The 135,974-nt window shown below is 42.8% G+C and overlaps 1 protein-coding gene and 1 long non-coding RNA gene across 5 annotated transcripts; one reads left to right on the forward strand and one right to left on the reverse strand.

Annotated features, from left to right (window-relative positions):
* Positions 1-5,192: 5,192 nt before the first annotated feature.
* Positions 5,193-12,771, reverse strand: LOC133628613 (uncharacterized). Its single transcript, XR_009820764.1, has 3 exons — positions 12,335-12,771; positions 9,167-9,359; positions 5,193-5,921 (listed from the first exon to the last, which is right to left on the reverse strand). It is a non-coding gene; the product is annotated as an uncharacterized LOC133628613 (long non-coding RNA).
* Positions 12,050-71,516, forward strand: LOC104562056 (zinc finger protein 532). Of its 4 annotated transcripts, none has more exons than XM_062017001.1 (10): positions 12,050-12,289; positions 14,766-14,875; positions 30,495-32,272; positions 38,944-39,125; positions 41,178-41,354; positions 52,991-53,153; positions 56,768-57,046; positions 67,409-67,521; positions 69,131-69,278; positions 70,870-71,516. In XM_062017001.1, the coding sequence occupies exons 3-10, from the start codon at positions 30,515-30,517 to the stop codon at positions 71,362-71,364; spliced, it is 3,315 nt and encodes a 1,104-aa protein (XP_061872985.1). In that variant the 5' UTR covers positions 12,050-12,289; positions 14,766-14,875; positions 30,495-30,514; the 3' UTR covers positions 71,365-71,516. The 4 variants fall into 4 exon arrangements, with proteins under 4 accessions (XP_061872985.1, XP_061872983.1, XP_061872984.1 ...); XM_062017000.1 differs by lacking the exon at positions 12,050-12,289 and adding an exon at positions 13,044-13,164; XM_062016999.1 differs by lacking the exon at positions 14,766-14,875.
* Positions 71,517-135,974: the final 64,458 nt, after the last annotated feature.

Genomic DNA, 135,974 nt, shown 5'->3' on the forward strand with positions numbered 1-135,974 from the left:
TACCCTTATTTGCTTACCAGTAACAACAGTTTATTTGCAATGGTTATTGCAAAAATCGGATGCTTTGGGGACAGCTTTAGTCAACTATGCAGGTCAACTTACCTCGCATCCACCTTCTCATAAACTGTTACACGCTGATTTTCACCTATTGCCGATGCCAAAAAGAAGTGATCAGCCTCTACAGGCCTTTACTGTTTTTACAGATGGATCGGGAAAAACCCACAAGTCTGTCATTCTTTGGTGGGATGATAAGTCTGGACGTTGGGACTCTGATGTAGAAACTGTACAGGGTTCTCCTCAAATAACAGAATTGTCGGCTGTGGTTCGTGCCTTTCGGAAATGGTCTATTCCTCTCAATGTAATTACTGACTCTGCTTATGTTGCAGGAATTGTTCAACGAGCAGAGGCCTCGGTACTCCGTGATGTCTCTCATGTCGCCTTATTCACTCTGTTACAAGAACTTATCTTTCTTTTAAACTCTCGCCGTCATCCCTATTTTATTATGCATGTTAGGTCCCATACCTCCTTACCTGGGTTTATTGCAGAAGGAAACCGACAGGCTGATGTGCTTACGTTACCCGTACAGGTGTTACCTGACCGTTTAGCACAAGCTCGACTTAGCCATTCTTTTTTTCACCAAAATGCCGGAGGCCTAAAACGACAGTTTAACCTTACGCCTCAGCAGGCTAATAGTATTATTGCCACTTGTCCCGACTGTCAAAGACATTCTTTTCCTTCTATAGCAGGAGGGGTTAATCCCAGGGGTTTGCAAAGCCTTCAATTATGGCAAACAGATGTTACCCATTTTGCCGAATTTGGGCGTTTGAAGTATATTCACTGTTCTATTGATACATTTTCTGGAATGCTGTTTGCTTCTTGCCATGCCGGAGAAAAGGCACGAGATGTTCGCAAACATCTAATGTGTGCTTTTGCCACCCTGGGAGTGCCCTCCCAGATAAAAACAGACAATGGCCCTGCATATATCTCTAAATCTTTAACTGATTTCTTTGTATCCTGGGGAGTTTCGTATACCACTGGCATTCCTCACTCCCCCACGGGTCAAGCTCTGATAGAGCGTTCTCATCAAACCCTCAAGCGGCTATTACAAAAACAAAAAGAGGGAGTAGGAACTGACACACCAGGAGAGAGATTACAGAAAGCCTTGTATGTTTTTAATTTTTTGAATTGTTCTTTGTTAGATAACAATCCCCCGGTAGTTCGACATTTTAGCACAAACGATCTCTTTGAGCCCAGGGTGAAACCGCCAGTTTTGGTTCGAGATCCAGAATCAGGTAAGATAATGGGACCCTATCCCCTTATTATGTGGGGTAGAGGTTATGCTTGTGTCTCCACAGAAAGAGGTCCTCGCTGGATTCCAGCAAAGAGTGTGAGACCCTTTAGAGAGACATTGCAGCAGCTGTCAGCTGACGACACCTTGGAATTGGTGAACGAAGATGAGAATACTGCTCCTGAATGACATCAATCCCAGAAACCAATAAGCGGGAACTCTAGTGTCCCCATTGTGGATTGTGTAACTTTTGGATTTTTAGCTGTAGACATGGATGCCAGGAATTTGAAGGAATGTGTTGTATGAATCTGTCTGATCATTCTGTGAGTATTCATAAGCAAATTGCAGAATTGCGAGACAGAATTCACAATGTACAAGAGGGAATGGATGGATTTGATGGATGGTTAGCTTTCTGGGGAATTACGGGTTGGCTGAAAGACTTACTTAAGTAAGGAGTTTTGATCTTTTTAGTAGTTTGTGTATTATTAGTGATTGTTCCATGTATTTTGCAGTGCTTGCAAAAATCTATATCAGCTTCTATTAATAAGATTCTTGTTGTGCAACAATCGGACCTGTTGAAAAATTCCCAGTACTGAAGAGCTAGTGAAGCGAGACGTTCTCGAGTTAGTTGGACGCAAACCGTGGAAAGCATAAAAACAAAAAGGGGGAAATGTGGTCCATGTAGAAATATGATTTAGCTAAGACTATAGAATATTAGTTAGCTTTGATCTTTAGGCCTTGTTGTGCTAGCATGGAAAAATGCTGAGGGCAGTGAAAAGCACAGTATGTAGAAGTACGTGCAAAAGAACAGGAATTTGGCGGAAAGACAGAAAACTTGTGGTTAGAGATAGGGACATGGTGCTTAGTAACAGACTGCTATGAGACTGCTAAGTAAACCTTGAAACTTATCTAATCTTGTGAAACAATAGCCCTTTGGAAGAATCGTGTGCCTTTTTGTCAGCCTATTAGGAGCTTAGCTTTTGCAATATGTATGAGCTAATTAAGTGAATGGTTCAATCAGCATGTAACGCGTTGACTTTAAGAAGATATAAAAATGTTGCTTGTATTCAATAAAGCGGACACTTTGCTTGCATCAAGTTGCGTCTCCGTCTCTCAATCGCGGCAAGCCTCCACCCTCTATCAGATTTTTTCACAGGCCATATGGGACTATTAAATGGGGAATGAGTTTTGCTAATTACTCCTTGAGCCTCCAGTTGATGAATCAACTCACGGATGGGTGCCAGGGAGTCTCGGTTCGTGAAATATTGCCTCCTGTGCACCGTCCTGATAGCAATTGGTACCTATTGCTCTTGAACTTGCAGCAATCCCACAAAAAAAGGGTATTCTGAGAGGCCAGGTAAACTGGAGAGTTGTTTGATTTTCTCTGTATCTACAGTGGCTATACCAAAAGCCCATCGATATCCCTTGGGGTCTTTGAAGTACCCTCTCCTGAGGTAATCTATGCCAAGAATACAAGGGGCCTCTGGACCAGTCACAGTGGGGTGTTTTTCCCATTTGTCCCCTGTTAAGCTGTAGTGGGTCTGGGATGGTAGTGATTTTCCACAGCAGCTCCTGCAGCGCTGTGCTTATTGTTGATATCAATATTATGACTACTGCTCACACAGCATCAGGGCTGTCCCTCCAGCATTCCTTCCCCCACCTTTACCAATAGCTGTGGGTGGGCATGATCTTGGGAGGGACTATGGCCAGGACAGCTGACCCAGGCTGACCAAGGAGATATTCCATACCATATGACGTCAGCTCAGTAATATAAACTGGGGAAGAGGAGCAGGAAGGAGAGGCGAGATTCATTTCTGGCCTTCCAAAAGCAACCGCTACGCGTACTGAAGCACTGCTTCTCGGGAGGTGGCCAGACATCGCTGCTGATGGGAAGTAGAGAGTAACAGCTTTATCTGCTTTTGCTTTGCTTCCCGTGTGCGCGGCTTTGCAGTTTCTTTATTAAATTGCTTTTATCTCAACCCACGAGACTCCCATCTTATTTTCTCCCCTTCCCTGGCTTGCTGAGGAGGTGGGGGATAAAGCGGTGTGGTGGGCACCTGGCATCCAGCCAGTCTCAAACTACCACAGCCCTTTTGGCGCCCAACGTGGGGTGAGATAATAACAGTTTTACATTAACTGCATTGCAATTACAGTAAGCCAATGAGTGCACAGTTCCTGTGCTGGTCACGGAGCCTTGCTGTTATGTAGCTTATCTTACACTTTCTAATGTTTGGGAACACGATGCTACTAACATTAACTCTGTGCTGTGCTGGAAATGAGTGATGCCCCTAAACATTTACAGTACATTGATGACATATTTATATGGGGCAACAAGGCAGAAGAAGTGTTTGAGAAAGGGAAAAGAATAATACAGATTCTCCTAAAAGCTGGTTTTGCTGTAAAAAGAAACAAAGTAAAGGGACCTGCACAAGAGATACAGTTTTTGGGCATAAAATGGCAAGATGGGCGTCAGCATGTGCCTATGGATGTTGTGAACAAAATAGCGACTATGTCTCAACCAACTAATAAGAAAGAAACACAAGCTTTCCTGGGCCTCGTGGGATTCTGGAGGATGCATATCCCAGGTTATAGTCAGCTTGTGAGCCCTCTTTTTAGAGTAACCAGAAAGAAGAACTGTTTTGAGTGGGGCCTTGAGAAACAACAAGCTTTTCAACAAATTAAACAGGAAATAGCTCGTGCAGTCGCCCTTGGGCCCATCCGTACAGGACCAGATGTGCAAAATATCCTCTACACTGCCGCTGGAGAGCATGGTCTCACCTGGAGCCTCTGGCAGAAAACATGTGGAGAAGCCCGAGGTCGACCATTAGGGTTATGGAGCCGAGGATATCGAGGATCGGAAGCCCACTACACCCCAACTGAAAAAGAAATACTAGCAGCATATGAGGGACTTCGAGCTGCTTCAGAAGTAATTGGCACAGAAGCTTACCTCCTCTTGGCACCACGTCTGCCTGTGTTACACTGGATATTCAAAGGGAAATCTAATTGCCCAGGAATCCTGGAAGAAATCATGGACTGGCCAGAAGGCAGAGATTTTGGAGCATTGCCTGAGGAAGTAGCTCGTGCCCAAGAGGCACCACCATGTAATGAACTATCAGAAGATGAGAGGCATTATGCTTTGTTTACTGATGGATCCTGCTGTGTGGTAGGAAATCATCGTAAGTGGAAAGCTGCTGTGTGGAGTCCCACACGTTGAGTTGTTGAGGCCACTGAAGGAGAAGGTGAGTCAAGTCAGTTTGCTGAAGTGAAAGCCATCCAACTAGCTCTAAAGGTTGTAGAACATGAGAAGTAGCCAGAATTCTAACTTTACACTGACTCCTGGATGGTGGCTAATGTCCTATGGGGATGGCTACAGCAATGGAAGAAGACCAACTGGCAGCGCAAGGGTAAACCCATCTGGGCTGCTGCATTATGGCAAGACATTGCTGCTCAGGTGGAAAACATGACTCTGAAAGTACGTCATGTATATGCTCACGTGTTCAAAAGCCGTGCCACTGAAGAACAATGGAAAAAACAATAGGTAGATAAAGCTGTCAAAATTGAAGTAGCTCAGGTAGACCTAGACTGGGAGCCTAAAGGTGAGTTATTTATAGATTGATGGGCCCATGAAACATCAGGACATCTGGGAAGAGATGCATCATATAGATGGGCTCGTGATCGAGGGGTGGACTTGACCATGGAAGCCATTACACAGGTCACCCACGAATGTGAAACGTGTGCTGCAATCAAGTGAGCCACACGAATCAAGTCTCCCTGGAACAGAGGCAGATGGCTGGGTTTTCAATATGGTGAGGCCTGGCAAATTGACTATGTTGGACCGCTACCACGAACACATCAAGGCAAGCGTTATATACTCACCATGGTGGAAGCAACTACCGGTTGGTTGGAAACATACCCTGTAAACCATGCCACTGCTCGAAATTCTGTCTTGGGCTTTGAAAGGCAAGTTTTATGGCAAAACGGTAGTCCAGAAAGAATTGAATCAGATAATGGAACTAATTTTCAAAATAATCTCATAAACTCCTGGGCAAAGAAACATGGCATTGAGTGGATATACCACATCACCTATCACCCACAAGCCTCTGGAAAGATTGAAAGATATAACGGATTACTAAAGACCATGTTGAGAGCAATGGGGCACGGAAGCAGTGGGATAAAAATTTAGCAGAAGCCACTTGGCTGGTTAACAGCAGAGGTTCAACTAACCATCCTGGTCCTGCCCAAACAAAACCCCTACATACTGTGGGACGAGATAAGGTCCCTGTAGTGCATCCAGGGAAATGGCTGGGGAAGGCAGTATGGGTTGCACCTCCCATGGGAAAGGGCAAACTCATTTGTGGGATTGTCTTTGCTCAAGGGCCTGGATATACTTGGTGGGTGATGAGAAAGGATGGGGAAACTCGATGTGTACCTCCAGGAGACTTAACTTTGGGGGGAAAATAACCTGTTATGTGAGTTGCCTGTTGTAGGCGATGAGGTATGAACTTCGCAAGAAACCGGACAAGTGGACAAACCAAGTCGGTGCTGGTGTCCAACACTGAACACACTGTTTCCCCTGGCCTGGATATCCATCTTGATGGATGAGGCATAAGTTATGTCCTGCTCCAGCGAACATCTGCAGAGGATGAAAGATATAAGAATGTTGTTTGTTTGTTCGATGCAAGAGGGAATACAAGAATGGTGTTTGTCTGTTGAAGAGTGGGGATACTTGTTAATGAGAGTGTATAAGAATGTATATGGGTTGTTAAGATGGTTTGTCTGAGCATGACATAAATAGTATGGAATAAGGGGTGGAGACTGTAGTGGGTCTGGGATGGTAGTGATTTTCCACAGCAGTTCTTGCAGTGCTGTGCTTACTGTTGGTATCAATATTATGACTACTGCTCACACAGCATCAGGGCTGTCCCTCCAGCATTCCTTCCCCCACCTTCACCAATAGCTGTGGGTGAGCACAATCTTGGGAGGGACCACGGCCAGAACGGCTGACCAAGGAGATATTCCATACCATATGATGTCAGCTCAGTAATATAAACTGGGGGAGAGGAGCAGGAAGGGGAGGCGAGATTCATTTCTGGCCTTCCCAAAGCAACCGCTATGTGTACTGAAGCCCTCCTCGGTAGGTGGCCAGACATTGCTGCTGATGGGAAGTAGAGATTAACGACTTTATCTGCTTTTGCTTCGCTTCCCACATACGCAGCTTTGCTGTTTCTTTATTAAACTGTTTTTATCTCAACCCACGAGACTCCCATCTTATTTTCTCCCCTCCCCTGGCTTGCTGAGGAGGTGGGGGATAGAATGGTGTGGTAGGCACCTGGCATCCAGCCAGGGTCAAACTTCTACACCACCTCTCTGGAAATGCTGCAGTAACCTCAAACCACCTGTTGCCTCCCCAACAGAAAACTGAAACGGGTTTACCTGCATTCACAACACTCTTGATATGACTAAATCTCAGATCTAAGATGCCAGCATGCTAAAAATACCTACCAAAGTCTTACAAAGCAGGAGTGACACCATAGGGACACTTGTATCATAATTGCTTATTTGAACTAAAAAGCCATAGCGGAAGAGCTAGCTGCCTGGCACCACTTGTAAATGACACTTAAAATTCTCTTCATTTTTTGAGAGTCACATAATTATCTGACAGACTTTTTCTGCTATGGAGATGCCAAGGACACCTGTCTGGAATGCAAGCAAGTAAATCTGTCTGAAAGGCAGCATGCACAAGGACTTTTATGCCATATATAAACTGTGAAATCAATTAACATTTCAGATATTAATACAAAAGTAGTAGCAGCAGCTGACATCTTCTTTATATTGCTATGCAAGCTGACTACAGAAATCCAATGTAAGAAAACAGACTGTAGTTTTCACTTTTTTATCAAGTCAGCTTACTAGTTAATTGGAAAAAAATGGGGTATTATAAATATATGTAATATATAAACTATATATATTTATATATAATATATAATTCTACAAGTCACTTGCAGGATGAGCCCTAGGCTTGTGCAAGCTGAATTTCATGGCGGTTAACACTACCAAACACAAGTCCATTTATTTTTTATATAAATCATAAAAATAATTTATTAAAATTCTATAAACTTGTCAGACTCATGAATTGCCACAGTTGGCAATGGAGCAGCTTGCTGTTGTTTCAGTTAACTGGAACAAGTTAGAATTTGTCCCTTGTGACATCCTGTGTGCTGGGGTGCGAGCAGCAAGGGTATGAGCTTGCCTGGTCAGTGCTTGTGGCCACAGCTTATGGTGGGGCAACCTCCCTTAAGGAATGGTTGTCCAACCAGCCAGCCTTTGTGATTTTGCTGCCTTACCAACAGGTTTGAAAGAGGTGTTAATAAAACATTATTATTTCAACCAGAACATGCAGTTATTGTCTATGTAGTCTATAAAAAATCAAGCTTAAAGCATAAACTTGAGATGGGTGGTATATATCTAAAGCCATTAATATGATAAAGTGATTCATGAGCGAAACTTTAAATTCTAGAAATCATGCTGCACTTGTAAAACTGTCCTATGGCAGAAAGGAGGTTCCATATTTAAATTTATAACAATGGCATTAATGCCAGGTAACTTCACAGCAAGCAAAAGCCTATCACCAAATGCACCTTGTCACAAGAGGTGAGAGCTAAAAAAATCAAACCATCTCCAGGAAGGACCTAATAATTCATGTTAGACTTTTTTTGGTGAGGTATGATATCATGATAATATGAGGCTGATTGCTAAGCCCCTCTCCATCCTTTTTGAACAATCATGGAGGATAGGTGAAGTGCCTGAGGTCTGGAGAAAGGTCAATGTCACTCCAGTCTTCAAAAAGGGCAGGAAGGATGACCCAGGAAACTACAGGCCAGTCAGCCTCACCTCCATCCCTGGAAAGGTGATGGAACAACTCATCCTGAATGTTGTCACTAAACATATGAAGAAAAGATGGGTTATCAGGGAGAGTCAACATGGATTCACCAAGGGGAAATCCCGTGTCACCAACCTGATAGCCTTCTATGAGTGCATAACCGGCTGGCTAGATGAGGGGAGAGCAATGGATGTCATCCACCTTGACTTCAGCAAGGCTTTTGACACTGTCTCCCATAACATCCTCATCAGAAAGCTCAAGCAGTGTGGCTTGGATGAGTGGATGGTGAGGTGGATCGAGAGCTGGCTGAATGACAGAGCCCAGAGGGTAGTGATCAATGGCACAGAATTGAGTTGAAGGCCTGTGGCCAGTGGAGTTCCACAGGGATCGGTTCTGGGGCCAGTCTTGTTCAACATCTTCATCAACGACCAGGATTAGAGGACAGAGTGTACCCTCAGCAAGTTCCCTGATGACACCAAACTGGAGTACTGTGTCCAGTTCTGGGCTCCCTCAGCTCAAGAGGGACAGAGAACTTCTTGAGAGAGTCCAGCGCAGGGCCACCAAGATGATCAGGGGAATGGGACATCTTTCATATGAGGAAATGCTGCGGAAACTGGGGCTGTTTAGAGAAGAGTAGATTGAGGGGTGATCTTATTCACATTTACAAATATCTAAAGGGTGGGTGTCAGGAGGTTGGGACATCCCTTTTTTCTATTGTATCTAGCAACAGGACAAGGGGTAATGGGATGAAGCTGGAACACAAAAAGTTCCATTTAAATATAAGAAAAAACTATTTCACTGTGAGGGTGACGGAGCAGTGGAACAGGCTGCCCAGAGGGGTTATGGAGTCTCCTTCCTTGAAGGTCTTCAAGACCCACCTGGACATGTTCCTATGCGACCTGATCTAGGTTGACCTGCTTCTGCAAGGGGGTTGAACTAGATGATCTCTAAAGGTCCCTTCCAACCCTACCATTCTATGATTCTATGAAACCACTCACCTGGTGGCTGTAATCTATCTGCATATCTCGAAGTTCTGATGAGGTCAGCAACCTAGTAGTTTCCATTTACTTTTCAATTTCTCTCATTCCTTCTTCCGACTTCGTTACTGAAGGACCAGCTGCTTCTTCTAACCTTTCATCTTCCTTCTCTTCTTCCCTTACTAATCGATGGACCTGTTGACCTCCTTATTCACTGTTTCAAACAGAAAATATAAAATAGCAGAAAAGAATAATTTGTCTCATTTATTGAATGCAAAGGAAATTCTGATAAGTAGGGCACAACCTTGAAGGTCAGTTTGTCATGCCTCCATTAATTATGAGAAAAATATTATAAATAAAACATCAGGGATGCCGTTAGACTGTAGAACCCCTTGTGACATTTCTGAAAAGACACATAGTATCAGTAAAAATGTTAAAAATAACTAAATCAGTTACTGCTAAGTATAAAATATGTTTGAAGAACAATTCAGTTGTGTAAAAAACCCCAAAAAGTTCAAATAGGTAAACTAAGTACTGGAATAGAACCTGGTAAATATTGTCAAATTAATTTTACAGAACTACATAGATGTGGAAAATATTGATACATTCTGGTAGGGGTTGATACCTTTATCAGATGGCCAGAAGCCTTTTCCTGTCACACCAATCAAGCTAAAGAAACAGTTAAGTGACTGTTAGAAGAAATAATTCTGACATTCAGAGTGCTCCTCACAATATCATCAGATAGAGGCCCATATTTTATAGCAGCTGTGGTACAGGACACGAGCAAAGCCCTAGGAATAACCTGGGATTCATATGCCTCTTGGAGGCCACAGTCCAGCAAGAAAGTAGAAAAAATGAATCAAACTTTGAAACAGCAAATAAGTAAGATTTCTCAGGAAGACAATTTGAAGTGGCCTCGGGCACTCCCACTGGCATTACTGTGTGTTAGAGTACAGCCAAGAAGCAGAATGTTAGTTAGTCCATATGAATTAATGTATGGGAAAACATACAAATCACCATAACCCAATCCAAACATGCACGTAACAGGAAAACAAGACGTGTATAACTATTTGCTTTTTCTCAGAAAACATGAGCCAAACTCTGGAATGTAGTGATGTGAAACCGACCTCTGACCTTGGAAAATCCCATGCATAACTTCCAATGTGAAAATTACATCTATGTAAAGATGTGGACAACAGAGCCCTTACAAGAAAAGTGGAAGAGACCTTATCAAGTGTTAATGACCACATTCACTGCAATCAAGATCGCTGAATCAGATACCTAGATCTACTACACCAGAGTGAAGAAAGCACCATCCCCAAGCTGAAAAGCAGAGGGAAACCCCAAAACTTTAAAATTTATTCTGAAACATGATTAACTGTCTGTATTTTGTTTTTCTGATATTTTTACAGTCTGTGATGGTGGAGACATAGATAAAGGCCTAGTGTGGGTAACTAATGATACTCAAATTCAAACCCATGATCCAAATGGTTGGTGAGTAAATGCAACATTAATTGAAACATTGCTTATTTTGGTATAGGTATTTCTAATAATTGGCTTGGCTTACGCCTGTCTAAAATGGCAATTAACCCACAGAACAAAATTTAATCAAATGATTAATCAAGCAGTAATGAGAAATCAAAATAAACTGAGAATCCACCATCACATGACAATTCAGAATATAATGATGTTCCACTGTAAATAGGTAAAAGTACTGAGTAATGATTATCAATACTTTCAAAGGGAGGAAATGTTATAAAAGGTAAAAAAAATCAAGTGATTCAAGTTATTTTTAAGTGAAATTCATAAGTAAGTTAGTATAACTAAGCAAAATTAGGCCTCCTTGGTGAAGCCACTCCCAAAGAGAAGAATATGCATGAGAAATCGGGCACAATGAAAATAAGAGTAATAACGAGGGGGATTGTTTAAATTCATGCACCTGCAAGCCATAAGACATCTAAGAACAATGTTGGAAGTGATTGCTTCAGAGGAAGAAAAGAGTTTGTTATATTAACCATTTGGTTCACTGTCCTGAACTCCCATAACGTTCTGGTCCAGAGCACCAGATAATTAGTACCATTCTGGTTCAGAACACCAAATAATCAATAGCTGAAATCAGCTAGTTGGCCAAGTAATTTTGAAATATATATGAATATGTAGAACTTGTGTAGTAAGGGACCAACCAATAAGAGCAATGTAACGTGTAAAAGTAACAAATAACCAATCAAGGTAAAGGGTAAATTTAATGAACAATTCTAAGCGGGCATAGTGGGTAAATTTAATGAACAATTCTAAGCGGGTATAGTGGGTAAATTTAATGAACAATTCTAAGCGGGCATAGTAAAAAAGAACAAAAGAATATGGGGTATAAGTATCTGTTAATGTTAATGCTTTGTTGGACCTTCTTCGGGAATGATCCCTTGTCCCCGGTGCATCATTAAATAAAGGATGTCTCTGCTTATCTAACTTTGTGTAGATAAGTTTTTCTTCCCCGGGAGATTTGCAATAGCCCCGCTGTGGCCTAGGCCACAAAGACTGGCCTTGTTCCTCTATAACACTACACAGTCCCACCTGCACCAGCGGCATGCGCAGCGTCCTGACCCTACAACTTCCAGAGGAAGTCTCCCCCAGGCCGGGGATGGCATCGTAGCAGGCCTGCCTCGTCCCTACTGGCGGGGCGACGGTGAAGACCCGGAGGAGGGATCAGGCCCGGCTCGCTGGAGCGGCCCTGTCCGAGCGCCCGACAGTACCGCCCGTTGTCCTTCGGGGCGGGATTCCCTGGCCGCCTGGGCTCGGCGGGCGCCGGAGGCAGAGCGGGGAACGCCATATGCCCCGGGCTGTAGGAAGCCGCAACATGCCCGGCCCCTGCCCCAGTGGCTGCCCGCGCAACGTTTGGAGGCAGAGGCAGCCCTCCCCACCCCCAACACACTCCAGGGAGTCGTTTTAAACGGAATGACACGGGATCGTCTCCCTCATCTGTGCAAGCCGAGGCACCCCCACTTTCTCCTCAGCCTCCAAGCCATTATGTTCAACCATCTCTTAGCCAGGCCGCTCAGCGGGCGGCCGAGGCAGCGCGGACCCTAGCCATACCCGCCTGAGGCCGCCGGCCGGAGCAGCCGCGGCCGGCTCGTGGGGTCGCAGCAGGTGTGTTTGCATGGGGGTGCGGAGTTTGCATGCGGTGGGGCTCACCTTTCTCCTGGCCCGGCTCCCGCCTCATCTGCGCGCAGGCCCTGCTGCGCCGTGGGCAGGCTGCGGCGGAGGGACCTGCCGGGCCTGCTTGGCGCGGTGCGGGCCGCTTCGGAGCTGGGCGCTGCGAGGCAGGCGGCTGCTGGAACCTCGCGGCCACCCGAGCACCGGGACTGCCAGGACCGGCGGCTTCGGGCCAGCTCGGCGGGGAGGGACAACCGCTCGGAGATTGCTGTTCCTCCGCCTCCCCCCTTCCTACTCGACCGCGGCCTCCCCTCCCCAGGCGTCCCCCGCGCGTAGTGGAGACCCGGGGCTCGGCGCCGGGCCGGGCTCGGTAGAGCCCATTCGGGTAGGGCGGAACCCGGGCCGGAGAGCAAGTGGGCCCGGCGAAGGGGCGCGGGCGCCGCGCTGAGGGGAGGGGTCCGCGATCTGTTCAGCGAGGTGCCCGGGGCCAGGCCCGCAGAGGCGGGAGCAGCCCACTAGGCTGAGGGAGGGACGGCTAGCTGTCTGTGCCGGGAAGACAGGGGTGAGGCAGCGGAAGAACATGATTGTTTTCCCCACAATGGGGTAGGGATGAGGGATGTGGTGAAAGTGCTAAATCTTAGCTCTCTCTGCAGAGGAAGGGGGGAGGAAGGTGGTGGTGAAGGGTTGTGCCCAAGACCTCTGCTAACAGTTACAGGTGCAGCCCGGAGAGCAGAGGGGCTGGTGGTGTAGTCTAGTATGGTAGCTGGCTTGGAGGAAAGCCTTGCTGAAGAGCCATCTCACGGCAGATCCCGGAGAGGATGAGGCTTGGCACATAGACGGAGGTAGTTACTGGTTTTATCAGTGCAAGGGTAAGTAGTCAAAACAAGACTATGGTGAATAATGTCTTGATTTGGGGTGACTGTCAGGCAGGCAGGAGGAAGGCCCTGGATGGCAGAGAAAAATAGGGGAGTTATGAGAAAAGCTGCCATGAGTGAAAGTGGGTGCAGAGCTCTCCTCAGACACCACAGGGAATTGTGACCTTGATTAGGAATCGTCCTGGAGAGAGATGTGGGACCAAACAAATGCTGCTATCAGCAGCCATCTTTGCAGGGTAGGAGCTAAGCAGGCTGTGCAGAGCTGTGTCTTGGCCTTCCTCACAGCTGTGGGTGGGGGAAGGGGGAGTGCTGATCTGTCGTGGTTCTGTAGCTTCTTTTTAGTGCCTCAAGGATAGTTGAATAGATCAGCTCAGAGCCAACTTGGTGCTGTGAGGAGAGGGCAAAGGAATTCGCTGGTGCAGAAATGGATTTCTTGAGGGGAGGGAGGCACATGTGTGGGTAATATTTGTAGCAATGCTGTGCAGAGAACAATGCCATTCGAGAAGCCCCAGATGCAGCGAGGAGTGGGGAGAGTGGACAGGAGAAGACCTTGCTGAGCTGCCCCACAGTTGTGGGCATGAGGGGGCTGATGTGACATTGATCAGCAGCCACCCCTTGTGCTGTGGGTAGTAGAGAGGGGGGAGCAGCCCTTGGTTAGTAGTCTATCTCCCAGTGCTATGGCTGAGCCTGCTTGGTGCTGCAAGAGAGATCCTATGAGGATTTTTATTGCGGTTTCTTTGTTAGCTACAGACAGGCATACACACACTCACAGCTTTCAGCCAGGTTGTGGGAGGTAAGTGGGGGAGGAGAGGAAGGGAGCATGTGGGGCGGCACTGAAGAGCAAGGGAGCTGTATGGGCAGGGCATGAGGGGAGCAGGGGGACAGGGCTGCAGCTATCCCCACCACCACAGGAAAAAGAGCCCCTGCAGTTTTCAGGGACTTATTGGCAACTCAGCAAGGGTTGCCATAGCTTTTTATGTAGGGTGACCAGAACTGGCTGGAACTGGTTTGAGGCAGATCAGCTCCTGAACACAATGCAGTCCCTGAGCTACTACAGTGGAATAGCTTCCTCCCTTCATGGCAAACAAAAGCAGAGGAGCTTGCAGAAAGATACCATCCCAAAACTGTATGTGAATGCACAATTTAGACACACAGCACTGGTATGTGGCTAATATAGTCATAAAGAATTATATATATAAATGTACATATTTGCAGCAACTGAGATTACTTTGGCTTTTTGTGCCTTTTTATACTTAAGGAATGGGCAAGAGCTGAGATTTATGACCCTTATTAAAATATTTTTGCTTTGCAAGGGTGGGACACTGGTTATGCAGTCTATTTTAAAACTAAACTGAATAAAATTGATGGAATGATTTGTAATTGTAGTTATGCTTGTGACTGAAGAATGCTGCTTTGCATGCTGTTTTATTTACAGGGTGTTGTCTTGTAGTTTTCTTCTTTATGAGATGTTGGGGGGGGGGTGCCATGCCTTTCTGTAAGGCCAAGAGGAAACAATATTGCTGTGGAATTGTGCATAAAAGTGTTGAAAAGATGCTGTAAGGCATACTTGGTTTCTTTTTATTTTTTCCTTATAGGCCTATTGATTGTGGCTGCCTTTAATCCTTTCATATTTGCAGAGGTAACACATCTGTAGCAGTACCTGAGTATTGGCTAAAATAATCTTTCAAAGGTCAAGGTTCACAAGGTGAGATGGTGGTGTTTTGGGTATGAATATAACAATAGTATGAAGATACATGTCTGTGAAAAGTGAATCTGGCTTCTGTTTGTACACTTGGCACATTAGTAAGGAAAAAATTCTTTAAGTATTACTAAAGAAATGCTGTTAACACCCTCCAGTTTTAATAGGATTAAAGCTATTATTTATAAAGGTTTACTGATACTTTGGGTAAATATAGTATTTTCATTGAAATATCTTATATCCAGTTATTTCCATTTTTTCACAATATAGTGAATCAGAACAGGCCTCAGAGTGACAATCATAAATTGTGGACCACATGGCAGTGCACTGTTCTGTGTTGTATTACAGCATTGCACATTCAGAATTTGCTTTCTAATTATTTAAAGGTCACTTGTTTGGCTATATATCTGAGGAACCCAATACTTATTTCTGAATTAAGGTCTTCAGTGTTAAACATGTACTTGACATAGCCTACATAGAAAAAAACATATAAAATAAACAGTATGCATTGTGTTTCTCAAACTGTTGTAACCCAGAGAGGATTTTGCAGCAGCCAGGTAGAAAGATATATTTCAGAAATTTGATGGAGTTCCAGTGGATTATTAGTGGCATGAATTAGAATATTGTGCAGTAATGAAATAAGAATAGGCAACTAGATGGGCAGTGCATCAGCTTCTGAAGAATGACTACTTTTAGCTCAAAGCAATGGATAATGGATAGGATTTTTTTTTCTCTCATCTTAAAAAATGGCATTTGTATCTTACAGTGAAAGCTGAAGGACTCAGAGAGAGGGAGATGGGGAGAGAGGAGTAATATAGCAAAAGGAAGAACAAAGGCTGTTAGAGCTTACACATTGGAACACATTGGAATCTTAACCAGTATGATTTTTTTTTAAAAAAAACCTGACCAGTCCTGGCTGTGTTAGCTGATTTAGTAGTCTACAATCAAGATAAATATGGAGGCAAAGCATTGAAAATGTTCTGTTCTAGTGTGAAATGAGGATTTTTTCCTATGCTTAGCAGAATAAAGTAGATGGTTTTAAAAGCCTTGAGAGGTTGTGGATATTAGGTAAGTTGTACAGTGGTTGATAACAGGCAGGGTGTCTGCGTGAGTGACAATACAAGGGAACCTTCTCGTTTCTGACTGCAATAGATTACGTAAGGTATTTAGATATTAATTGTAGACAAGTGAAAATAGTATGCTAATATTTAGCATGAAATTACAGTTTTGTGAGCTTTAATGCAGTTACAGTGTGTTGTTTCTCAGATTTGACAGGACAGTAAAATAGCTTGTGTGGTGGAGCAAAATGCCTAACAGATCACTGTGCTGATTTCTGTTTATATTTTTCATATTTTGGCTGCAGAGGTTCTATATTTGACTATAGACATCTGTAGCAAAATTATGCTTGCAAACACAAATTCTTGTTGCATGATAGGAATAGTATCTGTTGCTGCTGCTGCATGTTCTTTTCCAAGTGTCAACTAAAATTCATATGTTATGTGAGAGCACCTTTTAGATTATTTTTTCTTTCTACCAGAATAGTAAGCAGCTTAAAAATAGTAAGTTCTTGAATTTTCACAAAATTCAATGTATCTATTTTATTTGAATTTTTGAACACGATCTGTACTATGAATTTTTATTTTTAGAAAAACAAGTTTTGAGTTTGCAGGGATTTTTGTAGACTATGAGAAACCTGGATAGATGGTGGAGTCCGTGCTGTTCTTGGTGAGGTTTTTTTTTTTTTTTTTAGTCTAATCATATTTGTAAATGCTCTTAACCAGGAGATTTTGATTTTGCATGTAGGCCAGCTTTCCATCAGAAAATGCTGCTTAATGCTGGAGGGTTGGTCCTCTGTGTCAGCAATCATGATCTCATTTTGCACTGAGGCTTGTCTCAGGTATTCAATCTTGAGAATAAGGGTAATGTTTTAACAAATTCCAAGCCTCTTTTGAATGAATTTACTATCTTGTGTTTTCTTAGAAGTATGAATGTGTGTGAAAATATAAATATGCATACAGATTGCTGAGGATGTATGTTTAAAACAGAACAAAACTTGTTGCTAGTGTTGCACAGGCAGGCCCTGCCTGACTTGGATTGCTCTCACAGAGATTGCCCTCAGCTGCTTCACACTGGTTTTGAGCAGGAATTGCCATCCACTTAAAAGAAAGTATATTGAAGGAAATACACAGAAAGCAAGTGCCATTTAGAATGTAATTAAAATTTGCATTAAATTAGGAATCTCATTATTCATTATTGTTGTACATCTGAATTATTTATGTGCTACTGTCCCATACAGTACATACAGAAGTACAAAATTAAGCTATTTTTATAATTCATTTTTAAGTAGAGTACAAAAAGAATGGTATGGGGATTTACCAGCTTTTCATGAGTTCATATCCATTTTAGGAGAAATTCAGGAAGTTGTAGGCCCCAAATCTTAACTGCATCTCCAGGGCTCATCTTTTAACAGGTCAGATAAGAAAGATCCATAATCAGATGCAGGATATATTAGAAAAGAGGATAACTATCCACTCTTTTTTAATCAGTTAAAGGGATAGTTTTGTGGTTTGGCCCAGCTAGCACAGAAGCACCATGCCAGTCTCTCACTCAGTGCCCACCCTTCACCCCCACCCCCCTTTCTTCCCGGGCCCGACTCACTGTTTCTGGTATCTCTACCTCCTCCTCCCTCAATGGCTCTGGGGGGGGGGGGGGGGGGGGGGGCAGGGAATGGGGGATGTGGTCAGTCTCTCACAGATGGTCTCTTCCACTTCTCTCTTCTCAGAGGAGGATGACTCCTCGCATTATTCCCCTGCTCCAATACGGGATCCCTCCCACGGGACACAGTCCTTAAGAACTTCTCTGTTATGGGTTCTTCCCAGCAGCTGTGGCTTCTGCCAATACAGGGTCCCTCACACAGGACGCAGTTCTTAATGAATATCTCCACGGTTGCAGCTTCTGCACGTACAGAGTCCCTCCCTTGGGACATGGCCTCTTCTGGGCATAATTTTAATGAGCTTCTTTGGCATGGATTCCTCCCCACAGTTACAGCTTCTGTGAATATTGGGTCACTCCCACAGGACACGGCCTCTTCCGGCCATAGTTTCTGCCCCTGGCATGGGGTTTTTAATGAAGAGAATCACTGCCCCTGGCTTGGGGTCTATAACAAAGTGATTGGATCTCTCCCACTGGACATGGCCTCCTCCAGCCATAGTCACTGCCTCTGGCACGGGGTCTGCTTTAGGAAAATGAGTCTCTGCCCTTGATGTGGGGTCTTTAACAATCTCACGAGTTCACAAATCATGAGCAAACAAATCTCAGCTTCACCAGTCCTCTCCATAGAATGCAGGGGAGTCTCTGCTCTAGCACACCTCCTCCTCTCTTTCATCACTGACCTTGGAGTCCGCATGGTTGTTTCTCTCTTCCCACTCCTTGCACTACCACCAGCTGGAAAAGAAGAAGGGGCAGAAGAAAGAAGAAACAGGAAGAGCTCTCCTCTTCTGGCTTCTTCTTAAAAAGTGATTGTGGAGGCGTCTAATTGGCTCAGCCCCAGAAGTGGGTCTGACTCAGAGCTGGGGAGAGTTTCGAGCAACTTCTTACAGGAGCCATCTTTACAGCCCCTTCCCCCTTACCAGAAAAGGCTGTCATGTCAAACCATGACAGATGGTTATGTTTTGAAAATAGGGGTAACATGCTTACAGTTGTAAAATAACTCAGACTCCTTTTGACGTTATCTTACTTGTTGACATGGCTTGGTAATCCATACTTGTATGCAAAAGTCATCTAAGCAATAAGCACGAATAGCACTTTAGCCATACCTCACATGAAAGGCTGACTAAAAGATTCCTCTGCAGAAGTCTTGTATTCCTAAGGCTCTAAACCTGAATACATGGGCAAACTGATTGGAAAGGGTTTTGCCTACATGAACTAACAGAAAGCGAGGCAACATAAATTATCAAGCTTTAGTCTGTCTGCAACTGCATCTGCATTCTGTGTGTGGAGATGGGAATCATACTCCCAAATTATTTTATTTATGAGGAAATGTCAGCGTACATACATGTGCGCTGTGGATTTGTCTCTATGCCAGGTTATAGCAATACACCATGAACGTCATGTATATGCCATTCACTATCTTTGTGATTTTTCTCCATGACTTCAGTCTTCTAAAATCCCAAATGTAATTTGCTGCCATTGCTTTCATTGCTGATGTATGTGATGTTGAACTTGAAAATTTGTATGACAGACACTACTGAATTGAAAAGTTAAAAATACTATAAACAAAAACAATCAAACTGCACTTTTGTTCAAATCAACAGAATACACTTGGTAATGCATTGATTGTGGTGAGTTTATTGCTTGTTTTCAACATTTGCTAGTTTAAAACAACTCACGTAGCCAGTGTGAGGATTAACAGGCTTCTGTTCTATCCTAGAACTAGATGAATAAAAGTAGAATGAGTGGAGGAATGGGTTTGTTATATAATTTATTTTATCATTTTGTAAGTATTTTAGCAGTTATTCTAAAATAATGCCACCTCTTTTGTATAATACTGAAAATATTTTGGATTAATAGTTGAGGAAGTTTGACATTCACATTTTTTTTCTCCTTAGGGCATCCACATTTATTTATAGCTTATTAACTGTACAGCTTGCATCAAAGTAGATCAAAGTCAAATGTGACCTGGTACCATCTACTGTAGAAACAGGCCACAGAGGCAACCTTACACATCACAACCACTAGCTGAGCTTTGTGTAGCTTCTCACCCTGTCCCAGTTACAAAGTGTTCATCCTGATCATGGCACGAGCTGAGGTCATGCTCTGGATCAGCAGCCAATGCATGGGCAGTCATTTGACAATCTTCCACAGATTGTTTCTGTTGGATGGTGCACTCTAAAAATGCATTTAGATATTGCCATAAGTGAGTGGTAAGGCAAGTGACTGTGAGTAGGTCTGAATCATCATAGAATCATAGAATGGTAGGAGTTGGAAGGGACTTTTAGAGATCATCTAGTCCAAACCCCCTGCAGAAGCAGGTTCACCTAGATCAGGTCACATAGGAACATGGTTTAAATCTTTTTTACTGTGAGGGAGGTGAAATGCTGGAACCTGTTGCCTTGAGAGATTTTGGAGTCTCTTTGGAAATACTCAAAACCTGACCGGACAATGTGCTTAGGGTCCCTCTATAGCTGCCCCTGCTTTGAGCTGAGAAGTTGGAGTTCAATCTCATCTGTTCTGAGATTCTGTGAAATGCCTGTTGGAATATTTTTGTGGCTAGTAAAGAACAAATCTTGAAATTCTTCTGAAATTTTCAACAGCAAGATTACTGTGTTGAGTAAAAAAAAAAAAAAAAAAAAAAAAAGCCCTAAAAGTTTTAATACTTGAAATATTGGGCTAACACTTACTCCCAAAAACCTTTTTGAGAGAGAGGAGGGAGGAAGGAAATTGGTAAAATCATAGAATGGTAGGGATTGGAAGGGACCTCTAGAGATCATCCAGGCCACCCCCCTGCTTAAGCAGGTCCACCTAGATCAGGTTGCACAGGAATGTGTCCAGGTAGGTTTTGAAAACCTCCAGAGAAGGAGATTCCACAACCTCCCTGGGCAGCCTGTGTCAGGACTCCCCCACCCTCACTGGAAAGAAGTTTTAGCTTGTATTTAAGCAGAAGTTTTTGTGTTCCAGCTTTTGTCCATTGTCCCTAGTCCTGTTGTTGGACACTACAGAACAACTTGTTGCCCCATCCTCCTGTCATCTACCCTTTAGGTACTTATAAGTGATAATGAGATCCCTCCTCTTCCTTCTCTAGACTAAACAGCCCTAGTTCCCTCAGCCTTTCTTTATAAGAAAGATGCTTCGGTTCCCTGTTCATCTTGGTGGCCCTGCACTACACTCTCTCCAGAAGTTCTCTGTCCCTCTTGAGCTGGGGAGCCCAGAACTGGACACAGTACTCCAGTTTGGCCTCACCAGGGCAGAGTAGAGGGGGAGAAGAACCTCCCTTGACCTGCTGGCCACACTCTTCTTGATGCATCCCAGGATGCCATTGGCCTTCTTGAACAAGAGGGCACATTGCTGACTCATGTTTAGTTTGCTGTCCACCAGAAGTCCCAGGTCTCTCTCTGCAGAGCTGCTCTTCAGCACGTCAGTCCCCAGCCTGTATTGGTGCATGGAGTTGTTTCTCCCCAGTTGCAGTACTCTGCACTTGTTGAACCTCATGAGATTCCTCTCTGCCCAACTCTCAAGGTGGTCAAGATCCCGCTGAATGGCAGTATAGCCTTCTGGTGAATCAGCCAGTACTCTCAGTTTGGTGTCATCAGCGAACTTGCTGAGGGTACACTCGAAGAGAATATTGTCTTAGAAAGCCAGAAGTGGAAATTCAAATTTCTTTTACTCATTCAGGCTCAAGCGTGGGGATTTTTGCCTTTTTTTTTTTTTTAAGGCAGATAGATACAGTGTATATTGTTGAAATGACAGATTTCTTGGTATAAATTTTAACTGTGGAACACCCCATACTTCACAAAGATGTTTACATTAAGGCTGGCATGACCATACTATGGATGGTAAATGATTAATTTCTTTATCTGAAAAAATCAAAATGCTGCCTGTTACGGCCATTATAGTTCTGGAAGTAGGAATCTGTTCAGGTTTTGCAACAATAACAAGTCATGGGACCTTTGATAAACAAAAAGGAACCTGTATTTTATGTGGCTATGATAGACATTGTTAATTGTGGTTAAAGTGGCCTTTTGCATATCCTACTTGCCTCAGTGTTTTAAACCACACCAAGTTCTCATTTGTGATGTGATTCTCATTTCCTGAAGAAGGTTTGGTGGTTGAATTAGCATGTTACTTTTATCTTTCAGATACTTAGTTTTCAAAGTAAATAATCAGTAGCTAGTCAGTTATAATTACTATTACATGTTGAATAACTAATGGAATAACAATACAGAAACTGAAAAAAAAAGGCTTTTATGCTAGTTAGGCTGGTTTTATTCCCTGTGTAGGCTTTTTTTTTTTTCCAGAATGAGCATGATGTTATTTAGGCATCATTGTTCATGTTTGGAAGTGGAGTAAATATACCAGATTATCAGAATTTTATTCTGGAATAGTGTGTATAACTGGGAATTTATACCAGTCTAACTATAATAGAATAATTGTTATATATGGTTGTACCAAAAGTATTCTTCCAGAATCAAGGCATTACCATGTACTTGACACTGAAAAGTGGTATCTCAGTGCTCTTGTTTTCACAGTACTGAAAAGAATGCTGATTTTATTTTAAGAACATACAAAAGAAAAGGTCTCTGCCCTAAAGAGTGCTCATAGTAGAAATGGAAGTAAAAACTATAAGAAGAGTTTAGGGAAGTGACAGGAATGTAGTCCCAAGAACGTGAATTCCATAGGTATATAGGAAATTATAATTATAAAGAACGTGAATTCCATAGGTATTCCATAGGAAAATTGTTTTCCTATTTCCTTAAATAATAGACATGCTGAGAGAAGCTTGAGTTGAATGGTTGTTTGAGCAAAAGCATGGAATTGCATATTTGGGATTTGAAGGCAAAGGATAGGATTTTAAATTTAATACAATAGAAAGGATGGGGCTAGTACAGACAGTTAAAGCAATTCATAGAGTCACTAGACTTGTGGTTGAGCAATGAAGTCACTTGGATGAGCAGGAGTAAAAGTTGGTCAGTTCTTTAAAAGCTAATGATGAAATAAAAGAATAAAAATTGAGCATATAGGACTTTGAGCCTGTGATCCAGAAATAGTTAAAAGCCTTCATGCATAGAGAATATTAACTGGAAAAGTATTGGAAAGGGAGAAGGATTATTTGTCATTGCTAGTCCTGGAAGGCTTGAAGTTGTTCTCATACCTGATATTCAAAGCTCTGACTTTTTTCTGGTTTGGAGATAATACCTGTCTGGGAGCTGCCAGATGATTCTGTTTTCATATCTTCATTAGGCTATTGAACTTCCCTAAAATGAGTCTACTTTCAGTGTTTACAATTGCTTAGCTTTACACCAAAAAGTTCCTTTTAATGTTATAGTTTATAATTTTATAAGCAGCTTGGTCTTTTTTTTTTTGGAGGATACTGTGCCCCATCTGCAGCTGTCTTAAAGCTCAAGTTACAAAATACATCTTACTTAGAAAGTGAGAAAGTGTGTTTTCTTCTGTGTGTTTCTCTGCTCCCTCCCTACCTTGGCAGATTGGTAGGTTTGTTTGATTTTCCACATATGGCTAGAGTCCCTTCACTTGGAACAGGTATAGGTACAGGACTTAAGGAGGAGTAACAAAAATTCCATGTAGTAAAACAAAACTGCCATTATTAATCATTCAGAAGCAGCTATTTACTTCTAAGCCCTGATATGTCTTTGATGATATTTATGTCTTTTCTTATTTGAGCCTTCCTCACATCTACACAAATAGTTGCTGTATGAAAGCTACATTTTAAAATGCTCTCTGGAATCCCTGATAACAGGTCAGAAGACCCCAGATGCACTACATCTTACAGGTGTTTTCAGCTTTTTCTGGAGATTGGCCTTTTACAACCTTTGAATACATCCTTAGGCTTTCCATCTTAACAGCCAGGATGTGAAGGACCCCATAGGATTTCCCTTGGGTGTAGCATAAAATTTTTTGTCCTGCTTGCTTCTTCTGCTGTCAGAGTTCTCACAGACTGGTTCTTGTTTTGATGTAATTACCCAGGTGAGCACTTAACTGGAATGTGTTGACAGGTGAACTAGAGTAAAAAAGCTAACTGGAAAAATTAAGACAGTGGAACTGGCTGAATGACAGAGACCAGAGGGTGGTGATCAGTGGCATGGAGTGAAGTTGGAGGCCTGTGGCCAGTGGGGTTCCGCAGGGGTCAGTTCAGGGGCCAGTCTTATTCAACATCTTCATCAACAACCTGAATTGAGATCGTCCTCAGGAGCCCCAGACTCCAGGGGAAGTCAGATTAAGGGAGGATTTTTGTTTACTTGATGAGGACTGGGTTAAGGATCAGTTGAGCAATCTGGATGTACATAAATCCACGGGCCCTGATGGGATGCACCCACGGGTGCTGAGGGAGCTGGTGGAAGTCATTGCTAGACCACTCTCCATCATCTTTAGTAAGTTGTGGAGTACAGGAGAGGTGCCTGAGGACTGGAGAAAAGCAAATGTTATTCCAGTCTTCAAAAAGGGCAAGAAGGAGGAGCTGGGTGGTCAACCTCACCTCCATCCCTGGAAAGGTGATGGAACAACTTATCCTGGGTGCCGTCTCCAGGCATTTAAAGGACAAGAGAGTCATTAGGAGCAGTCAACATGGTTTTACTAAAGGGAAGTAAAGTTTGACCAACCTGATCGCCTTTTATGAAGATGTAACCAGGTGGATAGATGGTGGTAGTTTATCTCGATTTCAATAAAGCATTTGACACTGTCTCCCACAGCATCCTCATGGCAAAACTGAGAAGATGTGGGCTGGATGATCAGGTAGTGAGGTGGATTGTTAACTGGTTGAAGGGAAGAAGACAGAGAGTTGTGATCGATGGGACAGGGTCTAGTTGGAGGCCTCTATCTAGTAGAGTCCCTCAGGGATCGGTGCTGGGACTGGTACTGTTCAATATATTCATTAATGATCTTGATGAGGAACAGAGGGCATTGTCAGCAAGTTTGCAGACGATTCTAAACTGGGAGGAGTGACTGACACACCAGAAGGCTGTGTTGCCATTCAACAAGACCTGGACAGACTGGAGAGTTGTGCAGGGAAAAATCTAATGAAATTCAACAAGGGCAAGTGTAGAGTCTTGCATCTGGGAAAGAAGAACTCCATGTACCAGTACAGGTTGGGGAATGAACTGTCTTAATGTTGTGGTTTTTCCCGCCCAGCAACGAAGCACCATGACAGTCTCTTGCTCACTACCCCTCATCCCACCCCACCCTCCTTGGGATGGAGGAGACCCCAGCAAGATGGGAGGAAAAAGATAACCAAAGATGTTGTGGATCGAGACAAGGTCAGGGAGGACTCACTGCCAATTACGGTTCTGGGCAAAACAGATTCCAGTACTAGACTTAGAGAGGAAAGTAAGGAAAGTTTATTCTACCTACAAGAAACAGAGTAGAACAAAAAGCAAAACCAGGGCAGAATGATGAGAAAAATAAAACTAGCACTTTAAGATCTCCCTCCCTCATCTCTCCTTTCTCTCCGGGCTCAGTTCACTGCTCCTGATATCTCTACCTCCTCCTCCCTCAATGGCGCAGGGGAGTAGAGAATGGGGGATATGATCAGTCTCTCACAGATGAACTCTGCCACTTTTCTCAGAGGAGGACAACTCCTCGCATTATTTTCCTGCTCCGATACGGGGACCCTCCCACAGGACACAGTCCTTAATGAACTTCCCATGGGACACAGCCTACTCTGAGCATAGTCCCTATCCCTGGCACAGGGTCTTTTACGAAGTGCAAACAAATCTCTGCTTCATCACTCTTCTCCACAGGATACAGGGGAGTCTTGGGATCCGCATGGTCACTTCTCTGTGTTTTCCAAATCCTTGCACCACAACCAGCTGGAAAAGTTAGAAGAACAGCAAGAAGAACAGAAAGAACCCTCCTCTGATGGCTGCTTCTTCTTAAAAAGTGTATGTGGATGCATCTAATTGGCTTAGCCCTCAGAAGTAGGTCTGACTCAGAGCTGGGGAGAGTTTCGAGCAACTTCTTATAGGAGCCATCTTTACAGCCCCTTCCCCATTACCAGAAATGGCTCCACACAAAACGATGACAAACTGTTAGAGACTAGAATAGGGGAAAGGGATTTGGGGGTCCCGGTGGACAGCAGGATGATCATGACCCAGCAGTGCTCCCTCGTGGCCATGAAGGCCAATGACATCCTGGAGTGTATTAGAAGGGGTGTGGTTAGTAGGTCCAGAGAGGTTCTCCTTCCCCTCTACTCTGCCCTCTGAGACTGCATCTGGAATATTGTGTCGAGTTCTAGGCCCCTCAGTTCAAGAAGGACAGGGAGCTGCTGGAAAGAGTTCAGTGCAGGGCCACAAAGATGATTAAGGGAGTGAAGCATCTCCCTTATGATGAAAGGCTGAGGAAGCTAGGTCTATTTAGCTTGGAGAAGAGGAGACTGAGGGGTGACCTCATTAATGTTTACAAGTATATAAAGGACAGATGTCAGGAGGATGGAGCCAGGCTCTTCTCAATGATGTCCAATGATAGGACAAGGGGCAGTGGGTACAAGCTGGAACATGAGAGTTTCTTTAAGTATTTATAAGTGTTGATAAGATACCCTCTCAGTCTTCTCCAGGCTAAACAGCCCCAGATCTCTCAGCCTTTCCTCATAAGAAAGATGTTCTGGTCCTTTGATCATCTCAGTAGCCCTCTGCTGGTCTCCCTCTAGAAGTTCTCTATCACTCTTGAGCTGGGGAGCCCAGAACTGGACACAGTACTTCAGATGTGGCCTTACTAGAGCAGAGTAGAGGGGAGGATGTAACTAGTCTGTTGTCTGTAGTGTCCAGTGACAGGACAAGGAGTAATGGGCACAAAGTGGAACACAGGAAATTCCACTTTAACAGGAGGAAGAACTTATTTCCTGTGAGGGAGCCCTGGCACAGGCTGCCCAGGGAGGTTGTGGAGTCTCATTCTCTGGAGGTTTCTAAACCTGCCTGGTCGCGTTCTGTGTGACTTGATCTAGGTGGACCTGCTTTAGCAGGGCATTGGACTGGATGACCTTTAGATCCCTTCCAACCCTCACCATTCTGGGATTCTGTGAACAATCAAGGGGTACCTTTACAGGTGTCATATTATCCCAGAGAAGGAATAGATTAGATATTAGTTGATTTTGATCTTGGATAGAAGGTGGAATTTTATTCTTAAGGATTTTCAAAGGGGGAAAAAAAAAGGAGGAATGTGGCTTCAGAGTCTTGGTGGTTGTGGTAGAAACAGTTTATATACTGAATCTTAAAATAGTGCACTAGAATAGTAAGGAAGAGATTAATAAAATGTCCAGGTTACAACTTTGCTTACTTGTTCATCAAGACTGGCTGTGTCTTTTGTCCCCTTTTGTTTAACTTAGATTACTCTAGGAGCTTGAAGAATATGGGAGATTCTTCGTAAGGGCAGCAGTAATTCTGAGTCCCCCATGTAGAAGAAACCATTCCACTCTCATGCTCTGGTAGGCCATGGGAGTTGTTCCTTCTGCATGCACTTGAAAGATAGTTTTAACTTTATGTAGTGTACTCTTTATGGAGAAATTTATTATCTTAGCTCTGCACACTGCTGAATTCTTTTGAGAGATTTTCCTGTTTTGGATGTAGCCTGAGATTTTCAGTAAAGAACAAGTGTATCTCCTCTGCTACATAGTTTTGCTCTTAAACAGACTTGGATGAAATGCAGTGTAATTGGGCCTTTACCTAGTTCATTGCTATTGCTAAATGTTAATTAAACTCCAGTATATGTAATTAGAGGAAGCTTTAGTCTAGGAAGACTTTCTGTTTAAGTGTATGTAACTGTAAAAAGACACCTATGGACACATGTGCAATCAGAGTGCAAATAATTAGTATCTCGAATCATGAAAAACTGTCAGTTAAGGCTTTGTGTAGTTTTGCATGGATTTGATATGCTCGGGAATATTTTCCATTCATTTCTTATAATAACTTTCTTTGTAATTTTGATATTATGTATATTTTATATTATTTTCGTATTTATTAGATAACCGCCTTTGTAGTTGTGACCCTTTCACAGGAACTTGAAATCCTTCAGGCAGAGGGTAGACTAAAGTCCAGGTCTGCAGCACTATGCATAAGTGTAATATTTATCTTGCTTTGGTATAGGAAGGTGTCTATTGCCATGTATGCTGAACATAAGTTAGCTTCTGATTATACTGCAAGAGAGTTGAGTGTACTGGTTACTTGTCTACTCTCTTAAATCTTAATGTTCATTTTGTCCCAATTACTAGTTTTAGATGCAGGAGGACCAGAAACTTGCTTTTGAATAAATGAATTTTAAATTTTTATAATTAAACAAATACACAAAAAATTCAGAATTATCAACATTATGAAACAATCTTACATCTAATATGATACTTATGATAGTGTTATCCGAAAAAGCGGATTTGTGCCCAGTGTGCAATAAACCCATCTACACACAGAATCGAGATAATACTTTATTTCATATCTGTGCAGAGATGGGTGCTGGGGGATAGTTCCACAAAGCCAGCACATCCAACAGTGCATCCTGCACTGTATTTATACAAAATTTTGTATATAACACATATTGTCATTCTATTGGGTGAGTCCTCCACCTGATATGGATATTGCATCAGTCCTCTGGCCCCTGACGAGGCAGGGGGTTCCATCCTTATCAGTCTCTGATCCTTCTTCAAGAATACAGTCATTAACAAACCTTACATGTAAAGTAACCAGGCCCACCCCATCAAAGTGTTGATAATGATCTCTACCCCTCAGATAGAGAAACCTATTATTATGACATGACATCCTTTAAGAGAATGGCATGTCTGTCCTGAGTCCATGTTTATTTCCATCAATACCATTTTAATATTAGTTCTAACTACAAAGTACCTATGCTTAGTATATACTATTTTAATCTATCTCTGATGATCTTTTCATCTGGTTAAAATAGGCTACTATATACTGTCTGTTAAGTAAAGAAATTGTGTGTTAATTAAGAGAGTAAATTCATCAGTTGCATCTTTCTGAGGAACAGTTACGGTGCTGCCTGTGTTGATAGTGATATGCATAAAAATATCTATTTAAACATATATGCATTTTGATTAGTTTTTCTTAACATTGTTACATCTCAATTCAACATTCAGAAAGTAGTTACACTCCAGAGCTCAAGATAATGAGCTAAGAGGAGGAATTGAGCTACTGAAGTTCTAGGGCACATCTCCATTGGCAAGTGGCTTCCAACAGATCTTCTGCTGTGGGGAATGTAGCTTCTTGATTACCTGAGCTTGGGGAGCACTCTTGCAGTTAGGCACCTTGTAGTTCCCTGATGGCTGATGTCAATTGATACTGGAGACAGAGCACTGAGAGATATAAGAAATTTTCCAGTCCTTTAGTGCAGATAAAAAGGCAGGAAGACAGGCAGGGTGCTTCCAAAATGGGCACTTTCTAACAATGACATTTATTTGGTTAAGTATCTTTTCACATTGAATGCTAACTTTGGCCTGTGTCCTGGTTTAGGTCCATCCAGGAACAAAGGACCAAGATCAGCCATAAGTACCAAGGGCCACATGATTTTCTCCATCTTGTACCACTCCTCCACCTCCCCTTCCAGCTGCAGATTTCCCAGATTGACTTGACTGGGCTAGAGGTGGGTCCACCTCAGAGCCAGGGGATATTTTGACCACTGCTTACTGGGACAGCACTGCAGCTCCCTACTCCTGTTACCAAGCAAAAGCAGCTCCACACAAACCCATGATAGCCTGATAATTACTGAACAATGAAAGTACCTTAAAAACAACTCTGTCATGGCAATACAAATCATACCTGTGCATGGTTATGAAAGTGAAAAAATGTCTGTCTGTTTTTTGTAACTGATTTTTGTAGACCTCTACAAGTGATCCCCCTGCATATCTCTGCACATTGTTGAAACATCTGTGGAAAAAGGCAAATGTCATAGTGGGATGTAAATCTAAACGTATACTCCAAGTTAGGGGTTTTTTTTACACAGCATTTGTAAAGTTTCAGTTTTGAGTTACTTATCTGGTTTGGGAATTGGAAGAAAAAAAACAATATCAGAGGTAAGTGGTGAAGATAAACAGAATCAGGAAAATGTTATTGTGAGGGGAAAGAAATCTGTAAAGAACTGGTCTTAGTTAAAAAGGGGAAGTTTGAAGGGAGATAATGATCTTGGAGTAAAGTGAAGTTGCAAAGAAGATAGGTGAATAGAACTACATATAGTTCATTTGGATTGCATCAAGAAAGATTCAGATTATGCAGTAGGAAACATAATGGTGAAAACTGTCAATGGCTGGAATAAATGATATTGGAAATTGTAGAATCTGTTATGTGAGGTCTTTAAAGTAGGTGAGACACCTATCAGGATTAACATAGATACAGCAGATCCTTCATTAAAGTTGCTAAAAAAAGCCATTATGAACACTGGGATGCACTTATTCCATAATTCTTTTAATGCAATTTAATTTATAGAAAACAATGCAACAGTCTTAAACTGTTAGTAGAAACACATTTGTTACTATCTTAAAGAAGACTCATCAGATTGATAATGAAAATATCAAGGAAAATCTAGACTTGGGAGGAATTGCAAATACCTCATTTTTATGAAAGTCTAGATATCTTGGTGTAATCATAGTGTATGTGACAGAGGGTAGAAGAGAGTGTAGGAGAGTAGACAGGAAGAAAGTCACTAAAGAGAAATTTGTGCCTAGAATTACATGACTAGGTTACAGTCTGTGAAGTTGATGGATTACTGTAATTCTTGGTGTAATAATGTGACTGTACACTTGCACTGGAACACTGTTCTGTAATGTATAATTTTTGAAAGTGTTACTTCAGAAGTGAAATAACACCTTTTTGCATGGCATATGTGAACATACACTTATTTTGTGTAAGACTGCTATTAGAGCTAAAAATACTGAGATGATGACTTTCTGCTTATTCTACAGATTTGCTTACAATCAAATACATGACCATGGGGGATATGAAGACCCCAGATTTTGATGACCTTCTTGCAGCCTTTGACATACCAGACATGGTTGATCCAAAAGCAGCTATTGAATCTGGACATGATGACCATGAAAGCCACATAAAACAAAATGTTCACACAGATGAAGATTCTCATGTGCCATCATCATCTGATGTTGGTGTGAGTGTTATTGTGAAAAATGTGCGTACTATCGATTCTTCTGAAGGAGTGGACAAGGATGGCCACCATTCCACAGGCAATGGCTTGCATAATGGCTTTCTAACATCATCAGCTCTTGATAGTTACAGTAAAGATGAAGGCAAGTCACTTAAAGATGATGGATCAGCTTCTGAGACTACATTGAAGGATTCAGCTTTCAACCAGTTTAGCCCAATATCAAGTGCGGAAGAATTTGATGATGACGAAAAAATTGAGGTGGATGACCTCCCGGATAAAGAGGCGATGTGTGCAGATTTCAGAGCAAATGTCTTGGCAGGATCTGTATCTCAGCAGGAATACAACAAACTAAAGGCACTCGGAGGGGAGAACTTGATTAAATCTGGAATCTCAGTTTCAAGTAGTATAGATAAAAATAAAGTTGCTAAAAGAGAGACAGAGACAAATACCATTAATTTAAGTGTCTATGAGCCTTTTAAAGCTCAAAAAACAGAGGACAAATTGCTTAAAGAGAATTCTGAGAAGCTTCTTGAAAACAGGATACTTCATGGAAAACTGAGTACTGAAAAAAGTGAAACAAATCTTGTCAGCATTTCACAGTCCAAAGCAAAGTCATCAGCCAAGCTTTCCTCATGCATTGCTGCAATTGCAGCACTGAGTGCTAAAAAGGCAACTACAGATACCAGTAAAGATTTACAGTCTAATTCAGGAGAATCTTCTCTGTTACCAAAAGACACGAGTGAAAGTCCCCAGGCTATTGAAAAATCACCTGAACCTCAGAGTCTCATTGATGGTGCTAAAAAGCCATCTGTCAAACCACCTGATAGTCCCAGAAGTGTATCAAGTGAAAACAGTAGCAAAGGGTCTCCATCTTCTCCTGCAGGATCAACACCAGCAATTCCTAAAGTTCGTATAAAAACCATCAAGACTTCTTCTGGGGAGATCAAGAGAACTGTTACAAGAGTGTTGCCAGAAGTTGATGTGGACTACAGTAAAAAGCTGGAGCAGACTGCTTCTATAGTAACTTCCATGACATCTCTTCTGACCTCACCAACTTCTGCTGCTGTTCTTTCCTCTCCTCCTAGAGCTCCTCTCCAGTCCACAGTTGCCACCAATGCAGTTGCATCTGCAGAACTTGCACCAAAACAGGTCACTATCAAACCTGTGGCTACTGCATTTCTCCCTGTTTCAGCAGTTAAAACAGCAGGTTCACAAGTTATTAATTTGAAGCTTGCAAACAATACTACAGTGAAAGCCACTGTAATATCTGCTGCTTCAGTGCAGAGTGCCAGTAGTGCCATTATAAAAGCTGCCAATGCTATACAGCAGCAAACTGTTGTGGTGCCAGCATCAAGCCTTGCCAGTGCTAAACTTGTGCCAAAAACAGTCCATCTTGCCAACCTTAATCTTTTGCCTCAAGGTGCTCAAACCACCTCTGAACTCCGCCAAGTGCTAACAAAACCTCAACAACAAATAAAGCAGGCAATAATCTCTGCAGCAGCCTCACAGCCTTCTAAAAAAGTGTCTCGAGTCCAGGTGGTGTCATCTCTTCAAAGTTCTGTGGTGGAAGCATTCAATAAGGTGCTGAGTAGTGTCAATCCTGTACCAGTTTACATCCCAAACCTTAGCCCCCCTGCCAATGCTGGAATAATGTTACCAACACGAGGTTACAAGTGTTTGGAGTGTGGTGACTCCTTTGCTCTTGAGAAGAGCCTGACCCAGCATTATGACAGGAGGAGTGTGCGAATTGAAGTGACATGTAATCATTGTACTAAGAATTTAATTTTCTACAATAAATGCAGCCTTCTTTCCCATGCTCGTGGACACAAGGAGAAAGGAGTTGTAATGCAGTGTTCACACTTGATTTTAAAACCAGTCCCAGCAGATCAAATGATAGCATCTCCTTCAAGCAATACCACTACATCTACGCTTCAAAGTCCTGTGGGAGTTGGCACACACACCGTAACAAAGATACAGTCTGGCATAACTGGGATAGTAATATCAGCCCCAGCAAGTACACCTGTCCTTCCAGCTATGCCACTAGATGAAGATCTGTCGAAACTCTGTAGACATAGTCTAAGGTGTTTGGAGTGTAATGAAGTTTTCCAAGATGAGGCATCTCTTGCAACTCATTTCCAACAGGCTGCAGACACAAGTGGACAAGTAGAGTATCATATGTTTACATTCCAATGTTTCATCTATAAGCCTAGGAGACTTTGGATATATCTTTACTTTCATTTAGCTATTGATTATCTGAACCTCCGTGATTAAAAGTACAAAAGAAAACCACAAAAAATCTTGCAAGCACTTATATAGTGAATGTCAACATCTTTTGAGTAAGAGGTTTTATTAGGTGCCAAACTCTGAAATTTACACTAATTTTGCTAAAATTTAGCATTAACTTTCTTACAGCTGAACATTGTAATACTGAAATTAATCGTGGTCTTTGCTAAGAATTTTTAGTGATTCTTTCTGTGCTTTGGAATTTGAGCATCTTGTGGAATCCCCTTAATTGACACCCTTGTTAACAGCCCTCATATTCAATATGAATTATAGTTTTACAGGATTCATTCTCAATTTGTCTTCAGGTTTTATTCTTTTCATATAGCACCATAAGTGAGCTAGGCACCCCTCTTACCTGCAGGGACTCTAGGTGATGAATAAATGGCACAATGATTCTGTTGAAAGAATATGCATGCTCTTTTCTTCAGGTCTTAAACAGAGGTGAAATATGGTGTTCACAAGCATGCACTTCTTGCTGTGTGACTATTTGTTTAGTTGTGTTGGTTTTCCTTTCCTCTTAGGATTGCTAATGTGTTTAACTTACAAACCATTTTAAAATTCTTTACTAATGTAGGTGACATAATCTGAACGAAACACAAAATTCAAGAAAAGTTAATATTCATCAGTGTTCAATATATTTTATAATCCTATAAGAGTTGAGATCATAAATGAAATTAAATAGTTTGATTTCTGTTGGGGTGTGCCAATTAAAAGGGATTCTGGTGTGTTTCAAAACATTCAGTTGAGCTTCATGTTGTATCTTCTTGATATGTGGGAAGCTGAAAACCTACAAACATGCTTAGACTGATAAGACAGGAATGTCCCAGAGTGTTCCTGGGAACTGCACAGCAATGTACAGGATAAAGGTTTTTGTGTCATGCAGTTAGGAAAAAAAATCAACTAGTCGTAGAAGCACAGACATGTTCCTGTCAGAATCTGTTTACTAAATTTAAGACCTATTCTGTGTCCACTACGCCCACCACTACAGCTCGTAAAGAGATTTGTATGTGGAAGTAATCTTGATTGTGTGGATTATGTGACTCTGCCTCAGCTCCTACTTTTCTAATTGGCTAGTGGTCTTAGTCTGAAGTTGCCTGGATTCACAGTGAAGTGCCATGTGAGTGAATTGCTTTTGTAAGATACTACAGATGTGCCTACCTAAAGCAAGTTTCATTTTTTTTGTCAGAAGATAGCAGAATGTCTTCCATCCTTAGATCTTGCTACAGTTTTGAACAGTATCTGATGGCTGACCATGAGTATTTTCTGTACCAACTCTTGAATTACTTAATAGCCGGTAATTGGGGTTTTTTGCAGACTTCTTTACTGGTGCTTATTGATGTTAGATTTATCTTATTTTTTCCATAATGAGTCCATTAGGTATCATTTGGTATGACAAGATCCAGTAGTCCTTGTGAAAAACCTGTTGATTTTGGTATTAGAAAATCAGGCAATTAAGAAGGCACCAAGATAAAGCAAATGGGTGAGAGACAGACAAATATACTGAGAATAGATTGGGAGGATGAAGTAAGGCTAAAATTAAAAAAAAATATAGAAGAACAAAGATAAGGAACTGATGTGCTCACTTTCTGTGGGACCTTTCTTTGTAGAGACAGGTAAACTAAAATTTGTAGAAGCACCTTTTGCCTTTTCCTGCTATCTCCGTCTGGTGATTTTGCCCCGTTGCTGACAAGTTTGCTCTCTGTGCATGTCCTGTTAGATGCTGTTCACCATGGTGATTTACTACAGGAAAGCAAGTGAGATATTCATAGAATGTCAAAATATAACTGCAGTTAGGTGGAAAGTTGCGTATAGGTTCACAGATAGTGCTGACGAAAGCTCATAAAGGTACAGAAAACAGTCAGCATTGCCTACTGCCTATCAATGTGTTTCTGTCTCTTGTTGGAGACTTGCTCTCTTTTAAGAGCTGATGTGTGAACAAAACCTTAATACCTGCTTATTAGGCCATGGATTTCCAGGTTTAAAAAAAAAAAGCCATATTGCTGTGCAGCACTTGAGAAAAATCAGCTATTTTCATGTTGTTCCATTTTAAAAGAGCACTCTCAAGAAACATACTTTTAAATGTTCTCTATTGAAATATCCTCCTAAAAATTAATTAAATCTTCTTCTTAGTCCTTTTCATATATCAAGCAGCAGTTTTCAATTCTGTGCTGATTTTTTATGTTGCATTTTATTACCTACTGTAGTGTTATAACTATACTGAAATGCCCAACGTAGAAGCTGTTTAACTGAGCTTTAGTGAGAGCAATACATCCTGCTTTCTTAGTAAGCTATCTTTTTGTCCAGTTTTTGTCCCAAACATTGCTGCAAGTGTAGTGTTTGCTGAAGAAAGATTATATCTAGGAGTTTATTAATAAACATTTTGATGCTTTTTCATTATGTTATCCCTTGAAAGCTTGGACGAGAAATGATTTAGATTTAGATTTGATATTTTAACTTTTGAAGGAAGGAAGAAAGAATAAAAAGAAATATTTGGATTTTGGAATTAAAAAAAAGAAATAAATTATTATTTGCAGCTTGCTATTCTTTGTAATGCCTACCTAATTGCTCTGAAAATGGAAATTGTATATACTCTTTTATGTTTTCAATGAGCCTAAGCAGTAAGTAGCTATTTCTTCTTGTTCTCAACTCCTGTTATGTAGGCAGAATGTTTCTTTCAAAATAAACAATAGTAAAACAGACTTAGCAACTAAAAAATGTTACCTTTCTGTAATATTTTACTTCCATTACTGTTCCTGTTAAAGGGAATGAGACCACCCCCAACAGGTTTCCTGGCTGAATGAAACCCTCATCTACTTACAAGGGAAAAATAAAAAGGTAGCAACCTGGGCTAATTAATATTTGTCTTATTTACAGATATGAGTGTATAGCTCCTATGGAAACTGCATAGTTCATTTCCCTTCATACGGGTGGTTCTTGTGTATCTTTATTTTCCACCTACACCATTTTTTCTTCTAACCCTTTTTTTCTGAAACTTTGACTTTAAATGCAGACAAGTGATGGTTTTCAAAAACTATGTTTAAATTTGGTATGGGTTGGAATGAAAGAACTGGAAGTTAATGACACCTTGAACCTAAAATAAATTGGTAAGCAAACATGCTGAATTTCAGAATTTTGCAGTAGATTCTTCTTGTTCTACTGTAATCAGTTACAACTGTACTCATCCAAAGAGCAAATCAGTGGCCTTAACAAATAGCATTACTGGCATTTTCTATCAGTCACTAGTGTTACAGGTGAATCTTGCAGGCTGCTTGTTGCAACATCAGGGAGCTTAGCTGGGGTTTGAGTGTTGTGTGGCTCTTCTGCCGCACAGCATCCTGGTCTCCTTTGGTAGTGTTGCAGATGAAGAGCTCTGGAAGGACTGAAAACCCTCTATGCTTCTGTTATTGGAATAAGGAGTTCTGTTTTGCTATTTTCTTACATAATTAAATGCTACTCCAGATTCTCTAATGTTGTACTGTTGCTTGTTAATACATAAAGGTCAGAAGATAGATTTTAGGAAGCCAAGTAAATGTGGCAAATACGTTTTAAGTAGAGTTATGGTTAGTCAGGATTTTGCCTTTAAGCCTGAGCTGATGACAAGTTTATGTCCCAAATCAGTTCTGTTCAGTTTGGGGGGACATGAGCCAGTGTTTGGTCAATTGAGAACAAACATTTGGCATTTTGAAGTGAGTAATTGTACATGTCTGAACAGAATTTCAGACTTACAGTGTCACAAAGGCTCTCGCCAGGGTGATAGTTCAAAATCCTTCAGTTAATCTCAGGCAGAGCATTTCACAAGAGCATTAAATGTATCTGTGCTCTGTTAATCTTTTAGACTGACAATAATGCTAATACTGAACCTGAATTTGAGTAATGGTAGATTTTCTTTGCTTAACTTCCTCTATTTTAATGTTTTGCATTTTTCCATTTTGCTGTCATGAGAACATTTCAGAACTAGAGATGGAGACTGTGTTCAAACATATCAGGCCACCATGTTCACAAAATAAACATTAAAAGTTAACCATATGAAAATGCACTTCTTGCTTCTGTGTGTATGACCATAAGATGTTTTGTTTTAACATTTCATCTTAAAATTACTGTTTTTTTAAAAAAGAATCAAAGTATTTGCATGCATCCTCAAAAAAACCCCATTTTGATTAAGCTATTTTGAACAAAGAATAAAAAGAGTGGACAGATTTTAATACTGAAATATACTTGTTCTTAGAATATCAGTAATATTGTAAAAATGCTAAGGCAGTTAGGAAGTTACTGTAGACTTTGATATTAAACACTGTTCTATTAGAAAACAATTTTCTTTTTTTCAGTGACTAGAAAGGCATTTTCCTTCCATCTTTGGAGTTAGTGTTTGTTTCTTGTTAATTAAATGGAAACAGAGTTGTCTTACTGGCATAGTTGCTAATATTAGAAAGTCAGACTCCTATGAAAACTATTTGTAACACTACTATTTCTTCTACAATGTTACCTTTCATTCTGCTATTATATAATCTTGATCTTACTGTTTTTTTAAAGAGATGTAAAGAAGAGTTCCCTAAATTGGAAGGAGAGGGTGGCTTTTTGTGAAGCACCTGGTTTTTAGTAAGAAGCTGATTTACCATGAGGACAAGGACTATTTCGTAATTATTTATTTCAGGATTTCTTCATACATCGGTTAGTAAATAATTTACAGTGCAGCTCCGGAGATCTTGTTTTGTTCTATATTCTTTCACAATGCACATATCACTACATCTGCAAGACTCTTACAGATAACATTTCTAAAAATACACAGATATGTTTAAAAAATACCCATGTCATGAAAGAGTTTTGGTTTTGTTTTTAAGTCTTTATAAGTCACTGATGAGATTCATAAGTCCCGAATCATAAAAAATAATAATTTTAAAAGCCTTACAAAGCAGTCTTAGAAATGCAGCTGAGTTTAAGTCCTATTCTACAAAGACTTGTATTTGCACTTGACTTTCAGACCATGAGTGTTTCTATTGAATCAGTGAAACAGCTTCCACTACCACAGATACATAACTCCATACAAGATGTCAGCTATCTGCTTAGAGATTTGAGAGGTGCATTATTGTAAATGAAGTGTCTTCTGGAATGCTTTTACAAGTTTGGCTTTTTGTGCCCTCCAGTGATGGAAAGCAACTGTGAGCAAAAGTGAAGCCTCTTCACAGCTAGGATGTATCATTTGTGTTTTATCCCCAAAATGGCACAAAGCACCCAAAGAACGTCAGTGTTTCTGATTTGTCATATAGTTAACGGGTAGTTGACAATTTTTTTAAATTGTTTTTGTGTAACAAAACACAAGAAAATAATTAGTTTAGTAAGTTACTCCTGCATGTAGATAGATTGCCCTGCAAAGAAAACCTTTGTAAGTATTTTATATATCTAGTTTTTACTCAGATGCACAATATGCACAATATAATACAGATGGTGTATTCTAGCCTGAGAAATATATCTTGAAATTATCTATGCACTTACTGCCTAATATTGCTATTACGGGTTACCATAAGAATTAATCAGGAACAAGGATCAAAGGAAGTGAAGATGGTATATTTGGTGGGTTTGGGATTTTTTACTTTATGTGGTGCACTGAATTAAAACCGTAAAGTTTGAATCTCAGGTTGTATTTAGACCTCTTGCACTATTAAGGTAATCTTGTGAGGCATCTAACTAAGAGTTACATAAATCAACGTGCGTCTGCCATGATCAGAAGTATATATAAGAGCTTTGTTGTGTCAGAATGGCCCAGAATGCCAGTATGTCTGGTTGCCAGTGCCTTCCAGCTCTGTCCTAAAAGATTTGTCCATAGGGCCTACATTTAGTACTTGCTTACTTCTTTTGGTTCACATCACAGTCATAATATTTAACCTTTTGTTTACTATATTGGTGTTTAACACAAGATGTTAAATATACCTGAACCAAAACTTTTGTTTCATCTATTTTGGTTTATCGTTTAGAAGACATGCAATATCTGCCAGATGCTACTTCCTAATCAGTGCAGTCTTGCATCACACCAGAGAATTCATCAGCATAAGTCTCCATATACGTGTCCTGAATGTGGAGCAATCTGCAGATCTATCCACTTCCAGACTCATGTCACTAAGAACTGCCTGCATTATACCCGAAGAATTGGTTTTCGGTCAGTATAATGATTATTTTGTTGTCAATTTATGTTTAATTTATGCTTTTAAAAGTTATTTTCCATTTTTATAAGCATTGTTTGTAGAATACAGCTTCATGGGTTTAAGGTTGTCATGGCAACAGTACTACAAATTTTGGAATAAATACATTAGGATTCTACTTCATTTTGGACATCCACTTCTGTATGTAATTAAATGAGAATATTAGCTAATCTCATCCAGCCATAAAGTGTCAGATTTGAGACTTGATATTTTGTAAGGTCTAGAGAATTCAGATGTATTTTCTTAATTTCAGGTTCTTAAAAAAACAAACTACTTTTGAGTTTTTTCCAAATTAATTGATTGTTCTCTCTGGTAGAACAGTAACTTTCAGTATTTACTGCCAGAATTTATTGTCAAGATGCTGATGAGTGTACTGTACTGTACTGTACCTATCTAGTAGCTCTCTTTTCTGTGGGACGTCAAGGTTCCTCAGCTTGAAATGGCTTGAAAATTACCTCTCTCATTCTAACAGCCATATGGTCACATGGTTCTTCTTTGTTACTCTTCAGTTTCACTTTTATTCCTGTTCCCTGTAATGGCAACTCACTGAGAAAATGGGGATCAAAGGCATTTCATGGAAATGTTAAGTTTCAAAAGGCTTGAAAAATTGTTTTATCTTAGAATTTTACTTGCACTGAATTGCAGGCAGGATGAGATAGGGAGGCGAGAAATGTGACCCAACTCTCTTGAGGTGACACCTTGAGATGAGATCTGTTAATGAGAAGATCGTGGTTTCTACCGATATGAAGAAATGTTCACTTCTCTATAAGCAGAGAAGATCTTAACAGACACAAAAAAGGCAAGGATCACTTACTCAGAAAATGTGTTGGTAAGATGAAACTAGATAGATATTAACTTGATTAATAGTATTAAGAATGCAAATTAAGTGCTCACAAAAGAAAGGATGACGTTTGATAAATTTCAAAGGTGATACGATTTAAAAGAAAAACAGGATTCTTGGATGCAATGTCTAACTATTACCTGCTTTATTGCTATTGCCAGAGCATTCAACAGTACCAAAAAATTATTTGTTGTTTATATGACAACAATCATACTACCATGACAGATGGCAAAAATAAAATTTTAGAAGGATAGAGTCCTTCTATGTTTAAATTGTAAAACTTACTGCAAAATTCTAGTCAATAAGAAATTTGTTCATTTGACAGGTTATTTTGTAATTGCTTATTGCAGTATGTTCTTGGACTTATTTGGTGGCATTTAGTACTTGAGATGTATGGCACTAAAAGGGACCATTGTGTATAGAAATTCTTATGTACTAATATTAACTCAATTTTTTAATAATTTCATTTTAGAGTAGATGTGGAAAGGTCATAAATTATCGACACAGCAGAAGTATGTTTTTGAAAAATATTTTCAGAATTCCAGTCTGACAAATTGATCTGATTGTAGAGATTCTGTTTAGTTGTCCTGAGTTTAAATTACTCTTTTTTTTTTTGTTTTTAAATCCAAGTGCTGATTTGTTTACATGTACAGAGAATCATTGCCATTATGTCTTCATTAACTCTAAATGAGAAATGGTGAAAATGTTTTGTTTGCTGGTTTTCCATTTCGGTGGTAGTTTTTAAATTGCTATGCTGTACCTTATACAATTCACTGCATTTGATAAAACACATCTGGTAAAATATCTTTCCAAATTTGCAGAGGACTTAAGCATTCTTTTTACAATCAATAAATTATTCCTCTGTTGACTCTTCTATCTGTTTTGTTGTAATGCCATAAAAACGTGTTCTGATTTCACATCTATTAATTTTCAAATTAAATTTGAGAAATATCTTTTTTCTTACTTTCTGATATGCAAATCTCTGTTTATGTTGATTCTTACTGATCTATTTAAATGGACAGAATAACATAATTTTTTCCAGTTATATATGTGTGTGTATATAAATCTGTTTATCTCTTCCACTTGCTAGAAAGCGAGTGTTGATTCTGTTTCATTCAGTACTGCTTTGGACTAGGCTGATCTGACTTTTTTTTCCACTCTTTTGCAGCTGCATGCATTGCAATGTTGTGTACTCTGATGTGGCGGCGCTCAAGTCTCACATTCAAGGTTGCCACTGTGAAGTCTTTTACAAGTGTCCTATCTGTCCCATGGCATTTAAATCTGCTCCCAGCACACACTCCCATGCCTATACACAGCACCCGGGTATCAAGATAGGCGAACCAAAGTAAGCAAAATCAATCTTCTACTGCACTTGCCTGAATTTTAGTAACTTGTGGAATTGTATTCTGACCTGTGCTTGTAATCTTGAAAATCACATGCTGTACAACCAATGTTTTTTTATCCTGTTATTAACATGTGGAGTTGGTGTAATGTTTTAATGAGCTCTTAGCTGACAGTTTATTTGGCAATGGTTAAATTTCCATGAATGTAGCAATAGCAGTTCTTTAAACACTGTGAGCTACAGGAGAGTAATATGGTGTTTACAAAAATGATTCATATGGACAGCTGGTGTATTGCTCATTTTTTAATCGGCTTACCTCATCTGCATTTTTACTGTGAATTAAGATAACATGATTCCAAAAAGAGCTTCTGAGACTTATCAGGGCTTATGCAGTGCTTTTCACAACATCAGGTTTAAAAGATGGGAAAATGTGATCTAATTTTTTTTCTATTAAATACTCACAGATGGTCATCGGGGTCAATTTAGAGAATCTGTTTTTTCAGTGCCATCCATTCACAGGGGTCCAGGTCTGTACTTGTGAGAGGTGATTTTCGAAGAGGCAGTTGTCGTCTCCAGGCTGACTTCAGGCAATTCTTGTGAGCTAGGGCTGCCTGCGGGACCCTATTTTTTTGGTCAGGTCACTGCTTGCCTGTTAGGCAGTGCTTTTCCTGCAGACTCTTCTCTTTCTCTCTACTAGACTTCTTCAGGAAAGCTGTAGATTTTACAAGTGGTGAGCTAGGTTCTTCCTTCCCTGAGACAGTCACATCTCAAGGACAGCAATTTCGGTGTGCTACTAAGTGAGAGGTGCCAGCCTTTAAACCTTTTCCAGCCTTTCCTCTCCAATTCAGAATAGATGCCTTTATAGAGCTGCTTATATAAGCTTTTTTCCTTGATATATAATCTCTTTATTACTGGATTAAATCAGAACTGATTCCGTTCTGTAGCTAGGAAGGTTGTATATAAACACGGTGGTTTACTGAAGACAGTAACACAGGGCACAAGTAGGAACTCTACTTCAGGGTCTTTATTTTTAAAATGTTGAAAACATTCAAGGCCTCTGCTGAAGCAGTGGGAGCTGCAGGTGCCGATGCGTGTGGAAATCGGGCTTCAAATCTCAATCGTAGCCTGATCTCATTGCAGATGTTTTTCTTCTGTCTTCTTTCTCCTCTGTTGCTATGAGTGCAGTGTTGAGAGTAAATATTCAACCATTACATCTTAACAACTTGCAGACTCAAGAAAATAGAAAGCAGATGAGAGAAACAAGATATCATGTAATATAATACACAGATTTCAGAAGAATTTGGTTTATCACTGTTTTTTTTAACATGTTAATGAGAGATTTATTCCTTAGAGTGTTTAAACCTACATTAAAGCAAAACAGCAACAAACTTACTATGTCTGATATCAAATTAAGACATTTTCACACAGTGACAAATGATAGCTTGTTTTAATTCAGGATGGTATCTTCAGCAAGAGGCTTTGAAATACCAACATTTAAAATAACACTTGTTTCACATTCCCATAATTTTTATTAGAGAAAACCAAAAGATTAAGATCACTGTTTGTGTAAGACACTTCACATAGAAAAGTGCAGAAGATTTATTGAGTTGTTCTTGGAGCTACTGAAGTGTTTTAAAGAATCATTATGGTTGGAATGACCTCTAATATCATCAAGTCCAACCACTAACCTAACACTGTCAGGCCCATGACTAAATTAAATCATATCACTCAGAACCTCATCTATGCGCTTTTAAATATCTCCAGGGATGGTGACTCCACCACCTCCTTGGGCAGCCCATTCCAATGCTTAATAATCCTCTTGGTTAAAAAGTTCTTCCTCATGTCCAATCTAAATCTCTCCTGGTGCAACTTGAGCCCATTTCCTGGTGTCCTATCATTCATTACTGATGAGAAGAGATCGACCCCCACCTCACTACAACTCCCTTTCAGGAAGTTGTAGAAATTGATCATGTCTCCTTTCAGCCTCCTCTTCTCTAGGCTAAACATCCCCAGCTCCCTCAACTGCTTCTCATCAGACTTGTTCTCCAGACCCTTCCCCAGCTCCAGTGCCTATCTCTGGACACACTCCAACACCTCAATGTTCTTCTTGTAGTGAGGGGCCCAAAACTGAACACACTATTCGAGGTGCAGCCTCACCAGTGCAGAGTTCAAGGGGACAATCACCTCCTTGGTTCTGCTGGTCACACTATTTCTGACATAAGCCAGAATGCCATTTGCCTTCTTGGGGTTGTTGTGGCCCAAGTGCAGGACCCAGCACTTGGCTTTGTTGAACCTCATACAATTGGCCTCAGCCCATCATTCCAGCCTTTCCAGGACCCTCTGAAGAGCCTTCCTGTCCTCATGCAGGTCTACGCTCCTGCCCAGTTTGGTATCATCAGCAAAACTACTGAGGGTGTATTCAATCCCCTCATCGAGATCATTGATAAAGATGTTAAACAAAACAGGTCCCAGCACTGAGCCCTGGGGAACACCACTCGTGACCGTCTGCTAACTGGATTTAACTCCATTCACCACAACTCTCCGGGCCTGGCCATCCATCTAGTTTTCCACCCATCTCAGAATAAGTCCATCGAAGCCATGGGAAGCCAATTTCTCCAGGAGGATGCTGTAGGAGGCTGTGTTGAAGGCCTTACTAAAGTCCAGGAAGACCACATCCACAGCCTTTCCCTTATCCACTAAGCGTTTCATCTTGTCATAGAAGATGAGATCAGTCGAACAGGACCTGCCTTTCATAAAACCATGTTGTCTGGGCCTGAACCCTTGGTTAACCTGTATGTAACTCAGGATGGTGCTCAGGATGATCTGCTCCATAACCTTCCCTGGCACCGAGGTTAGGCTGACAGGCCTGTAGTTCCCAGGATTCTCCTTCTGATCCTTCTTGTAGATGGGGGTCACATTTGCCATCCTCCAGTCCTCTGGGACCTCTCCAGTGAGCCAGGGCTGCTGGTAGATGATGGAGAGTGGCTTGGCAAGCATTTCTGCCAATTCCCTCAGCACTCTCGGATGGATCCCTTCCAGCCCCATGGACTTGTGTGTGTTGAGGTGGAGCAGCAGGTCACACATCATTTCCCATTGGACTAAGGTGGCTTCAGTCTGTCCCCCATCCCTGTCTTCTGGCTCAGGCAGACAGGTGCCCAGAGAACAACTGGTTTTATTATTGAAGACTGAGGCAAAGAAGGCATTAAGTACCTTAGCCCTTTTCCTCATCCTTACTCACTAGGTTTCCCCTTTCATCCTTTCTGCTGTTTCTGATTAACTTAATGAATTAAATATTTTGCATTAGTTTTCTTTCCATATAGATGTACTTATAGTTGTATTATTTTATTAATTTAAAGATTATTAATAAAAAGATTAAAATAAAGTTTTACGAAGTACTCTTGTATAGTAACAAATAATAGAATCCATACTTGAGTGCTTCTTGTAAGAAGTGATGTTTTCCCTAAATTTGCCGGTGTTAATCAAGATGCTGTCTTAAATGCGTGCAGAATGACCAGTAGGAGGTTTCCAGTCTCTGTAGTGTTTGGAGTTCTTTGCTTCCATGTCATAAGCATCTATAGGTAGTACGGTGTTGCCACCAACACTCAAGGTGCTTGCATTGACCGTTTTTTTGCCATTTAATAAGGTCTATTTCAAGCTATCAGGACCTGTGGTTTTCCTCAGAATTATCTACATGAAGGCTGTGCTGCCATTCAGTGGGATCTCAACCAGCTTGAGAGTTGGGCAGAGGTTCAACGAGGACAAGTGTAGAGCCCTGCATCTGGGAAGGAACAACCCCCTGCACCAGTACAGGCTGGGAGTCGAACTGCTGAAGAGCAGCTCTGCAGAGAGAGACCTGGGAGTCCTGATTGATAATAAGCTAAATATGAGCCAGCAATGTGCCCTCGTGGCCAAGGCCAATGGCATCTTGGGATGCATCAAGAAGAGTGTGGCCAGCAGGTCAAGGGAGGTTCTTCTCCCTCTCTACTCTGCCCTGGTGAGGCCTCATCTGGAGTACTGTGTCCAGTTCTGGTCTCCTCAGCTCAAGAGGGACAGGGAAGTGCTAGAGAGAGTCCAGCGCAGGGCAACCAAGATGATCAGGGGAATGGAACATCTTTCACACGAGGAAAGGCTGCGGGAACTGGGGGTGTTTAGTCTGGAGAAGAGGAGATTGAGGGGGGGGATCTTATTAACATTTATAAATATCTAAAGGGTGGGTGTCGGGAGGTTGGGCCATCCCTTTTTTCTATAGTAGCTAGTAACAGGACAAGGGGTAATGGGATGAAGCTGGAACACAAAAAGTTCCACTTAAACATAAGAAAAAACTATTTCACCGTGAGGGTGATGGAGCAGTGGAACAGGCTGCCCAGAGGGGTTATGGAGTCTCCTTCCTTGGAGGTCTTCAAGACCTGCCTGGACATGTTCCTATGCGACCTGATCTAGGTGAACCTGCTTCTGCAGGGGGTTGGACTAGATGATCTCTAAAGGTCCCTTCCAACCCCTACCATTCTGTGATTCTAGTCATAGGGACTCCACCATGTCTCTGCAGAGATTTTTCTTATGCATAATTGTTCTCACTGTAAAAACTTTCTTTCTTGTATCAAGATGAAATCTTTCCTGGTGCACCTTGTACCCATTGCCCCTTGTCTTCTCCTTTGGTTGTGGGCAGGGATGAGGAAAGCATATGGAAGGTGAAACAGATTAATACCTTGGCTCCAAGCCTGGTGTCACTGACAAAATTTTGGGTTTTTTGAGCAGAAGGCACTTTACAGGACACTGGGGATAATTCAAAGGGATGGGATACATCTGTCACAAAGAGGGAAAAAGCAACTGGGACAAGAGTTAGTGGGGCTCATTGGGAGGGCTTTAAACTTGATTTGAAGGGGGAAATGGGTAACACTAGGCTTGACAGAGGTAAGCCTGGGAGCAGCATGCAGGTGTCTGAGGGATGGTTTGTTGCTGACATCCTTGGGGCTGCTGCCTTGGTGGAGGCTGGAGATGGAGTTCTTTGTGGCAGCAGGGAAACAAGAGTTATTGTGCTAGAGGACATGGATGCATCTGAAAATGGTCATGGGGAAGTTAAGACTTCTTCCCCCCAAAAGGTAACTGGATCGATAACCCACCTGAAGTGCATCTACACCAGTGCACACAGCATGGGCAACAAACAGGAAGAACTGGAACACGTGACAGTGTGACATTTTTGCTATTACGGAAACATGGTGGGATGAGTCACACAACTGAAGTCCTGTGCTGGATGGCTACATACTCTTCAGAAGGGATAGGCAGGAATAGTCCTCTATGGAGGGGTAGCCCTCTATGTTAGCGAGTGTCTTGAATGTTTTGAGGTCAATGATAGTGAGAATAGGGTCGAGTGTTTGTGGGTCAGAATCAGGGGGAAGGACAACAAGGGGGATGTCATGGTAGGAGTCTGCTATAGATCGCCCAGCCAGGATGAGGAGGCAGATAAGAGGTTCTTTAGGCAGCTGGGAAAAGTCTTGGGATCATTGGCCCTCGTTCTCATGGCGGACTTCAACCTATTTGATGTCTGCTGTGAATACAACACAGCAGAGAGGAGACAACTGGCTAAACATGAGCCAGCAGTGTGCCCAGGTGGCCAAGAAGACCAATGGCATCCTGGCCTGTATCAAAAATAGTGTGACCAGCAGGACCAAGGAGGTTATTGTTCCCTTGTACTCGGTGCTGATGAGGCCAGTGTGTCCAGTTCTGGGAACCTCACTATAAGAAGGACATTGTGTCCAGAGACGGGCTACGAAGCTAGTGAAGAGTCTAGGAAACAGATCTTATGAGTATCAGCTGAGGGAGCTAGAGATATTTAGCCTAGAGAAGAGGAGGCTGAGAAGAAATATGAAGGGGAAACTCCTGAAGGGGAGTTGTAGTGAGGTTTCAATAACTAATGAGGATCAGTCCCTTCTCTCCAGTAATGTATGATAGGACACATGGAAATGGCCTCAAGTTGCACCAGGAGGTTTAGATTGGACATAAGGAAGAACTTTTTTACTGAGAGAGCTATTAAGCATTGGAACAAGCTGCCTAGGGAGATGGTGGAGTCACCATCTCTAGAGATATTAAAAAAACGCATAGATGAAATACCGAGGGATATGGTTTAGTGAGGGGCTTGGCAGTGTGAGATTAGTGGTTGAACTTGATGATCTTAATGGTCTTTTCCAACTGTAATGATTGTATGAACTACATTGTATATGACTGGTGCACATTTGGAAACCTTTAACAAATTCATTATTGGAAAGAAGGGATGTAATATTGTCATATAACACTATAGATATGACTACATAAACTCAGTTAAATCTATGTTCTTCTGAAGTAAAAATCTTAAAACAAGTCAAAAGAAGGATAGAGTAGCCTTCTGTGTTTGGAAATGTGAAGTTTTTGAGTTTTCACTGAGTATATAAAAGGTGGCTGACCCTTGAATGTGAGTTTCAAACCTCACTTGGAAGGCCGATGTTGCTGAATTCTGCGTGGCCATGGAGCCTGGCTGCTGGCCATGCCTCTGGACATCAGTGAGGTGCAGCCAAAAACAGGACCCAAGTGTGTCAGCATGTCAGGGGCACTGAGGAAGGTTCATTCTAGCTGTTCTGTAAGTGGATTGAGGCTGGTCCAGTCCTAAGGGACTCTACTGGTTCACACTTTTGTTTATGGGAATTGGGCTCACTGAGTAAATGGCTATGTGCCTCTGGCGTTTACTGGAACTGTGGGATTTCCAAACAGATAGATTTTTCAGAGCAAATAGAATAAACTATGTGGTGTATGAAAAATGAAGTTTATTTGCAGTGATCCTCAGTGGAATGAAGTTAGATTATTTTAATATAGGGAAATCGATCACCATCTCGTCTTTTAACTCCATGAAACTCTCCTGTAGCATACCTACAATGCTACATGGTTTTAATAGGACACCAAAGATTATATGTGATTTTTCTTTTTCAGCAAACAGTGTATACAACACTAAGATATTTTTCATGGATGATCTTGTTTTGGATATTGGAGAAATTCTTGTTTATCAAGCTGGATTATAGATCTATACTTTATTATTGGTACAAAATATATTATCCCACAAGTACTGTTTTTTTAGAGGAAAAAAAATGTGAGAAGGAGAAATACCATACTCTGGTGCAGAAGCTTACAAAACGCTAGACATCTTTTATGTTATATGAAAGTATTTTCCTGTATGATAACATCTGTATTTATTCTAAGATAATACGTGAAGCTCTTAGCCAGATTTCTGAAAAGTGAAGCAACACGTGTACCATGGCTGTTATAGAGTGTACTGTGGGACAGGAGCAGTCACTGAACAACCACCCTGGCTGTGTAATGACAGTTGAGCTGCCTGCCTTATTCAAGTGCCTTTTTTAATTGAGGTGATTGTAAATTATGGCTTGACTAAGCATAGCTGCCTTTAAGCTTTGGACCAGGTTTTAAACTGTTACATTTTAAATATTAACTGCTTCAATTAAAGAGCAAACCAGCATGTTCAGCTGCATATGCTGAGGATTGAAAATTATGCTTTTGATGTGACTGAAAGAAATACTCAAAGTGTGTATAGTCACAACTCATACTATTAGGGATGTTGGTATGAATGTAACTGAGTAGTCTTTTCGCCAGAGACCCATCTGAAATTTGGATCTCTACCAGATAGTTCTCATGCTTCTGTGAAAACAGTCAAGACTTTTAGCTTACATAGAAAATACATATATTCAACTCTTAGTGGATTTAGAGAGATTTTTGTTTTATATGTGATAAATTCAGAATTATGTCAGATTTTTTTTTGTAGCAGATTCACTTTCTCCCATTGGTGCTCACAAGTGCTGTTTTACTGAGGGATGGCATTACTAGCAGGTTGAGTGAGGTGGTCCTTCCCCTCTGCTCAGTGCTGCTGGGGCAGCACTGCATACTGGACCCAGAGCTGGTCCACCATGCAAGAGAGACATGGACATACTGGAGCAAGTCCAGCAAAGAAATGTTAAGATGAATAAGGGACTGGAGCATATCTTGTGTGAAGGCTGAGGGAGCTGGGACTGTTCAGCCTAAAGAAGAAAGCTCAGGAGGACCTTATGAATGTGTATAAATACCATATGTGAAGGCACAAAGAGGAGGGCGACAGACTCTTGTCTATGGTGCCCAAACACAGGACAAGATGCAATGGGCACAGACTGAAACACATAAATATCCACCTGAATACAAGAAGTCTCCTTTTACTGTGAGGATGGTCAAACACTGGAACAAATTGCTGTGGAGTCTCAGTCTGTGGAGACGTTCAAAGCCTGACTGGACACGATCCTGGGCAGCCTGTTCTGGCTGACCTTGCTTGAGCAGGGATGGGACCTCAAGATGACCTCAAGACCTCCCTTCCAACCTCAGTGATTCTGTAGTTTCCTGTTCTTTACTTAAGATACAGTAAGAATCTGAAGCATATAGTAGATCATAATTTATTTGATTAAATTATGTAACCCCATGATGATAAATTTATATGCTAAATATGTGAAATAATTCCAAGTGATATCACTGTCTAGTTTCCACCACAGACAATAAAGCAGATTTTCTAATTTGTGTCTAAACTTACTTGCAAGGCATGGTTCTAATAGAAATATTTAATGAAATAATCAGAGAATTATTTTTAATTCTGCTGGTCTTTATTTACATCTTGCTAACCTGAAGCAATGTAACTTTACTCATGTCTCTTTAGCACCCAGCCATGGGATCAACTACTTGGCAACAGGCACTGAAATGCTGGGACTCTGGATGTTAGCAGTGATATGTGAGCCATGAACTAGGAGGGTGCCCTGCCAGGGACAAGACTGTGATAGTCTTGTACCTCAGTTTGTTTGCCTGCGTAGTAATCAGGCTTGATGCTTCCTGACTTTTGGACAAAGTTGCTGATTGAGACGTAAGACAGTGTTATAAGATGTATTTATGGGATGTAAGGGACAGAAGAGAAATATTTGGTGCCTCAGGATTAGGGACTCTGTGGGGTTAGTACCAGCTCTCTAGCTTGTGACGTTACAAGCAGATTCACTACAGAACTGCAGCAAGTACTTCTCTAAAGAAACTTTGAGTTTTTTTCTTGGATGAAGAGGGCAGGCAGTAAAAACACTACTTTAAATTATCGCTAGCCACTCTGCTGAGATGAAGTCAAGACAGTGGAGGATGCTTAGATGCTCAGTAACTGTGTGCTGTGGCCAAGAGAAATGATCCCTCACATAGTGAATCCTTTGGCTCTTTCTACCCTGAGAGCTTAAACAAGGTATCCCACAGCATGTATCTCTAGTAGCTCTGGGCCTGAAGAAGGTTCATTCTTTGTTTCTGTCTGTGCTTGATTCAGCTGACCTGCTGGGTGGTGATCCATTGGCTTTTTTCTCCAGAAGTTGTCTCTTGCAATCTCAGTTTAAAACTACCAGTAAGATGCGTGGCTTTTTATTGGTATGAGGTACGTGAGGTGAAGCTGCGTTTTAGGAACTGAGCATTTCTTTCTTACCAATTGTTATCAGGAAGCATTTCCTATTTCTGGCAAGCTCTGCAACACCTTTCATACAGGAATTATCCAAGTTAGGGTTTTGAAGGGGTATAGGTCAGTAATAATGTGATAAACTACAGTACTTGTTTTGAATAATGTTTAAGAAAATGTTATGGACAGTAATGGGGTCAGAGGCTGGGGAAGGGGACCCTCCTTTCCAAGTGCTCACAAGGTGCTGATGAGATGAAGCTAACCAATGTGTTATTCTGTGCTTGTGCAGAATATGTTGTCTCATCAAGAAGATTCACCACAGAAAGCAGTGCAATAATATGTAGGTAATCAAAGGAGGCTCTGTAAATAATAAATTTAACTTAGCATATGTGAGAAACTGGAACCACTTGATATACCACATTTTTTTTTCACAGTTAATATGATTAAGTGTATTATTTTTCATTATTTCAAATATTTGTACTCATTGAATGGCTTGGACATTGAAGCCATGTCCTTGTTCTTGTCATCTCAAAACACACTGCAGTGATCTTTAGAGCTCTTGAACCATGTGCTGTTGATCATTGCTTAGAAGGATCTAGAAAGGACTTGGAACATTGATGTGGATAATGAAAAAATTGTTCTAGCAAACAGGGTTCGTTGGTTGGTTTCTTTAATGGAAAGTCATTCTTTAGGACTGAGATCAACCTCTAACTGACTAGATTAGGAAGACTGCTTTTGCAGATGAAACAGCTATCCTTGCACTGAACACTGGTTGTTGGATTTCTTTTATTTTAGATGAACTTTTTCTGAAGTACTACTGCTACTGATGGCTAATGGATTAGATTTCTCTCTCATCTGATGATCTATGGCAAATTTCTTTGTTACTTTTCTTTCACGTGTCATTTCCTTTCATTCATCTTCCAAGTTTAAAAAAAAGTCTGATGTTTCTTAAATAATAGAATTATTTACTATCTATAAACAGATAAATTCAAGGATTGCAGTTTGAATGGCTAATCTTGTTATTCACCTTGAGTTGCCAGGAAAGTCATTCTTAATATAATCAAATGTAACAAAAGCAAGCATCAAAGAATCAAGTAAATAATTATCTAGAATGCAATTTTAACTATACTTTTCATTATAAAATCATCAGCAAAATGGAACAAGCTTCAAACTATTGTCATGTAGTAGCTGTTACAGCATTTAAATCAGGGGATTATGTTTCTGGTTTACCTATGTTTTTTGTCTGTTGGACAGACACTTGACAAAGCTCTACTAGAAATACAATTATTTTCAGATTGTTTAATAACGTTCTTAGCCAAAATTCTGTATCACAAAATGCTATCATATTCATTTTCAGGGACTATGCTGTTAGTGCCCAGTACTTACCTACTTCTTTGTTAGTATATCTATTTCTAAAGCACTTTGAAATTAGATAATTAGATGCATTGCTGCACCAGTTACACAGCTTCTAAACCATAAACAGCTTTTGTTACAATTTTTATTAGAATATTGCCTGTCCAAATGGGAGCTGTAGGTAGCTATTTCTGGAAGTTGCATGGACTCTTGGAAAGGCAGTTGTGGTTTTGATGCTGTCTCCACATAGCTTCCATAGGCAGATTCTTAATGACTTGTAGCTGTAAACCAGGGAAATACTATCCTGTGAAGTTTCGGCTTCAGAGCATTATCAGAGTCTAGGCTTGGCATTCAGAAGGTTCAAAGCCATAGACATTGCAAAAAATAAATTTATCTTGAAGTGTATTACCAATTATTATCAAATCAGTCACTCCCTTGAAACATATTGCCTCTGTAACCCAAAAACAGGTATATTTGTCTTTAGTTATAATGTAATTTTAGAAAATGAAGACATTTAACTTTCAGAGTATCCTAAGCAGATGTTGATGTTACATACATAACTGGCATATGCTCTTGTTTTCTGGCTTTTGTTTGCACAAATAATGATTTTTTTCTGTTTTGATGGTTTTTTACTGCTCCCATATTTTGAAATTGGAGGATGTTTTGAATTAGTTTAATTTAAACTTTTTTCCAAGCAGTGTGAAATGATTGCTTAAACATGTCAGATCTTTGCTGAGAAAAAAAGTTAACATCATGATTCTTGCAAATAGATCATCAATATGACTGACATTGTTTATTGTACTTCTGTTTTTAGAATAATATATAAATGCTCTATGTGTGACACTGTGTTTACTCTACAACCTTTGCTCTATCGCCACTTTGATCAGCACATTGAAAACCAGAAGGTGTCTGTTTTCAAGTGTCCAGACTGTTCTCTTCTATATGCACAGAAACTGCTGCTGATGGATCACATCAAGGTGTGTAGGCATCTCCTCTTGTTTTGTTCATAGATACCATTTGTCATGCAATATATGCTGTGAGAAAATACTGTAAAAAGACACAAAATATCAAGATGACTGCTGAAAGACAGAGATGTTAATAATTCCAAGAGAGTAATCTGTGAATAATGTTCTCAAATGTTAAAATGTTGTATTTCCTATGGTCTTCAGCATACCTGTGATGTAATCACCAACTCAGTTTTTCTTTTTGAATGTTACTTTTGGTATACTAGGAATATCTCAGTGCACCACATTCAATAGGTCATTTTATCAAAATAATTATTAGTACAGCAAAGCAAATTAATCCGATCCTATTAAGTATTGAGCTTTATTTACAGTATTCTAAGTATTATTCCATTTGTTAGGAGCTGAGCATGCTGAGTACATTATAAAATTAAATCTTTGATGTTAAGAATTCACCAGTAGGAATCAGTATGTTTCTTGAATAGATGTGGAGGTTATTTGTGTATTTGTTTACATATCGACAGGAATACACATATGCTTTGAAAAAAACACTTGAAGTGTATTTTCTTGTATATACCTTTATCACTGAAGATTTACTGTCATCCTTGCAAATCATGTTTTTAAGAATTGACAGTTCAATGGCTGGATATTTTAAATATACTGTGTTACCTTATATATATATACATCTGTTAGCAGTGATGAATCTCTTGTGCTTTATTAACATCTGGTACCAGATAACAGCTGAAGTTATTTACACCGTTGCAAAGTATTATAAGCACTTAATTCAGTGGGTTTATCGTGCAGTGACATGTGAGACTTAGTAAAATTTGTATACAGAATAATGGAAAACCAGACATCTTTCTTGTCTGCTAAAACCATAATTTTGCATTTTAGTCTCAACTATGGCACTTGTAACCTCAGAAACCTCTGAAGTTGTGTTGAAAACAATATCATAAGCTTTGAATAAACAGTTGGAGGAGATAAGGAAGGGCTGATCCAAGCTGTTCAGAAATACAAGGACTAGATATTTCCTGTTTCTGAACTAGTTCATATGTACTGTAAGAATCATCTTGCACTTATGCCAGGTACCTTAAATGGTCCTCTCATGCAGCAATGCAAAGTCTTATTAGAAAATTTCCTTTGATATACTTGTATTACTTCTTTTTTTAACTAAATAGGAAAATTCAATATATTGCAGTATATGTCTTATTTATGTAATTAGTTTTTCTTGACTCAAATATTATTGTAAAAATATTATTATATCTGTACGAAGCTACTTCTTTTAGACCTGAAACCAACTGTTTTAGGAGCATGATCTGACTGTAGTTAGGGATGGAAGCTATTCTTACGTAACTTAGGGTTGCTCAGCATCTCTCATTATAAAGTTACTCTCAGTTCCTTAAGATTTGGGCACTATTTAACTCTTTTAGCTTTAGTGTTCCATGCCAGTATTTGTACTTTCAACCAGTGTTTTTTTAGCATGTTTCACTATAAATGATTCAGATATTTTTGAGAATAAAATGAGATTATTAGAACATACATGTGCAGTAATAGTATTGCTGCTTTTATTCAGAATTGCTAGTGCTTTTATATTTAGGATGTGTATATAGGGGACAGCAGCAGAAAAGTAGAAACTGGACTTCAGTTAAGGGGAAATGGGGTATAGATAAAACCAGAAAAGGACTTGGGGAGAGGACGAATGCCAGACAAGGGCAAAACTTATCCTAGCTGGACAAAAAGTAATTGTTTGGCATGGCTAGACATAGAGCATCAAGGCAGAGAAAAGTTGGGTGAAAATAGAACAGAAAGGGACAGAAGGAAGCTCAGGAGGAGGTTATTTAATGCTACTAAAGGAGAAGGCTATTTAAAGCTACAAAAAATACCCCAGAATAATTCCTGCAGATGTGAATGATCCTTGTTGGTAAAATGTATGTCTTATTCTCCTGTAATGGCTCACTACAAGAAAATTTCTAACAGCCAGTGAGAGGAGGTGGTGAAGGTCTGGGCTGGAGGTGTAACACTCCCTGTTCTGCTGGTGATATGTGCTGTGATCGCTGCGACTCCATGTTATACTTTACTGCTTTTTGTTTATTTTCAAATAAGAAATTAAATTTCAAGTATTGTATTTAAAAGGCATTTAGAAAGTTGAGCACTAAGATCTTACGTGCTGACAAGTTAAGCTGGGATGGAATTTCTAGGTCAGCCTTCAGTCGCCTGGAAGCAGAAGAACCTCCGTCCTCCCACCCCATGCTTCTTATTTCTTGTCCTATTGCAATGGGATACTAAAGGTAGCCCCCTCCTTTGCCACACAACTTCAGATTGTTCTCAGAGCCAGTCAGTTGGTCCTGTGCAGTTTGCTTTTTAATAACATTGTAGCTTTTTTAATTACTATCTTTTCTTTGTACAGATCAGGTTGATATTTTCTGTAGAATCAGAGGGTAGTCCAAAGAACCACATGATTTTCAAAAGAACTCAATACTGAAGTATTATACTGGAGCATCAAATTTATTTTTTATATTCTCAAAATCAAGAATGTATTTAATTTAATTTTTTTCTGAGGTTACCTGTAGGAAAAATAATTATGTTTGGGATGACTAGACATACCACCTAGGAGAGTTACCATAAAGGTCAGGAGATGAGAACATTGTCATTGTCATAGGCAAGTCTTTTAGGTGTGAAAGGGACCTTGATAGTGGGTCTGTGTTCAACAGTACATTGAGTCTGGGCTGCAGTCATCTTTGTTGGCCCAGAACCCTGCTGACTTGTTCCTGCTGTGTCCATGTTCATATATGGGACAGACATGCAGCTGAAACCCAAGTCTTCCTTAACTGGTCATCTTTTTGAAAGGCTCAGGTATCATACCAGCATGTGACACTGGATCCAGAAATTGGGGAAAGAGAAAGTAGAAGAGTCCTTCCCTTCTTACTGATTGTTTACTTAAATTTAATCGGTGAGAAAAGATCACTACTGCAGGGTGCTTGAGAACAGCTTGTTAGACACCTCTTGGCTGTTTCCTGGTCTTGAGGACTCCATCAGCCCTGTACACCTTTGATTCTAAGCACTGTTATCGACATAGCCCTAAGTTAGGGTGCTCATAACCTGAGCTTAACTCATCCTCAATATAAAATATGAATATATCCTGAATCATATAGTTGCCTAATCTTTCAGAGTTACCTTTTCTTGTCTTATTTACCAATGTGCGAAGTCAAAATTTCCTTCTTGGAAATCTCTAGTCATGAAGTTTGAAATGAGGATTCCCAGCTAGTATGTTAGGTAAGTGAGAAATTCTAATTAACATAAAGTAATTCTTGAGGCCCTTTTTCCTCCTTATTAAACAGCAATTAAAACAGCCTCCAAAGTCTCTTTTTTTGAGTGAAAATATCTATCCACTAAAGAAAACTTCTCTTTAGCTATGGATGATGTCTATTACTGATATTGGCTAGTTTCTCTTGATGCTAGGCCTCACCTTTACTTAATCATGTTTCTTTAAGTTAATAATGTGATCTGATAATAGCATGACAAAGAAGCAAATGAAGACTTTTGGTTCTGAGGGTCTTTGCATTTTGTCAGTACAACTGTATACATCTATGTTAGTTTTGTACTCTTTGTTTTGTTCTCTTTTATTGTAGTCTATGCATGGAACTTTGAAAATTGTTGAGGGGCCACCAAACCTGGGAATAAATCTGCCTCTCAGTACTAAACCCACAATTCAGAACTCAGCCAGTCGCAACAAAGAGGACACAAAACCTGTTGACGGAACAGAAAAGTTAGAGAAGAAATCTCCTTCTCCTATAAAGAAAGCAGAGTCTAAAAAAGTTGCTAATCCTGGCTGGACATGTTGGGACTGTGATAGGCTCTTCACTCAGAGAGACGTGTACATCTCTCATATGAGGAAAGAACACGGAAAGGTAAATAAATAATATTATTTTACAAAAAAGTTAAACCTGAAATATTAAGTATTTTTTTCAAATTCAGTTGTATATGTGCAAATAATCCCTTTAGATTCCATTGTTATTCTTCTCCATTTTTACATCTATTTCATCTTTCTATGACTGCTTAGTTGTTGTCATTTTCTACATAGTTCTACTTATAAAATATACATGCTCTTACTTAATTGTAGGCTTGTTCATCTAGTACCAAAATTCCTTCAAGATGGAAAGAGTGAGAGATGTTCCAGTATTTCCTCCAAGTCATCTAATCTGATCTAGGTTCTTATTTCTTCCTTTGTGCCTTCTCAGTTCCCTCTCTCAAAAGTTCTTTAACTGTTAGATTTAGGGAACAGTCTTTTTTAATTAGTCCAGTGAGTGCCAAATGGCATTTCATTTTAAAGGCAGATACACTCTAAGGCTGAACCATTGCTGTAATCTTAGACTTGCAGGTTCAGCCAACAAGTCAGGAGAGTTGAACAGATTTAATTTTGTATTTAAAGCAGCTGGATTTGAGATAACTTACTTAAATTGAAAGTAAAATATGGGAATGCTGTATTTTCAAGTCAGCAGAAAGACAACTTGATGCTCTTGCTGCATCCAATGGCTTTTCTCATGAAAGGAAATGAAAAAGACTGGCAGGGAGGCATTAGTGCAGCTGACTCTCACATGGATCCTTCCTTGCTGTGTTTGAGACAGGTGGTAGCTCCAGCCCAATGCTGGCACACAGCTGTCCTCTGCCATCCAGCTCTGTCCTTCACAGTCTACTAGTGAAAAAGGTCTGATTCTTTCCTCAGCTAGGAAGCAGGGAATTAAACTAATATACTGTGCTGTATTGCAGAAACTGAGCAAAACTGGAAGGGATAACAGACTTATTTTGTCTAAGTATAGAAGAGCCATTCTGATTGAAAATCTGTAGTTTTCAGGATGCTAAAATGCTATGATAAATGATAGCACATTTCCAGAGGTTTCTATCACTTCAAAATTACAGTGCTTATCTCTGAAACTGTTGTGCAAATTATTTTTTTCCATTTCTAAACATTTTATGGAAAAGCGGAAATTATCAGACTACTGAGTGTCATCTCTAATTTTCTTGTGACAACTTCAGGCAAATAGCACCGGGGCCTGACTGCCAGGAGACTATTTCCATGTTTCTCCTTGCCTTCAGTAACTCCTACTTTATTCTTTCAGCCTTCCTGCTGAAAGAGTCCTGTAGCTACATTGCCAGGCCCTGCTCCAATACGGAGTCCCTCCCACGGGACACAGTCCTTAACGAACTTCTGTGGTATGAGTTATTCCCAGCAGCTACGGCTTCTGCCAATACAGGATCCCTCACATGGGACACAGTCCTTAATGAATATCTCTGGCGTAGATTCCTCCCTACAGTTGCAGTTTCTGCAGATACAGGGTCCCTCCCACAGGACATGACCTCTTCTGGGCATAATTTTAATTAACATCTCTGGCGTGGGTTCCTCCCCACAGTTATAGCTTCTGTGAATATGGGGTCCTTCACATGGGACACGGCCTCCTCTGGCCATAGTCACTGCCCCTGATACAGGGTCTTTAACAAAATGCAAACAAATCTCTGCTTCACCAGTCCCCTCCACAGGGGAGTGTCTGGTCAATTACACCTCCTTCTCTCTTCCCTCACTGTCCTTGGAGTCCGCATGGTTGCTTCTCTCTCTCTTCCCACTCCTTGCACCACCACCAGCCGGAAAAGAAGAAGGAGCATAAGAAAGAAGGAACAGGAAGAACCCTCCTCTTCCAGCTTCTTCTGAAAAAGTGATCGTGGAGGAAGTGGATCTGGCTCAGAGCTGGGGAGAGTTTTGAGCAACTTCTTACAGGAGCCATCTTTATAGCCCCTTCCCCATTACCAGAAATGGCTGTCATGTCAAACCATGACAAACAAAACACACAAAACCAACGGATTATGATTCGCAGATCTACTTTTTTTCTTTTACCTGGTTCTCCTTTTACAACTTGAGGGCATGAAAAGTAGACATACAGCTGAGGTCATAGGGTCTCAATTTGATTTCTCCAATTGCTTTAAAAGACCATTTTTGCATTTCTGGCCTTCAAAATCACCAAGGAACTGTTAATTTCTTCAGTTTCCAGCCTAGCAGGTATATTCCTGACACTTCTACTAGGCAGTGTCTGTAAAGAAACTCTCCAAAATTTATCCCAGTCCCTGGTGCATGCCGATATGCCTATGGGCTGCCTTGTGTGTGGTGATTTAGCCCTGGCTGGGTGCCAGATGCTCACCAAGTCTTTCTGTCACTCCCTCTCCTAAACTGGACAGCAGAGAAGAGAAATATAGATTTGCAAGTCGAGATAAGGACAGGGAGATCACTCAGCAATGAGCGTCATGGGCAAAACAGACACCACTTGGGGAGGAATGGTTTGATTTATTAATGAACAATGAAAACAGAACAGGGAGATGAGAAATAAAGCCAAATCTTAAAACAGCTGTGGTGGTTTGACCCTGGCTGGATGCCAGGTGCCCACCACGCCGCTCTATCACCCACCTCCTCAGCAAGCCAGGGAAGGGGAGAAAATGAGAGTCTCATGGGTTGAGATAAAAGCAGTTTAATAAAGAAGCAGCAAAGCCGCGTGTGCGAGAAGCAAAGCAAAAGCAAATAAAGATGCTACTCTCTATTTTCCATCAGCAGCAATGTCCGGCCACCTCCCAAGAAGCAGGGCTTCGATATGCATAACAGTTGCTTTTGGAAGGCCAAAATGAATCTTCCCCCCCCTTCCTGCTCCTCTCCCCCAGTTTATATTACTGAGCTGACGTCATATGGTATGGAATATCTCCTTGGTCAGCCTGGATCAACTGTTCTGGCCGTGGTCCCTCCCAAGATCGTGCCCACCCACAGCTATTGGTGAAGGTGGGGGAAGGAATGCTGGAGGGACAGCCCTGATGCTATGTGAGCAGTAGTCATAATTATTGATACCAATAGTAAGCACAGCACTGCAAGAGCTGCTGTGGAAAATCACTACCATCCCAGACCCACTACAACACCTCCCTTCACCCCTCCTTCTTCTTGGAACTCTCTCTCCTTCCCCCTCAGCAGTGCAGGGGGACAAGGAATTGGGGTTGCAATCAGTTCATTACAGATGGGCTTTGCTGCTGCTTCTTCTCAAGGGGAGGCCTCCTCACACTTCCCACTGCTACAGTGTGGGGTCCTTCCCACGGGTGATAGTTCTTCACGAACTGCTCCAGCATGGGACCTCCCACAGAGACAGCTCTTCACAAACTGCCCCAACATGGGTCATCCATAGGGAAAACAGTCCTTCGGGAACAGACTGCTCCAGTGTGGGTTCCCCATGGGGTCACAAGTCCTGACAGCAAACCTGGTCCAGCATTGTCTCCTCTCTCCACAGGTTCCCAGGACCTGCCAGGAACTAGCTCTAGTGTGAGTTTCCCACAGGGTTACAATCTCCCTCAGGCATCCACCCACTCCAGCGTGGGGTCCCCCACGTTCTACGAATGGAACTCTGCTCCTCCATGGACCTCCATGGGCTGCAGGGGCACAGCCTGCCTCACCATGGTCTTCACCACAGTTCACAGGGGAATCTTTCTTCCAGGGCCTGGACACCTCCTCACCCTTCTTCTCCACTGACCTTGGTGTCTGTGGAGATCTAGATGTTGTTCTCACATTCTCACTCCCCTCTGCTGCTGCTGCAGTTTAACATCTGTGCAGCAGCTTCTTCCCCTTCTCAAATACATTATTCACAGAGGCATTACCTAAATCACTGCTTGGCTCAGCCTTGGTCAGCTGTGGGTCCATCTTAGAATTGACTGGCATTAGCCCTATCAGCTACAGGGGAAGCTTCTGGCAGCTCTTTTTTTAAAGAAGCCACCCCTGTAGCCCCCTCACTACCAAAACCTGGCCACATAAACCCACTACAACTTGTTTCTGATCCCATGACACTTATACAGTCACAGTTTAGTTTTCTGTCAAAATCAGTCTCTTTAGCAGCACATAAACTGTTGGTCTCCCGTGTTTTTCTTGTTAGTCCAAATATTAACTCATCAGTGCTTTTGTCAGCAAACAGAAACAAGTTCAAGACCAGATGCATTTTACATTGATGCAATTCTTTAAAACAAACCAACACAACCTCCCCAAGAAACTGTCACTTCATGGTGAATTTGAGGCCCGATCTGATCACAAGCACAGGAAAGTGGCAAGAGGCATGTAAAATAAGGCTAGCAAAACACTGATAATGCTTCCTAAATATTGGCTTAGACATGTATCTTTCTGTCTCTGATGTTTTATAAGAATTTTCCAGTTTACCTCAAGAGCAGCCCTTATTATGAAATACTAGATAATTGTTGCATTCAACTACTAGCCTAAAGGCCTGTTTTAATGCTTATATTTATGTGCTTTTCTTTCCTTGAATAATATGAAGGTGTATATATATTAAAATTAATAGAGATACAACTCCCCGTCTTTCAGAAATGGGTGATAAAGACCACTTGCTACATCCCTTCCAGACCTCTCAATGTTTTCAGTAATTGTTACATTTTAAAATTGCTATATTCAAAATCTAAACTTTCATGGATACATTTTATTGTAGAGAGACTAGAAATAAGCAAAAGATAACCAAGTATGTGATATGGGTCTAATAAATAGTGGAATTAATATTAAAATAATTAAAAACAGACCATAGTTTTTCCTAAGAATATGAGGTGTGGTTTAAAGCCTCTAAAGTTATCCAAGAGTAATGTTTCTTAAAAACGCAAATTAAGCAATTTGTGACCTATTTACAAATACCATTGTCATGTAAGGTAGTTGAAGATAATTCGTTTCAAACTTTGAATTTCTCCTTTTGCAGGATCAGAATGAAAGTCTGGAACTGTAACCCATCTTAGTTGATCCCAGGCTGGGTTATTCAGAGATATTCATAGAGGTATTACCATGTGTAACCTCTTCAGGCAGATTTTTGAGTTTCCACGCCTTATTGGGAAATGTCTACACAGACAGACAGATAGATTCAAATTTTCTGTATCATCTTCCTGGCTGGAAGAGCCAGGGCTCTTCAGCCTGGGCTGGTTGAAGGTGAGCCAGCTGTAGGGTAAGAAAATTTGTAGCCACCTTGGTGTGATTCAATGCCTGATCTTAAAAGTGCAGTTTTTTAATTAAAAATGTTCTTAGACTAGACAAAGGGTGTTTCTAACAAGTCTGTACAACTCCTGACTTGAAACTCTATTGAGTAAGCCCCTGCGTTGCCTGTACACCAATGCACACAGCCTGGGGAATAAGCAGGAGGAACTGGACATGTGGGCCTGGGGAATAAGCAGAAGGAACTGGACATGTGGGTGCAGATGCAGGGCTATGATCTCATTGCAGTTACTGTGGTTCTATGTATGTGGGACAGTTCCCATGGGTGGCTATGTATTGTTTAGGAAAGACAGGCCAAGGAGGCAAAGGGTGGAGTTGCTCTCTGATAGAGCAATTAGAGTGTATTGATCTCTGCCTGGGAGGAGATGAGGGGGGGGTTAAATATTTGTGGGTGAAAATTAAGGGGCAGGGTAAGGTAGGTGATACTGTTGTAGGAGTTTGCTACAAGACATCTGATCAGGAAGAAGAAGTACATGAGGCCTTCTATGAACAGCTGAGAGCTGTCTCACAGTCACAATCCCTGGTCCTCATGGGGGACTTCAACCTCCCTGATATTTGATGGCAAAGCCACTCAGCTAAGCATACACAGGAGATGTCCAGGAGGTTCCTACAGATTGTTGATGACAACTTCCTGTCAGAAGTGGTTGAGGAACCAATGAGAAGAGATGTGCTGCTGGAGCTTGTGCTGACAAATAAAGAGGATATGGTTGGGGATGTGAAGGCCGGAAGCAACCTTGACTACAGTGGCCATGAGATGGTACAGTTCAAGATCCTGTGTGGAAGGAGCAGGACACCAAGCAGGATTGCAACCCTGGACTTCAGGCAAGCTGACTTTGGCCTCTTCAAAGACCTACTTGGAGAGTTCTCATGGGATAGAATCCTAGATGGTAGAAGTGCCCAAGAGAAGGAAACATATGAAGGAAAAAATGGTTATCGGGGGAGTTAACATGGATTCACCAAGGGGAAGTCCTGCCTGACCAACCTGATAGCCTTCTATGAGGGCATAACTGGCTGGCTAGATGAGGGGAGAGCAGCGGATGTCATCTACCTTGACTTCAGCAAGGCTTTTGACACTGTCTCCCCTAACATCCTCATCAGAAAGCTCAGGCAGTGTGCCTTGGATGAGTGGACAGTGAGATGTATCGAGAACTGGCTGAATGACAGAGCCCAGAGGGCGGTAATGAATGACACAGAATCGAGTTGGAGGCCTGTGGCCAGTGGAGTTTCACATGGATCGGTTCTGGGGCCAGTCTTGTTCAACATCTTCATCAACAACCTGGATGAGAGGACAGAGTGTACCCTCAGCAAGTTCGCTGATGACACCAAACTGGGAGGACTGACTGATTTGCCAGAAGGCTGTGCTGCCATTCAGCTGGATCTCGGCCGGCTTGAGAGTTGTGCAGAGAGGAACCTCATGAGGTTCAACAAGGACAAGTGCAGAGTCTTGCATCAGGGAAGAAACAACCCCATGCACCAGTACAGGCTGGGGATTGGCCTGCTGGAGAGCAGCTCTGCAGAGAGAGACCTGGGAATTCTGGTTGACAGCAAACTAACCGTGAGCCAGTAATGTGCCCTCATGGCCAAGAAGGCCAATGGCATCCTGGGATGCATCAAGAAGAGTGTGGTCAGCAGGTCAAGGGAGGTTCTTCTCCCTCTCTACTCTGCCCTGGTGAGGCCTTATCTGGCGTACTGTGTCCAATTTTGGGCTCTCCAGCTCAAGAGGGACAGGGAACTTCTGGAGAGAGTCCAGTGCAGGGCCACCAAGATGATCAGGGGACTGGAGCATCTTCCTTATGAGGAAAGACTGTGGGAACTGGGACTGTTTAGAGAAGAGGAGACTGCAAGGGGATCTCATTAATATTTACAAATATCTAAATGGTGGATGTCAGGAGGTTGGAGCATCACTTTTTTTCTGTTGCCTCCAGTGACAGGACAAGGGATAATGGAAAAAAAGTTGGAACACAAAAAGTTCCATTTAAATATAAGGAAATCTATTTCACTGTGAGGGTGAGGGAGCCCTGGTACAGGCTTCCCAGGGAGGATGTGGAGTCTCCATCTCTGGAGGTTTCCAAACCTGCCTGGACACAGTCATGTGTTACCTGATCTAGGTGGACCTGCTTTAGCTGGGGAATTGGACTAGATGATCTCTAATAGTCCCATCCAACCCCTACCATTCTGTGATTGTGTGATATGTCTGCCCTCAGCCAGGCAGACATATGCTGAGCTTCCCTGGAGTTGTTTGTGACTGTTCTTATGAAAGAAATTATGTTTTCTAAGCAGGAATTGGCTTAAACATGGATCTTTCCATCTCTGATGTTTTATAAGAATGTGCCAAGTTACCTCAAGAGCAGCCCTTATTATGAAATACCAAATAATTTACCAATTCCAACTTGCTGTGCATCTAATTGAACATCCTCTTCCTTGCTGTAAAGACAAGATGCTGTGCAACAGGTCCTCCTGCACCTAATAACAGAACTAATGGGTTTAGCTCTTTTGATTTGGGCTGCTAGTGCACAAACTAATGCACACAAAATCCTGTTTGGGTCTCTATCCAGAATCTTCCCATCAAATGTAGAACCAGTGTGGTGTGCTGGCTGGTTACCACTGGCAATGCCCCTGGTGCTCTCAGAGGGACCGAGTCCTCCTCCTGCTTTCCTGAGTGCTTGGCGCTCCTACTCTGTGTAGCAGCGCCAGTACATTTGTACATCATGGTGCAGGGTTGTTTCTTTATAGAAGCTCTAATATAACTGCACATTTTATTTTATTTTATAAATTCTTCACAGAGCATTGCGGTCATAAGCATACTGCAAAATGTATTTATTAATGTGGCAATTTATTCCTGGCTGGGTGCCAGATGCCCACCATGTCTTTCTGTCACTTCCCCTCCTAAACTGGACAGCGGAGAGAGAAATATAATGAGAGATTTGCAAGTCGAGATAAAGACAGGGAGATCACTCAGCAATTAGCATCACTGGCAAAACAGTCACCACTTAGGGAGGAAAGGTTTGATTTATTAATGAACAATGAAAACAGAAGAGGGAGATGAGAAATAAAACCAAATCTTAAAACACCTCCTCCCCACCCTTCCCTCTTCCCAGGACTCTCCTTCCTTCCCTCTCAGCAGCGCAGGAGACAGGGAATGGGGATTACAGTCAGTTCATTACAGATTGACTTTGCTGCTGCTTCTTCTCAGGGGGAGGCCTCCTCACACTTCCCACTGCTACAGTGTGGGGTCCCTCCCGCAGGAGACAGTCCTTCATGAACTTCTCTGACCTGTGTCCTTCCCATGAGCAGCTCTGCAGAGAGAGACCTGGGAGTCCTGATTGATAATAAGCTAAATATGAGCCAGCAATGTGCCCTCATGGCCAAGAAGGCCAATGGCATCCTGGGATGCATCAAGACGAGTGTGCCAGCAGTTCAAGGGAGGTTCTTCTCCCTTTCTACTCTGCCCTGGTGAGGCCTCATCTGGAGTACTGTGTCCAGTTCTGGGCTCCTCAGCTCAAGAGGGACAGAGAACTTCTGGAGAGAGTCCAGAGCAGGGCCACCAAGATGATCAGGGGAATGGAACATCTTTCATATGAGGAAAGGCTGCAGGAACTGGGGCTATTTAGTCTGGAGAAGAGGAGATTGAAGGGAGACCTTATTAACATTTATAAATATCTAAATGGTGGATGTCAGGAGGTTGGGCCATCCCTTTTTTCTATAGTAGCTAGTAACAGGACAAGGGGTAATGGGATGAAGCTGGAACACAAAAAGTTCCACTTAAATATAAGAAAAAACTGTTTCACTGTGAGGGTGACAGAGCAGTGGAACAGGCTGCCCAGAGGGGTTATGGAGTCTCCTTCCTTGGAGGTCTTTAAGACCCTCCTGGACATGTTCCTATTTGACCTGATCTAGGTGAACCTGCTTCTGCAAGGGGGTTGGACTAGATGATCTCTAAAGGTCCCTTCCAACCCCTACCATTCTATGATTCTATGATACTATGAAAAAGCAATCTCAATAACGTAATTTTATTTCTCAATACTTTACCGATTGTACAAAACAGTCCATTCCTTCCCTTGTACCTGACTAGATGGCACAAGCCCTCCCTCAGACAGGAACACTTGAAATCTGAGTCCATGTGATCTGGATTTCTTTTAGGAGGTTCCAATAAAATCCATTTTTTCTTCAGAGCCAGGACACCTTGATTCTGGCAGGAATCGTTATGTTGAATGACAAGTGTGGGATCGTGGCCCTTTCCCCTGAAAGGTAAACTCGAAAAGTAATCTGTGAAGGTCTGCAGTTAAATTTGTTTGATCAGTGTTTGGGTTTAATTTCCAAGATGTTTTTATTTCCTTGCCAGAATAACAAGAAATACAGATGTGAGCTTGAGCAATCTAGTTACCTGTGAAAAGGAAGCGTGAAATCTGATTGGGAATATTTCCATTTTCTTACTGTTGATAAGTGCTGTTTAATCGGAGTTCTAGGACTACTGCAATTTAAGTGACAGGACTATGTCATTTATTCTTGGGACTTGTATAGTCCACAGGTTTTGAGATGCTACTTCTTCAGATATTAGAGCTCCTGTGGCCACGTTCAGCCTGAGTGATGTAGATGGAAACCACTCTGTCATTTTCAGCTTCCTTTCTTTTCTTTCTCATTCCACTTAACAAACTGTAATATAAAACCCACAGAATTCCCCAAACTGCTGTCCCTCAGGTTGATGTCAGACCACATCTCTCATTTCTTCATGACATTTCTGAGCCCTGTTAGCACTTCAGTGTCTGTGACATTTTGCTTTGGTCCTTACTTTGTGCTCTCCACTCCTCCTCGTATGTGACCAGTAAGCTCTCTCGGTCAACAACCACAGATGTTGTCTGGTGATGGGAAGGGAAAGGTCACTTTACAGAGAAAGCAAATTTCTCACCCAATTGCCCTTACTGATCCAGAAATAATCTACCAATCTTCCTTTCTTCTTTGGTGGAAGAAATTCATTTCACCCACAGTCTGTGACACCAGTTTGCAGCCAGTGATAGGGATGTGTAAGTTATGCTGGCCATGCTGCTTTGTAGGAGATGTAGGTCCTTTAACCCCTGCAGGGTTGCTATAGGGGTGGTGTGTACGGGAAGGTGCAGTCCCAGACACTGGTAAGTGGTGTTTCTTTCTTATTATCAAAAGTTTGGACACACACACTACTTTTAGTGAGCTTTTATAATTAATATATTTTCTTTTTTTAAAGCAAATGAAGAAACATCCATGTCGACAATGTGACAAATCTTTCAGTTCATCCCATAGTTTATGTCGTCACAATCGCATCAAGCACAAAGGCATCAGGAAGATTTATACATGCTTGTAAGTTCAACTTTTATTTTTTTTAGAAACAGAGCATAAACCAACAAAAAAACATTGTTAGTTGAATTTCTTTTCTTGATTATCTAAAAACAAGTTACCCATTCATTCAAATGAATCAGTTATTTAGATAATAGAGACAGGCCAAACTAGGCTGTCCTGCATGCGTAAAACAGCAGACTATTGAGACCTCATATACATAACGTCTGTTGTGTTTCAGGGGCTCTGGCAAACAAACCTTAAACTTTACTGAGCTGAGAGTTTGCAGCCCACTCTTCTAATCTACAAAAGCCAGTATTTGTAGTGTTTTTCTCATACATAAAATAGTGTCTAAAAATCCTTAGTGATGTTTAAGTGACTGGAGAGATGATACATAATTTAATAAAAAAATCTATGTATATCAGATAAGAATTACAATCCAACCTTTCTGCTGTACCTCTTTAGTCATAGTTTGGTGTATATTTGCACACTGTGGAATAGAGTTTACAGTTCTGAAAAGGAATCTGCAAGCAGCAGCCATGTTCTGTGGCTGAGGTCTTACCAGTCCCTGCTCTGCCACAGTGGGATCTCTGTTTTGGAAATCACAAGGCTCAGTGGTGTGGAAGCATGCGACTGCCACCACGCATAGCAGAGCCATCCAACACAGTGTTTCAGAACCTCCATGGTTGCCTGACACAGCTCATGCATCAGCTTGTTTCTGATGTACCTTTAATCTGTGCTTCAGCCTACATGAGCTGGCACACATAAGCACTATTTCTCTTGGTATATTACAAGTAGCAAGTGCTTGTGTTCTGCATGCCCTCTGAGCAGAACATTTACTGTGGTTCTTAGTTTTCATTTCAGAGTGTCTAGAGTACTGACTTTTTTTCTTCTTTATTTTTTTTAAGTTAAATGAAACAGCATTAAAAAAGGGAGAGACTCAGAGAGAGAGTTATGCAGTTTAACTTCTCCCTGCAGTTGTTGTTTGGCCATCCCTCCTCCAGACATCTGTACAGTATGTTACAATATTGGAACTCAGGAGAGATATGCTTCACAAAAGCCCATGAGAGATGTAGAAATGATACAACTGATTCCATGTGAGAGAACAAAGCACAGACTGTGAAACAGAAGTTTGTTCTGCTGGTGGTTAGTTTTAGGTTGGAAAGGGAGTTGAGAAAGAATTATTAGTTCCAAAGAGATAAATTATTTGGATTTGAATGCAGAGTTGTGTCACTTGGAGCTAGCATTCATCCTATATGGAAGCAATTGCTTTCCCTGTGAAATTTAAATAAAGGAGAACTTGGGAAAGTGTCTAACAGTATACAGTTTGGTGATGTTAGCAGAGGTCCACGAAACAAACTGACTCACACCTTGTAACATTTTGGATATTATCTTTGGAGAACTTCTCATTCACACTGAATATAGATTGTTCAAACTTTTCTAGTTTTATTTTGTAATTGTGCTAATTTTCTTTATAACACCTGTGTAATTGACTGAAACATTGTCACTGTCTTCCATAGACTGTACTCTGATATGGATTTATTTACTAGTCCTGTTTATATTCTTCAGAACACTATGACTTTTGTTAGACATGACCTTTGAATTTATGCATGTCTACTTTGTGTTCCTGTAGGCACTGCCCAGATTCAAGACATACTTTTACCAAGCGGTTGATGTTGGAAAAACATATTCAGTTGATGCATGGCATTAAAGATCTTGATGTGAAAGAAATGACGGAATCAACCAATCTGGAAGAAAGGGAAGTAAAGGAAGACACAAAGGTAATCACTTAGGAGATTCATTCAGTCACTGAGAGTGAATTTGTTGTGGGTACAGATTCAAGATTCTCAAATAGATGCAGGTATTTTGATCCCATAAAAGTCTGATCTTCTGTGAATTAGAGCCCAAAAAATGTCTCAAAGGTTCCTGAAACAAATTTTGTCATGCTTGAACTAGAATATGTTTTTGGAAAGACTTTCTGTTTGGTTTGATTACTGATTGATGAAGAATATAACTTAACCTGTTAGCACCTTTCAAATCTTCTGCAACCAAGTCCTCTCAGAGATGTAGAAAAGCCACAGGTTACATGGAAACAATATGACCTATGGGATTAAGAGTGCAGCACTGTGGGAAGAAATGTGGCCTGCAGCTGAGCACTCTGGGTTTGTCTAGTTTGGAGAAAAGGAGACTGAAGGGTGACCTCATTGCTCTCTGCAGCTTCTTGAAAAGGGGTCACGGAGAGGGAGGTGCTGATCTCTTCTCCTTGAGACCCAGGGACAGGATGCCTGGGAATGGTTCAAAGCTGCACCGGGAGAGATTCAGACTAGGCATAAGGAAGCATTTCTTTCCCAAGAGACTGGTCAAACCCCAGAACAGGCTTCCCAGAGAGGTGATCAATGCCCCAAGCCTGTCACCATTTAAGAGGCATTTAAACAATGCCCTTAACAACATGCTTTAACTTTTCGTCAGCCCTGAAGGGGTCCGGCAATTGGACTTGATGATCGTTGCACGACCCTTTCCAACTAAAATAGTCTAATCTAATTCTATTGATGATGAGCGTTAGGAGGAAAGCAAAAATAAGATGACAGCACTGTTGAAAAATTTGTTACATGCAGAGATTAACATTTTTAAGTGTTTTGGGCTCAATATGATAAAGAATTTCACCTGTGAAGGCATGTCCAAAGCTGACAGGAGAGACAAACATACCTGTTTTTTAAAATGTACTGCTGTCCTTTACATGACTCTCAGCCCAACTTACTGTCTTCTTATTTAAGTTTTGAAAATATGGCAGCTATATACACTGTCTTCATAAACATCATGGAGCATATCTTAGCTACATGGGATGCATAGGATTCTCAAGGAATATAAAAAAGAATAACAAGGAAGAATATAAAAAATGATCAGTTTAATTAGATTTTTTTTTAAATATGTAAGCTAATTCATCCTATGGCAATATATTAGTTTGGTTACTAACAGTCAGGAAATATCTGCCAAGTCAAATTTCAGGCATGAAATAATATCAAGTAATTAAAATGGAGTTCCAGAAGGTAGTGCTGAAAAGTTCCCAGACTGATATTCTGCATTCTGCACACAATTGAAGTGTCATTGGTGCATGTTCTTAGATGCAGTTACACTGGCAAATATTTATTCAAGTATTAGATGCTGTAGCTCCATCAGAGCTGTCAAGAGAAAACTCGAGTTTTCCAAAATGTGCAACAGATATTTGCTAGTATTATTTCAAATACTGTATTTATCAAAGTTACACTGGAATCTACCAAGGGAAAGTTTTTGAGATCTGGAGATCATAAATTGTTGTGAAAAGAACAGCACATTTCTGGTTACATGATATATACCATTGATGGCTTTTTTTAGGTTCCTAGTGCCAAGCGTAAGTTGGAAGAATCCATACTGGAATTCAGGCCTCCACAAGGTGCAATCACTCAGCCATTGAAGAAGCTAAAAATAAATGTTTTTAAAGTTCACAAGTGTGCTGTTTGTGGCTTTACCACAGAAAATCTTCTCCAGTTTCATGAACACATTCCTCAGCACAAATCTGATGGCTCTTCATACCAGTGCAGGGAATGTGGACTCTGCTATACATCTCATGTCTCCCTCTCCAGACATCTCTTTATTGTACATAAGCTGAAGGAGCCTCAGCCAGTGTCAAAGCAAAATGGGTCTGGGGAGAATAATCATCAAGAAAATAAATCAAATCACAACAATGAGTCATCCGACAGTATGGCATCAGAGAGAAAGTGCAAGGTCTGTGGAAAGACTTTTGAAACTGAAGCAGCCTTAAACACTCACATGAGAACACATGGCATGGCCTTCATTAAGTCAAAAAGACTGAATTCAGCTGAAAAGTGATCAGGTTATGCAGGATGCAGAAACCTCTCTCCACATTGGAATGCTAAGGACATTTTTGCTACGGAAAGTTCAAGGTATTATAGTGTTTACAGTACTGTTCAGGCTGTTGCAATATATTCTGCATAAAAGTGTCCCCTCCACCTCAACACCATCTATACCCTCAACACCATCAAAGCAGTATTTGAGTTGAAAAAGAGTTTGTATATATTCAAACTAAAAACTTTTATACTCTTTGTTATGTGTTTATATCCATATCTAGTGGAAATTTGGGGGGTTTCTGTTTTGTTTCTGTTTTTTTTTTTTTCTAGTAATTTTCTTTAAAACAGAGTTCTGAATGCTGGGGCAGTTCCTTGGATTTTCCTAAACTTGGAATGCTTCTGAAAGGAAGTTTAGTGACTGGAAACAAATCAGAAGGCAATGCTTGGAGGAGAGTGAGGAAAGGAGCAGGCTGAGGGAAAATTTTAAATTCTAAGAACTTGTGCTTGTAAATGTCTAAGGAAGCTTTTAAACTTTCTCTTTAAAAAAAATCTATTTTAAAAAAAAGAAAATAAAGTACTTTTGAAAAGTATAATTGCATAACTTTGTATCATGAAGTGATTTTTTTAGGCCATTGGGTGTTTGTGATCAAAGCTCAAATTGTTACAAAAGGACTAGGCTACTCTGGATTTAACAAAGAAGATGTAATTACAGGAACAGACTCATACTGATGTTTTTTTGTCATGTAATTTATTAAACACTATATAGAAGCAAGTACACAGCATTACATATTTTCCTTTATTTCTGGTTATTGAAAGAAAATAGGTAACCCTTGCTGCCAGGGTTGGTATTTCCCAGCTCTGTATGCTCATGCCAAATGTTCTGGTGCTCAGTGTTAGACACAGCCTCAGCTCTCAAGAAGCTCACACACCAGCCCAGGTCAGTATACTCAGAGTACTCAGCTTTAGCATGGACCCTATGAGGCCAGTTCAGCCATTTCAAACACATGTCCCCGGTCCCCGTTACATTTTCACAAAGTACAGAAAGGCAACATACTGTCCCATTCATATATAGTTCTCTGAGTTATATTTTTTTGGGGTTTTTTTGCATTTTATACCTTGTATATATCCCTAAACAAAATTTGTTTACTTTTTAAAAAAAAACAAATGGTGTATATATAGATAGCTGCACGATATACAGTAGTAATTGTTTGGCTCCTTCAAAGTCTTGGTGCTTTCAGATGTTGCTATACACTATGTCCATTACAACTGTATTAAACACATTTCATATGTAAATAAATGTGGAATATTTTGCTCCTAAAGATTTGTGAGATTCTGTTATTTATCATTAAATTTTAACAGTTTTAAAAATTGAAGTGTTTGAAAAAATATGGATCCTTCTCAGCCACCTCTGTAAAACTTCTTAATCACTGTAGAAATTGTGTGTTGGATACATTAATTCTGCCTTCTCCCTTCACTTCCATTCTTAATTTGGTTCATTGGCAAATGCTTGTTACCCTGTTCATATTACTCCCGTACTGAGTGGTTATGCGGTACTTCTCCATCCTAAAACATACGGCTGGTGTCGCAGGATCTTTGTGTGCAATATACACTGGCCATCACTGTCCTTTCCATTAAGTGTATACCTCTTGAACACTTGTTTGTTGATGTGCACTGTCAACTGTACAACAAATGAGTTATCACTATGCAGAATGGTGTTTTGTATACAGTGAACACATAATAAAAGTTAAATTTTCACAGCCATTATTAATACTTTTGTCTATTTTCCCTTTTCACAGTCTTGCACCTGCAAGGGATGCTGTGAACCAGTCACGTCATTGTTGATGCTGTCAAAAGGCAAAACATTAGAAGTTATTGATGATCTGAAAGCTGTTTGGCCCGACATGAAAAGGCTCCATGGTCACAGCTCACTTCCCAGGTCTATGTGCAGCACCAGCTCCACCCTACCTTTGCCCCCGTGGCTCCTTTTCCCACCGTTACCAAGTGGAACTCAGCTATGTGGCAGTAGGCTCTGCTCAATGTTAACTGGGAGATGGATTTAACTCCATTCCAGTAATCTCTTTAAAGGTTTAAGGGAACAGTGGGTCTTGGACAGCACCATAATCTCTAGATACATGTCTCTGTCACACTTGGCCATGGCAGGAAAGTGTAACTTTAACTCCAGGTAAATAGTTCTTTTTTATGGGCAGAAATCCTCTATTAGGTGCAGATCCTTCCAAGGACCATGGATTTTTCCAGATACCAGACCTGCAAAAAAAAGGGAAAAAAATAATAATGTTTCTCACCTAGCATTTCTTGTCCAGAGGATTTTCCTTCTGTATCTTCTGAGTAATCCAAGATTCCTAGATAGTAGTAATAAAAAAGGGTATCTTTCTCCCCAGGGCAAGTTTCCAGTGTCGAAGCATTACCCCAGGAGTGATGTTTCTGCCACTTCCCTTTTGAGATTCTTCTGCTGGTAAGCTAGTCTTGTCCAAGCAGAGATTTCCTGGCAATGACCAACCTGTTTATTTATTTCTGTTTTACTTGATCTTGGGCAAAGGAAGTTTCACACTTTATTTGGCTGACCTTTTCAGAAATCATAGCTCCTATGCTGCTCAGTGTAGGTTTGTTGTGGTCCGAAGCATGATGGTCTCACCTCCCTGCCCACTTGGCTCTTGGGGGACTGTTGTGGTTTAGCCCTGGCTGAACAATAACCAAACCACACAGTTACTCACTCCTAGAACTTTGCGGGTTGAGATAAGGACAATTTGATAGAACACCACAGCTACAGGCAGCTGCAATGATGGCCAAGGGACATAGAAAAACGAGCAATGCCTGGTGTAACTGCTTATTGCCCACAGCCCGACACTCAGCCTGACGGCAGAACCGCAGTCCCCGCACTTGACACTGGGCTGCATCGGCCCAGCAGCTGCCCTTATATCCTGAGCATGACTTCGCATGGGATTGAATAGCCTGGCCATGCCCTGTTGCGATGGCTGAGGAAAGTTAACTCTATGTCAGCCAAACCCGGGACATTATCCACCCCTTAATCTATACCATGTATGTCAGGCCCAGATAAGGCACATATTTAAACATTTTCATGTCATTGATACAAATATTATTCCCTTAGTCCATGGGCTGTTAATTTAGTCCATGACTTAAGGGCTCTATCTCTCATAGAAGTCTTCCAGGTTCCTGCTCAGATGATATCAACCCGCTGCTTCAGCTTCTCTGGTCTCAGCTCTGGGTGCATGTTCTTGTATGAGATCACCTCTTCCTGAAGAGCATGCTCAAGACAAGAGGTTTCCAGAAAACACACAAGGCAGAGCAGTAGATCCACAGGTGGATATTCAGTAACTAATACCATTTAAGTTTAGTGGCTAGTCTCACCCAAAATCAAATCCCCCTGGGGTATGCATTGAACTTCCCCATCCTGCGGCATCACCCACCAAGTATATCCAGGTCCTTGGGCAAGAACAACCCCCTGGATGGGATTGCCTTTGTCTGAGGCAGGATTGACTCAAACTATCTTTCCTAACAGATTTTTCATATGCACTGCAGGGACTTTAAAGTCTAAAGCCAGCTGGATGGCTTTCACCTCTGCAAACTGACTTGATTCACCTTCTCCTTCTGCAGCTTCAGCAACTTGTCGTAGGGAACTCCACACAGCTGCAGTGTAAAGCACATTTTTTATATCTGGTCCAGTTTGAACTGGCCCAAGGGCTACTTCCTGAGCAATGTCTTATTTTATCTGTTGAAAGCCTTGCTGTTGTTCAGGTCCCCATTTAAAGTCATTTTTCTTCTGGATGACTTGATAGAGAGGACTTGCAATCATACTGTAGTCCAGAATATGCATTCTCCAAAAACCCACAGTGCCTAAGAAAGCCTGGGTTTCTTCCTTACTGGTTGGTGGAGACATTGCAGTAATCTTGTTGACGATATCCATTGGGATATGCCAACGATCATCTTGCCATTTTATTCCTAAGAATTAGATCTCCTGAGCAGGCCCTCTGACTTTGCTTTGTTTTATGGCAAAGCCAGCATTCAGTTCATAATTTCCACCTCTTCCTTCTCCTCCTCTTCTTGTGATAGTCCTGCTTTGATTTCTTCCTCCTCCCCCTTTGTAATTGGAGTTTCTTCCTTTTCTAAGCGAGTTGACTTTCACATTCAACATTTTTTCTTCTCTATAGGGACAACTGATATTGGCAGAGGTAGTTTTCCTGATTTAGCTGCAGTGCCTGCCACCAGGGTTTGAGTAGCCATGCTGCCTGTTGCTGAGGTCTGAGTAACCACAGTGCATGTCATTGGGGCTGGAGTAGCTGCAGTGCCTGTTGGCCTATTTTTCTCCTCTTCCCCATGAGGATGCCCTCTAATGTTGAGTAGCATTTGATAGATACTAGCCAGGGCCCAGCACAGTGCAGTCAGTTGTGCCTCTCTGGAATAGCCATAGCATTTTCTTTTCAAGTGCTCTATCACTCTATCAGGGTCATGTATCTGTTCCAGGGTGAAGATCCAGACCATTGGAGGTGAGAAGTTATCTAGACACCTGCTCATATTCTCCCACGTGCCATTCCACCCATTACTATCCAACCTTGGGGCAGATCTTTGGGTGAGACTTTTAACAAATTTTACAACCTTAAGCAAGATATGAAGCATATCCAGGAGACATAAAAATAAAAGCAGGATAACTGGAATGTCCCAAGAATATCCAAATTTCTCAAGTGTTGCTTCAGTTAGCCAGAAGGAAAGAGAGGAAGTAAAAGGGTAGGAGAAAGTATCCCTCCCTGCCTTCTCCATAGGTTGGGTCAGATTACTAATGAATTCTGAAAGGAAAAACCTGAGGTATGGGAGTGACCACAACACTGTATACCAATACCAGCTAAGCCCCATAACCAATGATATAACCATATCATAAGCTGAAAGACCTCAGTATAACAAAATCATGATCTTCACTACTTTTCCTGAGGTGATAAACAGCACCTCAGGGAACACATAGAGAAGGTAATTGTTCACATAAAACCACCACGTAAACAGCTGAGCGAGCATTGTGATCAGTTGCCTTGTATAGTCAATATAAGAAAACTATAATAAATCTCAACAACCTTTTAGTCAGATCTGTCCTTATCTCAACTTTTTGTGCCCCACATTGGGAGCCAAAAAGACTGTTGTAGTTTAGCTCTGTGTGGTAGCTTGACCCTGGCTGGATAAAAAAACGGCAAAGCCGCGCTCACGGGAAGCGAAGCAAAAGCAGATAAAGCTGTTACTCTAATTCCCATCAGCAGCGATGTCCGGCCACCTACCGAGGAGCAAGGCTTCAGTACGCATAGCGGTTGCTTTTGGAAGGCCAGAAATGAATCTTGCCTCCCCTTCCTGCTCTTCTCCCCCAATTTATATTAGATCGCATTAGCGATGTCAATCGTAGCATACCACTTGGCTGCTTTCGACTCCAGTTCATACTGGAGCTATAACATGTCTTGTACAGCAGCACACAGTGGTGGTGTCACTTCATTCAGGCCACGATAGTCTACTGTTAACCTCCACCCCCCCATCAGATTTTTTCACAGGCCATATGGGACTATTAAATGGGGAATGAGTTTTGCTAATTACTCCTTGAGCCTCCAGTTGATGAATCAACTCACAGATGTGAGCCAGGGAGTCTCGGTTCGTGCAATATTGCCTCCTGTGCACTGTGCTGGTAGCAATTGGTACCTGTTGCTCTTGAACTTGCAGCAATCCCACAACAAAAGGGTCTTCTGAGAGGCCAGGTAAATTAGAGAGTTGTTTGATTTTCTCTGTATCTACAGTGGCTATACCAAAAGCCCATCGATACCCCTTGGGGTCTTTGAAGTACCCTCTCCTGAGGTAATCTATGCCAAGAATACAAGGGGCCTCTGGACCAGTTACAATGGGATGTTTTTCCCATTTGTCCCCTGTTAAGCTCACTTCAGCCTCTAATACAGATAATTCTTGACATCCCCCTGTCACTCTAGAGATCCAGACAGAATCTGTTCCTCTATACCTTGATGGCATCAATGTACACTGTGCCCCTGTGTCTACTAAGGCTTTATACCTTTGTGGGTGTGATGTGCCAGGCCATCAAACCCACACAGTCCAGTAGATTTGGTCATCCCTTTCCTCCTCCTGGCTGGAGGAACGGACCCTCTATTTCTGTTCTTCATCAGAATATTCGCTATCTGATCCTTGCAATTTTAGACCTGAAGTCTCCTCATTGGCATCGAAGGAGGTGGTTGCAGTTCTTCTATGTCTTGGAGATTGCTGATTGTCTTCTTTTGTTCTGGCAGCTACTATGCTGACAGCCCTCTTGGGTGATCCTTTTCTAACAGCTGTCTTCCCCCTTAGTTCACATACACAAGCTTCCAGCTTAAAAGTGAGTTCACCATCCCATTTCCTCATATCCTCTCCTTGGCCATGCAAAAAGAGACAGAGTTCATTTCGTGGTGTACTCCTGTGTCAGGGCAGTGGATGACCGAATTCTTGGGGCAGTTCTGACAGTCAGGCCATCATCCCACACTGATGAGGAGGTGCAGAGGCTCTCTTCATAGTTTTGTAACCAAGAAGATATTCTCTCCACTGTTGGTATATCCATGTCTGGGTGATACACCATTGCCAAGATATTAGAATATGTAGCTGGGGCACTCTGAATCACTTTTCTCAACATGATCTGTGTATACTGGACATTGTCTGGATCTGTGGAGGCCTCAGCATTATCTAGATCACCATAGATGACTTCCAACACAGCTAATTCCCTTAGGTATTGGATGCCTTCATCTGCTCTAGTCCACTTTCCTTGGGCATTTACAAGATCTTCCTTGAATGTGTATCTTGCCCTTACACTTGAGAGGAGTCGTTTCCAGAGACTGCAAATTGAGGTTTTCTTTCCAATGCCTCTATCAATTCCCCAGTCCCTAGCAAGAGATCCCAGCTGTTGGGCTTTTCTACTTTCCAATTGCTGTCAGCCTCATTATCCCAACATCAGAGCAGCCAGGCACCAATCCGCTCACCTGGCTGGCGACTGTAATCTTTTCACATATCTCTAAGTTCTGATGAGGTCAGGGACCCAGTAGTTTCCATTTCCTTTTTTATTTCTTTCACTCCTTCTCCTGATCTCCTTACCAAAGGACCAGCTTCTTCTTCTAACCTTTCCTCTTCCTCCTCTTCTGCCTTTACTAATCGATGATATGGACTTGTTGACCTCCTTATCCACTGTTTCTTTTTCACTACTGGGGCAACCACTGTGGTTGTTGTTTGATTCCCTGACTCAACCATGGTGGTCTCAGATACAGTTTGAATTTCTATCTCAGCCATAGTTCTCTGAGAGGACTGGACTGTGACTGACTCAACCATGTTTGTCTCAGATATGGTTCGAGTTTCCACTTCAACCATAGTTCTCTGAGAGGACTCGAGTGCAGCTTGGTAGGCAGAGACTAGGCCCCAGTATAGTGCCTGAACCTGATGGGCCTCATTGGGGTAGGCAAGACATCCTTCTATCAGGTTGCGTGTCAGTAAAGCAGGGTTTTTTATCTGTTCAGGTGTAAAATCCCAGGTTACAGGAGGTGATAATTGTCCTAGGAATTTGCCCAAATTCACCCACACACCCTGCCACCCAGGGACTGGCCGCTTCAGGGGGCATTTTAACATGTTTCCATTCCAAATTTGTCCTCTCTGATACCCAGATGAGTCCAGATTCCACAAAATATGTAATATAGCAGTCATATTAATGAGTAATACTAAAACTCTCCTATAGGGGTGACTAAGGACCTGGGAAGTCTGTATCACAAAATGTCTACATCAGTCCGAGATGAGGGGAAAGAGGTGCGTTGCCCCATGACCTCCACAAGATAGCTCCCACAGCACAGTAAATCCATCAGTAACACAATGAGACTCACAACTATTATTTGGGCCATCATGTTCCCAGGCCCTTTCATCCTTTTCACAAAATCATACAGCCAACTTAGCAAAGCTATCAAGGTTAGAGCGCAGCACAGAATCAGCATTAGTAGCAGCATGTTCCTAAAAATTACAAAGTGTAAGATAAGCTGCATTAAGGCAAGACTCCGTGACCAGCACAGGAACTTTGCACTCATTAGCTTACTATAATTACAATGTATTTAATGTAAAACTGCTATTATCTCGCCCCATGTTGGGTGCCAAAAGGCTGTGGTAGTTTGAGCCTGGCTGGATGCCAGGTGCCCACCACACCGCTTTATCCCTCACCTCCTCAGCAAGCCAGGGAAGGGGAGAAAATAAGATGGGAGTCTCGTGGGTTGAGATAAAAGCAGTTTAATAAAGAAACAGCAAAGCCGTGTGCACGGGAAGCAAAGCAAAAGCAGATAAAGCTGTTACTCTCTACTTCCCATCAGCAGCGATGTCCGTCCACCTCCCGAGAAGCAGGGCTTCCATATGCATAGCGGTTGCTTTTGGAAGGCCAGAAATGAATCTTGCCTCCCCTTCCTGCTCCTCTCCCCCAGTTTATATTACTGAGCTGACGTCATATGGTATGGAATATCTCCTTGGTCAGCCTGGGTCAGCTGTTCTGGCTGTGGTCCCTCCCAAGATTGTGCCCACCCACAGCTATTGGTGAAGGTGGGGGAAGGAATGCTGGAGGGACAGCCCTGATGCTGTGCGAGCAGTAGTCATAATATTGAAACCAACAGTAAGCACAGCACTGCAAGAGCTGCTGTGGAAAATCACTACCATCCCAGACCCACTACACCCTGACTGAACAATAACCAAACCATACAGTTACTCACTCCTCCCCACCTTAGCAGAATGGGGAGAAAAATCAAGAGAGTTCTAGAACTTTGTGGGTTGAGATAAGGACAATTTAATAGAATACCACAGCTACAGGCAACTACAATGATGGACAAGGGACACAGAAAAACGAGCAATGCCCAACGTAACTGCTCACAGCCTAATGTGCAGCCCAATGCACAGTCCCAACAGGGCAGCTGCCCTTATATCCTGAGCATGACTTCACATGGGATGGAATAGTCTGGACACGCCCTGTTGCGGTGGCTGGGGAGTTAACCCTATCGCAGCCAAACCCAGGACAGGGACACACGTGCTTATCGGATAGAAAATCAAAAACAAGTAGTGATCACAAATATGACCCAGGCATGTTGGAAGTGCAAGGTATCATTAACTAACTAATTTTTTACTGAGTTGGAGGGTGTCCAGTCACCCATCCTCTGCATCCAGCAGCACCCCCAACATCTAGTGAAGGGGAAGATCAAGAAAGACAATTGTTAAAGGAAGAATTAATAAGGCATGGAGAAGACAGGAAACGGACTTTGACCCACTTGGAGGAACTGATCGAAAAGCCAAAAGCAACAGCTAATCAACTGTTGAAACGGATTGATGACTTAACTAGACCAGGGATTAAAGTTTCACCCCCACAGGTGCTCAGAGACCCCAGGCCAGATGACTGTGATCCGGCTAAGAGATGGAGAGGCCTCATAAGTGATGCAGTAATTGAAGGAGAATTCATTCCACAAGCCTTTCAAGTAATAAATGACAATGGGCACCTTTGCACTGGAAGTTGGTAAGGGAAGGCTGGAAAGCTGTGATGCAATATGGCTTGTCCAACCCATATGTTCAAACCTTATTAGATCATATTTTCACCAGTGGATAAATGACTCCATTTAACTGCTGGAAGCTAGCAGAAACCTTCCTGAAGCCCACTCAGGTATTACTATGGGAGTCTGAATGGGAAAAAAGAGTAGATGTGGCAATAGTAGAAAATATGGACTTACAGCAGGGAGATCCGCGGCGAGTTGTCACAGCGGATATGATGTTAGGAAAAGGGCCGTTTGCTGATCCTCAGGTACAAGCCCGGCTCCCTGAAGCTATTTTGCAGCAAACACAGACACTGGCTCGTCAAGCATTTAAGATTGTTCCTAACATGGGAGTGCCAGTTCCCTCATACACAACCATTATACAGAAACCCAATGAGCCTTTTATGACCTTTTTACACCATCTAAAAGCAGCTCTGGATCATATACCAAACATGTCAACTGAAGTTAAAGCGGAAATACGATTACACTTAGCAGTTGCTAACGCTAACCATGATCGCAAAAAGATCTTGCAAGCTCCCCTGCGGACAGCAACTTTGGTTGACATGATAGAAGCCTGCTCTTGGGTAGGATCATCAGCACATTTAGTTGAAGCAACGGCAACAGCATTGAAACCATTAGTTAGACAGCACAAAGGAAATCTGAGGCCAAAATGCTTTAACTGGGGAAAAATAGGACATGTGAAAAATCAATGTCGGTCCAGACCATTGGTATGGACAAACAGCTCCATCAGATCATCTGGGTCCAACGGCAGATTTCATGGCAATTGTTACAGATGTGGCAAGTTTGGCCATAGAGCCACTGAGTGCTGCTCTCGAGTGGCCAGATACATAATGCCTAAGGGAAATGGGTTAAGGAGCGCAAAAAGGGTGAGCGCAATGACACAAAACCACCCTTCAACACCAATGGCTGCCTGGATGGCCTCAGATCAGCCACTGCAGGAAGCGCAGGAGTGAATGTGGAAACAGCAGTAGATGTAACCATCCACAATATGGATGTAACGGTTATCTTATCCAATGCTAATGGACCCCTTGGCTATGGTTTAAGTGATCTACTTTTAGGACGGTCATCGGCCTCTCAGCAGGGTATTTTTGTGCTTCCCAGTGTTATTGATGCTGATTACGAAGGAAACATTGGAATAATGGTTAAAGTTTAGCAGCAACCAGTTTATATACCTAAAGGAACTAAAATAGCTCAATTAGTTCCTTTCAGGGGTAAAGTTCCATTTGCAGGTAGTCGTAAGTGTCAAGATGGTGGTTTTGGATCCACTGGAGTAACTGAGGTAAGACTGGCAATGCCACTTTCACAGGGAAAGCTCGCTCAGTTTTATTCCAACACCCAAATGGTGAGCACATGATTGGGTACAACACGTTACTGGATACAGGAGGAGATGTTACCGTTGTTTCATTATCCTATTGGCCAAAAAGCTTGCCTTTAGAGAATTTAGACACTCCTGTTGTTAGAGTAGGAGGAACACAGATGACAAAAATTAGCAGAGACCTGATTTCGGTATGGATACAGGACAAAGAGAATAGACCTGGACCAACATCAGATTCTACAAGAAGTGAAGCGACAGTTGAGCATCTCTGGGTTAGTGATCGCACCGGAGAAAGTACAAATGCACGCCTCTTGGAAATATTTAGGTAATATTATCACCGATGCGCCTATTTATCCTCAGAAGATGGCAATTAAAACAGAAATTGCTAATTTAACAGATGTTCAAAAGCTAATAGGTGATATCCAATGGTTATGAACCATATGTGGTATCATTTATGAGGATCTTGTGCCACTAATGCCTTTGTTAAAAGGCTCAGTAGAGGCTTATAGTGTGTGAAAACTGTCCTGGCAGCAAATACAAGCAATAGAAAAGATAAGAAAGAAGATAGTCAATAACTACAGTCACCGATATGATCCTGACTTGTCAATTAACATTGCTGTGATAAGTCAAAACCAGCATGTAATGGCGATCTTGATGCAATGGGATTCAGTAGCAAAAGATCCATTGAGGATCTTGGAGTGGATATTTTTGCCATATAATTTGCAAAAAACAATTACAAAAAGACTAGAGGCAATTGCGAAAATAATAGTTAATGCAGGAAACGTCTGCTGGAAATAGCAGGGATTGAGGCAGACGTCATTTTCGTTCCTCTCACAGATGAATTCTTGAACTGGGCACTGCAACAATCTGATGAATTACAGTGGGCCTTATTGTCATATCCAGGGACTATAAATAATCATTATCCAGACCATAAATTGTTTTCTGTTAAATTTCAAATGGAAGACCAGCCGTTGAGGTCAGCAGTACCCGTTAAAGGCCTGACTGTTTTTACCGATGCAAGTAAGATCCAAGTCAAAGCAGGAGTGATTTGGTGGGAGAATGGACAATGGCAAAATCTAACTGTTCACTCCCCAGGCAGTTCAGTTCAACTGCTGGAGCTGATGGCTGTAGTTAAAACTTTTGAGAAATGGCCAGGCATCCCATTAAACATCATCTCTGATTCCCTCTATGTGGTCGATGCCGTCACTTGATTAGAGAGAGCGTTGTTGAAAGAAATCTCTAATCAGAGTCTGTATAACTTATTTCTGTATGGCTCTGACATCAGATAAGTGAACGTCAAACTACTTATTATATTGGACATATTGAAAGCCATTTGGGCTTAAAAGATGGCCTATCAGTTGGCAATGAAATTGTTGACAAGATAGTAGCAGCTCCTTTATTGATACCTATGGGGCCAATAATTGACAAAAAATTGACAAGCCTGAAGGTCGCATGATTTTTTTCACCAAAGTGCAAAAATGCTGGCGAAGCAGTTTGACCTGACCATATCAGACGCTCAGGGTATTGTTTCCACGTGCCCTGCATGCCAGAATCAAATCGGCCTAGGAGTAGGAGTCAATTGCAGGTGTCTTGCACCATTAGGAATATGGCAATCCGATATCACTGTCTATGCTCCTTTTGGACGATTTAAACGAATACATGTCACTATTGATACTCAATCAGCCATGGTTTGGGCCACAGCCTTAACCAGTGACAGTTCTCGAGACATCATAAGACATTGGAGGAGTTGCTTTGCAGTCTTTGATGTTCCAAGAGAGATAAAAACTGATAATGGCTCAGGATACATAGCCAGTAGAACACATAAGTTTCTGAACTTATGGGGTGTTAAACATACTACTGGAATCCCAGGAAATTCTAACGGTTAAGCCATTATCAAATGTACTCATCAAACCTTAAAAGGACTGCTAGAAAAACAAAAAACAGGGGAAGAGGGGATGACCCCTCAAGATAGACTAATGAAAGCCCTTTATACAATGAATCATCTGAGAATTGTGGCAAACCGGAATGAACCACCGGCATTAACACACTTTGCCCAAATGAGTCGGGATTTGGATTTTACTGACAAACCTAAAGTTTGGTATAAGAATCCCACTACTGGACAGTGGTGAGGACCTGCAGATCTGTTAATGTGGGGAAGAGGCTATGCTTGTGTCATTACAGATCATGGTCCCCGGTGGATTCTGGCAAAATGGATCAAGCCACATCAACCGAAAGGACTTAATGACTGTAAGACCAATGGAAAAAACAATCTTGAGGAAAGAACCAAGTGATCCACCCTCAATCCATCACCCTATTAAAATGTAAACTTTGTCAACTGTGGCACCACGTATGCTGCTGTAAATTCCTCTAGCAATCTGTATCGCATTAAAAGAATTGAAGAACTTAAAGATGGCCACTGGAAACTTGAAAGCAAAAATGATGTTTTATTTACAGATGAAGACATATTTCCATCTTACAGATAATGCTCACAGATCAGCATGCTAAGGAAGTTGAAGAAAAGTCAGAAACTACATTCAGAAAACAAATATCAGTGGAATTGCAGAGAACTCATCCCTTCTTGCCAGTATGCGTCCCTCCTAGAAACATATATCAGATTATGTTTATTTTGAGTTTATGGATTTCTGTATTATATTGTTCAGCGATGTAGCTGTTATTGACCTTTTGTTGTAAACTCATGGCCATGGGTAAAAATATTTATGTTTTCTTCATGTACCTTTAATTTTGAAATGTGTTGCTAAAGGCTGGCTGGTTCAAAAAAGAAAAAGGGGGGAATTGTAGGCACAAATGTGGCTTGGACCAGCCAGCTTGAATAAAGATGGTTGGGACAAGTTAATACAGCTGGCAAGCTACTTCCAATTATCAGACACAGGTGCTGCAAGTTAATCAATTGGGCCCTGGGTGATCACAGGGGCAGAAGCAGCATATAAGGAAGTAGCTAGGAAAGGAAGGGTGACTTTGAGTCAGCTCTGTTGGTTGTACTATGTTGCCTGTGTATGTCTCTGCATGTGCGTTACGTAGATTCCCTATATCTTTAAATGAATATTGCTTGCACCACTATAACAGGGGAGTCTCTAGGATACAGCATGGAAACAGGTCCATGAGGCTGTAGGACACAGAATCATAGTATGGTAGGGTTGGAAGGGACCTTTAGAGATCATCTAGTCCAACCCCCCTGCAGAAGCATGTGGAAAAGAAAAACACCCAGTAAAGTTTTGAACGCATTTTAATGGGGATATGCACTCGTCAGGAGGAAAACAGCAGAAAATGACTACATGGGATTTTACAATAGCTCAGCCAGGCAGCATGGAGCTGACCTTTTGCATTGTGCACAGGGTCAGAGCGAGATGCCTCCCAAAACATTAAATTTGCTAGCAACAAAAATGCCCTTGAGAACAGTTGAGAGAATAGTAGGAAGGAGCAATGACTGAGGGGTAGTGGGACACTGGATCAGACAGAACCATCTCATTCTGTGCAATCAGCCCCACAGGAAGCAAAATGCTCTGCTATGAGAAAGCAAGCAGGCATGCAGGCCCTGGGGCTTGTGGGAGAGGCGATTTCAGCAGTCCCCTCCTGCTGAGCCTAGCTGCTGGGCATTCATACTGAGGAGCCAGGGACACCTGTCTATGGCAGACATGGCCAGCTGGTTCCAGGACAAGAGCTCAGGCCCTGAAGTGTGTGCTGTACTGGTGTCATGCTTCTGCAAGTCCTGGCCACTGCTAGGACTCTGCACCTCTTGGTGCCATGTATATGCTGGTGTGGGGATGGTGCAAAGAGGCACCATTCAGGCAGATGGTTTCTTTATCCATCTGCCTGCACCCAGTGAGGCCAGGGTGCAGAGGGACCAGCCTGCAGACAGCAGTGGGAAGGACCATTCAAAGAGAAGGGCAGTAAGAATGAACAGCCGAAGCATAGTTGTAGTGGGTGTTGCAGAGGACTTGGCATGATGTGACAAGGGGAACCATGCCCCACAGGAATTAGAACATTCAAAACCAATGAACACGTATTTTTTAACTCTATCATACAGTTTAACAGTGGAACTCAGTGCCACAGCAAATTATGAATATCAAGGTTTCAGCAAGGGTAAAAATGTATGTATAGGAAATCTAAACATTTTGGAATGATTCCTCCATCTCTTATTTTGATAAAGTAACACCTGTGCAAGAAACCAGATCACCTCCTGTCTGCCTTGCAGGGTTTCTTTGTTCACATTGTACGAACCTGCAATAATGCAATCTTGAAACAGATCAGGTCTGGCATCAGTTACTGCAGAGGGGGGTAACTAGGCTGCTAATTTAATACAACCAGTCTAAGATCAGAGGCCTTTGACTTCCACGCAGGTGGCAACCTGCTTTTCACCCTCACACATACAGTGTCATAAAGTCTAATTTAGCTACAGGGTCTCAAATGAAGCTTGGTTGGGTTGTTGGCACTGCATCATCTTTCAACTATTTCAGTTCAGGACTTTGTTTAGTCATAAGAGTATTAGAAGAAGAGTGCAAAGTGCTTCAGTAATAAGAGGTGTGTATGCATGCATCTTGAAGTGATGATGCTTTCATTCTGATATAGAGCATTATAGGACAATATATATATTAGCTAGAAAATTCAAGCAAACATTTGTAATAGATATTCAAACTATTAGCTTTATGACCTTTTATTGTGGAGACAGCAGAACTACTAACTCCTATTGTTATCTAGCAATCTGACGGCACTAATCTTGGACCAATCAGAGGGAGATCAATAAATTCCAGCCACTCAAGCTGAGACCAATAAATTCTAACCGCTGGAGCCTGGAGGAAGACTGATTTTGTCTCATTTGATGATTTGGACAAATGCCAAGTGCCCTAAGGTGAAAAGTACACTGTGAGGAGGACTTAAATCTTCATAACTGAACCCTACCGAAAAGAGATGTGATAGAGGTGTAACCTGGGCGGACTAAGGCAGGACAATGGGCAGAACTGATGATAATGAGTTCTTAGAAGTGATTAGCATAACCCAACCTTTTCTAAGGAAAGTAATGAATATGCATGTTTATTGTCTATATAAGTCGAAAACCTAATGGTGGGGTGTGCATGTTTGGCAGAGAAATCCCCTGTGCACCCAGTGCTGTAATAAAGAATACCTGCTTAATAGTCACATTGGCTATTGAGTCCTGACTGGCACCTTCACGGCATCAATTCAGTGGAGGGTAGTCTTGAATTAATACCCAGAGGGCTGTACTTTTCACAACCAGTCTGAAAAGGGTAGTTGCAGGTCACAGGGTTGCTGATGACACTAAGCTATGCAGGGTAGGAAAAATGAAAAATTATTGCAAAGCACTGCAAAAAGACATCACAGTACTGAAAAAAAAATGGCAGAGAAGTCTTGATGCAGAAAAATGTGACGTGATTCAGCAGCGAACACATGGGACTGAGTTTACAAATGACAGACCCTGAACCAGCCATTGCTAGTCAAGAAAGAAACCTCAGAGTGGAAGTTGCTGACGCTATGAAGATATGAGCCTGGTGCATAGTAGCAATTAAAAAAGCAAATAGCTTAGTAAGACAAGAATACAAAACCAAACAGAAAATATAGTTATAACACTAAATAAATCCATGAATATATGCATAGGCAATAACTTATGCAGCTTGAATTCTTCACTGGCACTTCAAAAGACAGAACAGAGCTGGGAGAGGTGCATAGAAGGACAGATAGTGGAAAGACTTCTGCACGGGGGCTGCCAAAACAGTGTATGGCTCATCAGCCTGAGGAAGGGATGGCCCAAGCAGGTATGACAGAGGTTGCTAAAGCCACAATCATAGAATCATAGAATGGTAGGGGTTGGAAGGGACCTCCAGAGATCATCTAGTCCAACCCCCCTGCAGAAGCAGGTTCACCTAGAACAGATGGCATAGGAACATGTCCAGACGGGTCTTGAAGACCTCCAAAGAAGGAGACTCCACAACCCCTCTGGGCAGCCTGTTCCACTGCTCTGTCACCCTCACAGTGAAATAAATGTTCACAGTGAAATAAAAGATCACCCCTCAATCTCCTCTTCTCCAGACTAAACAGCCCCAGTTCCCGCAGCCTTTCCTCATAAGGAAGATGTTCCATTCCCCTGATCATCTTGGTGGCCCTGCACTGGACTCTCTCCAGAAGTTCCCTGTCCCTCTTGAGCTGGAGAGCCCAAAATTGGACACAGTACGCCAGATAAGGCCTCACCAGGGCAGAGTAGAGAGGGAGAAGAACGTCCCTTGACCTGCTGCCCACACTCTTCTTGATGCATCCCAGGATGCCATTGGCCTTCTTGGCCATGAGGGCACATTGCTGGCTCACGGTTAGTTTGCTGTCAACCAGAATTCCCAGGTCTGGTGCAAGACTCTGCACTTGTCATTGTTGAACTTCATGAGGTTCCTCTCTGCACAACTCTCAAGCCAGCCGAGATCCAGCTGAATGGCAGCACAGCCTTCTGGCAAATCAGTCAGTCCTCCCAGTTTGGTGTCATCAGCGAACTTGCTGAGGGTACACTCTGTCCCCTCATCCAGGTTGTTGATGAAGATGTTGAACAAGACTGGCCCCAGAACTGATCCATGTGGAACTCCACTGGCCACAGGCCTCCAACTTGATTCTGTGCCATTGATCGTCACCCTCTGGGCTCTGTCATTCAGCCAGTTCTCGATCCACCTCACTGTCCACTCATCCAAGCCACACTGCCTGAGCTTTCTGATGAGGATGTTGTGGGAGACAGTGTCAAAAGCCTTGCTGATGTCAAGGTAGATGCTCTCCCCTCATCTAGCCAGCCGGTTATGCACTCATAGAAGGATATCAGGTTAGTCAAACAGGATTTCCCCTTGGCGAATACATGTTGACTCCCCTTGATAACCATCTTATCCTTCATGTGTTCAGTGATAACTTTCAGGATGAGTTGTTCCATCACTTTTCCAGGGATGGAGGTGAGGCTGACTGGCCTGTAGTTTCCTGGGTCGTTCTTCTTGCCCTTTTTGAAGACTGGCGTGATATTGGCCTTTCTCCAGTCCTCAGGCACTTCGCCTATCCTCCATGATTGTTCAAAAATGACAGAGAGAGGCTTAGCAATCACATCAGCCAGCTCTCTCAGCACTCTAGGATGTATCCCATCAGGACCCATTGACTTATGAGCCTTAAGCTTGGCCAACAAGTCTTTAACCTCTTCCACCCAGGACAAGTCTTCTGCTTGTCATCCTACTCCCTTTTTGCTTTTATTCCGTTCTGTTTCTTGTAGAATAAACTTTCCTACTTTCCTCTCTAAGTCAAATACCGGAGTCTGTTTTGCCCAGAACCGTAATTGGCAGCGAGCCCTCTCTGCCCATTTCTCAATCCACAACAACCTTGCTTATCTTTTTTACTCCCATTTCGCTGGGGCCTCCACCATCCTAACAAGGTTGGGTTTGAATGGGGGCACCGAGCGAGAGACTGTTGTAGTGCTGCTGTGCTAGCTGGGCCAAACCACAACGCAGTGACATGTGCCATGAGCTGTTTGCTGTGATCTCCCCCAAGATCCCAGGGTTAACTCCATACAGCTACAAGGAGCTTCTCTGTAGAGAGTTTTGTGGAGACTTGGCTAGAGGAAAGAGGACATGATAGAATACAGCTGGTTAGGCAGTAAGCCTTAAACGATAAGATATTGGACCCTTGCTCAAGGATGTGAGAGTAAGAGAGCTGTATGATAACAGGATGAGAAAACAGGAACTTAGTTTGGGTTGAGCAGCCACAAGCATCCGAAGTATGTTGAAACGGGGGGGGGGGGGGGGTTGTATCTAACTGGGAACCAATGATGAGCTTAGCTTTTGCAATATGTATGAGCCTGATTATTGTATCTATAAAAGAGTTGCATCTTTGCAAATAAAGTTGAGACTTGTTGTACTACAGGGTGGGCTTGTCTCCCGTCGTCTTCAGCAAATGGTGACCTCGACGTGATCCGATGTGATACTCGGCTTGGCGCCACAGTGGAGCGACGAAGGAGTTCGGGTCCTATGCAGCAAGGACGGCAATAAGCGTAAAAATAGGGAACACGCCGTGCCCTGGGTGACTGTATAGACGAGCCTGGCTGATACGTGCCGCCGGACCTTGAAGGGCTGCAACAGCGCGCTGACAATAATAGGTATGGAAAGGCAAGCAGCATATGATTTATTTACTGCATTCTTGCAGAAGCAGCAGATAAAGGGTATAGATCTGCAAAAGGACCTACCAGGGTTGTTCGCTTATGGGTATGGTAAGGGACTGTTTCAGAATCCACATACAGTGCATGAATTGAGCGAATGGAGTAAATTTGGGGATTTGCTGTGGGAAGCTACCCTGAAGGACGATGAAATAGCTGAAAAGTTAGGGAAGCTTTGGAGGATAGTGCAAAATGAGTTGTTGCAACATCAGGTGTTCTAGTAGTGCAGGCAATATTCACTCGAAGACATAGAGAGTCTAAGTAATGCACACGCAGAGACATACAGGGGCAACGTAGTACAACCACCAGTGTTGACTCGAAGTCACGCTTCCTTTGCTAGCTACCTCCTTATATGCTGCTTCTGCCCCTGAGATCACCCAGGGCCCAATTGATTAACTTGCAGCACCTGTTTCTGAAGTAGCAGGCCAGCTGCATTAACTTGTTCCTACCATCTTTATTCAAGCTGGCTGGTCCAAGCTATATCTGTGCCTACAATTCCCCCCTTTTTCTTTTTTGAACCAGCCAGCCTTTAGCAACATGTTTCAAAATTAAAGGTACATGAAGAAAACAAAATATTTTTACCCATGGCCATGTGTTTACAACAAAAGGTCAATAACAGCTATATCGCTGAACAATACAATACAGAAATCCATAAACTCAAAATAAACATAATCTGATATGTGTTGCTAGGAGGGACGCACACTGGCAGGAAGGGATGAGTTCTTGGTAGCTCCACTGATATTTCTTTTTCCTGATGTAGTTCTGGACTTTTCTTCAGATCCTTTAGCATGCTGATCTGTGAGCATTATCTGTAAGATGGAAGTATCTCTTCATCTGCAGAAAATACACCATTTTTGTTTTCAAGCTCCCAGTGGTCATCTTAAGTTCTTCAATTTTAATGCAATACAGAGAGCTGGAGGAATTTATAGCAGCATACGTAGTGCCACAGTTGCGAGGGTTTACATTTTAATAGAGTGATGGATTGAGGGTGGATCACTTGGTTCTTTCCTCAAGATTGTTTTTTCCATTGGTCTTACAGTCATTAAGCCCTTCCTGTTGATGTGGCTTGATCCATTTTGCCGGAATCCATCGGGGACCTTGATCTGTAATGTCACAAGCATAGCCTCTTCCCCACATTAACAGATCTGCAGGTCCTCGCCACTGTCCAGTAGTGGGATTCTTATACCAAACTTTAGGTTTGTCAGTAAAATCCAAATCCCAACTCATTTGGGCAAAGTGTGTTAATGCTGGTGGTTCATTCCGGTTTGCCACAATTCTCAGATGATTCATTGTATAAAGGGCTTTCATTAGTCTATCTTGAGGGGTCATCCCCTCTTCCCCTGTTTTTTTGTTTTTCTAGCAGTCCTTTTAAGGTTTGATGAGTACATTTGATAATGGCTTAACCGTTAGAATTTCCTGGGATTCCAGTAGTATGTTTAACACCCTATAAGTTTAGAAACTTACGTGTTTTACTGGCTATGTATCCCGAGCCATTATCAATTTTTATCTCTCTTGGAACACCAAGGACCGCAAAGCAACTCCTCTGTCTTATGATGTCTCGAGAACTGTTACTGGTTAAGGCTGTGGCCCAAACCATGGCTGAATAAATATCAATAGTAACATATATACGTTTAAATCGTCCAAAAGGAGCATAGACAGTGATATCTGATTGCCATATACCTAATGGTGCCAGATCCCTGGGATTGACTCCTACTCCTAGGCCGGTTTGATTCTGGCATGCAGGGCACGTGGAAACAATACCCTGAGCGTCTGATATGGTCAGGTCAAACTGCTTCGCCAGCATTTTTGCACTTTGGTGAAAAAAATCATGCAACCTTCGGGCTTGAGAAAATTTGTCAATTATTGGCCCCGTAGGTATCAATAAAGGAGCTGCCACTATCTGGTCAACAATTTCATTGCCAACTGATAGGCCATCTTTTAAGCCCGAATGGCTTCAAATATGTCCAATATAATAAGCAGTTTGACGTTCACTTATCTGATGTCAGAGCCATACAGAAATAAGTTATACAGACTCTGATTAGAGATTTCTTTCAACAACTCTCTCTCTAATTGAGTGATGGCATCGACCACATAGAGGGAATCAGAGATGATGTTTAATGGGTCGCCTGGCCATTTCTCAAAAGTTTTAACTACAGCCATCAGTTCCAGCAGTTGAACTCAACTGCCTGGGGAGTGAAAAGTTAGATTTTGCCATTTTCCATTCTCCCACCAAATCACTCCTGCTTTGACTTGGATCTTACTTGCATCGGTAAAAACAGTCAGGCCTTTAACGGTTATGCTGATCTCAACGGCCGGTCTTCCATTTCAAATTTAACAGAAAACAATTTATGGTCTGGATAATGATTATTTATAGTCCCTGGATATGACAATAAGGCCCACTGTAATTCATCAGATTGTTGCAGTGCCCAGTTCAAGAATTCATCTGTGAGAGGAACGAAAATGACGTCTGCCTCAATCCCTGCTATTTCCAGCAGACGTTTCCTGCATTAACTATTATTTTCGCAATTGCCTCTAGTCTTTTTGTAATTGTTTTTTGCAAATTATATGGCAAAAATATCCACTCCAAGATCCTCAATGGATCTTTTGCTACTGAATCCCATTGCATCAAGACTGCCATTACATGCTGGTTTTGACTTATCACAGCAATGTTAACTGACAAGTCAGGATCATATCGGTGACTGTAGTTATTGACTATCTTGTTTCCTATTTTTTCTATTGATTGGATTTGCTGCCGAGACAGTTTTTGCGCACTATCAGCCTCTACTGAGCCCTTTAACAAAGGCATTAGTTGCACAAGATCCTCATAAATGATACCACATATGGTTCGTACCCATTGGATATCACCTATTAGCTTTTGAACATCTGTTAAGTTAGCAATATCTGTTTTAATTGTCACCTTCTGAGGATAATTGCGTGCATTGGTGATAATATTACCTAAATATTTCCAAGAGGCGTGCATTTGTACCTTCTCTGGCGCAATCACCAACCTGGAGATGCTTAACTGCCGGTTCACTTGTAGAATGCAATGCTGGTCCATGTCTTTTCCTGCAATCAAGATATCATCCATATAATGGTAAAATAAGACATGAGGGTATTTTTTGCGCAGAGGTGTCAGCACCCAGGCAACATAAGTTTGACAAATAGTTGGAGAGTTCTTCATTCCCTGAGATAAAACAGTCCATTGATATCGTTTTGCTGGCTCTTGTTTGTTAATCGATGGTACTGTAAAGGCAAACTTCTCACTGTCATCCTCATGTAGGGGAATTGTGAAAAAACAGTCCTTTAGGTCAATCACCAACAGGGGCCACTCTTTTGGAAGCATTGCAGGAGAGGGTAATCCTGGCTGTAAAGCACCCATGTCCTGCATCACTGCATTAACAGCTCTTAGATCATGTAACAGCCTCCACTTCCCTGATTTTTTAGGGATAGTAAAAATTGGTGTATTCCATGGACTAGTGGATGGCTTAATATGACCTTTCTCTAATTGTTCATTTACCAATTCATGAATGTGGGCGAGCTTTTCTTTGCTTAGCGGCCATTGATCAATCCAAACTGGTTTATCTGTGAGCCAGGTTAACTTCAGGATTGGTCACCCATCAATGGTCACCATTAAAAATTTTCATTTGACAAACGAAAGCCCATTTGGCTTAAGGCGTCTCTACCTAAAAGCCAAACTGAAGTATTCATTACATAGGGCCTAATTTGCACACATCTATTCTCTTCGCCCTGTATGCATACCGAAAAATTCTGGGGGAGGTGGGCTCACATCCATGCTCTCCTCTTCTAGAGGTGGAGCCGAGGGTATTACATTATCCCCTCCGAAGAGTGTCTTAGTATTTTCTTCTAGAGGTGGAGCAGATGGTACTATAAAGTCACCACCTCCAAAGAACCTTTTAGTATCTACCGGGAACGCAGATGGTACAGCAGCTTCTGCTTTCATAGCAGCAGCTGCAGCACACTCAGCTTCTAGCTGGTGTATAATGAATGATACCGATTTACACAAGCCGATAGCATTATTCAACATGTCTCCTAGGTTTTCCCAGTGTCCCTTTTCATATACTTCTTGGGGGGAAACAAAGAGACCTACTTCCTGTCCCCATCTTACAAGTCTTAGCAAATCCTCTCTTTCATAATTGAATCCTTTCTCAGCAAGGATATGCTGGAGGATGTCAATAGGATTTTCCTCTTTGGTTATCATTTTTTCCCATTATATCAGTTTACTCAGATCACTTGCCTTTTCAAGCAGGAATCCAAGTGCTTTTCTGCCGAGGGTTCTTTATCCAACCAATTCGGCAAATCACGTCAGGGTCACCAAATGTTGTAGTAGTGCAGGAAATATTCACTCGGAAACGTAGAGAGTCTAAGTAATGCACGTGCAGAGACATACAGGGGCAACGTAGTACAACCACCAGTGTTGACTCGAAGTCACCCTTCCTTTGCTAGCTACCTCCTTATATGCTGCTTCTGCCCATGAGATCACCCAGGGCCCAATTGATTAACTTGCAGCACCTGTTTCTGAAGTAGCATGCCAGCTGCATTAACTTATCCCTACCATCTTTATTCAAGCTGGCTGGTCTAAGCTACATCTGTGCCTACAATCAGGCAGAAAAGAAGGCTGCTGAGCACGCATCAGCAGCACAGAGTAAGAATAAAAACTATGAGTGTGACTGGTTCTAATCCACCCCGCTGCATCCTACTGTCTCAAAAGTAATGCTTCCCCCCCCCGCGTGCGCCAGGAGAGGCACCCACAGTAGCACCGGGAGAGGTGCCGGGAGCAGTGCCGGGAGAGGTGCCGAGAGCAGCGCCGGGAGCAGCACCGAGAGTAGTGCCTGGAGCGGCGCTGAGGCGGATGATACCGAGAAAAGAGAAAAGTCAGACACCCCACGATCCGCCAAAGTTAGCACCTGACAGAAATGGAGGCGGGACAAAGGGGAAAAGCCAGCCGCCTCGTTGGCCACCGAAGATGAGTGATCTACGTGGAGGAGTGGCAGAAATGAGAGCTAGAAGATGGAGTCTGGTGAGGAGACCGGGGGGTGGTGCGGCTACGCGGAGTGGAAAAAAAAAAAAAAAAAAAAAAAAAAGTAGGCTGCCCGGAGGGGTCATGGACATACCAGCTATCCCCATGCATTGAGCCACGGTATCCCTCACACTAGCCAGGGACAGGCGGTCGTTAAATGTGCTCACACTACTTTAAAAGTACAGCTCAACCGTCTTAGGGAGGGGGAGAGCATGGGGCGTAGAAGATATAACGGTCTACTGAGTCTCTCTTGCAGATTGACGTGTTTCTTGGAGTGCTCGCCGTGATGCAGATCAAGATGGAGTCACTCAACTATTGGCAACATTGAATAGTGAAGTGGAACACGACCAGCACCTGATCATATCTTCCTGCAATTGGCTCAGCTAGCATATGTGCTGGGCAGACACGTTATGTATCAGCCCGTGCCACAGGACACTGGAGTCATCGAGCATAGATAGGGGGAGACATGGTAGGCGTCCAGAAGATCTCGGGTTGTAACGTAAGAGATGGAAGAAGAGGTGCAGAAGAGGTGGGCACGGGGTGGAGTGAGAGGAGGTGCTGGTGGTAGCAGACATAAGCACATGGTGTAAACAAGGGGTTGGAATAAAGTATCATCAATGCTGGGGGGGGGGGGGCTGAGTAATCCATGCGGGCGGCCTGGTGGAGGCGAATATTATTATCCAAAAAGAAAACGGGGGAAATGGAGAGTTTTCTGGAGACTTGGCTAGAGGAAAGAGGACATGATAGAATACAGCTGGTTAGGCAATAAGCCTTAAACGATAAGATATTGGACCCTTGCTCAAGGATGTGAGAGTAAGAGAGTTGTATGATAACAGGATGAGAAAACAGGAACTTAGTTTGGGTTGAGCAGCCACAAGCATCCGAAGTATGTTGAAACAGGGGGGGGGAGGGGGGGTTGCATCTAACTGGGAACCAATGATGAGCTTAGCTTTTGCAATATGTATGAGCCTGATTATTGTATCTATAAAAGAGTGCATCTTTGCAAATAAAGTTGAGACTTGTTGTACTACAGGGTGGGCTTGTCTCCCGTCGGCTTCAGCATTTCTCTACTAACCAGCTCTGTCTGGGTGGATGCATTGACCTGGGTTTTGTCCACCTAAGCCTTGGCTTTAGTCCTTAGGCAAGTGCTCACCATTTTGCTAGGTTGAAGCTGAAGCTGGGGCACTTCTCTGAGTTCTGCTTTTCTAAACGGGCCGTGAGGTTGTTCCCTGCTCTCCCTGCCTGCTTGAACTGCCGCGCAAACTGCCATGCAAACTGCCGCGCCACTCCTAGGTGCTGTGTCGCTGCGCTCCCTGGGGGACGATTAAATCCCCCCCCCCCCCCCCCCGCGGTTGCTGTGGCTCCGCCTCCCGGCAAGACCGTCCCCCTCACGAGAGCTATCTGGTCCTGGCGGGTCTCCTCGCTTATTCTCCACTCCTCGTGCTCCAGGAACCCCCGGATTACCTCAATGGGCCGCACAGCCGCAAATAAAGGAGCCTTGCCTCCGCTTTGTTTACCACCGAATAATGATGAATATGGAATGACTGCTCCCTGCATGAGAAATGGGACTCAGAAGTGCTTCTTCATAAAATGTATTTAAGATGGAGAACCCTGCAACAGGATGTTACAAATCCTAAAAGCTTACATGAGTCTAAAAGTAATTAAACAAATTAATGGACAAAAGACTCAAATGTTCTCAGTTCTTAACCTCTGTATGTCTGTAGAAAATTCAGTACAAGTCTAGTTTTAAAAGGATTTTTATATAAATCTGACCTTTTCAATTCTGTCAATATTACCTTTCTCAGTATACCTAGCATACACATGCAGCTGCCAGGCCAATAATGGGACACAGAAAAATCTATTTTAATTTTAAAACTTTATCAAATATTAGGACAGTTCAGGAGACAATTCTTTGTATTTGATTTTCAGATTATGACTAAAAGGTTATCTGTCTAGGCTTGTGGAAGGATGAAGGGTGAGTAATGGAGTGAAAAGATAAATAAGTACAGAACAGGGAAAACATAGAAGGTACAAGTGAACCTGACCTACATCCCTGGGCTTTGTGTATAAATGGGGTTCTGTAGCCAGTGGTGGATGCAAACCATTGGAAACAACTCAGATTCATCTGGAAAATGAACTGGAGGCACTACAGTTTTCTTCTCTGACTCCCAGATACATTTAGAGCAGTTAATGTGACTGTAAGCAAAATAATCTGAGCAGTGTATCCTTTACAGATACATTTTCTAAAGATGTTCAAATCAACTGTGCTAAAAGTGAACCAACCACAAGCCAAGGCAGGAGGAGCAGAGCTCCTGATTTAACCACAAATCAAACCTGTCTCCTTGTAGCTGTATGGAGTTACCCCTGGGATCTTGGGGGAGATCACAGCAAACAGCTCATGGCACATGTCACTGCGTCGTGGTTTTGCCCAGCCAGCAATGAAGCACCATGACAGTCTCTTGCTCACTGTCCCCCATCCACCCCCACCCTCGTTAGGACAGCAGAGGCCCCAGAAAAGTGGAAGGAAAAAAAGATAACCAAGGATGTTGTGGACTGAGACAAGGGCAGGACGGACTCATTGGCAATTACAGTTCCAAGCAAAACAGACTCCACTACTCTACTTAGAGAGGAAAGTAGGAAAGTTTATTCTACTGTCTATTAGAAACAGAACAGAACAAAAAGCAAAAAGGATGATGAGGAAATACAACCAGCACTTTAAGATCTCCCTCCCCTGTCCCTCCTTTCTTTCCGGGCTCAGCTCACTGCTCCGGATATCAATACTTCCTCCCCCCTCAACGACTTGGTGGGGGGTAGGGAATGGGGGATGTGGTCAGTCTCTCACAGATGGTCTCTGCTGCTTCTCTCTTCTCGGAGGACATCTCCTTGCATTCTTCCCCTGCCCCAATATGGGGTCCCTCCCCTGGGACACAGTCCTTTACAAACTTCCCTGGTGCCAGTTCTTCCCAACAGCTATGGCTTCTGTGAATATAGGGTCCCTCCCATGGGACACGACCTCTGGGCATAGTCACTGCCCCAGCACAGGATCGTCAACAAAGTGAGTCATCGCCTCTGGTCTTTTACGAAGTGCAAAAAAAATCTCTGCTTCACCAGTCCTCTCCACAGGATGCAGGGGGGTCTCTGGTCCAGCACATCTCCTCTTCTCTTCCCTCACTGACCTTGGGGTCTGCATGGTTGCTTCTCTCTCTCTTCCAACTCTTTGCACCACCACCAGCCAGAAAAGAAGGAAGGACAGAATAAGAAGGAACAGGAAGAACCATCATCTTCTGGGTTCTTCTTAAAAAAGTGATTGTGGAGGTACCCAATTGTCTCAGCGCCAGAAGCAGGTCTGGCTCAGAGCTGGGGAGAGTTTTGAACAACTTCTTATAGGAGCCATCTTTACAGTCTAGAAATGGCTCCATGCAAAACCTTGACACCCTGTCACAAAGAAGACATCAGCACCTCAATGCCTCTGTGCACACAGCTAAAAAGGACCCAAGAAATATTAACCTTTTTTGGAAATGCTTACTACAAATCACCAAGACAGTCTACTTTCCTGCTTCACAGGAGATTTGTCAGGTATTAGTATCACTATTGTGATTAATTAAAAAGTGATAATCTGAACCTGCACTCGAATAAATAACTGGTGTTTTCATCCAGTGCTGCTCTGCAAAGTCCCTCTGTGTGTCAGAAGCAGCAGCAGAGGCTCTCTGGAACTGTACTTGCACAAGGGCTTTGAGCAGATGTGATCATGCCTTGCCATGAGCTATGTCCCTTGGAACTGGGCAGAGGTGGCTCCAGGGTGGCTCATGGCACAGGTAGAGCTCGTCATTGCCTTTCTGGCTGAGCCACAGGGCAGGTAAGTTACCACAGGAGAGGTGGGAGCTGGAGGGAGCACAGAGGAGAGCACTGGTGCACTTAGCCACTGCTACTGTAAGGCAGGGGGCACAGAGTACTGCTGAAAACTACCATTGTCCCCAAAATACATGCCCTCCCCCCTACTCCTGCTGCTGCCTGGGCATCAGTCTGTGGCTACTGGGAGGCAAAGCAGAGGTGGGTCCCACCCCTGGCCCTTTGGAAGCCAATACTGACAGGAGGAAATTAACCACTTGCAGGGTAAGAGTAAGCAAGAGTGAGTTTGGGCATTTGGCAGTCACAGCTCAGGTACCATGCTATGCCTGCTGGAACTCTGTCTCCCCATGGACCTCTGGCTGTGCAGGTGGGTAAGTGGTGCTGTGTGCTGCGGAGGACAGCTGAAAGGACAGATAGGTTTTGTAGAAGTGTTCTGAAGGAAGCCGACCAGTACAGATGATGGTATTGCTGCTGGGGCCTCACTTCTGCCTTGTGTCTTGATGTAGCACAGCTTTGAGAATCTGATTATGTCCATCACACCATGCCTGTGGGCTGACACAAGGCATGACATGGGGAGAGAACAAAAGAAGTGACAATTAAGCCTGTCACTAGAGCTGAGAACCTTTGGGAAAGAAGCTGGGTGAAAACTTTCTGAGGCTGATGAATTTCATAGACACTCCCAAATCTCAAAGAACACAAAGAACATTTCAGATCATTTCACATTCAAACTAAGCTGGTTGCATGCAAAAGCTGTAGCAGTTTTCATAGGAAAAAGAAACAAAAAATCCCATTAGCCATCTCAGTGTTCTCCTCTTCCTCAGCAAAAAGCAAAGCCTAACTAAAACATTGCACACATTGTTAGCTCACCAAGAGATTGTTCTTGAATAAGACTTAAATATTTCCTTTTGTTATAATTTTTTAAAAAAACTTTTTACCTTCTCCTCATTTACTCTTGAGCAGTTTTTAAAATTAAACTTTTCTTTCACTTGGAAAAGCCTAAACATTTTTTCAAGTTGTTTCTAATTTGGGGGAAGAGGAAGGAAAAGAGAACATTATTTTCTAAATTCAATTCAATGTTCAGATAGATTGGTCCCTCCCTGTTTCCCCTTTTCCCCTAGAAGAAGAAACTATTTTCACAAATAAACTGTTCCCTCAAACAATCTACTCAGTTGTAATCAGATTAGCTATCCACATTGGGTTGCAGAGCAGACTAAAAATGTTGACTCATATATTTAGAAATACAACTATGCAAAGTGACATTCTCATTGAAAACTGTGTCTATGAATAGATCCTTGCCAGCTACCAAGACAAATACTGATTCATGAGGTCACACAAGACAAAAGCCATGTATGCTTTAAAACAGTATTCTCCAAAGTGAGGTGTGAGCACCCATTGGGGTGCAGGAAGGAAATATTTTTTGTACCATTAAAAAATAGAATTAAATAAAATATAAAAATATGTTTTTAAAATGAAGTTTGTTTAGAATCATTTCAGCTGGAAGAGACCTTTAAGATCATCGAGTCCAGTCTTTGTCCTATAGCCCTATCAACCACTAGACCATTTCCCTAAGTGAAACATTCAACTGTCTCTTAAATACCTCCAGGGACAGTGACTCCACCACCTCCCTGGGCAGGCCATTCCAATGCCTGACGCCTCTTTCAGGAAAGATATTCCTCCTAATATCCAGCCTAAACCTCCCCTGGTGCAACTTGAGGCCATTTACTCTTGTTCTAGGGAGAACAGATCAACTCCCACCTTGCTACAACTTCCTTTCAGGTAGTTGTAGAGAGCGATAAGGTCTCCCCTGAGCCTTATTTTCCCCAGGCTAAACAGCCTCAGATCCCTTAGCCGTTCCTCATATGAAATGTGCTCCAAATCCTTTACTAGCTTGGTTTTGCCTTTCTCTCATCTTTTTTTTTTTTTTATTTCTGTGTATGTTTTATAAGGTACATAATATATTAGTCCAGTAGTAAATTTATGAAATAAATTTACAGATATTTGGGGTGTATGATCAAAAAGTTTTTATTGGTGGGATGTGTGATCAGAAACATTTGGAAACCACTGCTCTAAAGGAATATTTATCTCCTGGCACTACAGCATGAGAGAAAAAAACTTTTACCATGGACAATGGCAAGCTGTTTTTTGCAGAAAATACTTCTAGATCAAGGGTTGCTGCCACTGGGAGCACCAGGAACATTTTTGTGCCAGCAACCCCAGGAGCAAGGCAGGAATTGTGTTGAGGGCAGAACTCACCACACTTTTAGGACGAGTGCCAGATCTCCTTTTGGGGATCACCCAAAGGTGATTAGGCATTTGCACTGCTCCCAACATACTATGAGTAAGGAAATTATGCTGTTGAGGCTGCTCAGAGGACACAGAGCCCCCTTCCTCAGTTGCAGACAGAGCAGACATAGGCAGCTCTTTCCTCAGACGCCTCTCCAGGGAAAGGTGCTATCTGCTTTAACCTGCTCCAAAACAGAGAGGAGGAGAGTGCTCAAAAGCTATTTAAAAAGGAATCCTTACTGAGATGTTTTAAATTATAAAATTCTTGCTGTCCAGCTAACATTTACCCTTAAAGCAAGAAAATAAAGGGAGTAAATCCTACATGATCAGTTTCCTTCTTCAGATGCCTGTATACCAATGCACGCAGCATGGGGAATAAACAGGAGGAGTAGGAAATCTGTATACGAGCAAGGGATTATGATCTGGTGGCAATTACAGAGACATGGTGGGATAGCTCACATGACTGGAATGTGGTCATGGATGGTTACATCCTTTTTTAGGAAAGATAGGTCAACAAGGCTAGGTGGTGGAGTTGCTCTTTATGTGAGAGAGCAACTGGAATGCACTGAATTCTGTTCAGGTGAGGATGAGGGGCAAGTTGAGAGTTTGTGGGTTAGAATTAAGGGGCAGGCTAGCATGTGTGACACTGTTGTGGGTGTCTATTACAGGCAACATGATCAGGGTGGGGAAGTTGATGAGGCCTTCAACAGGCATCTGGGAGCAGCCTCAAAATCACAGGCCCTGGTTCTCATGAGGGATTTACACTACCCAGACGTTTGCTGGAAGGCCTACACGGTTAGCCACTTACAGTCCAGGAGGTTCCATCGATGATAACTTCTTGATGCAAATAGTGGATGTGCCAACTAGGAGAGGAGCACTACTGGATCTTATACTCACAGAGAATCAGGGTCTGGTTGAAACGGTGAAGGTTGAGGGCAACCTTGGCTTCAGCAACCACGAGATGATGGAGTTCAGGATCTTGTGCGGTAGAAACAGAATACAAAGCAAGATCACAACCCTGAACTTCAGCAGGGCCGACTTTGGGCTTTTCAAGTAATTGCTAGGGGAAATTCCATGGGACAGGGTATTAGAGTATAAAGGGGCCCAAGATATTTGGTCTCTGTTCAAAGATCACTTTTTCCAAGCTCAAGATCAGAGCAACCCAGCAGGTAGGAAATCAAGAAAGGGAGCCAGGAGACCCACATGGTTAAACAGGGAACTGGTGGGCAAACTCAAGTGAGGGAAAAAGGGAGTCTATAGATCATGGAAGGGATGGCCACTTGGGATGAATATAAGACTGTTGTCAGAGGATGTAGGGAGGCAACTAGGAAAGCTAAAGCCTCATTGGAGTTGTACTTTGCAAGGGAGGTCAAGGACAACCAGAACAGCTTCTTCAAATACATTGCAGATAAAACTAATGCTAGAAGCAATGTAAGCCCACTGTTGCATGAGGCAGGTGCCCTGGTGACAGAGGATACGGAGAAGACAGAGTTACTGAATGTCTTCTTTGCCTCTGTCTATACTGCTGGAGACTGTCCTCAGGAGCCCCAGACTCCAGAGGAAGTCAGGTTTAAGGAGGATTTTTGTTTGGTTGATGAGGACTGGGTTAAGGATAAGTTGAGCAATCTGGATTTACATAAATCCATGGGCCCCAATGTGAGTGCTGAGGGAGCTGGCGGAAGTCATTGCTAACCACTCTCCATCTTCAGTGTGTCAGAACAGGAGAGGTGCCTGAGGACTGGAGGAAAGGAAATGTCACTCTAGTCTTCAAAAAGGGCAAGAAGGAGGAGCTGGGTAACTGCAGACTGGTCAGCCTCACCTCCATCCCTGGAAAGGTGATGGAACAACTTATCCCGGGTGCTGTCTCCTGTGGGAATAAAGAACTGGCAACTGGCAAAAACTGTAATCCAACCTTCAGAGTATGAGCCTGATTGCTGGTGAATTAGGCAATGTTATAGCATGTCCAGTTGCAAGTGTGAGAAGCAGCAGCATGAGAGTGAAAAACAGGCAAAGCCTGAAGGTCAGCAGGATATAAAAGCAAACACAGATATTATGTAACTTTGACAATAAACTGGGAGCTTGCATACAGCAGAGCAGCACTTGCTCATGGCAATGCTCCCCGTTCAGTAATCCTGAGTGGATTTAGTTTCAGTATGTCACCCCGATCCCGGCTGGTCCGAGACCGGTAAGTGGTGCCCCCTGTGAGGCAAAGTAATCAGCGGTGTGCTTGTAGGCCAAGGAGGAACGATGTCCGAACCAAAATTTTTTCTCTGCCTCTGGTGAGTAACAAACAGCAGCACCTGTCTATGAGAAGCTATCAGTATACGTAAGTTCACAAAGGGTTTTCTTTTCTCCTTTTCTCCCATCGGGCCTTTGGGGGAGCCAGCACTCCAGGCCCTCGGCATTCATGGACCACCAGCTCCCAGCCGGGCCCATCGCGGCACACAACTTGTCTGTGCCGTGCCCCCCCCCCCCTTTCCCCCACCACCGTCAACCCCGGTTTATCAATCACACTCTCTCTGAATCCCTCTCTCTTAAATCATGGGATCCGGCCTTTCTAAGAAACAAAAGTCGTATATGCAAGCTTTAGAGCAGCTATTGCAGGCTGCTAACTGTTCAGTAAGAGATGATCAATTGTGCGAGTTGTTGCACTGTATTTGGAAATACTGTACGTGGTTCCCAGCAGAAGGGAGTGTAGATTTAGCATTATGGTACAAGGTCGGGCAGGAGTTTAAAACTGAAAAAGCACTGGGGCTTACAGTTCCTACCTCTGTTGTGTTTACATGGTAATTGATTTATATTGCTTTATAACATCTGTCTGGAGAGGTAACACAACCCTTTGAGATCCCATCTCAACAAGAGAAAGAAGTAACACATAGTGCCCCCCAGAGAGAAACAAGCTGAGGTGCAAAGGGTAAAGATGATGAATTAGAATCCAAGCCCCTGGATTATTCATCCCCTTCCCCGTGCATGCACAGTGAAGCTGAACGGTCACAGCTTGACTCGCCTCACGAGTGCTCCCCCCACCAAAACCCCCCCTCCTGACGCATCACTGGTAGAAGTCCAGGGAAAAGAGTCTGGTTTAGAGGCATGTTTTAAGGAAGCATTGAATAATGGGGACCCTGTGGCATTTCCTGTGATTTTAAGATCCCACCAGCAGCCCCAACGAGTTCCCGCCGTATGTAGTTTTTAAAGAGCTGCGGAAAAGCATCAATGAGAAGGGGCTTCAGAGCCCATTTACAGCAGGTATATTGGAGGGAATGTCTAGCAGATATCAATTGGTCCCATGGGACTGGCAAGCACTTATAAAAACAGTGTTAACACCAGCACAGTATTGTATTTGGAGAACTGAGTATGTAGATCTTTGTACTCAGCAAGCCATGGAAAATTCGACTGACAGTACACCGATAGGTTATGAGATGCCAGTATTTTACATATATTCCCTCTCCTGGACACTGGAGATGAAATTACTGTATTACACTGTATTACAGTGATATCAATAATAAAAAGCTGTATCACAGATACGTGGATTGGAGGGAAGTTTGACCCCGCCCACCAAGCTAAGGTTGCCTTAACAATAAGAAATGCTATGCCATTTACTACTATGGTGTTAATAGCTCCAATTAAGGAGTGTGTTTTGAGTACTGATGTGTTGGCAAGACACATGGTTGAATCTTTAAATGGTCACTTTTTTTTCTTTTTTCTTTAAGACTTCCCAGGGAGCATTTGCCATTTGATGTATAACTGTCCTGTGTGGATTCCCAAAGTGGGATCTGGTTGTGCTGCCCATGCTTACCAAGGTGGTAACTGCGTTCCAGGGGCAGAGGAGGAAATTTCTCAAACCATTTGAATACCTCAAGAAACAGGAATTTTCTATTGTAGCTAGCAACAGGACAAGGGGTAATGGGATGAAGCTGGAACACAAAAAGTTCCACTTAAATATAAGAAAAAACAATTTCACTGTGAGGGTGATGGAGCAGTGGAAAAGGCTGCCCAGAGGGGTTGTGGAGTCTCCTTCCTTGGAGGTCTTCAAGACCCACCTGGACATGTTCCTATGCGACCTGATCTAGGTGAACCTGCTTCTGCAGGGGGGTTGGACTAGATGATCTCTAAAGGTCCCTTCCAACCCTACCATTCTACGATTCTATGAATTGTTAGGGAAACTGTGACTGCTTTTAACAATCCCATTTGGCCTGTCCAAAAACCAGATGACACTTGGAGAATGACTGTAGGTTATACAAAATTGAATAAAGCTACTTCTCCCCCCACCTCCCTTGAAGTTATGGTACCGGAACAGTAACTTACAGCCTTGGAACGTGGTGATAGATTTTGCTAATCCTGTCTTCTCTATAATTTCTTCAGAAAAGCCAAGATCATTTTGCCTTTACCTGACAACAAAAGCAATATACATTTCGGGTATTGCCTAAGGGATACAAACACAGTGCCATGAAATGATAGCAGTTGATGCAGCATTTTGGTCTGGTACTGTCACTGTTTACCATTATATTGATGATCTACTGCTTTTATCTCAACCCATGAGATTCTCATCTTATTTTCTCCCCTTCCCTGGCTTGCTGAGGAGGTGGGGGATAGAGCAGTGTGGTGGGCATCTGGCATCTAGCCAGGGTCAAACTACCACACAAGTGTGCAGAAGAGCACAAAGAAGATGCCTGGTTTGCTGATGAAAGCACAGCATACACAGAAACTACAGGGGAAATGGAATCATTTACATCTACAGATTGCATAGTGGGACTGTGACCTATTAGTCTATATGCAAAGATTCATTTTGTAAACCCTGAGAATGCTACATGGTTCTGTACCTCAACTTCTCTTATTTTACATCCTTTGATGATATCAGATTCTCGAGTTCTTGTATTTCTGATATCTTTGACAAACACCTGTGTCCACTCTAGAAGAGACAGTATTGGAACAGTATTGCTGATATCATGAACCCAACAGCGAATTGAAGTCCAATCTGAAAAAGTGAAGCCACAGCTCTCCAATGTGTGGACAATAATCCCACATCAGGCTACCAAACCCAAACTAATATTAGCTGAAGTAGCTGGAGCAACAGTGTATGTATCACTGAAAGATGATACTCCTGTTTTCCTCTTTTATCACAGGCTGGCTAGTTGTGCTTTATAGTGTGTGCTACAAGCACATACACTGCACATATTTCTGCAAGATCAGTATGGCAATATTTAACTCAGCCTCCACTGTAACTAATTCATCTGCCTTTTACATTGAAGGAGGTTCAGATATTTAAACAATGTTTCACTGGTGTTCCAACCCCAGTAGAACAACAGAAATTCAGGGCAGAACTTCTGAAGATCTTATAGACACAGGAGCAGATGCTTCTGTGAGCATACATCATCTGAGCTTGCCCAGACTGTCAGCAGACCAGGGGTGCCCATCCTGTCAATTCAGTGAATCCAAGAGGCCTGGAAGCCAATGAAATTTGTCAAACAGACATAACACATATACCATCGTTTGGTCACCCACGGTAGGTTCATGTAACGGCTGATTCATCTTCTGGGATGATACATGGCACTGCAGCCTCTGGGGAAAAAAGGTCCTGCACATACGAAGTCACTGGTTGAGCTGTTTTGCAAACATGGGGGTGTCAAAAGAAATTAAAACTGATAATGGCCCTGGTTACACAGCTCGAAATATACAACTATTTTTACAGCAATGGAGGATTTGACATAAGATAGGTGTTCCATATAACCCCACAAGACAAGCAATAGTCAAACATGCACATGCTACATTGAAAGCCCCGATTTTAAAACAAAGAAGGGGGAATTCTCCGGACACACCACATAATCAGCTAGCACTGGCTTTATATACTCTTAATTCTTTAAACAGAAATAATTTTGCCCTGACAGCAACGGAACACCATTTCACCACTACAACAGACCTTACAGCTAAACCACGGGTTCTGTATAAGGATCCGAAAGGAGACTCAGTCTGGAAAGGCCCAGTAGATCTGTTGGTGTGGGGGAAGGGTATGCTTGTGTTTTATCACCCACAGGTCCTCAGTGGATACCAGCAAGAAAAGTTAAGCCATATCATGAGGTGGAAGGATCAACATTTCAATCCAATACCCCAGACTTCCCCAATGACGATGCGGGAATCGACACGCAGGCAACAGATTCCTAGGAACTGCAGTTGTCATATAAGAAAGTCTGAAATAATTACAACAGAATATGATAGCATGGATATGAGCAGTGCCAACACTGGAAAATACTTTTTTACCTATCTAGCCCTTATTTCAATCAACTCAGCAGTAAGTATAAGTGTGCTATTTTTATTTTGGCCGGAAGCAATTGGTCACATATATTGGGCCCACGTCATTGACCCACCATTTTTGCCTCGGTAAGTTGGTGGGATTCCAAGATACCAGTAGCCAGTAATAACACACAGTAGACTGGAGGAGCTTGGCTTCCTCCTCGGGATGCAGAAAATCAGTCATATCGTAACATAATATTGTATGCAGAACCACACAGTTTATAGCCTTTGCAATGGCACCACCAATGAGGTCAAACTCATCCTTAGATTTTGTTGGCTAGAACTCATGCACCAAGCCAAAGTTGACCTATAAATGAACCTCCCAATCAAACGTTATATAAGTAGCTCATCATTAGTGAGATGTGAATTATTTATGAGGATTATGAATTATTTATGAGGAGAAAGTTTCCAATTATTAGTGAAGGATGTAGCTTAAATGTTTATCATAGAATCATAGAACAGTAGGGGTTGGAAGGGACCTTTAGAGATCATCTAGTCCAACCCCCCTGCAGAAGCAGGTTCACCTAGATCAGGTCGCATAGGAACATGTCCAGGCAGGTCTTGAAGACCTCCAAGGAAGGAGACTCCACAACCCCTCTGGGCAGCCTTTTCCACTGCTCCATCACCCTCACAGTGAAATAGTTTTTTCTTATATTTAAGTGGAACTTTTTGTGTTCCAGCTTCATCCCATTACCCCTTGTCCTGTTGCTAGCTACAATAGGAATGCATTATTTGATGTGTCTATTTCTGTATGTACAGGGGTTGGTGTTTGAGACAGAGAAATCAGATGTTTAGCCTTGGTCAATAGCACATGAAAAAGAACCAAATAGATATGGAAACTCCCTTGGTTCCTCCTGGGACCCTGGCCAAGCTTCAGATGGCATCTCAATGGAGAATAAAACCAGATGTTCCGCCAGTAAAATTATGTAAGATTATTCAACAATATAAGAAGCTGGACCCTCTTACAGTGACTTTGGAGACCTCACCTACAAGTGGACATGCTGTGTAGGGCCTCTCAGTTTCTGGGGCAGGTTCCCCAAATTCTCACTGTAACAGGGGCTCTCCAGCAACCGCGGTTCTGGATGACTGTAAAGTATTAGGGCAATGGGTTATGTATCTTTCTTAATCACTATCGCTACTCTCATGTAGTAATGATTAGGTACATTGCTTTGCTTATGCTTTTTGCTGCTTAGAAATAAGAAATGGTTGTAACTGAATACATTTTGTTTATTCATTTGTCATTGCATTGTGAAAAGGAACATGAGGATATATATGGGAAAGCAACACTTTAAGAACTCAAGACACTTGCTTAGACACTGAACAGAGCATTTGTCATTTTGAAATGTATTCTGATAATGATCCAGAGTCCATCCTAGAGTGTATTGGAAAAGGCTGTGAATATCTGAGAACCCTTTGTGACAATTTGGTAATAGACAACCTGAAGACATCACTTAACAATCACTCAAATCTCAACATTTGCAATTTTACTTGCATTTCAGAGTGTGACTTCAACTACTCAATACTGAGGACTGTGTACCAGAATATACAGTGACAATGTCTCGTCACCAACATCTATAAGAATGAACATCACATTGAGCTATTGTAGTTTCTTGAAGTATACGAACTAGTGGTTGACATACTTTAACCATTATTCCAATGTTTCCTCCATAATAAGTGTCGATTACACCAGGGAGCACGAAAATACCTTGTCGAGAGGCCAATGACAGTCCTAAAAGCAGAACGCTTAAGCAATAAACAAGGGGTCCATGAGCATTGGATGTTATAACCATTATATCCATATTGTGGATGGTTACATCTATTTCCTGTTTCCACATCCACTCCTACGCTTCCTGCAGTGGCTGATCTGAGGCCATCCAGACAGTCACTGGTGTTGAAGGGTGTTTTTGTGTCATCCAAACTTGCCACATTTGTAATAATTGCCATGAAATCTGCCATTGGACCCCAATGGTCTGATGGAGCTGTTTGTCCATACCAATGGTCTGCATCAAAATTGTTTTTCCACGTCTCATTTTTCCACAAGTGAAGCATTTTGGCCTCTGATTTCCTTTGTCCTGTCGATCTAATTGTTTCAATACCATTGCCATAGCTTCAGCTAGATGTGTCAATGATCCTACTCGAGAGCAGGCTTCTATCATGTCTACCAAAGTTGCCATCCGCAGGAGAGCCTGCAGAATCTTTTTACAATCACAGTTAGCGTTAGCAACTGTCAATTGTAATCCCATTTCCTTCTTTAAATCAGCTGACATATTTGGTATACGATCCAGAGCTGCTCTTAGACAGTCTAAAAAGGCCATAAAAGGTTCATTTGGCTTCTGTATAATGGTTGTGTATTAAGGAACTGGCACCTCCATGTCAGGGGCAATCGTAAACGCTTGACGAGCCAATGTCTGTGTTTGTTGTAAAATAGCTTCATGGAGTCAGGCTTGTACCTGAGGGTCAGCAAACGGTCCTTTTCCAAACATCATATCTGCTGTGACGACTCACCACGGATCTCCCTGCTGTAAGTCCATATTTTCTACTATTGCCACATCTACTCTTTTTTCCCATTCAGGCTCCCATAGTAATACCTGAGTGGGTTTCAGGAAGGTTTCTGCTAGCTTCCGGCAGTCAAATGGAGTCATTAATCCACTGGCGAAAATATCATCTAATAAGGTTTGAACATATGGGTTGGTCAAGCCATATGGCATCACAGCTTTCTGGTCTTCCCTTACCAACTTCCAATTCAAAGGTGCCTATTGTCATTGTGCAGGATTATTACCTACTGTTATTACTGGAAAGGCTTGTGGAATTCTCCTTCAATTACTTCATCACGTATGAGGCCTCCCCATTTCTTAGCTGGATCATAGTCATCCGGCCAGGGGTCTCTGAGCACCTGTGGGGGTGAAACTTTAACCTCTGGTTTAGTTAATTCGTTAAGCCTTTTCAAAAGCTGTTGCTTTTGGCTTTTCTATCAGTTATTCCAAGTGGGCCGAAGTCCTTTTCATATCTTCTCCGTTCCTTATTCTTTCTGTAACAACTGTCTTTGTTGATCTTCCTCTTCACTAGATGTTGGGGGTGATGATGGAAGAGGAATACACTCAGGGATTGATGAGCTCAGCAGCAATGGTAGATCCATAGTATTGTGGGCAAAGCGTACCTTTCGTTCTCTGCCAGGTACTCCTTCAGGAATGGCAGCAGGATGGGATAAGACAGGACAGTGAAGGTGGGGGGGGGGGGGGGGGGGGGGGGGGGCTCACATCCATACTCTTCCTATAGAGGAACTATGAGGGTACTATGACATTATCGCCTCCAAAGAATCTCTTAGTATTTTCTTCTAGAGGTGGAGCCGATGGCACTATAAAGTCACCACCTCCAAAGAACATTGTAGCATCTACTGGGAACACAGATGGCATAGCATTTTCTGCATTCACAGCAGCAGCCATAGCCCACTTAGCTTCTAGTTGTTGTAGAATGGATGACACCAGTTTATACAGGTCAATAGCATTATTCAACATGTCTCCTAGATTTTGTCAATGTCCCATTTAATATACCTTCCTGTAGGAAGGCAAAGAAACCTACTTCCTGTCCTCATCTTACAAGTCTTAGCAAAATCTCTCGTTCATAGTTGAATCCTTTCTCAGCAAGGATATGCTGGAGAATGTCAATAGGGTTTTCCACTTTGCTTACCACCTTTTCTATTATACTAATTTAGTCAGCCCACTTACCTTTTCAGGCATTTTTCAGGCAGGAATGCAGACAATTTCCTGCCAAGGGTTCTTAATCCAACAAATTTGGCTGAACACATCAGGGTCACCAAATGTTGTAGCAGTGCAAACTATAGTCATTCAAATATGTAAAGAAACTAGGTAATACACCTGCAAAGACATACACAGGCAACATAATACAACCAACAGAGCTGACTCAAAGCCACCCTTCTTTTGCTAGCTACTTCCTTATATGCTGCTTCTGCCCATGTGATCACCCAGGGCCCAATTGATTAACTTGCAGCACCTGTTTCTGATAATTGGAATGTAGCTTACCAGCTGCTTTAAATTGTCCATACCAACTTTATTTATCTTGGCTGGTCCAAGTCACATTTGTGCCTACAGGTAGGAGTCTGCTACAGATTGCCCAGCCAGGATGAGGAGGTAGGCGAAATGTTTTTTAGGCAGCTGGGAAAACTCTTGAGACTGACAGCCTTTGTTCTCATGGAGAACTTCAACTTACCAGATGTCTGATGGGAATACAATAGAGCAGAGAGGCGACAGTCGAGGAGGTTCCTGGAGTGTGTGGAAGATAACTTCCTCATGCAGCTGGTGTGAGACCAATGAAGGAAAGCGCCTTGCTAGACACGGTGTTTGTGAAGACAGATGGTCTTGTGTTGGATGTGATGGTTGGAGGCTGTCTAGGGCTTAGTGATCATGAAATGAGTTCCTAATCCTCAGAGAAGCAAGGAGGGAGAACAGCAGAACTCCTACCTTAGATTTCGGGAGGGCAGAGTTTGACCTGTTTAGGAACAGAATGAAGTCCCCTTAGTCCAAGGAAAAATAGTGTGTGACCTGTTGCTCCACCTTGACACACAGTCCATGGGGCTAGAAGGGATCCACCCGAGGGTGCTGAGGGAGCTGGTGGAAGTGCTCACTGAGCCACTCTCCATCATCTACCAGCAGTCCTGGCTCATTGGGGAGGTCCCAGCGGACTGGAGGTTGGAAAATCATAGAATTATAGAGTGGTAGGGGTTGGAAGGGACCTCTAGAGATCACTAGTCCAACCCCCTACAGAAACAGGTCAACCTAGAACAGGTCACATAGGAACATGTCCTGGCAAGTCTTGAAGACCTCCAAGGAAGGAGACTCCACAACCCCTCTGGGCAGCCTGTTTGCTCCATCACCCTCCCAATAAAATATTTTTTTCTTATATTTAAATAGAACTTTTTGTGTTCCAGCTTCATCCCATTACCCCTTGTCCTGCTGCTAGATACAAAAGTAAAAAGAGATGCTCCATTCTCCTGATAATCACCATTTAGATATTTGTAAATATTAATAAGATCCCCCCTCAGTCTTGTCTTTTCTAGACTAAACAGCCCCAGTTCCTGCAGCCTTTCCTCATTAGAAAGATGTTCCAGTCCCCTGATCATTTTGGTGGCCCTGCGCTGGACTTCTCTTCCAGAAGGCCAAGGAAGTGATTGACCCCTGTACTCTTGCAGGTTGGTATGTTCTTCGGAGTGCTAGCTGTGATGCAGATCCAGCTGGGGTCACTCAACTATTGGCGAGATTGGGCAGTGAAGTGGAACACGACCAGCACCTGTTTATATCTTCCCGCAATTGGCTCAGCTAGCACATGTGCTGGGCAGACACGTTATGTATCAGCCCGTGCCACAGGATGCTGGAGTCATAGAGCATAGGGAGGGGGAGATGTTGTAGGCGCCCAGAAGATCTCAGGCTGTAACGCTAGAGATGGAGAGTATAGAAGAGGTGGGCACGGGGTGGAGTGAAAGGAGGTGCTTGTGTTAGCAGATAAAAGCGCATGACACAAGCAATAAGCTGGAATAAAGCATCATCCATACTGAGTATGCAGTGATCTTGTCCCCTCAGCGGTCGGTGAGCTGAGTGATCTGTGCGGGCAGCCTGGTGATGTTGTCAGTAGCGGCAACAGTGGAGTCACTATCCCTAGAGATATTTAAAAGATGCATAGGTGAGGTGCTGAGAGACATGGTTTAGTGAGGGGCTTGGCAGTGTTAGGTTAGTGGTTGGACTTGATGATCTTAAAGATCTTTTCCAACCAAAATGATTCCGTGATTCTGGTCTTAGTGCAGGCCAATGCCCATACCATCAGCAGACAGTACGCCCACCAACTCCAAGGCTCTCCATTGTGTTTCAGGTACAACCATTCCAGCATCACCTTTTCTTCAGCCCACTGCACTCATGGTCTGCCACTACAAGATGTGGAAGAGTGGGTCAGCTTACCCCAACATCCTGTACTCTGATGAATTTTGGTTGCAAAACTGAGTGCCAGTTGTTCTGACATAGGATGAGAGAGAGCCCAAGAATGTCCTGACAGACATTTTGATCCCAAAAGCAATGTGAGCATTTCAGCAGGCAGAAGAACACCCCAGCTATGTGTTGCAGATATATAAAGCAGAGTTTGTGATGTGTCCAGCACATATTACAAATAATGCAATGTATTTTGGGGAAAGTTTAAGTGGTGCAGCCTAGGCTGCTTTGAAAAAACACAAGCCAGCCTCTAATACTCCCTACAGACACATTTAGGATCCTGTTGAGGGCTCGGTTTTTCAAGTCCACTATTGTGGGTATCAGTTCTCTATATGCATGAATCAAGATACACATGCAAATTATGGGATTAAAGTTCTTACCTGGTTCTTTTGAAAAAAGAAAGAATAAACTTCCTTTGAACATACTCAAAGATGAGAGAAGGCTCTCATAATGGCTGTCAATATAAAAGCAAAGGAAAAACTAAACCAGATAAATAGGCCTATAGGATTGCTTTAGTTTGGGAAAAATATTGTTTTTCTTTTCCAGAAAAAATAGAAAATCTTCAAAAAGACTTTTTGTTGGTGGTTTGCTTCAAATAACCCAGTTTGATTGTTTGAAGGAATTAAACTGATTTTTTAATTTGTTTTTTGACAAAACCCTGAAAATGTGTTTTTCTTGGCAGAAATATTCATCCACTGAAAAAGCTAATCCTAGTTAAAAAGAAAATTCAAACCCAAATCTGATCTGATCTCTAAATCAATCTTTTCCCCAGTAACTTCAATCACCTAAAGGGCAAACTAATTTAAACTTTCATCAAGTCAATAATAGAAGGTATAAAAATTGAAGTGTATGAGAAATAATTTCAAATTAAAGTAGCTCAAAGCAGTGCAAAATCAGATTTAATGTGAAGGCATAGCTTTTAACATAGGAAATGTGTGGAGACACATTATATATACAAAAAGATGTAGTATATATACAAAATATGAGAAAGGTTTATTTGATCAACCACCCTGATATTTGCTGGCAAAGCCACTCAGCCAAGCATGCACCGTCCAGGAGGTTCCTACAGAATGTTGATGACAACTTCCTGTCAAAAGTGGTTGAAGAACCAATGTGGAGGGATGTGCTGCTGGACCTAGTGCTAGCAAATAAAGAAGGTCTGGTTGGGGATGTGAAGGTTGGAGGCAACCTTGGCTGCAGTGGCCATGAGATGGTAGAGTTCAAGATGCTGTGTGGAAAAGACAGGACTGTCGTGGTTTTGCCCAGCCGGGAACAAAGAGCCACGAGGGTGCTCGCTCACTCCTCCCCTCCCGGTGGAGTGGGAAGGGGAACCAGAGAAAAAGGGGAAAAACCCGCGTAGGTTGAAATAAGAGCGGTTTAATAGAACAACAATAAGAATAATCAGGTTCAAGGGGAAAAAAGGAACAGTTTTAACAGTACACGAGGGGAATATACAAAAGGAATGGCGTGTGCCGCGGCTGCTCACCACCCAGGACCCGACGCGACTCCCCCTCCGACCGGTAGCCCCGCCTATGCTCCCGAAGCCCCGCCCCCGACTAGCTCCCTGCTTCTAGGTACTGGGCATGATGTCAGTATGGTATCGAATACCTGTTGGCCAGCCCAGGTCAGCTGCCCATGCTGTGCCCCTTCCTACTTCCTCATCAAAGTTAACTCTATCCTAGCCAAAACCAGGACAAGGACACAAAGCAGGATTGTGACCCTGGATTTCAGGTGAGCTGACTTTGGCCTCTTCAAAGACCTGCTTGGAGGAATCTCATGGGATAAGATCCTAGATGGTAGAAATGCCCATGAGAGATGGTCGATCTTCAAGCACCACTTCCTCCAAGCCCAAGGTCGGTGTGTCCCCACAAGTAGAAAAGCAGGAAAAGGAGGCAGGAGGCTTACATGGATGAACAAAGATCTGCTGGGATAACTCAGGGAGAAAGCAGAAATCTATGAGAGGTGGAAACAGGACCCAATTTCTTGGGAAGAGTATAGGAACTTTGCCAGAGAATGCAGGGGTGAAACCAGGAAGGCTAAAGCCCTTTTAGAATTAAACCTATCCAGAAAAGTTACGGAAAACAAGAAAGGGTTTTTCAGGTACATCAGCAGCAAAAGCTAGATTAGGGGGAATGTGGGCCCACTGTTGAACACAGAGGGTGCCCTGGTGACCGAGGATGCAGAGAAGGCTGAACTACTGAATGCCTTCTTTGCTTTGGTCTTTACAGCCAAGGCTGGCCTTTGGGAATGCCAGTCTAGCAAGGATAATAGGACTTGCCCTTGGTGGATGAGGTTGCGATTAAAGACTTGTTGGGCAAGCTTAAAACTCATAAGTCAATGAGACCTGATGGGGTGCATCCAAGAGTGCTGAGGGAACTGGGTGATGTGCTTGCTAAGCCACTCTCCATCATTTTTGAACATTCATGGAGGAGACATTCAAAACCCACCTGGACGAGTTCCTGTGTGACCTGCTCTAGGTGGTCCTGCTCTGGCAGGGTGGTTGGACTAGATGATCTTTTGAGGTCCCTTCCAACCCTTAAGATTCTGTGATTCTGTGACAGGCAAGGTGCCTGAGGACTACAGAAAAGCCAATGTCATTCCAGTCTTCAAAAAGGGCAGGAAGGAGGACCCAGGAAACTGCAGGCCGGTCAACCTCACCTCCATCCCTGGAAAGGTGATGGAACAACTCATCCTGAATGTTATCACTAAACATATGAAGGAAAAGATGGTTATTAGGAGGAGTCAACATGGATTCACTAAGGGGAAATCCTGTTTGACCAAGCTGATAGCCTGCTACAAGGGCACAACTGGCTGGCTAGATGAGGGGAGAGCAGCAGATGTCATCCACCTTGACTTCAGCAAGGCTTTTGACGCTGTCTCCAATAACATCTTCATCAGAAAGTTCAGGTAGTGTGGGTTGGAAGAGTGGACAGTGAGGTGGATCAAGAACTGACTGAATGACAGAGCCCAGATCAATGGAAAGGAATCGAGTTGGAGGCCTGTGGCTAGTGGAGTTCCACAGGGATCGGTTCTGGGGCAAGTCCTGTTCAACATCATCAACAACCTGGATGAGGGGATAGAGTGTGCCCTCAGCAAGTTCACTGATGACACCAAAATGGGAGGACTGACTGATTCACCAGAAGGCTGTGCTGCCATTCAGCTGGATCTCAACCAGCTTCAGAGTTGGGCAAAGAAGAACCACATGAGGACAAGTGCAGAGTCCTGCATCTGGGAAGGAAAAACCCCATGCACCAGTACAGGCTGGGGATTGACCTGCTGGAGAGTAGCTCTGTGGAGAGAGACCTAGGAGTTCTGGTTGACAGCAAACTAAACATGAACCAGCAATGTGCCCTTGTGGCCAAGAATGCCAACGACATCCTGGGATGCATCAAGAAGAGTGTAGCCAGCAGGTCGAGGGAGGTTCTACTCCCCCTCTACTCTGCCGTGGTGAAGCCACATCTGGAGTGCTGTGTCCAGTTCTGTGCTCCCCAGCTCGAGAGGGACAGAGAACTTCTGGAGAGAGTCCAGCGCAGGGTCAACAAGATGATCAGGGTACTGGAGCATCTTTCTAATGAGGAAAGGCTGCGAGAACCAGGGCTGTTTAGGGAAGAGGAGACTGTGGGGTATCTCATTTATATTTACAAATATCTAAATGGTGGATGTCAGGAGGTTGGGGCATCTCTTTTTTTCTGTTGTATCTAGTGACAGGATGTCATGGTTTGACATGAAACTGTTTCTGGTAATGGGGAAGGGGCTGTAAAGATGGCTCCTGTAAGAAGCTACTCGAAACTCTCACCAGGTCTGAGCCAGACCCACTTCTGGGGCTAAGCCAATTAGACGCCTCCACAATTATTTTTAAGAAGAAGCCAGAAGAAGAGGAGGGTTCTTCCTGTTCCTTCTTGTTCTGTCCTTCCTTCTTTTCTGGCTGGTGGTGTTGCAAAGAGTTGAGAGAGAGAAGCGAACATGTGGACTCCAAGGTCAGTAAGGGAACAAAGGAGAAGGTGAGCTGGAGCAGAGACTCCCCTGCATCCTGCAGAGAGGAGTGGTGAAGCAGAGATTTATTTGTATTTTGATAAAGACCCCGCACCAGGGGCAGTGACTCATTTTTTTAAAGACCCCGCAGGGAAGGCCATGTGCCATGTGAGGGACCACATATTCACAGAAGCTGTAGCTGTGGGGAAGAATCCATGCCAAAGAAGCTCATTAAAATTATGTCCAGAAGAGACTGTGTCCTGTGGGAGGGACCCCGTATTTGCAGAAGCCGTAGCCGCTGAGAAGAACCCACACCAGAGAAGTTCATTAAGGACTGTGTCCTATGGGAGGTACCCCATATAGCAGCAGGGGAAGAATGCAAGGAGTCATTCTCACCTGAGAAGAGAGAAGCGGCAGAGTCCATCTGTAAGAGACTGACCACACACCCCCATTCCCTACCCCCCCTGAGCCATTGAGGGGGGAGGAGGTAGAGATATTTGGAGCAGTGAGCTGGGCCCAGGAAGAAAGGAGGGACAGGGGAGGGAGATCTTAAAGTGCTGGTTGTAATTTTCTCAATCATCCTGCTCTCTTTTTACTTTTTGTTCTGTTTTTTGTAGGTAGTAGAATAAACTTTCCTTACTTTCCTCTCTAAGTCAAGTAGTGGATTCTTTTTTGCCCAGAACTGTAATTGGCAATGAGCCCTCCATGCCCTTGTCTCAATATATAACATCCTTGTTTATCTTTTTTTCCTCCCATCTCACTGGGACCTCCGCTATCCTAATGAGTGGGGTAGTGAGCAAGAGATTGTTGTGGTGCTTCATTGCTAGCTGGGCAAAACCATGACACAGGACAAGGGCTAATGGAAAGAAGCCGGAACACAAAAAGTTCCTGCACTCTGTTGCCAAAGGGATTGCGAAGAATGTGTTGGTGATGTCAATGGTGGCATACCATTTGGCTGCCTTGGACTCCAGTTCACATTGGAGTTCCAGCATGTCCAGCATAACAGTGCTCAGTGGCGGCGTGACTTCATTCAGGCCACTCTTCACTAGACTTTCGCACTGGCCATATGGGATTAAGGATGAGTGAGTTTTGCTGATCACCCCTTGATTCTCCAATTGACAAATCAACTTATGAATAAGAATGTCATGGTTTGACATGACAGCCTTTTCTGGTAAGGGGGAAGGGGCTGTAAAGATGGCTCCTGTTGCTCGAAACTCTCCCCAGCTCTGAGCCAGACCCACTTCCTCCACAATCACTTTTTAAGAAGAAGCTGGAAGAGGAGGGTTCTTCCAGTAGTTTTGAGCAACTACTTACAGGAGCAAGCTTTACAGTCCTTTCCTCCTTACCAGAAAAGGTTGTCATGTCAAACCATGACACCCCCACCGAGCCATTGAGGGAGGAGGAGGTAGAGATATCATGAGCAGTGAGCTGGGCCCGGGAAGAAAGGAGGGATGGGGTAGGGAGATCTTAAAGTGCCGGTTGTAATTTTCTCATCATCCTACTCCCTTTTTGCTTTTATTCCGTTCTGTTTCTTGTAGAATAATCTTTCCTACTTTCCTCTTGTCCTGGTTTTGTCCAGCCGGGAACAAAGAGCCACGAGGGTGCTCGCTCACTCCTCCCCCTCCTGGCGGAGCGGGGAGGGGAACCAGAGAAAAAAGGGAAAAACCTGCGTAGGGTGAAATGAGAACGGTTTAATAGAACAACAATAAGAAGAAACAAGTTCAGGAAAAAAAACAGTTTTAACAGTAAATGACGGGATATACAAAAGGAATGGTGCGTGTCGCAGCTGCTCACCATCCAGGACCCGACACGACCATCCCGACCCGCAGCCGAGCCTGTGCTCCCGCAGCCCCGCCCCCGACTAGCTCCCTGCCTATATGTACTGGGCATGATGTCAGTATGGTATCGAATACCTGTTGGCCAGCCTGGGTCAGCTGCCCATGCTGTGCCCCTTCCTACTACCTCATCAAAGTTAACTCTATCCTAGCCCAAACCAGGACATTCCACCCCTTATTCTATACCATCTACATCATGCCTAGTTTCACAATATACAACATCTAAACACTGCATTTCCTCTCCCTGAAAAAATATGGGCACACACAGAGAAGTATATCATTCCCTCAGTTTATAGGCCATCCCCCTAACATTCCCATTGAGTCCATTTAGTCCATAACTTCAGGTCTTATTCCTCATAAACCTTTCACAGCAGGGCAGATGGGGTGTGTGTGAGGCGAGTCGTTGCATGCAGTATCAGGAGTTTGCAGCTGGTCTATTTGGTGTGTCTTATCTGTAAGTGGAAGGCATTGATCTTGAGGATGTCACTGGGTGCCAATTCACATTACAACATTCTGTATCTTGCTCATCCAAGTCCATCCTCCAGTGAATTGGTTGGTTCTTACTGTAGTGTCAGTGATATGGCATAGAGCAACTATGGTAAAGGTGACATACAACAGCAAAGTTATTTAACAACTAACATAATACAATTCGATTCATGGAATTCACCCAAAATCAAATTTCCTTCAGGTACACACTGGGTTTCCCCATCCTTGCGCATCACCCACCAAGTGTACCCAGGTCCCTGAGCAAAAACAATCCCACAAATGGGTTTGCCTTTACCCAAGGTAGGACTCACCCAGACTGCTTTCCCTAACAGATCTTTTACGTGCACTACAGGGACTTTATCCCCTTCTACAGTATGTAAAAGTTCCGATTGGGCAGGGCCAGCTCTGTTCACAGATCCTCTGGAGTTGAATAGCCAGGTGGCCTTTTCTAAATTTGTATCCCAATGTTTGAATGTCCCTCCCCCCATTGCTCTCAGTGTGATCTCCAATAATTCATTGTGTTGTTCAATTCTTCCAGAGGCTGATGCATGATAGGGGATGTGATAGACACACTCAATGCCGTGCTCTTTGGTCCAGGCATCTGTGAGGTTGTTTCGGGAGTGTGTCTTGTTGTCTGATTCAATTCTTTCTGGAGTGCCATGTCGCCAGAGGATTTTCTTTTCAAGGCCCTGGATGGTGTTCCAGGCAGTGGCATGAGGCACAGGATATGTTTCCAAACATCCAGTGGTTGCCTCCACCATTGTGAGCACATGGCATTTGCCTTGGCGAGTCAGTGGCAGTGTAATCAGTCTGTCAGGCCTTTCCATATTTATATTTCTGCCATCGCCCTTCATACCATATGAGCTTCCACCATTTGGCTTGTTTGATTGTAGCACACATCTCACACTCATGGACAACCTGTGCAATGGTGTCCAAGGTTAAATCCACCCCTCGATCACGAGCCCATCTATAGGTGGCATCACTTCCTTGATGACCTGAGGTGTCATGGGCCCACCGAGCTAAAAATAACTCCCCCTTGTGTTGCCAGTCCAAATCTACCTGAGCTGCTCCAATCTTTGCAGCCTTGTCCACTTGCTGGTTATGCAAGTCTTCCACGGCCCAGTTCTTAGGCATGTGGGCATCTACATGGCGCACCTTCACAACCAACTTCTCCACCTGATCAGCAATGTCTTGCTATACTGGGGCAGCCCAGACGGGTTTGCCCCATCATTGCCAGTTGTTTTGCCTCCATTGCTGTAACCACCCCCACAGAGCATTTGTCAGTATAGAGATAAAGGCTTGGCCATTTTTCCCTTTCAGCAATGTCTAAAGCCAACTGGATAGCTTTTACCTCTGCAAACTGGCTCGATTCACGCTCTCCTGCAGCTTCTGAAATTTTGCATAGGGGACTCCACACAGCTGCCTTCCACCTCCGCTGCTTTCCCGCAGGACAGCAGGACCCAGCGGTGAACAGGGCATATTGCTTCTCATCTTCTGGGAGTTTATCATATGATGAGGCCTCTTCAGCATGTGTCACCTTTTCTGGTGATATTTCACAGTCTTCACACTCTGACCAGTTCATGATCAGTTCCAGAATTCCAGAGCAGCTAGAATTTCCTATACAAGCTCATTGTGTGATCAGCATGATCCACTTATTCCATGTAGCATCAGTTGCATGATGTGTGGAGGAGGCCCTCTCTTTCAACATCCAGCCCAGAACTGGCAGTCGGGATGCAAGAAGTTTCGTTTCTGTGCCAATCACTTCTGAGGCAGCTTGAACCCCTTTATATGCTGCCAGTATTTCCTTCTCAATTGGAGTGTATCGGCCTCGGATCCTCTGTATCCCCGACTCCAGAATCCAAGGGGTCGGCCTCAAGTCTCCCTAGGTGCTCTCTGCCAAAGACTCCAAGTAGGGCCATTCTCCCTGACTGCAGTGTAGAGCACATTTTTAACACCTGGTCCTGTCCAGACTGGTCCAAGTGCCATTGCATGAACAATCTCCTGTTTAATTTGTTCAAAACTTTGTTGCTGTTCAGGACCCCATTCAAAATAATTTTTCTTCCGTGTTACGTGGTAGAGAGGGCACACAATCATATTGTAATTTGGAATATGCATTCTCCAAAAACCCACACAAAAACCACTTTTGGTAGTTGGGGGAGACAGGGCTGCAATTTTGTTGATCACATCTATTGGGATATGGCAACGTCCATCCTGCCATTTTATTCCTAAAAACTGGATCTCCTGCGCAGGCCCTATGACCTTACTTCGTTTAATGGCAAAACCAGCTTTCAGAAGAATTTGAATTATCTTCTTCCCTTTCTCAAGAACTTCCTCTGCTGAGTTGCCCCACACAACAATGTCATCAAAGCATTGCAGGTGTTCTGCACTCTACTGCCAAAGGAATTAAGAATGCATTGGCAATATCAATGGTGGCATACCATTTGGCTGCCTTGGACTCCAGTTCATATTGGAGTTCCAGCATGTCCGGCACAGCTGTGCTCAGTGGCGGCGTGACTTCATTCAGGCCACGATAGTCCACTGTCAGTCTCCACTCTCCAGCAGACTTTCGCACTGGCCATATGGGACTGTTAAAAGGTGAATGAGTTTTGCTGATCACTCCTTGGCTCTCCAGTTGGTGAATCAACTTATGAATGGGAATCACTGAATCTCTGCTGGTGCGATATTGCTGCCAGTGCACTGTTGTGGTCGCAATTGGCACCTGTTGTTCTTTGACCATCAGCAACCCCACAACAGAAGGGTCCTCTGAGAGGCCGGGCATGCTGGACAGTTGTTCAATTTCCTCTGTCTCCACTGCAGACACACCAAAGGCCCACTGGTACCCTTTTGGGTCCTTAACATACCCTCTCTTAAGATAGTCTATGTCCAGGATACATGGAGCTTCTGGGCCTGTTACAATGGGGTGTTTGTGCCACTCATCCCCAGTTAAACTCACTTCAGCTTCTGTAGTGGGTCTGGGATGGTAGTGATTTTCCACAGCAGCTCTTGCAGTGCTGTGCTTACTGTTGATATCAATATTATGACTACCGCTTGCACAGCATCAGGGCTGTCCCTCCAGCATTCCTTCCCCCACCTTCACCAATAGCTGTGGGTGGGCATGATCTTGGGAGGGACTATGGCCAGGACAGCTGACCCAGGCTGACCAAGGAGATATTCCATACCATATGACGTCAGCTCAGGAATATAAACTGGGGGAGAGGAGCAGGAACGGGAGGCGAGATTCATTTCTGGCCTTCCCAAAGCAACCGCTACTCGTACTGAAGCCCTGCTTCTCAGGAGGTGGCCGGACATCGCTGCTGATGGGAAGTAGAGAGTAACAGCTTATCTGCTTTTGCTTTGCTTCCCACGCGCGTGGCTTTGCTGCTTATTTATTAATCTGCTTTTATCTCAACCCACGAGACTCCCATCTTATTTTCTCCCCTTCCCTGGCTTACTGAGGAGGTGGGGGATAAAGCGGTGTGGTGGGCACCTGGCATCCAGCCAGGCTCAAACTACCACAGCTCTTTTGGCGCCCAACGTGGGGCGAGATAATAGCAGTTTTACATTAACTGCATTGCAATTACAGTAAGTCAATGAGTGCAAAGTTCCTGTGCTGGTCACGGAGCCTTGCTGTTATGCAGCTTATCTTACACTTTCTAATGTTTGGGAACACGATGCTACTAACATTGACTCTATGCTATGCTTTAACCTTAATAGCTTTGCTAAGCTGGCTATATAATTTTGTGAAAAGGATGAAAGGGCCTGGGAACATGATGGCCCAAATAATAATAGCAAGTCTCATTCTCTTACTGATGAATTTAGTGTGCTGTGGGAGCTATCTTGTGGAGGCCATGGGGCAAAGCACCTCTTTCTCCTCAGCTCAGACTGATCTAGACAATTTTGTTATACAGACTTCCCAGGTCCTTAGTCACCCTTATACGAGAGTTTTAATATTACTAATTAACATGGTTGGTATATTATATATCTTGTGGAATCTGGACTCATCTGGGTATCAGAGAGGACAAATTTGCGATGGAAACGTGTTAAAATGCCCCCTGAAGCGGCCAGTCCCTGGGTGGCAGGGTGTGTGGATGAATTTAGGTAAATTCCTAGGACGGTTATCACCCCCTGTAACCTGGGATTTTACACCTGAACAGATAAAAACCCCTACTTTACTGACACGCTACCTGATAGAAGGGTGTCTTACCTACCCTAATGAGGCCCATCAGGTTCAGGCACTATACTGGCGCCTAGCCTCTGCCTACTGAGCTGCATTCCAGTCCTCTCAGAGAACTATGATTGAAGTCGAAACTCAAACGGTACCTGAGACCAACATAGTTGAGTCAGTCGCAGTCCAGTCCTCTCAGAGAACTATGGCCGAGGTGGAAATTCAAACTATACCTGAGACTACCATGGTTGAGTCAGGGAACCAAACAACCACCACAGTGGTTGCCCCAGTAGTGAAAAAGAAGCAGTGGATAAGGAGGTCAAGTCCATATCATCGATTAGTAAGGGCAGAAGAGGAGGAAGAGGAAAGGCTAGAAGAAGAAACTGGTCCTTCGGTAAGGAGATCAGGAGAAGTGAAAGAAATCGAAAAGGAAATGGAAACTACTCGGTCCCTCACCTCAACAGAACTTAGAGATATGCGAAAAGATTACAGTCGCCAGCCAGGTGAGCGGATTGGTGCCTGGCTGCTCCGATGTTGGGATAACGGTGCTGACAGTCAGCAATTGGAAGGCAGAGAAGCCCAACAGCTAGGATCTCTTGCTAGGGACTGGGGAATTGATAGAGGCATTGGAAAGAAGATCTCAATTTGTAGTCTCTGGAAACGACTTCTCTCAAGTGTACAGGCAAGATACCCATTCAAGGAAGACCTTGTAAATGCCCGAGGAAAGCGGACTAGAGCTGATGAACGGATCCAATATCTAAGGGAATTAGCTGTGTTGGAAGTCATCTATGGTGATCTAGATAATGCCGAGGCCTCCACAGATCCAGACGATGTCCAGTGTACACGGGCCATGTTGAGAAAAGTGATTCAGAGTGCCCCAGCTACATATTCTAATATCCAGGCAATGGTGTATCATCCAGACATGGATATACCAACAGTGGAGAGAGTATCTTCTTGGTTACAGAACTATGAAGAGAGCCTCTGCACCTCCTCATCAGTGTGGGATGATGGCCTGACTGTCAGATCTGCCTCAAGAATTCAGTCATCCACTGTCCCGACCAGGGGAAAAGGAAGTCCCAGACGCAGGAGTACACCGCGAAATGAACTCTGTCTCTTTTTGCGTGGCCAAGGAGAAGATATGAGGAAGTGGGATGATGAACCCACTTTTAAGCTGGAAGCGTGTGTACATGAACTAAGGGGGAAGACAGCTGTTAGAAAAGGACCACCCAAGAGGGCTGTCAGCATAGTGGCTGCCAAAACAAAAGAGGACAATCAACAATCTCCAAGACATAGAAGAACTGCAACTACTTCCTTCGATGCCAATGAGGAGACTTCAGGTCTAAAATTGCAAGGATCAGATAGCGAATACTCTGATGAAGAACAGAAATAGAGGGTCCCTGCCTCCAGCCAGGAGGAGCAAAGGGATGACCGAATCTACTGGACTGTGTGGGTTCGATGGCCTGGCACATCAAACCCACAAAAGTATAAAGCCTTAGTAGACACAGGGGCACAGTGTACATTGATGCCATCAAGGTATAGAGACACAGATTCTGTCTGGATCTCTGGAGTGACAGGGGGATGTCAAGAATTATCTGTATTAGAGGCTGAAGTGAGCTTAACAGGGGACAAATGGGAAAAACACCCCATTGTGACTGGTCCAGAGGCCCCGTGTATTCTTGGCATAGATTACCTCAGGAGAGGGCACTTCAAAGACCCCAAGGGGTATCGATGGGCTTTTGGTATAGCCACTGTAGATACAGAGAAAATCAAACAACTCTCTAATTTACCTGGCCTCTCAGAAGACCCTTTTGTTGTGGGATTGCTGCAAGTTCAAGAGCAACAGGTACCAATTGCTACCAGGACAGTGCACCGGAGGCAATATCGCACGAACCGAGATTCCCTGACTCCCATCCGTGAGTTGATTCATCAACTGGAGGCTCAAGGGGTAATTAGCAAAACTCATTCCCCATTTAATAGTCCCATATGGCCTGTGAAAAAATCTGATGGAGGGTGGAGGTTAACAGTAGACTATCGTGGCCTGAACAAAGTGACACCACCACTGTGTGCTGCTGTACCAGACATGTTAGAGCTCCAGTATGAACTGGAGTCAAAAGCAGCCAAGTGGTATGCTACGATTGACATCGCTAATGCATTTTTCTCAATTCCATTGGCAGCAGAGTGCAGGCCACAATTTGCCTTCACATGGAGAGGTGTCCAATATACCTGGAATCGATTGCCCCAGGGGTGGAAACATAGTCCTACTATTTGTCATGGTCTAATCCAAACTGTGCTAGAAATGGGTGATGCCCCTGAACATTTACAGTACATTGATGACATATTTGTATGGGGCAACAAGGCAGAAGAAGTGTTTGAGAAAGGGAAAAGAATAATACAGATTCTCCTAAAAGCTGGTTTTGCTGTAAAAGGAAACAAAGTAAAGGGGTCTGCACAAGAGATACAGTTTTTGGGCATAAAATGGCAAGATGGGTGTCGGCATGTGCCTATGGATGTTGTGAATAAAATAGCGACTATGTCTCAACCGACTAATAAGAAAGAAACACAAGCTTTCCTGGGCCTTGTGGGATTCTGGAGGATGCATATCCCAGGTTATAGTCAGCTTGTGAGCCCTCTCTTTAGAGTAACCAGAAAGAAGAACTGTTTTGAGTGGGGCCTTGAGCAACAACAAGCTTTTCAACAAATTAAACAGGAAATAGCTCGTGCAGTCGCCCTTGGGCCCATCCGTACAGGATCAGATGTGCAGAATATCCTCTACACTGCCGCTGGAGAGCATGGTCTCACCTGGAGAGAGGTGAGACCAATATCCTTTTGGGTCCTTAAAATAACCTCTCTTGAGGTAGTCTATGTCCAGGATGCATGGAGCTTTGGGGCCTGTGACAATGGGGTATTTGTGCCACTCATTCCCAGTTAAACTCACTTCAGCTTCTTACGGGGGAAGCTGTTGAGATCCCCCTGTCACTCCAGAAATATGAATGGGTTCTGCCCCATTACAGCTCGATAGAATCAGAGTGCATTGTGTGCCAGTGTCCACTAGAGCCTTAAACTCTTGTGGATTTCATGTGCCAGGCCATCCTGAATGAGTAAGGCAAGATGGAAAAGAGGGAAAAATTATGTCCCTCCATTTTTCCCATGAATTGTCATTATCATTACTAAATTCCGATAGGAAGTTCCCAAGGTGCAGATATGACAACCAAGCCATGTACAAGTATTGGCCTAGCTTCATACCCAGTGATACAACTATACCATAACCCAATATCATCCAGTATATCAGAATAAGTGCTTTCATCCCTTTCCCAATGGCAATAAGTAATATCACAGAGAATACATAGTTCATATGAGAAATTATTGGTCAGCACCATGCAAGCATATAAACCAACATTGTGACCAGCAACTATTTAAATTATATCAGAAATATACACCAGAAGTTTGTTTCAGCCCACTCTGTCCTATTTCAGCCCCGTGGGCCCCATGTTGGGTGCCAATTAATGTCATGGTTTTGTCCAGACGGGGACAGAGCCACAAGGGTGCTTGCTCACTCCTCATCCTTCCGGTGCAATGGGGAGGGGAACTGGAGAAAAGGAAAAAACCTGTGTAGGTTGAAATAAGAACAGTTTAATAGAACAACAACAAAAACAAACAAGTTAATGAAAAAAAAACCAGTTGTAACAATAAATGAGGGGATATACAAAAGGAATGGTGTGTGCCACAGTTGCTCACCACCCAAGACCTGACACAACTGCTCCTGACCAGCAGCTGAACCCACAGTTGCCCAACGCCCCTCCCGGCTAGCTCCCCACCTATATGTGTACTGGGCATGAGGTCAGGATGATATTGAATACCTGTTGGCCAGCCTGGGTCAGCTGCCCATTCTGTATCCTTCCTACTTCCTCATAGAAGTTAACCCTACCCTAGTCCAAATCAGGACAATGGTCTTTACAGATGTATATTTTCTCCTTCAGTGATTCATTTGTACTTTCCTCTGCATTGCCTCTTCAGGATGGAATTTTTTTCCTCCATTAACTCTTACAAAGTTGACCAGTTCAAGGTGTCTTAGAGTGCTGGGAAGTTTACAGGGTCTCTGTGCAGGGAAAGAAGAAAGTCGTTTAAATCTGTGATCCACATTACTGTCATCTGTGACAGTAAATTTAGGATGATCAGGGGACTGGAACATCTTTCATCCGAGGAAAGGCTGTGGGAACTGGGGCTGTTTAGTCTGGAGGAGACTGAGGGGGGTTCTTATAAATATTTACAAATATCTAAATGGTGGGTGTCAGAAGGTTGGGGCATCCCTTTTTTCTATTGTATCTAGCAACAGGACAGGGGGTAATGGGATAAAGCTGGAACACAAAAAGTTCCATTTAAATATAAGAAAAAAACAATTGTACTGTGAGGGTGACAAAGCACTGGAACAGGCTGCTGAGAGGGGTTGTGGAGTCTCCTTCCTTGGAGATCTTCAAGACCCGCCAGGACATGTTCCTATGTTACCTGATCTAGGTTGACCTGCTTCTGCAGGGGAGTTGGACTAGATGATCTCTGAAGGTCCCTTCCAACCTTACCATTCTATGATTCTTGTTACAAGATCTATTTCGATGAGCTTCAAGTTACATTGTCCATTGAGTCTGGTCATTTTACAGCCATTCCTCCCACTTAAAAAATCCTGAAGGTTTTGGTTTTTTGGGGTTTTTTTTTGTTTGTTTTTTTTTTTAATGTAAGCTCTCGTAAAAATGTTTTAACCTGTTTGGTTATTTTAGTCTAGAGCAGCAAACCACTTCTGTGAAGATTTTAATGCTTTCTGTAATGTGGATATGTCATGGTTTGATATGATCTTAAAGTGCTGGTTGTAATTTTCTCATCATCCTACTCCCTTTTTGCTTTTATTCCATTCTGTTTCTTGTAGAATAAACTTTCCTACTTTCCTCTCTAAGTCGAGTACTGGAGTCTGTTTTGCCCAGAACCATAATTGGCAGCGAGCCCTCCCTGCCCTTGTCTCAATCCACAACAACCTTGCTTATCTTTTTACTCCCATTTCGCTGGGTCCTCCGCCATCCTAACGAGGGTGGGAGTGAATGGGGGCACTGTCGTGGTGTTGCTGTGCTAGCTGGGCCAAACCATGACAATACTGTTTTGCTGGCTCTTGTTTGTTAATAGATGGTACTGTAAAGGCAAACTTTTCACTATCGTCCTCATGTAGAGGAACTGTGAAAAAAAAAAAACAGTCCTTTAAATCGATAACTAATGGAGACCATTCTTTTGGAATCATAGCAGCTGTTGGTGATGAAAGGTGTTTTTGTGTCATCGCGCTCACCCTTTTTGCACTTGTTAATCAGTTTCCCTTCGGCGTGTTGTGTCTGACCACTCAAGATTGGCACTCAGTGGCTTTATATTCAAATTTACCACATTTGTAACAATTGCCATTAAATCTGCCATTGGACCCCGATGGTCTGATGGAGCTTTTTGTCCATACCAATGGTCTGGATCGATATTGTCTTTTCACATGTCCTATTTTTCCATCATTGAAGCATTTTGGCCCCCGCTGTTCTCTTCCTTGTTAAACTAATGGTTTTAATGCTGTTGCCATAGCTTCAGCCAGATGTGCTGCTTTGTATTCTGATGACCCTACTCGAGAGAAGGCCTCTATCATATCTACTTAGGTTGCAGTGTGCGGGAGAGTCTGCAGCATCCTTTTACAATCAGGGTTAGTATTAGTGACTGCTAAGTGCAGTCCCAATTCAGATTTTACTTCGGCCAACATACCTGGTACGTGAGCCAGTGCTGCTCTTAAACGGTCCAAGAACATCATAAAAGGTTCATCAGTCTTTTGTATTATGGTAGTATATGGGGGAACTGGCACCCCCACGTCAGGGACGGTCTTAAATGCCTGCCGAGCCAATGTTTGTGTTAATTGTAAAATGGCTTCATGTAGACGAATTTGGGGGTCAGCAACTTGTCCTTTGCCCAACATCATATTGGCTGTGCCATCCCCCTGCTCTAACTGTAGATTTTCTACTGCTACTTCCTCCACTCTTTTCTCCCATTCAGATTCCCATAGTAATACCTGAGTGGGCTTCACAAAGGTTTCTGCTAGCTTCCAGCAGTGAAATGGGCTCATTAATCTACTGGTAAAGATATGGTCTAATAATGTTTGAATGTATGGGTTGGTCAAACCATATTGCATCACCATCTTTTGCCCTTCCCTGAGCAACTTCCAATCCAGAGATACCCACTGTCATTGTGCAAGGTTGTCAGCTACTGGTATCACTGGGAAGGCTTGCGGAATAAATTCACCTTCTATTACCACATCACGAATAAGGCCTCACCACTTCTTAGCCAGATCATAGTCACTCGGCTGGGGGTCTCTGACTATCAGTGGAGCCAAAACCTTAACATCAGGTTCGATTAATTCATGAAGCCAACTGTTGGTTAGCTGTTGCTTTTGGCTTTTCTATCAGTTCCTCCAAGTGGGCCAAAGTCCATTTCATATCTTCTCCGTGCCTTATTAATTCTTCCTGTAACAACTGTCTTTGTTGATCTTCCCCTTTACTAGATGTTGGAGGGGATGATGGAAGAAGAATATACTCAGGGATTGATGATCTCAGGGGCCATGGCAGATCCATAGTGTCATGATCAAAGCGTACCTTTCGTTTGCTGCCAGGTGCTCCCTCAGGCATGACAACAGGACAGGGAAGGGTTGCTGGGAGGGGAGGAGAAACAGTACACGCATTTGGTTCTCATATCAGTACCTTCTCTGGTGTTTCTGGCAGAAGTACTGGTGACTTAGGGGATTTGAGGGGGGGAAAATCATGTCCATGCTGCCTTCTTCCAAAGGTGGAGCTGATGGTACTACATAGTTACCACCTCCAAAAAAATCTTTCAGCATCTTCCCTTAAAGGTGGAGCCCATGGCACTATGAAATCACCATCTCCAAAGAATCTTTTAGCATCTACTGGGAACACAGATAGCTTAGCATTTACTGCATTCATGTCAGTCATTGCATGTGTGGTCACAGCCTGTTCATCTTGTAATTGCTTCAAGATAGTTAGCATCAGTTTACATAATTCAATGGAGTCCCACAAAGTACTCCCTAATCTTTCCCAATATTCTACTTCAAGTATATTTTGTGAGGAGGACACAAAGTCTATATCCTGCCCTCATTTTACAAGCCTCTGTAATGCCTCTGTTGTAATTTAATCCTCTCTCAGAGAAAATATACTGCAGGATATCCATGGGAGACATTTCTTCTCTGCATAAAGTCATTCCCCTTTTTTCCCATCTTAATCACTCACTTACCTTCTTAGATGTTTCTGCCACAGTGATCCGAGAGTTTCTTCCAAAAGGTTTGATCTGACAAGTTTGGCATATCACCTCAGGGCCACCACTTATGAAGAATGCAAGTGATGCATACACAAAATAGAGCAACCAGCAAGGTTAACTCAAAGCCACCCCTTGTTTGCTACCTACTTCCGTATATGCTGCTTCTGCCCATGTGATCACCCAGGGCTCAATTGATTAACCTGCAGCACCTGTTTCTGATAACTGGAAGCAGCTTGCCAGCTGTATTAACTTGTCCCTACCATCTTTATTCAAACTGAGGAAGTATCTGGCTGGTCCAACTCATATTTGTATCCAGTTGTGGTTTGGCCCAGCTAGCACAGCAGCACCACGACAGTCTCTCGCTTGGTGCCCCCATTCACCCCCACCCTCGTTAAGTTGGCGGAGGCCCCAGCGAAATGGGAGTAAAAAGATAAGCAAGGTTGTTGTGGATTGAGACAAGGGCAGGGAGGGCTCACTGCCAATTATGGTTCTGGGCAAAACAGGCTCTAGTACTCGACTTAGAGAGGAAAGTAGGAAAGTTTATTCTACAAGAAACAGAACAGAATAAAAGCAAAAAGGGAGTAGGATGATGAGAAAATTACAACCAGCACTTTAAGATCTCCTTCCCCCATCCCTCCTTTCTTCCTGGGCCCAGCTCACTGCTCCCGATATCTCTGCCTCCTTCCCCCTCAACGGCTAGGGGGGCAGGGAGTGGGGGATGTGGTCAGTCTCTCACAGATAGGCTCTGCTACTTCTGTCTTCTCAGATGAGGACGACTCCTGGCATTCTTCCCCTGCTCCAACACGGGGTTCCTCCCCCGGAACACAGTCCTTAACAAACTTCTTTCGTGTGGGTTGTTCCCAACAGCTGCGGCTTCTGCCGATACAGGATCCCTCACATAGGACGCAGTTCTTGGTGAATATGTCTGACGTGGATTCTTCACCACGGTTGCAGTTTCTGCAGTTGCAGGGTCCCTCTCTCCAGACAAGGCCTCTTCTGGGCATAAGCTTAATGAGCTGCTTTGTCATGGGTTCCTCCCCACAGTTACAGCTGTGGATATTAGGTCCCTTCCTCGGGACACGGCCTCCTCCAGCCAAAATCACTGTCCCTGGCTTGGGGCCTTTAATGAAGTGAATCGCTGCCCTTGGTCTGGGGCCAGCTTTAGCAAAATGAGTGTCTGCCCCTGATGCGGGCTCATTTTCAAAATGAGTCTCTACCGCCGATGCGGGGTCTTTAAAGAAATGAAAATAAATCTCAGCTTCACCAGTTCTCTCCACAGAATGCAGGGGACTCTCTGCTCCAGCACACCTCCTCCTCTCTTTCATCACTGACCTTGGAGTCCGCATGGTTGTTTCTCTCACTGTTCCTACTCCTTGCACCACCACCAGCCAGAAGAAGAAGAAGGGGCAGAAGAAGGAAGAAGATGGAGGAAGAAGCCTCCCCTTCTCGCTTCTTCTTAAAAAGTGATTGTGGAGGTGTCTAATTGGCTCAGCCCCAGAAGTGGGTCTGGCTCAGAGCTGGGGAGAGTTGCGAGAAACTTCTTACAGGAGCCATCTTTACAGCCCCTTCCCCCTTACCAGAAAAGGCTATCATGTCAAACCATGACAAGTATCAATGGGCAGTTTTACCTCAGGGAATGAAGAACTCTCCAACTATCTGTCAAACATATGTTGCCTAGATGCTGGCACCACTATGCAAAAAATATCCTTCTGTCTTGTTTTACCATTATATGGATGATATACTAATTGCAGGAAAAGATCTGGATCAGCATCAAATACTGGAAGAAGGGAAGTGACAGTTGGGCAACTCCAGGTTAGTGATCGTGCCAGAGAAGGTACAAATGCATGCCTCCTGGAAATATTTAGGTAATATTATTACCAGTGCGCACATTTATCCTCAGAAGGTGGCAATTAAAACACAAATTGCTAATTTATCAGATGTTCAAAAACTAATAGGTGATATCCAATGGGTACGAACTATATATGGTATCACAAATGAGGATCTTGCATGACTAATGCCTTTGTGAAAAGGGTTGGTAGAGGCTGATATTGTGTGAAAACTGTCCTGGGAGCAGAAACAAGTGATAGAAAAAATAGGAGACAAAATAGTCAATAACTACAGTCACCGATATGATCCTGACTTGTCTATTAATGTTGCTGTGATAAGTCAAAATCGGCATGTAATGGCAGTCGTCATGCAATGGGATTCAGTAGTGAGAGACTCATTGAGGATCCTGGAGTAGATATTTTTTGCCATATAATTTGCAAAAAACAGTTACAACAAGACTAGAGGCAATTGCGAAAATAATAGTTAAGGCCAGAAAACGTCTGCTGGAAATAGCAGGGACTGAGGCAGACGTCATTTTCGTTCCTCTAACAGATGAATTCTTGAACAGAGCACTGCAACAATCTGATGAATTACAATGGGCCTTATTGTCATATTCAGGCACTATAAATAATCATTATCCAGCACATAAATAGTTTTCTGTTAAATTTCAAATGGAAGACCAGCCATTGAGCTCAACAGTACCTGTTAAAGGCCTAATTGTATTCACTGATGCAAGTAAGATCCAAGCCAAAGCAGGAGTGGTTTGGTGGGAGAATGGACAATGGCAAAATCTAACCGTTCACTCACCAGGCAGCTCATTTCAACTGTTAGAGCTAATATCTGAGGTTACAACTTTCGAGAAATGGCCAGCCATCCCATTAAATATCATCTTGGACTCCTTATATGCTGTTGATGCCATCTCTCGATTAGAGTGAGCATTATTGAAAGAAATCTCTAATCAGAATCTGTATAACTTTTTTGTATGTCTTTGACATCGGATAAATGAATGTCAAACTGCCTCTTATATTGGACGTTCAAAGCCATTTGGGCTTAAAAGATGGCCTATCAGTTAGCAATGAAATTGTTGATAAGAATGTTGCAACTCCTTTATTGACGCCTACAGGGCTGATGATTGACAAATTTTCTCAAGCCCGCAGGTCCCATGACTTTTTTCATCAAAGTGTGAAAATGCTGGCAAAGCATTTTGACCATACAATATCGGATGCTCAAGTTATCGTTTCCACATGCCCTGCATGCCAGAATCAAATTGATCTAAGAGTAGGAGTCAATTCCAGGGGTCTGACGCCATTTGGAGTATGGCAGTCTGTTGTCACAGTCTATGCTCCTTTTGTACGCTTTAAATGACTACATGTAACAATTGATACCTTTTCAGCAATGGTATGGGCCACAGTTTTAACGAGCGACAGTGCTCGAGATGTTATAAGACATTGGAGGAGTAGTTTTGCAGTCCTTGCCATTCCACAGGACATAAAAACCGAGAATGATTCTGGATATATAGCCAGTAGAACACATAAGTTTCTGAATTTGTGGTGTGTCAAACATACTACTGGGATCCCAGATAACTCTACTGGTCAAGCCATTATTGAACGTACTCATCAAACTCTAAAGGGGCTGATAGAAAAACAAAAAATGGGGGAAGAGGGGGTGAGCCTTTAGGATACACTAATGAAGGCCATTTAAGAATCATTGCAAACTGGAATCAACCACCGGCACTTACACATTTTGCCCAAATGAATGAGGATGTGGATTTTACTAATAAAACTGAAGTTTGACATAAGAACTCCACTACTGGAGAGTGGCAAGGACGTGCAGATCTGTTAACATGGGGAAGAGGTTACGCTTGTGTTGTTACAGATCAAGGTCCCCTGTGGATTCCAGCAAAATGGATCAAGCCATATCAACCTAAAGGACTGCATGACTGTAAGAACAATGGTAAAAAACAACCCTGAGGAAAAAAACAATTGATCCACCCTCAATCCATCACCCCATCAAAATGTAAAACCTGTCAACTGTGGCACCATGCATATTGTTGCAAATTCCTCCAGCAATCCATATCTTATTAAAGAGAATTGAAGGACTGTCAATGGAAACATGGAAACAAAAGCAGTGTATTTTCATAGATGAGGATGATATCTCCAACAGCATAATAAGTATGCTAAAAAAGTATGTGAAACTGTGGAGGAATGGTTGAGGGAGCATGGACATGGATCCTGGGGTATAATGCTAGGCCCGTTGGGGCAAGGCAGCCTGGGCTCTAGTTATATGGATTTGGTGCACAATCAAGACCAGAGTCAGAGACATGGTTAAAGCAGTTGCTGTCACGTAGACAGCAGGCCGCTTTCTATTCCCTCAGGGTTGGACTGTTCTTGGCTAAAGGTGGTAAACAACTTTGAGGAAAAACAAGATGTGAAAAAATGAGGGAGCTTGCTTGTGGAGGAGTGGTT

Source organism: Colius striatus, chromosome W, assembly GCF_028858725.1.
Source record: "Colius striatus isolate bColStr4 chromosome W, bColStr4.1.hap1, whole genome shotgun sequence".
Lineage (NCBI taxonomy): Eukaryota > Metazoa > Chordata > Aves > Coliiformes > Coliidae > Colius > Colius striatus.

Bases quoted from the DNA above. Each gene is read 5' to 3' on its own strand.
- LOC104562056 (XM_062017002.1), top strand. From the start codon at position 30,515: ATGACCATGGGGGATATGAAGACCCCAGATTTTGATGACCTTCTTGCA. The intron at 32,855-38,943 runs GTAGAGTATCAT...TTTATCGTTTAG, and splicing joins CTGCAGACACAAGTGGACAA to AAGACATGCAATATCTGCCA. The intron at 69,279-70,869 runs GTAATCACTTAG...GGCTTTTTTTAG, and splicing joins AAGTAAAGGAAGACACAAAG to GTTCCTAGTGCCAAGCGTAA.